The sequence below is a fragment of the Jaculus jaculus genome, chromosome 14, assembly GCF_020740685.1.
Source record: "Jaculus jaculus isolate mJacJac1 chromosome 14, mJacJac1.mat.Y.cur, whole genome shotgun sequence".
Taxonomy (NCBI): Eukaryota; Metazoa; Chordata; class Mammalia; order Rodentia; family Dipodidae; genus Jaculus; species Jaculus jaculus.
Genome location: NC_059115.1, coordinates 76,698,477 through 76,842,655, shown reverse-complemented (window position 1 = coordinate 76,842,655; position 144,179 = coordinate 76,698,477). Strand labels below are relative to the sequence as shown.

Here is a 144,179-nt window from a genome sequence, read left to right as displayed (position 1 = left end):
GAATTTTAAAATATACTCATTTGGTTTTGATTTCTAATTATCCAACACTGTGGTAAGAGGGCAGAGTCCACCCAATCAAAATATTTGGATCATGTGGAAGTTTCATCTTTAGGATAATTTATGACAATTCTTGCAAATATCTTACTTAATACAAAAGGTTTTGTAGTCTTACCTTTTTGAAGGGTTAATCTGTGCCACTTTCACAGTGAAATCTTGAACATATATAGATACATACCAATCCAAAACTTCAAATGCACTCATTAAATACTTCAGGGATGTCCTGTTATTACTAAATCAATTTGAGAAATGATGATGCACTGAGAAAATCTGTTTTTGGAATCTGTGCTCTACTCATTGCAGACTTGACAGTATAAACTTCTCTAAATGTCATCTGAAGCATGTTGACACAGCAAATTTGTTAGGCAGAAAAATAGAGGAAATTATGTCCACTGTGTATACATGAATATACCCCCTTTTCAATTCCAGGGCATCCTACGTAACACACGGTAGGTCTCTCTTGATAGTACTCAGCTCAAACCACAAATTCAGTGTTTTTCCTAAGGCAACTGTATTCTTCCTGAAGTCTTCATGCTTTCGTAAGAATTATAGCAAGCACAATGTCAGAAAGGGAAGTTGTATTCACATGTAATTCCAGCATCTTCCAGTCGTCAAAGAGAATGGAACAGAAACTGAGGTCTGGCACAATGCACACAGTCTGTTAAAAGGCCACCTTCAGCCGGGCGTGGTGGTGCACGCCTTTAATCCCAGCACCCGGGAGGCAGAGGTAGGAGGATCGCCAAGAGTTCGAGGCTACCCTGAGACTCCATAGTGAATTCCAGGTCAGCCTGGGCTAGAGTGAGTCCTTACCTCGAAAAAAAAAAAAAAAAAGGCCACCTTCTTGGTACTTGACATACTTGACATTCTCTAAACAGCTGGCAGGCAGCCTATCAATCCAGAACTATCCCTGTTACTTTAAGAAACACATTAAGGGAAGGTGTTAACGGAAATGAATTTGAATTTTTTGGTGATACTTATAAAAGGAGAGCTAAATTTGAAGGAGGGACATAGACAGAGAGGAGGAATTCCAGCTCCTAGACCACCCCCTCGTTTGCAACGTGACCTTGCTGGTGCTCTATAGCCATAAACTCTGGTATTATGAGTACTTCACTGCTCTGTCGCCACAGACCTCCAGTTTTCAACACCTCTATTCTTCGCCTTAAGATTAAAAAAAAATTACTTCTCTGACCAAAATATTTCCATGTTCAGATAGAAAATTATCAAATAAATTTTTGCATACAAATATAAGATTGTTTGGAACTGATTATATTAATTTAGCCATATGGAGATATTGTTCACTCATGATAATGATGTCACCTAATGATGACATTGTTTCACAGTTTAAGAAACTACTTGCTGTCATGAAGGAGTTAATACCTATAGACTATCAAGAAATCCAAAACTTAAACAGGGCATGGTGGCGCACGCCTTTAATCCTAGCACTAAAGAGACAGAAGTAGCAGGATTGCTGTGAGTTGGAGGCTACCCTGAGATTACATAATGAATGTCAGGTCAGCTTGAACCAGAATGAAACCCTACCTCATAAAACTAAAAAGAAAAAAAAATCCAAAATTCTAAGAGTTATTTGTAGATTAGAATGGTACAAACTCAGCATTGCATCATCAGTGTTAATGGAAATTAGTTGCCCATGGGTTTGCATGTTATAGAAAAAGTATATCCTATAGTTTCTTATGCAAATATAATACACAAATGCCAAAAATAAAAAATAGTTTTTCACTAATAGCAACTATCTTTAATATCATAAGAAGCAGAGAAACAGGTGAAGAGCCAATTGAGGGCTGGAGACATGGCTTAGTGGTTAAGTGTTTACCTGTGAAGCCTAAGGACCCCGGTTCGAGGCTTGTTTCCCCAGGACCCATGTTAACCAGATGCACAAGGGGGCGCACATGTCTGGAGTTCGTTTGCAGTGGCTGGAGACCCTGGCACATCAATTCTGTCTCTCTCTCCCTCTTTCTCTCTGTTACTCTCAAATAAATGAATAAAAATAAAAACAAAAAAAAATTTAAAGATAATAAAACCAATTGAACACCACAAAATTACTTATTTTTATTTTCTTAAGACAATATATGTGCTGGGCATGGTGGTACCTTTAATCCCAGCACTCGGGAGGCAGAGGTAGGAGGATCTCTGTGAGTTCAAGGCCACCCTGAGACTACATAGTGAATTCCAGGTCAGCCTGGGCTGGAGTGAGACCCTACCTTGAAAAAACAAAAAGAAAATGTGTGCTATTTTTAAAGTATACTATAAGAATTCCTTAATTTTCCACCACAAAGGTATGTTTTATTGAATGGTTCTTTGAGTGAAAATATCAAACTCATATATCACATTGGTATAGTTCTAACATGGAAAGCAAATACAAAAGTGAAGAACTGCTTCTTGTCATATAAATGGTAAGCTCACTCATTCAATAAGTATGCGTGGGCTGTCTTAAACTCTGAGAGTACAACAGCTAATACAGCTTTCTTAGCACCATTGGAAAAGGCAAGGGAATCAGCCCTTCTACCTTCCTTAGTGCCCTTATCAGAAACCTTCTGATTACGATTGCTACACCTTGTCATCAGACTATGTTAGAATTCGGTGGGCAGTTCATAAACATTAATTTAGGAGTCTTAATAGAAAAAGAGAAAATTTTCTATTTTTAGTAACAATACAGATAATGCAGGTCAGTAATTGTGAATCAGATGCATTACTAGTAGTCATTATTGTTTTGCATAGAAGGAAATTATGAACCTTAAAATGAATCAGGCACCAGTGTAAAGAGTGGATGTCTAAGGTATATTTATACTTGATTCATTCTATAAATAGATGTATAATTTTTATGCATCCATTACTAATTATTCTGCTTGCATAACATGTAATTAGAAGAAAGGCTTAATGGCTCTAACATTATCATAGTACCAGAAAAACAAAAGTCCAGCCACAGGACTCATGATAAAATAGTGGCTTTGATATCAACAATGATAATTATGCTACTAACATCTGACAGTACATCTAGAATTGATAATAGTCATATGGTTTATTCTTATTTTTGTAATTAACTTTTGCTAGGCATGGTGGCACATGCCTTTAATCCCAGCACTTTGGAACAGAAGTAGGAGAATTGCTGTGAACTCAAAGCCAGCTAAGAGTACATATTGAATTCCAGGTCAGCCTGGGCTAGAGCAAGACCCTACCTCAAAAAAACAAAAACAAGCCAGGTGTGGTGGCGCACACCTTTAATCCCAGCACTCAGGAGGCAGAGGTAGGAGGATCGCTGTGAGTTCAAGGCCACCCTGAGACTCCATAGTGAATTCCAGGTCAGTCTGGGCCAGAGTGAGACCCTACCTCAAAAAACCAAAAAAAATTCTGGTTTTTAAAACACTGACATTCTGGGCATGTACACATCATCTCCAGTTCAAGTAAACCTCAATAAATGGTATTCTCATTATACTTATGAGGAAACTGAGACTCTAGGGTATGGAATGACCTGCCTAATGTCACAGGAAATCACAGTATTCAGGGAACGCATAGAACCCTATTCGGCCTATCAGTTCTCATGAACCAGGCTTAGGACGCAAGTGTCAAGTGTGTGGCACAGTGTACATGTCACTGGAGCAATGAAATAATTTTATTTTTACCAGTATAGTAGGGTCTAAGGTAGATGGAAAAGAAATACTTCTTTGGATTTACACTCTAAATTTCCTTCTCATTCACCTAGAAAAGGAACAACACTCAAAGCACAAACTAACTGCGGCTAAGTTCATAGTCACTGCTACATTACTAGTAGCACTTTGAGAAAAAAAATACTTTCAATTTTTCTCTTAAATGTTCCAAACTGTCCTGGAAAACCCACTGTATGGACTAAAATCAAAGGGAGAAAAATAGCAATATTTTAGCCAGATTTGTAGTGTATTGAGCCCATGTTCTCTAGATGTGATAGCAGTGTCCCAAATTCCGCTCTCCTCACAGCTCACACTTGGTCCCACAGCCCAGCAGCAGCTGAAAGAGCGCTCACCCGCCTTGACGCCGGGCTTAGTTGATGCTGACGGGGGCTTCGGTGAAAAGTCTCGCACCACCGCAAACGGCAGCCCTGATACAAAGCATGGAACCTGAGCAGTTTACACTTATATTTATACAAACAAATAACGGAAAGTGTTGAAAGTATTCTTGTTAAATGTTTATATTCTGGATTGGTAAAGTAAATTGAGGGAAAAGGCTGAAAATTACACTTGGCAAATAGGCATTTAAATGAAATTAAAAACAAATTGTCCATAGACTTTGCCATGATATGCATTCAAGTGATTGCAAAACTCATGTGCTACATTTTGTTAAGTAGCCCTTAATGGAAGTATCTCAAAGTGGGCGAGATTCATTTAAGTCATTTCCTCCACCTAAAGAACCTGAAATTAACAGACATGGACTAAAACTAACCTAACCTGATTTTCAGTATCAGGATTTACAGGGAATCTAGCCAAGCAAGAAGAAATAACAGCTATCTAGTGTAGTAAAAACAAAATCACATATATAGCATAGCTGGGCAAAGATTTACTTGTTGAGAAACTCACCTTAATCTCAGTCCAAGTTAAGCTGCACTTGTGAGAATATTCAGAACAAAATTAAGCTTCAACTAACAGCAGGGAAGATAAAATAAAATACTTTGTAGTGTTTGTTGTGATCTTCAGAGGTGACTGAATGCCAAAAGAAGCAAGGAGAATCTCTGGTATACCAGTATGATGGGACTGTGTCAGGATTAGCCTTGAGACAGAGAGGGTGCTTAAAAGAAAACAAAAACTGCTTCAGTGTGTGAGTAAGCATAGCACCAGGACTGGAAATTGTACGCTAAAATTAAGGCAAGGAAAGAATTAACACTCTCATATCCACTTTCTAATAAGTATTAAACATATGGAACCTTGACAAGATAGTTCTATGAAAGTGTTTAGTGAGCTCCCAAGGAGCGAGAGCCTTCTAGAAAACCTGAAGATATATTCTTGTAGATGTAAACTAAAATCATGGGAACATAGCAGTTAAAACACATTTTCCTCTCTGCATTTTGAAAAATGTGTTGTCTTTGTACCATTTAGAAGCTAACATCTTTTCAGTTCTGTCAGTTTTCTCATCACCTTACAAGGAGAAAGATGAACTTAGATTTATTGCATATAAATGGCATGATAACTTGACTGGATGAAGTTATTTATGAGTCTTACAAAGACAACTCAAATTCCCTCCAAATCCTAAGAGTCTGTTGTGATAGAGATGTCCCTTGGGTCACACAGCTGAAACACACTTAACTGTCCAGTGGAGGCAGTGACAGAGTTGTCATATAGAAGGACCTCTCACTGATGATGTGTATACCAGATGACATCTCACGGTAGCAGCTGCTGGAGGGCAAATCTCAGTGAGGGATATGTTCAGGCCAACTTTGAAGAGAAAGAACAGTAAGAAAAACAGAACTTGGGGCTCTAGCGATGTCTTAGTGGTTAAAGCATTTGCCAGCAAAAGCCAAAGGACCCAGGTTCGATTCCCCAGGTCCCACGCAAGCCAGATGCCCAAGGTGGCACATATGTCTGGAGTTCATTTGTAGTGGTTGGAGGCATTGGTGTGCCAATGCTCTCTCTACTTTCTCTCTCTCTCTCTCTCTCTCTCTCTTTCTCTCTGTCTCTCTCACCACCCCCAAATAAGTATATACAAAACTTAAAAAATAAAGGAAAGGAAAATAGAGCTTGGACCCACTCCAGGGCGGTCAGTTTGGGCTAGTTGTCATGTGCACAGGGCTCTTTGTCAATACAGAGGATCAACAAAGCCAGCTACTTATGACAGAAGAGAAGGAAACAGACAAGGAGACAGAACTCACCAAGAGCAAACTTAGCTGACGTGATGCCCCTGCCCTTGAAGAGGCTGCAACATCCAGGGCAGATGTCCTAAGTGGCCAGAAAACATATATCCCGCCAACAAACTTTATCTTAATCTCACCCCCAGCTTTACCTGTAATTATACTCCATTTTTATTGCTTAAAAAAAACTGAAATTATCTGGTTCCACTTGTTCAATTAAACTGGAGGGTAAGGAACCTGAGACCCAGGACTTTTAGGCAACATGCCAGAAGTTACCTAACCCATCAGCTGCAGAATCTGCTCTAAACAACTCTGTCAGCTTTCTTCTTGTTATTCTATACCAGTTTTTGAAAGTCCTCAGTAATTTATATTTCCTCTTCACTTCTGCCTCATTTTCCTATGACTAGTGTGATTAATTTATCTCAATTGGCTGGGTTTTTACATAACACACTTATACAAAAACTCTTAGTACCTCAGTTACAAAACCAAATTATTTTCCATAAGTAAAAAGAACTATACATACATGCATAAATAAATAAAATTGTGGTGCAGGCCAAGCATCAAAAAAACTCTTAAGTCCTCTAAGATGCAAAACCTTTTGAGAACTGGCATAAAGCCACAAGTAAAAAATTCCTTAACTGTCCTGTGATAAGTCCAGAACTTCCTGCATAATACGTTCCATTCAGTACCCCATTCTTCAGCTGTGAAATATCTCTTCCATATTCTTCCAGGAAAGCAAAAAAAAAAGAAAGAAAGAAAGAAAGAAAGAAAGAAAGAAAGAAAGAAGGAAGGAAGGAAGGAAGGAAGGAAGGAAGGAAGGAAGGAAGGAAGGAAGGAAGGAAGGAAGGGAGGAAGGAAAGAGAGTTCCCAAACCCAAAACAGTTACAGTTCTAAAGTACTATAAGTAATAGATACTCAGCCTATGGTTCATTTTAGCCAGTATTTATTTACCTGATGAAATTCAATCACAAGTTAATTCTACATTGCTAAAAGGGAGTATTGGAGCCTGGTGTGGTGGTGCATACTTTTAATCCAAGCATGAGTTGAAGGCTAGCCTGGGGCTATAGAGGTTAGCCTGGGCTACAGTAAGACCCTACCTGAAAATAAGAAGGTTAAAAAAGAAAATGTACAGACACTATAACACTAAGTAATCCTGTTTCCATGGACCTCTTGGATTTGGATATTATCCCCATGGTTCCAATCCATATTGTCAGAAATCACTTCTCAGTGGTATCATCTGAGGTTGATAAACTGAGTCACATGACACTTTCCTATTAGTTGTATTGAAATTTCTACATGCTTTCCATTTGAAATTCCTTAGAATATTAACTTTCAGGTCCCAAAGAACAGATTATTTTGCCATTCATGATTTATTGCTGTCTTGAAAGTTTCTTAATTAGAACTGGAGCATAAATAAGGAACCCCAGCGATCTTAACAGCCTGTGACCACTTGAAACAGTAGTGAGGAAGAGGCTCAGTCTTAATTGACTAGTGTCTCTCAAAGAATCTAACATGGAGTCCTGGCCCAGTGAGCATTACTGTGATAGAATCACAGCTATGGACCAAGCCATGGTGGTAAAAGACAGCATTTGGGGTAGGGCTTTAATCAAGAACTGTGCCCAGACGAATGGATGAATAGCCTTAAAAAGGGGTTGGGGGAGGAAGCCCACCTCTTTTTTCCCATCTACGTTCTGTCATGGACAGATACAACAAGAAGGTCCTCACCAGATATTACCTTAATCTCTGACATTCTATCCTCGAAGCTGTGATAAAAAATACATTTTTGTGCTTTATGAATTATCTATTCTTAGGTATTGTTTTTGCAGCACAAAGTTGACTAAGACATAGTCCAGCGTGAACTCTTCACCACTTACACGTTCTGTAAGACAGTTCTTTGGTTAAACGTGCAAGAGCCAGTGTAGAAGACACCACTTCCCATTTCCAGAACACACACCAACAAGCCTTCCCTTCCGTGGCTGCTGTCTTCGCTCATGAAATAGTGAGTTATAAAGTACATTTTTTTTTTTCCTGTTCCAATTCCACAAAAAGCATGTATCATAGTCAGTAAAACTATTGAAGCCCGGTTATGCCGTGAAGAACACTTACCTTGGAGTCAGAAGCTCAGGTGTGAATAATCAGCTCTGCTACTTCGCCCCAGTGAGCAGCATCGCGCCACGGAGTGTGCGTTCTCTCTAAGAGACGCAGGGTGATCACGCTTTACTCTCAGCTTGTTATGATAATTGAGCTGAATTAACATTTCACCTTCCTTAGACGAGACCAAATATCGGTTCCATTGTTTATTTTGTTCATTCACAAAAATGTCATGATTCCGAGAAGTTTTTCTTCTCTATTCTCCCAAAGATACTGCTATAAATAACTCTTCTATGCTTCAGTTCTAAAAAAAAAAAAAAAGCATTTAAAATTAATAATATAAGGCCAGGCGTGGTGCAGTGGCGCACACCTTTGATCCCAGCACTTGGGAGACAGAGGTAGGAGGATCGCCATGAGTTCAAGACCACCCTGAGACTCCATAGTGAATTCCAGGTCAGCCTGAACTAGAGTGAGACTCTACCTTGAAAAACAAAACAAAACAAAATTAATGGTTTTAAGTATTTTAATTTTAAATAGAGAAAAGTAAACTAATGAAACATTTTCTTCAGAAATATTATGCTAAGTGTTAATATCCACCTGCTACTAAACCTTGTGACCACATGTTCAAGGAGAATTTTTACAAAATTGATACAAGTGGGGCATGGTGGCACATGCCTTTAATCCCAGCACTTGTGAGGCAGAGGTAGGAGGATCGCCGTGAGTTCAAGGCCACCCTGAGACTCCATAGTGAATTCCAGGTCAGCCTGGGCTAGAGTGAGATCCTATATGAAAAAATTTTTTTGAATCAAAAGTGGATTCTAAGGTGGCTGCGTGTGAGGCCAGGGGAAGTGGCAGCAAGCCAGGACGTGAGGCAGGCTGTGCAGGGTTGGGTGCCAGGCCTAGATGCCGTTCTGCCACAGCTGCCTGGGCGCCGAGCAGCCAGAGGACGTCAGCAGTGCACCGGCATGGCGCCACTCAATACGAAAACAAGGAGAGAGTGCTGAAAGCTGTAAGAGAAAAACAGCTTCTTACATTCAGAATTATCTGAGGTCTTTTCTTTTCTTTTCTTTTCTTTTCTTTTCTTTTCTTTTCTTTTCTTTTCTTTTCTTTTCTTTTCTTTTCTTTTCTTTTGGTTTTCTAATGGAAGCTTAAAGACAGAAGAATTTAGAATGGAGTGAAAAAACCATGGCTGCCAATTCAACCTAATATACCCAGACAAATTAACCCTCATAATAAAAAAAATGAAAGAAAAACCTTTCACAATATAAACCAGATTTATGATTACATGAGCACCAGGCCAGCCCCACAGAGAATACTGCATGGAACACTCCACACTCAGGAGATGAACCAACATGCACGAAAGGGGAGAAAAAGGAAATCAAAAGTAGAACCGACATAAAAGCATGTAAAGACCAACATAACATCAAACTCCACAAAACCTAGGACACAAAAAAGATTAACTCACACCTCATAACTCTGAATACTAATGGACTTAACTTCACAATCAAAAGACACAGGTCAACAATCTGGATCAGAAAGCTGGGCCCATCCATTGGCTTTCTCCAAGAAACCCACCTTGTAATTAAAGATAAATACCACCTTAAGGTGACAGATATTCCAAGAAAACAGAAACAAGAAACAAGCAAGAGTGGCTATACTTATTTCTGACCAAATACACCTAAAACCAAAAGTGATCAAAAGAGATAAAGTAGGCCACTTCATACTCATTAAAGGAACACTTCAACAAGAAGATACTACAATCATAAACTTATATGCACCAAACAGAAAGGTGCCTTATTTTATAAAGAAAACTCCACTAGACAATAAACCAGATATAAATCCTAATACAATAATAGTAGGTGACTTTAATACCCCACTATCATCAATAGACAGAAAGTAATACAGCAGAAAATGAACAGGACCAATGGAATTAAAGAACACCATAGGTTAAATGGTCTTAGCATACATCTATAGAACATTCCACGCTGTCTACTAAATATGCATTCTTCACAGCAGCTTATTGAACCTTCTCCAGAACAGATGATAGATTAGGGCATAAAGCACACCCACCGTGGCTCGGGGACTTTTGCGCAAAAGGGGTCAGGAAGATTGTAAGAGCCACAGATTGGAAGGGAATGTCCAGAGGCACTGGCCCCTCGCATTACAATGACTGACTGCTGCCCTCACATCTCCTGACCCACAGCCCCATGAGGAATGCCGGCAACCCACTGAGGAGGTCTCCAGGCAGAAAGGGGGCAGTGGAGGGGACATGATGGTACCAACACATGATGTGTCCATAGAAAGTTTCTACTTAATAAAAAAAATATTTGAAATTACATGCCAAAAATACTTTCAGCTCTACATTTTACTTTATGCAAAATTATGTTTGAAAATATTTTGATGTAATAAATTTTGAAAAATATATCATTAAAAATAAAAACTATGCAAATTTGAGAATGTTGACAAATAAGTTTCCAAACTAGACCCCAGCCCTACAAAAAATAATAAAGCATAAAAATACAAATAAGGGCTGAGGAGATTGCTCAGCAGTTAAAGGCACTTGCTTGCAAAGCCTGTAGGCCCTGATTCAAATACCCAGTACCCACGTAAAAAGCCAGATGCAGGGCTGGAGAGATCAAATAGTGGTTAAGGTGCTTTCCTGTGAAGCCTAAGAACACATGTTCAAATTTCCTGGTCCCATGTAAGCCAGATACACAGTGATGCAAACACACAATGTCGCACATGCAACCAAAGGGGGCACCTGTGACCCGAGTCTGTTTGTAGTGGCTGAAGACCCTTGACCACTTATTCTCTCTATCTCTCTCTCCCTCTTTCTCTCCCTTTCTCACTCTCAAATTTTAAAAAGCCAGATGCACAAGTTGGCACATATGTCTGGAGTTTGCTTGCAGTGGCAGGAAGCCCTGGCATGCCCATGTGTGTTCCTTTCTCTTCCTCTCTCTCTCTTTCTCATGCGCACAAATAACTTTTAAATATATATCCAGAGAGATTTAATATGTGATGTTTAATGTGTGACTTGAAAGTTAACATTAGTAATTAAGATTGGAATTAAAGAGCCTGTGTTTGCTTCAGCTGTCAAGGAAAGTGAGAATATCTGACAAACTGCTGCCATGGAAACCTTCATACCTTGTAAATTTATTGTCATTCAATGAATTCTGACATTGTGGAAAGATAGAAGTGTTTTCTTCTGCATTTCTGACATGGTGCACTCAAGATAAAAAAGACTTAATAAAGAGATAAGCAAATAAAGTTCCCTTATGCTCCTCTGTACATGAGAAGCCATTGCCAAAGATAAGCCCATTCAGAAGGTGTTACTGTTCTTCCTGTCTTATCTTCTAGACCTGAAATATCATTAGAATAATTATACATATGCAAATTTATTTGTGATCAGGGTATCCCTCACTCTTAATGTAGTCAGAACACCTCAGACTGAAATTCTTAGCATGCCATCCTGCCTCGCCAGACATCCAGATCACTGCCTAACCCTTCATAACTCTCCGAGGCATGCTTCCCGCGCTGCCCCCAGCTCTTCAGGGCCCGGGAAGACAAAAGACATTTGGCATAGTGACTTCTGCGAGGAGATTCACCGCCCACGGGAGTCAGGCCTGGCGGATAGAAGCTGGGTGACTGACACCCTGGGCTTTCCAGTGCCTCTGGTCTAAGGAGGTTTAGCCCCCAGCAAATCCTAACTGCTCCTTGCCTACGACTGCATTCAGTAGAAATTCCAACAGGATTCAGTAGAAATGCCAAGCAGAATTGGCCATGGTCTTTTGAATGGAGGCGCTTGAAGCAATTGAGGGCCGGGGTGGGCTTCTGCTGGCGAGCTCCAGGACACGAGACACGTGTGTTCCCCCAAAACCACGAAGCCCCGTGGGGAGGACTCAGGTGGGCAGCGTGAGCTCCAGGGAAAGTCTGCAGCTGCTCTCCTTTGCGAAGAGAGAAGAAATGCGTGTCTATTCTTGGATGGAACATTTTGTGTAGGACACTAAATCAGCTACAATTTTAACAACTTCACCCAAAATGTGCAAACCTGGCAACATGGTGGAAGTTTGTGTCTCTCGTAGAGCCATCTGGGACATCTGAAAGCGTGTGTGTGTAGCAGGGACACGCTGAGCTTCAACACACAGCAAGTGAGCAGGGAAGGGCCACCTGGTGCCACATGGGCCTGGTCTAGAAGTGGCCCACAGCACCTTCTCTGACGTCCCGTAGCCTACCTTCAGGCTTATGGACATAATTCCACTGCAAGGAATTCTGAGTAACATCTAGAAGTTTCCTGATAATGTTAAAAACAAAATCTAGCGCAGGCTGGGTGGATAGTTCAGTCAGTAATGCACTCGCTATTCAACCATGAGGATCTGAGTTGGAATCCCCAGCAGGGCAGGTAAGCATATGGAATAGGTTAGCCACTCAGGACATTCTTGGCTTAGACCAGAAGCATGCCCTGGAGTCTGTTTGCAGTGCCTGAAAGCCCTGGTGTGCCCATTCTGTCTGTCTCTCTCTTTCTCTCAAAATAAGATTTAAAAATCTTTAAAAATAAATAAGGTGGTAAATGATTGAAGAAGACACCTTGTGTCAACCTCTGCTTTCCAAACACACATACCCACATTTGTACAAGCAAGTACATACATGTGCAACTCCCCTGCCCCACATATATTAATACCACACACATATATACAGGCAAAATAAAAACGAAAAGAAATGTAGGGCTAGAGAGATGGCTTAGCAGTTCAGGTGCTTTCCTACGGACTCAGAATTGACTCGTTAGAACCCATTTCAGGCAGGTGCACATGGTGGCACATGTGTCTGGAGTTTGTAGTGGCTAGAGGCCCTGGCATGCACATTCTCTCTCTTTCTCTCTCTATCTCATAAATAAATAAAAAATAAAGAACTCTAGCAAATAGTGATTAGCTTGTCAAAGACGTCCATGTACACATCTTTTGTAAACACAGTTTTCGGGGGTCTACCTGGATTCAGCGGGAGCGTATAGCACCAGGGCCGCCTTCTGTGTGCCTGCAACTGTGCTGTGGGTTCTAGACGCTGGGCTACCAGGAACTTTCTATCCCCTCCCATTTCTCCTATTGTATCTTCTTTACTGTGACAGACAGGAGAGGCAGCCAGGTTCCCAGGAAACACTTGTACACCTGAACAGTTGCTCTCCTTCAAGAGGAGAGTCTATCAGAGAGGGCAGGTGCCAGCATTAGGGCAAAGAACTCTCAACACTTGATTCCTCTCCACTGCCTTTTCAAGTCCATGCCCTGGACCTTCCCTCAGTTTAATTCATAGTTTTTGTAAATGTGTGTGGGTATTGAATTCAGTGTGAAATTCACCTCTGTAAACCCCCTCAGGTTCTCCTAGTTCTGCCATTATATCTTTTTTTTTAATTCTTTCCAATGTACACTAAGACAAAGCAGAAAAATCTGTGCAAGAAAATTTGTAAGGAGGGATAATACAATACCTTCATTAACATTCAGAAAGAAACTAGAGTTTTTTCTTAGGGCAGGGAAAGGTTTCTCAAGATAGGGTCTTACTCTAGTCCAGGCTGACCAGGAATTCACTCTGTTGTCTCAGGCTGACCTTAAACTCATGGTGATCTTCCTACCTCTGCCTGCGGAGTGCTGCAATTAAAAGCATGTACCACCATGCCTTGCATATATATACATTGCTAACACTGAAGCATTATATTTATAAAATACAACCAACATCCTTCAGTAATAGACAGCTAAATTATATATGTCCCACAATTTATATATATATATATGTATGTGTGTGTGTGTGTGTGTGTGTTTGTGTATGAAATAAATTCATTTCTTGGACTAATAGCCGTTATCCTATTCTGACTTAACATTTTTCAGAATTAGAAGACACTTCCACTGCTTCTCTGTCACTTAGAAACTATAAATTTTGGCAGACTAATGTCTCTATAGTGCATATTTATCTATCTGTATATTGTGGATAACAAACGCTGCTTTGTCCTAATGCGGCACGACGAGGGAGAAATGAACAGCGAGGGAGAAATGATGCGCAGTCATCAGTCATTAAACCGCGCACAGCCGACACAAACACTGATGATCTTAGAGCAGAGTGACAAGGATCCAGCCCAGGGTGTTTTCTCTTTTCTGACATTACCTCATGCTCTGGGCCATGGCTGTGACCTCCAGGGCACTGAGCCAGGGATCCTTTTTTTTTGTGTTATTCTGTTTCTGGCTTCCTGTTAGGTTTTTTTTCTACTTCTTTTTTATGCAAAATTCCATTCTTTAACTACTTCATCTCAGTTGGCTGTGACTTTTACTTTTTATTTATGCAGAGCTCTGCTGTTTATAAACCATTTTATTAAAATTAAAAGCCACTCACATCAAGGTAATTAAATAATTTGAAGAAGAAAAAAAACAGTTGGCTTTATTACAAATGCCCAAAACTGCATTGGTTAAAAAAGAAGGAAATCCATCATGACATCTAATTAGGAAAAAGTAAATTTTTTGGACAGAATTTTGTTGATGTGAAGAGAGAACATTATAATGAAGAAAACGTCTAAATTTCACCATAAAATCAGTGTTAGCAGAGAAAATATGCATGTAAATGTGATGATTTCTGGTAACATAATGAAAAGCCATGTGGAAAAAAAATTAAGTTTTCCAGGTTTACCAGTGTTCCGTTTTTTTCAGCTCACTGCTGCAAGTTACCAGTTTACTCAGACTTTCCCTAGGAAACAGCCATCTGCCTGGTTAGGCTGTTTCCTGGGTATCTGCCCATTCTAGCTATTTAAGTTTCTGCTCTATTTCAAGAAGTGCACTCATTAGGAATAGCCACATCCGTGATCACTTGAAAAGAAGTGTGTGTGTGGATGTGTTCAGAAGAATATACTAGTACCTTGATATTTATTAAGTATAAGCAGAAAAAGGCTTGTCAACTACCTTATCTCTTAACTGCTTACAAAAATGCTGGCAGAATGTTTCAGTTCTTTCCCCACCACCAATTCATAACTTCCATGAGTCTCAAATAAGAAAAGAAAATCTCAATACAGACATTTTTGTTCTTGTTTGTAAGTACACAGAGAAAATGATGTCATCTGTTAGAAATAACTGATTGAATGTTAGCAAGGAACAAGTGGAAAACAGGCATATGAGCCTAGTCTACAGACTCCATCTTCTAAATGTCTGAATCAAGCTGCTGCTGCAAAAAAAAAAAAAAAAAAAAAAATAGCATTAACGTTTTTGTCTTAGAAATCTCTAGAATGTGTACTGTGAATGAGCTGGGACTGTAGTCTGTGTTTTCACTGTGACCTAAGGGATGGGGACACATAGTAAAATTCATTATTTTAGGCAGAAGTTTTAAATGCTTCTCCAAGATTCTCAGCCCCTGATATGTACCTACGTTTTCTCATTTATTCAAACATTAATCTACATATTGCTGTGAAAGAATTGTACAGATATAAGCCAGGCGTGGTGGTGCATGCCTTTAATCCCAGCACTCAGGAGGCAGAGGTAGAAAGATCGCCATGAGTTCAAGGCCATGGTGAATTCCAGGTCAGTCTGGGCTAGAGTGAAACCCTACCTTGAAAGACCAAAAAAAAAAAAAAAAAAAAAAAAAAGAATTGCACAGATATAATGAATGTCAAAATTATTAACCTTCTAATAGGAGGACCATCATGGTAGGTCTGACCTCATCAGATAAACTTTTTAAAAATATTTTTATTTTTATTATTTATTTGAGAGAGGGAAAGAGGCAGAGTGAGAGAGAGAAAATGGGCCTGCCAGGGATTCCAACCACTGCAAACCAACTCCAGATGCATGTGACACCTTGTAAATCTGGCTTACATGGGTTCTGGGGAATTGAACATTGGTCCTTAGGCTTTGCAGGCAAGCACCTTAGCCACTAAGCCATCTCTCCAGCCCCAGATAAATTTTTCCAAGATAGTTTTCCCTTAAAATCTCAGAAGATATCATCACAGAAACAAAAAGTAATGAAAACTGATAAGATTACCAAGAAGTTTTGGTAATAATCTTCAAGTATAAATCTTTCTTTTTAAAAATATTTTAATATTTATTTGATTCCAGCCGGCTAACACTTATGGCAAGGAATCACGTGCTGTTCCTTAACTCCTAAAAAACTGTTAGTAAATTTGTGTTCTTTTGTTTTTTGGTCTTTCGAGGTAGTGTCTCATTCTAGCCTAAGCTGACCTAAAATTCACTATGTAGTCTCAGGGTGGCCTCGAACTCATGGCGATCCAACTACCTCTGCCTCCCGAGTGCTGGGATTAAAGGCGTGCGCCACCACGCCTGGCTAAATGTGTGTTCTTTATGCTTCTAAATTTGTAATAACTTGTGGTATAGCAAGAGAAAAGTAATATACTATCTTAAGGCATCAGATATGCAATAAATATTTGTGAATGGACACATGAATAAAAAGTTAGTTTACTGAACGGTGAATGCAAGACAGTCTTATGAAAAGAAGCAGAGCATGAAGCTATGTCAGTAAATAGATGAGCAGCTGGAACCAAATGGGTACCACAGAGCAGTGTCAGCCTGGCTCTTCTCCTTACTGCCCATAGCCCCTCAGCTGCGTGAGCTTTAGCAGCTGGCGATCCCACAATGCACTGCTGGGGTGCACTCTGAGGCTGTGAGGGGGGCAGCTTCATCCACACAGTGAGGATTACTGTCCTCAAGGCTCTTGAGACTTTACACCTAAGTGTTAGTTACCACTGATCACGCATCATTCATATATGTCCGTTTGATGTCACTATGTCTTTAAGTAGAACTAAAATTAAAGTATTGATGCAATTCAAAGAAAAGGGGTGTGTGTGGTGTGTGTGTGTGTGTCCATACAGGATTAGTTCCAGGCCTCCCACAGACACAGAAATTCTTGGATGCTCAGGACCCTGATGTAAAGTCATGTGACATCTGCACACAACCTGTACATATCCTTTCTAGAGGGTATTATACTCGGTGTGGTGAAAGGTTTTGTAAACAGAAGTTATGCTTCATTTTGCAGGAAATAAGAAAAAAGTATATGTTCAAAACAGATGGAATTTTTTGTTTATTTTTATTTATTTGAGAGACACAGACAGAGAAAGAGGCAGACAGAGAGAGAGAGAGAGAGAGAGAGAGAGAATGAGCACACCAGGGCATCCAGCCACTGCAAACGAACTCCAGACGCATGCGCCCCCTTGTGCATCTGACTAACATGGGTCCTGGGGAATCAAGCCTTGAACCGGGGTCATTAGGCTTCACAGGCAAGCTCTTAACCACTAAGCTATCTCTCCAGCCCAGATGGAATTTTTTGAAAGAATACTTATTGGTTGGCTATGTGGATACAGAATCTATGAATTACTTTCAATAAAATATGCTCAGAGTATATTATTCTACAATCCACCTCAAATCTATTTTGAATATAGGTGGACATAATTGTAACATACATTTTTATGAATAAAAAGATGAGGGCTGTATCACTTAGGTGGACATATTTTGGGAAATTAGTAGCCATTAGGAAGAGAATTCAAAGAATATTTCATGAAAGTAAAATAAAATAGTGGAATGGAGATCACTATTTCGGCGGGGGGGGGGGGTTATAGTGTATATGTGTGTACTCACGTGTTATGTGGGTGTGTGCACGCACAGGTAGATTGATCATGGAGGTCAATGGCCAACTTCTAGATGTCAGTCCCACCTTCCACCTTGAGGCAAGGTTTCTTTGTGTTCACTGTTCTGTCATCCAGTCTAGCTGACTTGCAAGCTTGAGGTGAATTCTCCTGTTTCTGCCCAGCCCCCTCCCCCTTCTCTCCCCCTCCCCCTCCCCGCTTCTTGCTGTCAATGTTCTGGGATTACGGACGCCTGCTATTCGGTTTGGCTTCCATGTGGGTTCTGGGGATCCAAATTCAGGGACTCAGACTTGTGCAGCAAGTGTCTCATGCACTGAGACTTCTCCTTAGGCCCTAACGATGGTTTACATAATTAAACGAACTTATTAAAGATTTCTGGAGCTATGTTGAACAATAATTACATTCAACCACCTAGTGTATGTCTTACCTTCCTGTCGACGGATCTAGCTCTTTATCTATCTCAGGCAAGTTACTAGAGATTTCAATAAAAATACTGAAAATTTATATCATTAATGACAATTAATTTCTGTTCTTATATCCACTGTATCCACTATTTGTACCATCAAATTATTTTCTTAATTTTTTATATTATCTCTTTCTGTATAGATATGAAAACTGTGCTGATTGTACTGAAGTAAGTTAAATACATGTTTATGGCATAATTGACACCAGTACTGCATTCACATCTACCTTATATTAAATTAATCCCCCGATAATAATATCAAAGCAAAGTAGACATAAAGACAAGAAACTTTACCAGAAATGAGGAGAAAATTTTATAATATTGAAGGCAACATGATATCAGGAAATTGTAATAATTCCAAATCTGTATTTATTCAATGACATTTTATATATATATATATATATATATATATATATATATATATATTAGATGAGCTGGGGAGCTAAGGAAGTGACTTAGTGGGAGAAGGCTTACCCAGCATGTGAAGGCCCTATGTTCATTTCCCAGCACTATGACCCTCTCTCCAAAACAAAACAAAACAAAAAAGACAAAGCTCCTGGAAGAAATAAACAAAGCCACAACACAGCACACATTGTAATAAGCTTCTCTCAAGAAACACTAAAAAGAGCAAGCAGAATGACATTGTAGGTACAGTGAATCTAAATAAAACAATTAAACTATAACAGCCCAGCACAGACAGCAGAGCTCATTTAATGATATCGTGCCACAAATTATTTTCAGGTACTTGAATCACAAAAAGGAGTAAAAAACACAAGGACCAGAAACAAATAATGAATCTGTGACCAGTGGCAGAGGGCATTATGGTTGGAGAGAAGAGAGAAGCAAACATGAATGGAGAATGATAAGACTTCTACAGAAACACACCAGAGATATGCTTATGTCCCTGGAACAGGCAAAGGTGTCTAAAATGGCACACAAAAAGGCAATGAACTAAAAGGTGGGCAAAATGGTAAATTTCCCTGCACTAAAGTTTGCATTTTCTCTTCACTAAAAAGATGCTACTTGGGCTGGAGCCATTAAGCCATTTGCATGCAAAGTCAATGTTGTCAGTGTTATTCCCCAGGACCCAAGTAAGCCAGATGCACAAGGTGACACATGTGTCTGGAATTTGTTTGCAGTGGCTACAGGCCCTGATGTGCCCATTCTTTTCCTCTCTCCCTCTCTCTTGTCTCTCTCTCTCTCTCTGCCTCTTTCTCTTTCTCTCAAATAAATAAAAATAAAATATTAATATATACACTACTAAAAAAGTTAAAAGGTAAACCATAGGGTGGAAAATACTTTTTTTATATATTTACAAATAATTCAATGTAGAATGTATAAGGAACTTATATAAAGAAAAAGACATGTTAATCCAACAGATGAATGAACAAATATTTGGCAAAGCTCTTCACAAAGACTGTGTCCAAATAACCAACTATGAAGGAGGACCACTGATCAATTTGTCAGGTCTCTTTCAAGCACACATTACTGGTGGCACATGCATCTGGAGTTCATTTGCAGTGGCTAGAGGCCCTGGCATGCTCATTGTCTCCCCCCGTCTAATAAATAAATAAAAATAAAATCTTTTAAAAAACTAAAAGGGATGGAGAAGATGTAGACTGCAAATTGGAAAAGTACTTTAGAAAACTTTCTGGCAATTGCTTTTGAATATAATTTGGAAAGACTTCAGTCCTATCTATACACCCAACAAAACTGTACGCACTTGTTTAACAAACGACATGGGTAAAAATGTTCACAGAAGCAGCATTTGGAATATTCAGAAACTGGAAGCAGGCAACATACAACAGAAATATGTACCATGTATTTATATAACACTATATGGCATGAGAATGAATGAAGTCCAACAACTTAAGTCAGCCTCACAAAAATAATGCTGAGATAAAAATAATACTCTGCATGAGTTTACTTATCTGACATTCAAAATAGGTAAAAGTAATTTCTGGTGTAGGAAATTAGATTAGAGATTGACCTTGTGGCAAGGGATGTAGGAAGTGGGAAGGCATTTCTGAGATGCCGGTACAGTGTGATGGGTTGCTCTGCTTGCTGGTTTCTTGGGCGTGCTCTGAGCAGTAAACTGTGACTTGTATTCTTTGTGCATACAGTCCATCAACAAAGTTGACTTAAAAAGCAAAACTAAAGCACCATCTATCCTACCACTAAAACATCTAAATCAATCAATCAATCAATCAATCACTCAATCAATCAATCAATCAATCAATCAATATGCTTCCCTAACCTGTCCCTATGTATCTCACATGCTGATTACATTGAAATGCTATAGGTAAGAGACACAGGCTGTTGGCTCTAGTCACTGCCACTACTCCCTGGCAATTTATTCAACAAACTACTCTTGGATAAAGATCTCACTCACGGACATCTAAATGCTTCAGCCCCTGGTTTTCCGTGCCAACAATGATTTTACAGAAGTAAGTGTTATCTGGACATCAATTTATCATTTTTAAAGTTAATGAATTTGCACACATGTGTATGGGGGGTCACGCCAGGGTCTCTTGGTATTATACTTGTCTGCTTTATTTGGATGGCTGAAGAATTAAGTAAAGGCTACAGACTCTGCAAGCAACCACCATTAACCAATCAGCCATCTCATCAGCCCTTCAATGTATGGTTTTAACATGTAAGCAAAAATGTTATCACCTCAATTACAGGATTAATAAAGATCAAGAAAAAAAGCTGTAGCTTGTCAGTGATATTTTATGGATATTTGCAAAAATTAAAATGATACTCCAAAAGCAATGTAATGATCCATGACAGGAAACTGAGATCACTAGTGTCTAAAAATTTTAAAAAGTGATATGTGATGTAAATATTAAAGAAGGATTGTGGCTCATGTGGTGGTGCTTACCTCTATACACACTCAGGGTTAGAAGTATCAAGAGTTTGAGGCTAGTCTAAACTACACACTGAGAACCTCATCTTAAAAACAAGGAGTCAGGTGGGGTGATGCATATGTTTAATCCTAGCATTTAGGAGGCTGAGGTAGGAGGAGTGCCATGAGCTCATGGCCAACCTGGGTTATAGGGTGTGATCCAACTCAGCCTGAACTAGAGTGAGACCCTGCTTCAAAAAAAGAAAAAAGCAAAGAAGAAAAGAAGAAAGAGAAAACAAAAGAAAAGGTATTGAAACAGAGCAAAAGGAAACAAGAACTGGGGATGCAGTTCAGTGGTAGAGTGTTCATCTGTGATGTGAAAGGTCCCGGATTTGATCTGGAGCATTTCAAAGAATGAAACAGCCAGAAAGCAAGGGAGAGAGGAGGAGAGGCTAAGAGAGGAGAGGAGATGGAAAGAAAAGGAGGAGGACTGGGGAACATAATCAAATTAGAGTTCCCCTGGGCTGGAGAGGTGGCTTAGCGGTTAAGACTTGTGACTGAAAAGCTTAAGGACCCAGGTTTGATTCCCAGAATCCACATAAGCCAGATGCACAAAGTGAGGCACACGTCTGGAGTTTGTTTGCAGTGGCTGGAGGCCCTGGTGCACCCATTCTCTCTATCTGTCTCTTCATCTCTCTCTTCCTCCCCCTTGCAAATAAATAAATAATATTAAAAATATTTTAAAAATAAGCCAGGTGTGGTGGCACACGCCTTTAATCCCAGCACTCACGAGACAGACGTAGGAGGATTGCTGTGAGTTCTAGGCCATCCTGAGACTACATAGTTAATCCCAGGTTAGCCTGGACCAGAGTGAGACCCTACCTCAATAAAAAACAAACAAACAAACAAAAAAAAACCAAAACAACAACAACAAAAGAATTCTCTCTTTAAGGCTCATCAGTTTAAATTAACCTTCAGGTGGCAACTGGAGGTGTGATAGCGAATGAGGTTCCGAGGCCCTCCCTCTCCCAAGCTTGCTGGTGGTTGGCAGAACTTATTTCCTCACTACTGCAGGATCAAGCTCCAAATTCCTTGCTGGTTTTCAGCAGGACACTGCTCTAGAGGTTCCAGCCATTCACCATGACAGTTCTTAAAAGCCAACAAGAGAACTGCTTGCTGCAGTACGTTTACATAGCTTCACACAGCATACCCTAACAAAGGGCAAAACCAACCCATGCTATTCGTGGCCCTGACCAAGTCAGTGAGGGGATTCTCCAGGGTGTGTACAGAGAGTAAGGACCTTGGAAGTCATTTTGGAATTCTGCTTGCCACAAGGATGTATAAATCATATACAAAATTCCAACATAAAGAGCATATCTAGTTAATTTAAAAATCCAATGTTATAACATAGCCATTAGATAGAAATGCAAGCGATATATTGAAAGAAAAAGGACGAGGTGGAACCATAATATTGTATTGAAAATTAAAGACAAAACTGTAGACATAAAATTACATAAATGTATCTGGGTGTGGTGGTACACACCTTTAATCCTAGCTCTTGGGAGGCAGAGGTAGGAGAAATGCTGTGGGTTCAAGCCTGGGACTACAGGGTTAGTTCCAGGTCAGTCTGGACTATAGTAAAACCCTACCTCAAAAAAAAAAAAAAAAAAAGAAAGAAAGAAAGAAAGTAAAAGAAAAACATTAATATTATCAGTCCAAAGTATAATACACATTTTTTCACTGTGGTTAGGACATAGGACAATTAACATAAGATCTACTACCCTCTTGATAAAACTGTGTGCACAATATCCAGTAATGTTAACTGTAGGCACTATATTGTACAATGGACCGCAACTTTGAATGCATGAAGCCTTGTGCCTCTTGAATAACATATTGACTAACACCTGTAAAACTTTGTCATTGAAATTGTTAGTAATTGCAAGCACTTACAGATATTGTAGAGAATAAGTATATTTAGAACATTCTAAAATAAAATACCACATTTCCTTCTGGATAACTGCTTCCCAATTTGTTCATTTCTATTCATGGTATCATTATCCCCAAGTCTCTAAATATAGAAAAGACAACTGTGATGGTTTGAATAGATGGCCCCCAGCATATTCTTTATTGTTTGTAGTTTGCATCTGCTGGCTACCTGGCTGAAGGCAATGTCACTGGGTGGATCTTAAGGTGTGGTGGTGGGTTTCCAATTTCAATCTAAAGATATGCAAAGTGTGCCTAGCTGGAGTTCCTGAAGTGTACTGTGGCTTTTGACCTTTAGACTTGTACTTCTCTGTTTGGGCCTGTGAAGGCAGGCCAGCTTCTTCCGCCATTATGGAACTTCCCCTGGATCTGTAAGCTTCAATAAATCCGTTCCTCCATAACTATGCCTGGTCTAGAAGTTTATCTCAGCGAACCTGAATCTGTCTAATACAACAACCATTCCCCAAACCTTTCACTTCCTTAGTCCAGTGACAAATGGAGTCATTAGGTTACATCTGTCCTCTCATTCCTTGAAGCATTTGCCAATGGCCTGTTGCCGTACACTATCCCACTACACACTGAAACTGCCCCAACATGCTTGTAATACATCCTCCTTCAAGGACCTCATGGTCTAGTAGTATCATAAGATTTACAATGACTACTTTTAGTGCCATTGTTACCATGCCTGTAGTGTCTGGCTTCTAAACTTCCCTTATAGCTAAGTCATTCTGCATACTGTTGCCAGAGGAATCATTCATTCATTCATACATTCACTCAATGGCACCTCTGTTAGGCAATGACCTAAATGCTTTAAAGTTCCTAAATGCATTAAAATCCCTTACCTCAAGAAGCATATGTTCTAGTTCATTCAAGAAGAAAGACAGGGACTGGAGAGATAGCTTAGAGGTTAAGACATTTGCTTGCAAAGCCAAAGGACCCAGGTTCCATTCCCCAAGACCCACATCAGCCAGATGCACAAGGTGGCACGTGTGTCTGGACTTTGTTCACAGTGGCTGGAGGACCTGGCATGCCCATTCTCTCTCTTTCTTCCTCTTTCTTCCTCTCTCAAATAAATAAATAAATACTTAAAAAAAGAAGAAGAAAGATATAAGGCGGTGGTGATGCTGGGGGTGGGTGGGGGAAAGAATGTAGGAGCCAAAGATGGGAAGGAACATTGCTGAACAATGCTGACTTCTGGATATGGCATGACTATAGGTTACCTGCTCAAGAACCCACACGACACTGGACCCATGAACATTCACTCATGGATAAGGGAGGGACTTGTGAAGCCTTGCCCCTCTCTGAGGATTTATAGACAGTTAACTTTGTCAGGTAGAAAGATCTTGAGATGCTAACCCTCCACAAGGAGCTATTGGGCAGTTAAGGGCTGCTGTGGGGGGGGGGGGACCATATTTTTCAATGTTTAAGCTATTGGCAAGTTGTCTGTACTCTGGTAAATGAGTTCCAATCCATAGTTGAGCAAACAACCGTCACCCTACAAAAAGAGACATTAGAGCAGAAGGGGAACTATTTGCGAAGAGGCAGGAATTTGGTGGGAGTGGGAAGGGATGAGAGAGGATAATTGGTGGAGGTGGGGTATGAATACATTATGTGTATGTATGAACTTGTGAATAAATAAGGGAAAATATGTGTGAAAGAGTGTATTATATCATATATGGAAGCATCACTTATTCTATAAAACCTCTCCTATTATACCACTCTTTCTCAACTTTCAAGTCCCAAACATTCCAAACCTTTCTCAATTTGCTTTTTCCTTTTGCTCACTGCATTATTTTAAATATACGTTATCTACTTTTGTCTTTTCATACCTCATTTTGCTGATTCACCTATGCCTGTTTTCCCCTTCCTTCTTGCAGCTACCTTCTTCTATATTTGGTTCTACTCAGCTATTAAGGGTAAATATCATCTCACATAGGCTGTATAGTCTTGCCTACTTCAATCCAAGGTGCTTTCCCTCATCTGGCTTCTATAACACTTAACCTGTAATTTGTAGTTTTTATAAAGAGAGCTGTCTTGTAATAGAGTGAGTTGCTTTTCGGCAAATGTATGGGCATAACTGACGCTTTCACCTCATTGCGCGTTTCCTTTGGGATAAACTTGCATTTGGGTCTCAGGGACTTCACAGTGATTTTTATAAAAAATATTTTATTTTTATTAATTTATCTGATAGAGGGAGAGAGAGAGAGAGAGAGAGAAAGAGGAGAGAAGACTGGGTGTTCTAGGGTCTCCAGCCACTACAAATGAACTCCATTGTTCATCTTGTGCATCTGGCTTACATGGGTCCTAGAGAATCGAACCTGGGTCCTTTGGCTTTGCAGGCAAGCACCTTAATCACTAAGGCATTTTTCCAGCCCCCACAGCGAGTTTTTTTTAATAAAGATGCAAATGAACTTAACAAAAAACCCATTCAACATTCCTATGTATATATTGCATGACTTTGGAAGCCCTTTTAAATAAAAATACTTTGATCAAACTGCTTATCAAAGTACTGTACTATTCATGATACTTTCTCTTAGGTCATTCCCGTCTCATTATCAGTGAGTTATTTTCTGTTGAGCACCTTGCCTTCCATTATGCTTTCTAGCTCAAAATACATACTATAAAACGAACAAAAAGGGAATGTGTTGGAATCAATAAGTAAATCGTCTCTAAAATTCTCTTCAGGATGGGGTTTGGTGGCACACACCTTTAATCCCAGCACTTGAGAAGCTGAGGTAGGAGGATCACTATGAATTTGAGGCCAGTCGGGAGAGTAAAGTGAGTTCCAGGTCAGCCAGGGCTGGAGTGAGACCTTACCTTAAAACAACAACAACAACAAAAAACAAGTAAAAAATCCCTTCTGGTCCAGCTGCTCAAGGACAAATTATTGAGTAATAAAGGATATGGTCTCAACACTGAATACACTTCTTAAGGACTAATACAGGAATTTGGGGCTGTCCTCTGCCAGTGGACCAATATATGCCAACGCACCAATAATTTCGGGGTGGTCCCATATTATTGTATTATAAATTCAACAAATGAAAACCATAAAGTGGAGGATATGGTTCAAAAAGATTTCACTATATCTTGGAGCTTTAAGAGAAGGAAATTTGGGCATGAGAGTTGGCTCAGCAGTTAAGGCACTTGCCTGCAAAGCCCAAGGACCCAAGTTTCATTCCCGGGAACCCACATAAAGCCAGATGCATAAGGTGGTACATGCATCTGGAGTTCCTTCTCAGTGGCTAGAGGCTCTAGCATGCCCATTATCTCTATCTTCCTTTTTCTCTATCTTATTCTCACTCATATAAATAAAATATTTTTAAAAAGAGAAGAAAGCTTAAGGAGAGAAAGCAAGATATGGATCTTGCCCAAGGAGGCAAGAGGGGATTGTAAAGCTCACTTCAGGGCTCAAGATTCTTCTTTCTTCTACTTCTCCCCTTTCCCTCCTCCTCCTCCTTCTTCTTCAATTAGCCTCAGGGAGGGGTGGCTGAGTTCTGATTTAGCTAGTCTAGTTCTGACCTCAGGGCCTGGGGTCAGGATTTCTGAAAAAAAGGGCAATCTTCCCCAATCTTCCCAGAAATCTAAATTCTAGGAAGGGAGTGGAAGGACTCCGTAGGGGTCAGAGATGAGAAGGACTACAGTAAAGTGTCACTATCTAGGCTTTCCCCACAGGACAAGGACAAGTCCTGCAGTTAGCCAGGAGAAAGCTATTTACACTGGGGCCTGTCGCCCTAAACCGCCTCAATATTTATGCTTAATGGCTTCAGTGGGTCACAGAATAGAATAAATTAAGCATAAATGGCTCAATTATGACAATTTATTTTGCTGGTTTGTTTTGAGACAGGGTCTCGTGTGGCTCAGAATGGCCTGAAACTCTGTATGTATTAGGATGACCCTGAATTCTTGACTCACCTGGCCTGCATCCAGCTCCAGTGCTGAAATTACAGGTGCATGCCACCACACTTGGCTCACAGTACCTATTTTTACCAGAAACAAGTTTTTGATCACCGTGGTCCTCAAGTCAGAGGGCAGCACGTACTCTGAGTGTTGGGTCCGTACCTGCCCTGACACTGACCTGTTGTGTGCATGCCATGGACTCTACCTGAAGGCTCTCTCTAGCCAAGGTGCTAAAACCTGCCTTCCAGGCTGACTGAAAGTGCTGCACAGAAGCTCTCAGCAGCCCAGAACCAGCAGCAACTGAGAGCAAATGGAAAAACCCACAGTTTTTTCTCCCTCAGATACGGCCATTCTCAAGTGAGTCCTGTGCTGTCTTTCCGGGGAGACTGAGCCCCAAGTGCTCGAAGTGGTGACCAATTCACCACCATATGCTGTACTGGCTTGTTTCTCTTCAGTAGTCTTCTGCTGCAAGGTTTTGAGATGACCTCCCAAATAAAGGATTTAACACTCAAGTACTAGTCTCAATGTTTGATTTTCGAGAAAACCCAAAGCAAAATACCTGAGCTGCAAAGCCATGCTATTTTATAATAAATCCATGGAAAAATAAAAAAAAAATAAGGGCACCATTCATGGTAAACATTTTATGTAATTCAAAGAACTTTTTTTCTGAAATAATTTTCTTTCCTGTTTTTTTCCTTTCTGCCTGCCTTGAAATGGCTTTTGATTTTGTAAACGGTGGCAGAAAATGATAATTTACATGCTATATGAAATTTTTTAAGTTGTCAAAACAGTGAAAAATAAAAAGACAACAGATGAAGTTGAAAGGTGTTCAAAACATGTTGAGAAATACTCTTAGTTATAAATGTCTTAGAAAGCTATTCTATTTTTAGTTTGGAAAATTAAATTACAATGCTTTGGAGGCAAATAAAAATTGTGTGTTACCTCTTTATAATCCCAGCTTAAGAATCCACTTAATTTTTATACTGTGTAGCTACTTTCAAGTATTAAATAAAACTGTGTAGCCAAGGATTTAGAAGTTTTAAAAGGGCTTTCAGGGAGACTCTCAGATTGACCAAAGGATGGATATAACATGAATTAAACACTTTGCTTGATTCTAGATGTGAAAAAGCAAAGGTTGGTGGATTTCACAAGGTGCTTTAGTAATGTTCAAAATATGGCTGAAATACACAAAGTATAACAGTGCAATCATTAAGGAAACATGGAATTGAGTCCCACCCACTTTGACATTTCTACTTTCCTTGTCCTGAAAGCATTCCACTTTCTTTTTCCTTTTACTTCTACTATGAGAAGCCAAGGCACAAAAAGACAATATAGAAATGTTTTTTTCTAGAGGACAATAGTAGGCAAAAAAAAAAAAAAAAAAAAGGAGAGAGAGAGACATTCTAGAAATAATGAAGGTATAACTCTTCTAAGGAAAACTTGTAAAATACAGAAAAATATGATATAAAGGTAACTACTAAAAGTATAGTTTTTTATTCTTTATTTTTTTCAAAAGGGATATTCAGATCTTATTAGCTATGATATTTTGCATATATAGCCCCCAATTTATTCCCTGTTTTATTAGTTTGTAGTTTGCATCTGCAGCCACCTGGCTGGAGGTGGTGTCACTGGGTGGATCTTAAGGTATGGTGGTGGGTTTGAGATTTCAGTCTAAAGAGATGCAAAGTGTGCCTGGCTGGAGTTCCTGAAGTGTGCTGTGCTGTGTGGCTTTTGGCTTTTAGGCTTATGCTTCTCTCTCTCTGCTTGGTCCTGTGAAGGCAGGCCAGCTTCCCCTGCCATTATGAACTCCCCCTGGATCTGTAAGTTTCAATAAGTATCCCTCCCTCCATACTGTGCCTGTCTGGAAGGTCATCTCAGTGAACCTGAAGCTGTCTGCTACACTAGCTTAACTGTAAACAAGTTGTAATGTTTAAGTGGGCTTGTAATTTCTTTTAAAGTTTATTCCATATCAACAGAGATCAATCTATTCCCACACTCAGTACATTTACATTTTTTCTTTTTGGCCACATGCTATAATATATGATGAACTATTTGCTTTTTCAAAATATTTTCTTTAACCCCTATCCCTGCAATGTTATTTTCTCTAACCATCTTCTAAACAGGAAATGTGTTCTGAGAAATTTAAATTTTATTTATTTACTTTGAGAGAGAGAGAGGGAGAGAGAGGGAAAGAGAAAGGGAGGGAGGGAGGGAGAGAATGGGAGTGCTATGGCCTCCAACCTCTGCAAAGAAACTCCAGACACATGTGACATCTTGTGCATCTGGCTTATGTGGCTACTAGGGAATTGAACCTGGCTCCTTAGGCTTTGTAGGCAAACACCTTAACCACTCGGCCATCTCTATATCCCAAAGTTTAAATTTGATGGGTCAACAAATGCAGTGGCGATAGAGTTAGAAGTAAAGGCTTATTTTCACATATGTTGGGTCAATGCAATCTTCTGACACTATTGATTATAAATGTAGAAACCTGTTTTTATAGCTGAGGATGTACTGGGGCAGGGACATAATTAGATATGCCATCAGAAACTACTCTTACATTTGCTCTAACCCCCTGAGGTTCTTCCTCTAGAATTATAGCTCTGAGTCAGAATTACCTTTCTATATACTTGGGGCATGGAAAATATGAAATGTTTCAGAATGAAATGGTTTCGTATTTGAGTTGTCAACGAGTCTAGACTAGGCAAACTTTAAAGTCTTAAATTTTCAGCTTCTTTTCATACATTTCTGTGTCTAACAATTTTATTATTTAATCTTGATTATTTATTTAATATATATTTAATACATAAAAGTAAAAACACTCTTGAATTTCCCTTTTTACTATTTTGTTCTGCTTTTCAGTAACTCTCTCTTTAATACTGCAGCAGTTGCCGTCTTACTGCTGGGACAAAACACCTAACCAAAGCAGGGCGTGGTGATGCACGCCTTTAATCCCAGCACTCAGGAGGCAGAGGTAGAAGGATCGCAGTGAGTTCAAGGCCACCCTGAGACTACATAGTGAATTCCAGGTCAGCCTGGACTAGAGTGAGACCCTACATTGGAAAAACAACAACAACAAAACAAACAACAACAACAACAACAAAAAAACCTAAAAGCAGCTTACTGAAAGAAAGCATCTACTTCACCTTACAGACTTGCAGAGCAGTTGCATCATGAAGAAAGCATGGTAGAGAAGACAACTGGGGAGTCACACCTTGTTACAGCAGCAGTAAAAAAGCAGCAAGAGTGAGTTAGGCTATCACTGGCAAGGGGAGCTGGATTACAAAATCCCAAAGCTAGCCAGGCACGATGGTGCATACCTTTAATCCCAGCACTCCAGAGGCAGAGGTAGCAATTTTGTGGTGAGTTTGAATCACTCTGAGACTACATGGTGAATGCTAGGTCAGTCTGGGCTACAGCAAGACCTTCCCTCAAAACAAAACAAAGCAAAACAAAATCCCAAAGTTTATCTTCCCGTGATACACCTTCCCCAGCAAGGCTGTACTTTCCAAAGGCTCCACCAGTTGGGGATCTAGTATGAAGCTTAATCACAAACACATGAGGCTATGGGAGACAGTTTATATTCAAAACATGACAAATATTATTTTTGAATTAAATTAAGGCCACTTACTCCCTTTTGTGTATTGATTTTGCACAATATCATACCTATCATCAGTTCTTGCAGAATCCCAGTAATACCTTTTTCCACATAGATATTTCATGGCTTTAAAAAATTCCTCTTTAGTTCTTTGACTCATAAACCTTTAACAGTATATTTGTGTCAGAAATTTAGGGTCTTGGAAGAAAAGAAAAAAAAAAAAGGAAGTATAACATGAGTAATAAATTACCAAGAAGAAAAATACCATGAAATTATACATTAGAATTCTCTAATGTGTCAGTTTTTTCCTGTTGCTGACATTTGACAGAATATGTAAGTGAGCATAAAGGGGGAAAAAAGCAAAATACAAAACAAAGTGAAGCAGAAACATTAAACTCTCCTGGAAAGACTAAAAGGTAACTAAACATTAAGGAAGTACATAAACAATAGTAAAAGATTAAAGATACTGTAAACACACACACACACACACACACACACAGTGTGTGTTTACCAGTCAATATAGTAGTTCCTTCCTGCTGGTTTGAAGTTGATTTCCAAAGATATGCATTGACCTAATACAGTGTTTTCTTTCTTTTCTTTTCTTTTTTTTTTTTTTTTTTTTTTTTTGAGGTAGGGTCTCACTCTAGTTCAGGCTGACCTGGAATTCACTATGTAGTCTCAGGGTGGCCTCGAACACACGGTGATCCTCCTACCTCTGCCTCCCGAGGGCTGGGATTAAAGGTGTGCACCACCGTGCCCCGCAGTGTTTTCTTTCTTAGTGAGACAGTGGATCAAAATGCCTAGAACTAAGCTGGGCAGAAGTATAGGCCATGGGTTGTATCTGAGGCAAAGCTTTCCAGATAAATAAGAAACTAGATAACAATGCAATTCAGCATCTAGTAGGCATTAGACTACATTAAATATTGGCCTTTATGGCTAAACAATTTTCGAAAAAGGAGAAGGTAGTGAGACTGACCTGGACTCTAAGGCAGTGTTTGAGCTTTTAGCAGATGATAAACAATAATCAAGAACTGGTGACGGGTAAGTTCTCAGTTCAGTTTCCTGCTGATCATGATGATGGTGGTTGGGACAGTTGGAGGATGAGGACAGTAAAGCCCTAAAGGTTTTACACCTCTGGATGTGTGAACATTTATTAAGGATGTTGTAGTTGAGGTCCATAAATTAGGCAGTAGGTACAGTTGGTGTTTTGATTTCATATTTTGAGGGTTTACATTCGCAAGAAAACTTTCATCAAGGAGGTCACTTTAAGCAGCAGCATTTCATTATTATCTTAATGATTAAGGAATTGCTTCATCCTATTCTTTCTTCTTGTTGGCCTTTTTGGAACAGCTCAGAGTTTAGTAACCCAACATCTACATCTCTTACACAACCATCTAATGAATGACACCTTTCTTTCAGAAGGTTTTAAAGGCATTATACATTGCTTCCTTGATTAGCATACTGGTGTTCACACAGTAGTTCTCAACTCGAAGTGTGCAAACAATTACTGGAAGGGCTTAATAAGCTCCAGGTTCAGTGAGACTCTATCCTAGGGAAATAAGGTGCCAGTGTCAAAGAACCTCAGATGTCTTCGGCTGGCCACTGCAGATGTGGTTGTCAACGCATATAGGAATATGCTGAATGATAATGAAAATGTCTTGCATACATTTTGCTAAAGATTTTATTCCAGCCCCTAGCCGCACCCAGTGGGGTTCCTATGACAGTCTGGTCATCCTTAGAGGGAAAATAACAAATATTAAGTTGAATATTCAGTGGTATTCGATGTGGGATCCCTCCTGTGAAAACTTAAAACAATATATGAATCTGAAAGGTTAATTTACCAATGCTTCCATTCCAAACAATGGGAATTTTTCTGTTTATATGAATGCATACACAGTATTACGTGTTCATGGATTAAACAAGTTTGTACGGAAAATATTTGGGAAAAATTGTATCAAACACGTATGAAATTTTTCTTCCTTAATATAGCATAACGGCCATGAAAATGACATTTACATTACATATGATCAACCATCTAGAGATGGTTTAATGTGTCCAGGAGGGTGTGCAAGTTACACAGAAACATTAAACCACGCGAGAGAGCAGGAGAGTGGGTCGTGCTCAGATTTAGGTATCCACAGGCATGCTGGAATCGATCTTCTGGGGATGTCCAAGGACGACACACCGGCCCGTCAAACAACATCCTTTTCACTGTGCTCATCAAGGTTGAGATCTGTGTTTAATGACACTTTTGGAAACTACACGAAACTGGCACTCTCGGCACATTCTTGAGGTTTTTTTTGAGTGGAAGGTGCTATCCCTTGGCGCACACATTACGGCCATGAGCTCCTTTTTGTTTTGTGTATGTGAAAACTTTTTTTTTACTAAAAATAAAAAAGCCAAAGTGGGGCTGGAGAGATGGCTTAGCGGTTAAGGCATTTGCCGGCAAAGCCAAAAGACCTCGGTTCGGTTCGATTCCCCAGGACCCACGTGAGCCAGATGCACAAGGCGGCACAAGCGTCTGGAGCTCGTTTGCAGTGACTGGAAACCCTGGCGCGCCCTTTCTCTCTCTCTCTCTAGCTCACTCACTCTGCCTCTTTCCCTCTCTCAATAAAATATTTTTTAAAAAAAGCCGAAGTGCATTGCCTTGGGCTCGGGCACCGTCGTCTTCACTTCGTCACTGCCCACGAGGCGCGACGGCGCAGGGACACGCGCGAGGGAAAGGCGGGGAGGAAAACGCACGTGGCCACCACCGTGTACACCAAAACGCTCCTCTCCGCTCCCTGTCCTTCCGTCCCGAGACCCGGTTGGTAACCTTCCCTCTTCTTAGCGTGCGGCACGAGCGTCGGCAGCCAGACAGCCGTCGTCCTCGCAGCGGACGCCCTCCCCGCCCGCCCGGCTTCGGCCTCCCCGGCTGAGGCCATCGCGACAGGAAGGGGGAGCGCCCGCCCGGGCCCGTCCATTTCCTGAGGCGCGGCGCTCAGGTGCCCTTCCTTCCCCGTCCTCCCTTCCCACAGGTCCCGCAACACTCGCCCCGCCGCCCGCGGCCGAGGGGGAACGCAGCGCCACGCGCGCAGCCCGGCCGCGGGGGACCGCGAGCGCCAGCGCACCGCGCGCGTCCCCGCCACTTCCTTCCCCCGTCCTCTCCCTCCCCGCCCCCCCCCGCAACCCGGGCCGCGCCTGCGCAGAAGCCGCCTCTCCGCCCGCCCCGCCCTTCCTCCCCTCCGCCCCGCCCTCCTTTCTCTCGGCCCCGGCTCCGTCGGGTTTCCCTCACTGGCAGCCCCGGGTCGGGAGTGAGCCGCGCAGTGGGCTTCCCCGCCCCCTTCCTCTCCTCTCCTCCCCACCCCGCCCGTGCGCAGCCTGGGGGGGAGGATGAGGCGGCTGCCGCGGCCCGGGCTCCAGCTCCAGCTCCGGCAGCAGCGGCGGCGGCGGCCCCGGCGGTGGCTTCGGTGGGGGCGGCCGGAACTGGGGTGGTGAAGGAGCGGCCGTCGTGCCCGGCCGCTTCCAAGTGGGCTTCCCGTTCGTGTCGGGCGCAGCCGGGAAGTTTCCCGGCCCTGTGCATGCGTGTGCGTGTGTGTGCGAGGTGAACGCTGGGTTGGCGTTTCGGCAGGCGCTGAGGTTTTATTGCCCATCTCGCTTCCCGTAAGCCGGCCGCCCCGGAGCTTGGGCTGTGGCCCGGGGAGGGGGCGCGGCGGCGGCGGCGGGGCGGCGGGGGCCGGGCTCGCTCGCCTTTTGTTGTTGTTTCCTCTGCCGGCTCGAGCTGAAGGGTGGGGAACACGCGCCTGGGTGGGGCGGCTCGGAGCCCGGGCCCGCTGGCCCTCTGGGCTGCCGGGCGAGCGGGCGGCGGAGCTCGTAGAGCCGAACGGGCTTCACCATGATGGCGGCCGAGGCCGGCGGGGAGGACGGCGGCGGCGGCGGCGGCGCGGCCAGCGCGGTCCCCGGAGCCTACCCGGCGGCCTGCCGCGCCAGGCTGCCCGCGGCCGTGCCCCTGGCCCCCGCCGCCGACCCCGGGATGGCCGAGGGCGACGTACCGGGCGCCGCCGCCGGTGGGGGCCTGCCGCTGTCCGCCGAACCCCCGGGCCCGGGCGGCGCGCTGCCCCCTCTGCCGCCGCCGCCGCCGCCCCCGCCGGGCGCCGTGGACGAAGGGGACTCGATGGACGGACCCGAGTTCGAGGAGGAAGAGGTGGCCATCCCGCTGACCGCGCCCCCGACCAACCAGTAAGTCCAGCCGCCGTGCCCGCCGTGCCCGGGCAGGGGGACACACAGCGGGCTCCTTTGCGCCGCGGCTGCTTCTGCAAAGTTTCCCGGTTTCCTGCGAAGGATCGAGATTGATCGCTCCCCTTCCCTGCATGCAGGCACACTGCCTGGCGGCTTCTCGCGTTCGTTGCCGCTCTGGGAGGATGCGAAGGTTTCTTTTTCTTTTCTGAGATGGGAAGCATGGGCACAAAATGTCCCTTCCGAGCCGAGAGCTAGCGTCCAGGGCCTCGGCCACACTGAGGCCAGCAAGGCCGCCCCGGCCCTGCCCTGCCCTCCCGCGCCGGCCTTCCCTCTCTGCGGACGCCACTTGTTGAAGGAGAACTTGCTCCAGTGCCCTTGAGCGCGTGTGGTTTGCAAAAGGGATTGGACACCATGCTTGGTTTTTGTTGTAACTTCAAATCCCAGCTTTAGGTCTGTTGGAGGCATTGTGATTCAGAAAAGACTGTCCTTCTTGAAGGCAGAGCAAGAAAAGTCAGGTGAATTGAACAACGTCGGTAACGTGTTCCTTAGAAGTCCGGTTTATTAGTTAGTGTTCGTCTCCTACTTTCGTGTTGACACTCCACATGTTCCTTGACATGAAAAGTTGGTGCTACTTCGCCTCAGCACTTGGAGTGCTACGCAGACGTGGATAGTTCACCGCAGCAGGTGGCTTTGCCTGCGCTTCTAGGATAGAATCCCCTAATGTGTTTTAATAAGTGACCTAGGTGTGCATTCGAAAAGGCGGACCATGGGCAGAGGAAAGGGTTGATGGGAGGACTAAAGATGGGCAAAACTCTAAGTGTACCTTAAAATATCACCTATCTTGAAGATTAGGGAAACCGATTTGGTTCATACGTTGATAGTCACTCTGAACAAATCAACTTTATTTTGGGCGCATCACCTTTTTAAGATAATTAAAAAGCTTAAGACCAATTAGGAAAGTATTCTCTAACATGAATCCATATTTTACTTAAGCTGCATTCAATACTCATTCAAATGAATACTGTCTTCAGGTAATTTGGAAACACATTGGTCAGCATACTTTTTCTTTGCATTTGCAAATCCCAGTTTATGGCAACTCTAGAAACTGAGATGGAGAATATAGTCTTATTCATGCAACTGTGTTGAAGTGATTTTGTGTTCCTTTGTATGATGCAACAAAGTGTCATTTCTTTAATTTTAATTCTGATTGATGCCTGTATTGTAGACTGTTCTGGGAATGTTTTTGCAATTCCAACTTCACAGCACTGTTTGCACACCTTGAATTCTTTTCGATCAAATTAGTCAGATACTTACTACGTGGCTACTACTTGCTTAGTATTGTGGTAATAATAAAATTCACTTAATGAAATAATTAGTCTTGTGCCATTTCATAATTGAATTGCCTTAAGCATACTTAGGCTATTGCAATTCTTTTAAATTGTTTCTAACAGACTTTCATTTTTAAACTTGTGAGGTTTTGAGACAGGGTTTGTGCAGCACCCCGGCCCAGGCCGCCTGGACCTCACTGTACAACAGCCCAGGCTGCTTTGCTCTTACCTTCTCGTGATCCTCCTGGCCTCGCTGTGCAGCTACTGCGACTCTTTGAGCCGCCGTGTGGGCCACTGGTCTTCTAATAGACTTTAAAAGGGTTTTGGGTTGAGAACAAAACTGAGTAGAGAATGCAAAGTATTTCCATTAGATTAATTAATTAATTTGCAAGCAGAGAAACAAGAGAGACGGAGAGACAGAAAGAATGGGTGCACCAGGGCCTCATCTTCAGCAAATAAATTCCAGATGCATGCGCCACTGTGCCTCTGGCTTTACGTGGGTACTGGGGAATCAAATTTGTTAGGCTTTGCAGACACATGCCTCTCTTCTGCCAAGCCATCTCTCCAACCTCGTAAATCTTAAAATAATAAGCATGATTAATTTAGGAAAATTGTGTTTATGAAAAAACTATTAGGAGATATTTTTGTTATTATTAGCTATAGGTAGGAATAAAAATAAACTTTGTATAATTCTATAAGAATTATGTTCTAAAATTGTCCTATATTTTTAGTATATATATCTTTTATTTATTACTATATTTCTCAGGGCTTGGGATAAAAGCCAGGGCCTTACACCTGTTAGGCAAATTTCCCACCACTGAGCTACATTCCCAGTCTTTTTTCTAGTATATCTTTAAAATTTACTACTTACTATACAAATCTATCGTTCTCTCTCTCTCTCTCTCTGTCTTTTTTTTTAAATAATACAACTTAGATAATCAACTTATTCACTGGAGACAATTTGGAGTGGTGTCTAAGTGTGCAAATTGTGAAGATAAGCAAGATTTGGGTTGACATACTGAATCTGCCACTTACTAGCTGTGTGATCCTAAAAAGGTAATTTCCCTATATTTAAAATGGGGATAATGGTAACTCTCATGTGGTTATTTAAAAGATTTAATAAGCACTCTGAACTATTCACCACAGTACCTTGGACATAGTGTTCCAATAAACAGATAGTCCCTCAAAGAACAAAGTCATTTTATTATCACAAATTTGCTAATTGTTTTGGTGTAGGGCTTTTTCTTTTGAATATTTTATTTATTTGCAAGCAGAGTGTAGAGAGAATAGACATGGAGACCAAGGTGGGGGGCGGGGAGGATGGATGCTCCAGGGCCTCCAACCACTGCAAATGAACTCCAGATGCATGTGGCACTGTGTATCTGGCTCCGTGTGGGTACTGGGGAATTGAACCCCAGTCTTTAGGCTTTGCAGGCAAGCATCTTAACCACTGAGCCATCTCTCCACCCCCTTCCCCCTCCCCTGCCTGCCTGCTTTCTTTCTTTCTTTCTTTTTTTTTTTTTTGAAACAAGGTGTCATGATGTTGCCTAGGCTGAACTAGAATTCCTGGATTTAAGTGATTTTCCTGTCTCAGCATCCTGAGTACCCAGGATTACATTCCCCTACTTACGCCGCTCAAATGGATATTGGTATTTGTTTATTTACTTATTTGAGACAAGTTCAGTGTAGTCCAGGCTGATCTAGAATTAGGGATCCTCCTGCCTCAGTCTTCTGAGTACTGGGCTTACTGATTACCAACATGCCTGGCTGTAGTAGCTATTTTAGAGGGAAATACACACACACGCGCGCGCGTGTGTGTGTGTGTGTGTGAGAGAGAGAGAGAGAGAGAGAGAGAGAGAGAGAGAGAGAGAGAATAGGGGTGCCAGGGCTTCCAACTCTGCAAAAAACTCCAGATACATGTCCATCCCTACCTTGTGCATCTGCCTTATGTGGATACTGGGGAGTTGAATCTGGGTCCTTAGGCTTTGCTAGCAAGTGCCTTAACTGCTAAGCCATCTCTCCAGCCCTAGAGAGAGTTTTTTAAACTTTTTCTACTCTTGACCCTTTTTGCCTGAGAATTTTTATGCCATCCATAGTATATAAGTATATAAAGTATGTTCACAGATCAACAACTTTCTAATCATATTTTTTTGTTCATTTTTATTTATTTGAGAATGACAGAGAGAAAGAGGCAGAGAGAGAGAGAGAGAGAGAGAGAGAGAGAGAGAGAGAGAGAAGAGCGAGGGAGGGAGGGAGGGGGAGAGAATGGGTGCGCCAGGGCCTCCAGCCACTGCAAATGAACTCCAGATGCATGTGCCCCCTTGTGCATCTGGCTAATGTGGGTCCTGGAGAATCGAGCCTCGAACCGGGATCCTTAGGCTTCACAGGCAAGCACTAAGCCATCTTTCCAGCCCTAATCACATTTCTTTTGAAACAGTTCTTTGGATTACTTATAATTTTATCATTTATTAAAGACAAATTTGCATGATAATGAGATAGGTATTTTTTTACATGAAGAAGTCTTGGCTGAATATTTGATACTACAGGATGGAGAACATCTTCAACATTTTTCAGTTAGTAGATATTTTGATTTTATAATGATCAAAGCTGAGAACTTTCCATAAACATGGAATACAGAATGGCAGAAGTATGTTTATGGCTGTTTTAAAAATTGGTGTGAGTTCTGTTCTAATCACAAATCAAATGCATTTGATAATTTTCTTTTTGTGAAATTAAGTCAACAACTCACAGCATTTTTAAGCCAAATATCTAGCACAATACAATCCAAACATACAGAAATTTGGCACTCACACATTGAGGAATGATGGTAGGAAAATACTTGTGAAAGTTTTTGTTTCTGTGATTGAACCATTATCTTTCTGTAGGAGCAGGTGATTTTTTTATGTATAGTAGCAACACTGAAGTTCATAGCAAACTAGTCTTAATTGGCATTGTAGCTATTTGCTTGTTGTGTGTTCAGATTAGGGCTGCTGGGCTGGAGATGCAGCTCAGTGGTAGAGCCTTTACCTACCATGCATGAAACCAGGGGTTTGTTCTCCAGTACTGAAAGGGAACAAAACAAACAAACAAACAAAACCAAGAAAAACAAACCAAGACTGTAGTGAAGTTGTGTGCTGCAACACTGGGATTCATTATATATTTGATTTGGCATTAATTTTATGTTGCCAGATTTGTCACAACCCCCTTAATTCATTTTTGTGATCTTGTGAGAGTTTCACCTGCAGTTTATGAAGCTTAATTTTTGAGAATGTTTTAACTCCAAAGGCAGTTGACAGAACTTTAGTTTTGACTTCATTGGGACTTCTAGCAGTAGGTGACACAGTGTTTGAGGTGAATGTAATGTGTCCTTTATAAATTATTGAGTGGAAGGAAAAAGGCCAAATTCGGTTAAGTGTCAGTTTTTGGTAAGACCAATTTAAATGTTTTTGAATAAATATTTCACTACTTCCTGGTCACTGTAGTTACTGATAGTGCATGTATTAGGGAGGAACAGTCACAAGGTCAGGTTGACCAGTAGACTAGAGTTGCCTGGCCAGGAGTTCAACCTTGTCTCAAGCGTGCTTTGCACTGTTGACTACAAGAGAGTCCAGTGACAGTGCGTAATAGATCAGTGCAAACACATCCACGCAGTGCTTACACCTTCCTTTTCACTGTGCATGGTGAATCATTTGTCTTCTGCTTGTTACAGGGCATTTTCATTAGTTTAAGGATGGAAAAGTTTGTGTAAAACCTTTTCCATAGTCTTTATTCTCTTTGTATAGCTTAAGAATGATTTTTAGAGTTGTCCTGTCATGTACCTTCAGTTACATACAGGTATTTGAGCTGCTAGCTTATTGTGTCAAAATCCAATCAGGTCTGTGTGTGTGTGTGTGTGTGTGTGTGCGCGCGCGTGTGCACGCACTATATACACATTGGTATTGCAGATACTGTTTATATATACATATAATATGCATACATACACACATATTATTGTTATTGTATTTGGAACAACTAGTTATTAGTTATCAGTTGCTGTCTTCTAGAAATAGGAAGAGATTATTCATCTTGATTTCTGTTACTTCTTGCAAAATCACAGGAGTTAGTTAAATCTGGAGGCATTCCTGCTTGAGAGTAGATTGCTCCACTGGGTGTGGTTGCCCCTGGTAGATCTCAGTGTTCCAGTTTGCTATAGTCCACCAGGCCTCCCTTGCCTTTGGTATTATTTGCCTGGTATCTCATTTAGATTTTACAGAGGACCTACTATTTGGTAATCTCAACCTGTAACTTCAAAGAAAAGAAAATAAGAGATATAAATAGTATTTTCCTTTAAAAAATATTTTACTATCTCCATTCACAAAAACGTCAGTCTTAAGTAATTTGATGAAGGTTAAGTTCGGACCCACAGTGGTAACATTCATGAACTTTGTCACTGATTGTTTTATACGACCGGGAGTTTTCTTACTACAGGTAGGTCTGAGAACTGAAGAGATTATGGACAGAATAGTCACCAGAACTCAGACATTTTTACTGTTTGCAGGATTAGTGGAGGTTCTTCAAAGGCTACAGCAATGAATAAAAAAGGCTCAATTTTTCAATAGTCCCTTTTTCAGAGGAGTTTTAGATTTAGTAGAAGTAAGTTAAGTAAACCAGCAACAAGATTGAGGGTTGATTTAAAGTAAACTTTATTATTGAAGTGTCAGCAAAGGGCCGTGAATACACTAGGGAAAGAAAAGTAGGAACTTGATTTTCCTGCTGCATGATTCTTCTGAGTGAGATATTACTGATGCTGATTACCTTTGCTTAATACCAGGTCAAAAAGAATGATGAGTTCAGTGAGTATAAACTTGGACCTTGTTTTCTGTGATCTGTGTATCTGGTTTACGCGTGTCCTGGGGAATCTAACCAGGGTTCTTTAGCTTTGCAGGCAAGTGCCTTAACCACTAACTCATCTTCTCTAGCCCAGTGTTGAACATTTTTAAACCATTTGTGTTTTTTTTGAAAACTTCATTGGCCCATTTGTTGACTGGCAGGGTGTATGTGTTTGTGGGTGTGTGTGTGTGTAATTTTTGTAGTTCTTCATATATTGTAGTTATTAATTCCCAATCTAAAGTATACCTGACAAAGATTTTCTCTCATTCTGTAGACTACCTAACTAAGCAAACATTTACAGAGATAAAAGAATTAGGACAGCCGTAAGTTAGAAGCAAGGGAAAGTGATGAATGGGCCTTGTTGGTTGTTTTCTTCTTATCTTTGTTTGACCATTAGAAATGTAATCAGAACCTTAAAAACAAAGTTCCTCAAGGTTTAGGGGAGTTTCACAAGCATTAACAGTAACAGTCATTACTGATGTTTCGTTATTTCTTACCATTAGGAACTATTCTTTCTCATTGCTTATATTACTAAAACACCATCATTTATTTGCTCTTGATTCTAAAATTAGGGCCGAACTTGATGGGGACTTCATATGATATCTGTTGGCTGTAATGTCTAAGGTAACTTCTTAACTCAAAGCAGGTGCCTCCACTGGGGTGGCTAGGTACTTAACTGTGCTTCTTCCTGTGCCCGTACTCCCTTTCCTTCCTTGCAAGAAGCACACTGAGAGAACAAGGAAGTCGCCTGGTCTCCCATGCTTCCTGATGCCTCAGTGCTGAGTGCTAGTTGTGTGACCCATGACACTTAGATGAGCCAGGCAGTCCTCTGAGGAGGCGGAGGATCGCTGAGTATTCAAGGCCAGCCTAACCTGATGAGATCTGGACCCAGCCTCCCCTCCACCTCACAAAAGACTCCCATGAGAGGAGACTATGAAAGAGCATGAATACTGGGGGAATACCGAGAGCGTTAAAGTAACAGTGTGCATGTATTACTCATTTACTTGTAATTTTTCTTATTTATTTGAGAGTGACAGACAGATATTAAGTAATATTAGGATGCTAATGGTAAAAGATAGGGTAAGAAAAAGGCAAAAATTCACAGGTTCCTTTGTTAGGCCCAACTTGATAAGTTGTTTTTCATTAAATGAGTCAATATCCCCACAGCAAATGTTGACTTTTGTGGCTTCTATTTTCATGTGTGTGTATTGTGTTGTGTGTGGCATACACACGTATATATGTGCTGATGTGGAATCCAGAGGCGAAATTAGGTGTCTCCTTTGTTACTTACCTGTTGTTTCCTTATGATGGATTCTGGAGCTTGCTGTTCACAAGCCCCAGCGATTCCTGGTCACTGCTCTTCACAGGACTAGTTTTACACATTCACATGTTCACTCCCAGCTGTTCACATGGGATCTGGAAATTTGAACTTGGGTGTGGGGCACTTATCCACTGGGCCATCTCTCCAGCCTTATCTTAATAGTTTTAGATTTGCATATCCCTGTTGATTATGCCACATTGTTTCAGTAATGTGTGTTTGTATGACATGTTATTTTGAAATTACATGCAATATATTATAGTTTTTGTCTAAATTAAAAATAGTTGTGGGCTGGAGAGGTGGCATAGCGGTTGAGGCCTTTTCCTGTGAACCAGTTCAACTCTTTAGTGTCCATGTAAGCCAGATGCACAAGGTGACACATGCATTTGGGATTTGTAGCGGCTAGAGGCCCTGGTGCATCACTATCCTCCCCATAAATAAACAAAATATTTAAAAAATACTTATTAGCAGATATAGTTTAGTGACTACTTTATCACATCTCAACAGAATTTTGGGTATGCTTTTAGACATTTTAATGTTTATATTACATAATGAGTAATAACCGAACATTCCAGGAATCAAAAAGCAATAGAAAATAATATAATGTAGTGGGAAGATGAGAGAAAGAGGTTGATAAAAAATATCTCTAGAAATGTACACCTAAGTTTTTCACATTCAGAGTAAGTTACTGAAGAGATAAAAGAATGAGGGGCTGGAGAGAGACTTTAGCAGTTAAAGCCTTGCTGACAAAGCCTAACGACTCTGGTTCGACTCCTCAGTACCTACAAGGTGGTGCACATATTTGGAGTTTGTAGTAGCTGGAGGCCCTGGCCTACTCATTCTCTCCATCTCTCTTCTCTTTACTTCAGATAAATAAATGAATTATTTTAAAAATTAAAAATAAATTAAAAAAAAGAATGAAAGTAAGGGAAAGAATGTCATCCCACAATCTCATTGGAATTTTATTCAGGAAAACTTGTTTATCTTTCATCACATTGATGTTTGTGTTAAACTCATGAGATAATAGACATCTTAATGATAGTGGGAACCTCATACTCCCCAGATACAGAAGCAGTATTAAAGGAGTTTGTTTTGAAGCACACATCTAGATAGTAAATTGATAGTACTCTAGTCTCATAAAGTTTAGATCAGTTTAGGCTTGGGTAGTATTTATAATTGTTGGTTATGTTTTGCTTTTGAGGCAAAAGGAAGGCAGAGGCCCAGTGCCTTATATATAATAATTAAACAAATCATTTGCTGTGCATTATCTCTTAGATACCTCTTCCCTCTCTCTGTCTCTCCCCTCCTTCTTTCTCTTTGTCTCTCACTCCCTCTCTTTCCCACTGTCCCCATTTGAGACAGGTTCTTGCTGTCTAGCCTAGCCTGGCCTTGATTCTCTTGCCTCAGCCTCTAGTGTGCTGGGATTATAACACCATCACACCGGGCTTAGATTTTCTTCAGTTATTCAATACAGTGAGAATTGCTGTTATTCTATTACTTAATGTTGAGAAAACTGAGTTATGAAGCTGGAATCTTCATAATAGTGCACAAATGGAATCTTCACAATAGTACATAGGAATAGTACATGGGTTGAATATTTCTTATTCAAAACACTTGGGAGGAGGATTTTTGAAGAGTTTTTTTCAAATTCTGCAATATTTCATTAACTTTACCACTTGAACCTTTTAATCTGAAATGCTTTTAGATTTTAATGTTTTACCCCCTTCCATGACATAGAATGTACACACACATTCCCCCACCCCCTCCCACGCCAGCCCTTCCTCATCCAACAATGAATGTACTTCAGGGCTACCTGTCACTGTTAAGGACTCAATTGTGCCCTTGCCAAGATTTTGATTGAAGCCCTAACTCCTAATGTGACTTTATTTGGAGATGGTCCCTTTAAAGGGGCAGTAATTATGGTTAATGAGCTCATAAACATGTTTCACAAATATAGTAGGACTGCTGTCCTTTCAGAAGAGATGCCAAGAGTGCGCATGCGGAGAGAGCAGTTGATGTCAGGCTTCCTAGAAGTCTGTCACCTGTGGTGATGAGTAGCCTCCAGGCAGAACCTCAACAGAAGTCAACCTGGCCAGCCCTTCATCTTTTGAATTCTGGCCCCAGAACTGTGCAAATTGCAGTTGTTTAGTCCACTCAAACCTGCTGTTTTGTGTGACAGCCTGAACTGACTAATGCATTGGTAATTATACATATTTAAAGATGGACAACTCATTTGAGGAGACTCAGTACATATCTGCTCCTGAAGAATGAGTTTGTATTCTTCTAAGCCCTGCCTTTCCCTGTTTAACAACAACTACAACAATAACAAGTGCACTATAGTTTACCTTCTTTATCTGTGAGTCAGTGACTAACATTTCTTTTGGCTATTTATGTGTTGAAAGATGGAAAGCAAGCCAGGCATGGTGGCGCAGGTCTTTAATCGCAGCACTCGGGAGGCAGAGGTAGGAGGATCACCGTGAGTTCGAGGTGACCCTGAGACTACTTAGTGAATTGCAGGTCAGCTTGAGCTGGAGCGAGACCCTACCAACACCTTGGTAGTCAGGGAAAATCCTATGGGTGAGATATTACACCAGTGTTCTGTATTGTGTGTGTGTTTTGTTTGACTAATTCATTGTTAATTTTAATTAACTTCCCTTTCTCTGGTACATCTGTTTAAAGCTAAAAGACTTGAGGGCTGGAGAAATGGCTTAGTGGTTAAGGTACATGCTCGCAAAGCCTAAGGACCCAAATTCAATTCCCTTGTAAAGCCAGATACACTAAATAACATACACTAAGTAACACATGCATGTGGAGTTTGTTTGCAGTAGCAGGAAGTCCTGGCGCATACTCACTTCCTCTGTGTCTACCTCTTTCTCTCCCTCCCTCCCTTTAATAAATAAATAAACAAATAAGTAAATGAAAGTTTAAAAAGAAAAGAAAATGCTTGGAAATCACTCTTATCTGTCTTTTCCTTTTTATTTTTTTTTTTGCCTCTATTGTAGATGCAACTTACTAGATTTGGTTTATATTTAAGATATCTATGTAACAGTAGAGCCATATCCCTCTGTCCTTTTCAAATACTGACCTTTTAGTTTTGAGATAATTACAGATTCACATGAAGTTTGAAGAAAGAGTCTGGCAATATCACCTTTTACCCATTTTACCTCATTGCAGAATTATAATACTGTGTCAACAACCAGGAAATTGATGTTGATCTAGTTCATTTTTTCATATTTTATTAGGTTTTTTTTTTTTTTTTGGATTGTGTGTGGTGTGGTGAGCAGTGCATGCGCCCTTAACAGTACCCCATGTGCTCACCTGAGGCGGCCAGAGTAGAATGTCGGGTGTCCTTTTCCATTGCTCTTCTGCTGTTCCTGCATGAGCTGGAGTTTCTTACTGATTCTAGAGTTTGCAAATCTCATGTCTTAGCTCCCCTATGGACCTGGGGTTATAGATGTATGTGGTCAGTACCAGCTGCCAACTGTTTAAGTGGGTAGTGGGGATTGAACAGATCTCTCCAGACTCTCATGTTTGTATAGGAAGTGCTCATAACCATTGAGCCATCTCTGTAGCCATATTACTAATTTTATGTATCATTTGTGTGTGCATTTAATACTTTCCAGTTTTATTAATACATAAATATATGAACTTACTATCATGTAGAGGTGCTAAATAGTTTTATCATCACCAGGATCCCTTGTGTTGCATTCCTGTAAATGATCTTCCTTTTTTACCCCTATAATTACTAATCTGTTGTTCACTGTTTTTTCCAAAGTAGGGTCTCACTCTAGCCCAGGCTGACCTGGAATTCACTATGAAGTCTCAGGGTGGCCTCAAACTCATAGCAGTCTTCCTATCTATGCCTCCCAAGTGCTGGAATAAAGGTGTGTGACACCATGTATGGCTCATTTTTTAAAATTTTAGTTGTTCTCTGTGTGTGTGTGTGTATACTATATGCACACGTGTGTGCGCCTTGCAGACACCCCATGAGCACAGGGACAGAGGCCAGAGTATATTCAGTGTCCTCCTTTATCACTCTTCCCCATTGTCTCCTCCTTCTGGTCTCTCAGTTTCAACCTGGAGCTGCTGTTTTTGGACAGACTGGCTAACCAGCCAGTTCCAGTGATGATGCTGTCTTTCTTCCCTGGACTGGGTTTATAGGTGTGTGTGGCCATGGATTACTTTTAACATGGGTCCTTTCAGGCGCTCTGCCTGCATGCCAAGAGCTTTGACCTGCTGAGCCGTCTCCAGTCCCCTCATTTTGTTATTTAAAGAAGGTTATATCTGTGCTGTCATGTAGGATGTGACCTTTTGGTATTTGTAGTAATCACTCAGCATAATTTCGTTCATCTTCATATAAACATACATATCTAATTTGTTCCTTTTATATTGCTTAGTAGTATTCATTGATATGTACTATTCATACAAAGCACTCATCTTTTATTTCTTTCTGTTTTGGTTTTTTGAGGTAGGGTCTCACTGTATCCTAGGCTGACCTGGAATTATTATATAGTCTCAGGGTGGTCTCAAACTCATGGAGATCCTTCTACCTCTGCTTCCCAAGTGCTGGGATTAAAGGCGTGTGCCACCGCGCCTGGCTTACAGAAATGCTTTTATTTATCATTATGGGAATTCAAAATATAAGCAAGACAGATACAAAACTATAATAAATCAGTCCACCTACCACATATCCCCATACTTCATTTACAAAATATACTACAAAGCCATAGAAATAAAAACAGCATGGTACTGACACACAAACAGACACATATTTGTGGTTTTACCTGGGCCCCCACTGATGTGCGATGTCTGGTTTATCTCCTTGGTTCTTGCTGCCTTCTGAAAAAGAAAAACAGATTCTCCAGTGGAGAATGAAGTCAGCATAGGTTAAATGGCATCAGCATAATTAAGTAAGAGAGAGTTTGATGGCTGTAGCCCCTCTTTTGGCCAAAGACTAGTGGGAGCTTCTCCTTGGTGTCCATGACCTTGGTCTCCATAGGCTTCTGATACAGTTTTCAGTCCCAGCTACAGGTTCCTTTCCACTTTGTGGGTCTTTTAGCTGATTAGAGAGCCCTTGGTTACCCACCTCGGCTGGATGCCACCATTGCATAGCATCTTGTCAGGCTGCCTGCTTTTGTATAGCAGTGTTTCTTGTTAGCACACAAGGTGTTGGCCATTCCTCCCCAGCAGCTCATGCAGCATTTTCCAGCACTATGCGGGCAGACCTGGGAACTAGATTCCTTTCGGATTCCTGCCAGATCCCTTGAGGTTTCGTGTTGACAGTATGTGGTATGTTCAGAAATAGGATCTTACCTTTTACCTCAGTTGGATAATTGCTTTGATAGAACCCTGTCTTGTTTTGGGGACCTCATAGGTCTCTGATTAACAGCTCAAAATGGATAGAAACCGATTTCTGGTACTGGGAGTTAAAAGCCAGAGCCACATGTTTTAGGGTTAGTGTTTATTCAGTCCTCTCCAGACAAACCCTGCATTCTCCTGTTGAGGGCTATATCTTTTAGTCTGCTGTACAGGAGAAAGGTTTCTATGGTACCGGTTCATTTTGGATTTAGGTTTGTATTTATCTACCCCCTCCCTCCCAATCACTTCCCTCAAACATTTCTATCCTTATTATGTGTCCCTCAAATTGTCTCTGAGGTGTGCCTGCAGCTCAAGCTGTTTCAGATTAAGAACCACACAGATGAGGAGAGAACGTTTGGTGATTGTCTTTCTGTGCTTGTGTGAATTCACTTATTATGATCCCTTCTAAATCCATTCATTTTCCTAAAAATTTCATTGTATCGTCTTTCCTTACTGCTGAGTAGAAGTCTGTGTATATGAACCACATCTTCATGATACAGTGGTCAAACCAGGGGTTGATTCTGGTTCTTAGCTATTGTGAATTGAGCAGCTATAAACATGGTTGAGCAAAAACCTCTGGTGAAGAGTGGAGCCTTTAGGGTAGAAGCCCAGTAGAGGAATAGCTGGGTCAGTTGGTAGCTCTATTTTCATTTTTTCAGGAGTCTGCATATTGATTTCTATAGTGGATGTTCAAGTATGCACCCCCACCAACAGTGAATTAGGGTTCCTCTTTCTCCACATCCTCACCCACATTTATTGTTTGATTTTTTTTTTTTTAAATGAGTGCCATCCTGGCTGGAGTAAGGTGGAATATCATAGATGTTTGAATTTTCATTTCCTTGGTTAAGGATGTTGCACATTTTCTTAGGTAAGTATCAGTCATTTGTATTTCTTGATTAGAATTCTCTACTGAGTTCTCTGCCCCATTTTTTGAGTGGATTGTTTGACTTTCTTAAAATTGCTTAGCTTTATTTATTTATTTATTTTTTAGTTCTTTGTAGATTCTCGATACTCGGCCTCTGTGTGTGGTGTGCAGGCTGGTGAAGATGGCTCCTGTTCTGAGGTGGTCTCTTCACTCTGTGTGTGGTGTGCAGGCTGGTGAAGACGGCTCCTGTTCTGAGGTGCTCTCTTCACTCTGTGTATGGTGTTCTTGTCTGTACAAAAGCTTTTTAGCTTCATGAGGTCCCACTGGTTGAGTAGTTGTTTAATTTCCTGGGCTATTGGGATGTGGTTCTTTTCCCAGCTCCTTTAGGGAAGAGTTCCCTCTATATTTTTCTTCCAGGCAATTAAGTTTTAGGTCTTACATTGAGGACTTTAATCCATTTGGTGTTGATTTTTGTGCATGGTGAAGAGTGGGTCTAGTTTCATTTTTCTATATGTAGGTATCCAATTTGGCCAGCACCGTTTGTTGAAGATGCTGTCTTGTCTTTTTTTAAAACTCTTTTTTGTTCATTTTTATTTATTTGAGAGTGACAGACAGAGAGAGAAATGGAGGCAGATAGAGAGAGAGAGAATGGGCGTGCCAGGGCCTCCAGCCACTGCAAACAAACTTCAGACGTGTGCGCCCCCTTGTGCATCTGGCTTACGTGGGTCCTGGGGAATGGAGTCTCGAACCGGGGTCCTTAGGCTTCACAGGCAAGCGCTTAACCGCTAAGCCATCTCTCCAGCCCCAGGGGAAGTTTTATAATGGCAGAAGATAGCTTCAAGGATCTTACTATGTTACATGTAATTAATTCTTGTTGTTTTTTTTTTTTTAATTGGATTGTGAATACCACCCCTATTTCTGGAAGCTTATTGGTCTTTGTAATCAAATCGGCTTTGGAATCTTTTTTTTTGTTTTGTTTTTCGAGTTAGAGTCTCACTCTAGCTCAGGCTGACTTGGAATTCACTATGTATTCCCAGGGTGGCCTTGAATTCATGGTGATCCTCCTACCCCTGCCTCTCGAGTGCTGGGATTGAGTTCTGGGATTAAGGGCGTGTGCCACCATGCCTGGTTTGGGCTTTGGATTTTGTTGAGTGGTTTTTGTACCTATTGGTATCATGTGAATTTTCATCGTTACTCCCCATCTCTGTTAAATTTTTGGTCTGTGCAAAGAATTTTTTGAAGTTGTTAATTCTTTTGATTTCCAGTTTTCCACATAATCAGTTTAATTTGTAAATTTCTGCTGCTTACTTTGGATTTAATTTGCTCTGTTTTATTTTGTTTTTAATCTAATTTATTTGAGAGAACAAGAGAGAGAATGGGTGCTCCAGGGCCTTTAGCCAGCACATATGAACTCCAGATGCATGCGCCACCTGTGCGAGTGGCTCACGTGGGATCTGGAGAGTAGAACATAGGTCCTTAGGCTTCACAGGCAAACCCCTTAACTGTAAGCCATCTCTCTAGCTCTCTTTTTAGACTATGGATTTTTAGGTCTTTCATAATATATACATTTAGCTAAAAATTTCCTTTTAAAAACTCCACTTTCACAGTATCCTATAAATGTTAAGGTGTATTTTCAGTTTAACTTATCTCAAGTCCCCCCCTTCTCCCCCCAGGTAGGGTCTCTCTCTAGTTCAGGCTGAGCTGGAACTTACTCTGTACTTCCAGGCTGGCCTTGAACTCAAAGCAATCTTCCTACCAGCTCACAAGTTCTTAAGGTTGTCTTTTGACTCATGAATTTTTAGAAGCATTGTTTCTAGTCTTTACTTGGGCATTCCTAACCCTGCTGGGGTCCAGTAGAAGGCTTGTCTAAACGTTGACTCCTCTCAGCTTGTGAGTGTGTTTGAGGTCTGTTGGTGAAGCTCCAGTTCCAGCAGCCTGTGCCGTTCTGGGCGTCTGGCTTTATGTGGGCACTGGGGGCTTGATCTCCACTCACAGCTTTGCAAGCAATTGCCTTCAACTGCTGAACCAGTTCCTCAGTCCAACAGCTTATTTATTTATTTTTACATATCTTTAAATATTTATTTTTTTGAGAGGAAAAGGTAGAGGAGGAGAGCAAGAGACACTGGGTATGTTCGCATATGTGTGTGTGCGCGCACATGCGCTTAAGCCATGGTCTTCTAGCTACAGCAAAGAAACCGCAGATGCATGCGCCACCCTGTGCATCTGGCTTTATGTGGGTCCTGGGGAATCGACCTTGGGTCATTAGGCTTTGTAGGCGAGCACCTTAACTGACTGTTTTTTCTTAAATATGATTATTATTTGCAAGCAGAGAATTAATGAGAATAAATGGGTTTGCCAAAGCCTCCAACCTCTGCAAAAGAACTACTGATGCATGCTCCACTTTGTGCATATGACTTTACCTGGACGGAGCGCAATTGAACCTAAGTCATTAGGCTTTGCAGGCAAGTGCCTTAACCATGGAACCATCTCTTCAGCCCCTACAGTTTTTATTTTAATGAGACTCAATTCAACTATCAGTTCCCACTCATTTTTTTAAAATTTATTATTTGAGAGTGACGGACACAGAGAGAGAGACAGATAGAGGGAGAGAGAGAATGGGCGCGCCAGGGCTTCCAGCCTCTGCAAACGAACTCCAGACGCGTGCGCCCCCTTGTGCATCTGGCTAACATGGGACCTGGGGAACCGAGCCTCGAACCGGGGTCCTTAGGCATTACAGGCAAGCGCTTAACCGCTAAGCCATCTCTCCAGCCCCCTCCCACTCATTTTTTAAGCTCTACTTGCAGTACTAGAACTGAACCTAGGGCCGCACGTGCTCTAGACAAACCTGCCACTCAGCTACATCCAGCATCAAATAGCACCTTGATCTATGCTGAAGAGTGAGGGTAGAAAAATACTAACATTTTTTTGTGATTCAACTTAATGATTTTGGAAGCACAGACAATTTTGTGTTTATAGTAGAAGCATTGCAGCTTCTCCTCTACTATAGTTTCCAGTCTGAGCTAAGGTCTGTTTGAGGTAGGATGTCACGTGGCTCAGATTGGCCTTAAACTTTTGATCTTCCTTCCTCTGTCTCCTACATGCTGGAATTACAGGCATATAATGGCTTGTAATATATTCCTTATTTAAAAGAATTCTCTTCTTTCAGAATTATTCTTTGTTGAGACAGGGTGTTGCATTTCCTCTGGTCTGAACTTGTTTTGTACCTGGGTGGCCCTCAGACTCTATCCTGCTCTCACCTGAATGCTGGGTTACAGGCCTGTGTCACTGTTCCTGGTGCCCAATTACAGGCTTTTGTGCTTAAGTGTTCGCCACTTCTTGGGGTGTTTATTCAGCAGGTAAAAATTTTCGAATCTGACTAATGCCAGATGTCACTGTAGATGCTTAGGGTAAATAAATGATTAAGGTACCTGTTTTGTTACAGACTACATTTTGCCAGGAAGGGAAAGACCAGATATTTGAGAGAGAAAGAGGCAGAGAGAAACACACACACACACACACAGAAAGAGAGAGAGAGAGGGGGGGGGGGAGAGGGAGGGAGAGACAGTCAGACAGACAGACAGACAGAATGGGCACTCCAGGGCCTCAAGCTGCTGCAAATGAACTGCAGATGCATGTGCCACCTTATACATCTGGCTTAGTGGGTCCCAAAGAGTCGAACCTGGCTCCTTTTATTTTGCAGGCAAGCACCTCAACTGCTAATCCATCTCTCTAGCCCTACTTTTATTTTTATATATTTATATTTGGAACTATCAAATCTCAGTCTCATTTTTATGGCTTTTAGGCAAATGTGGCATATCAAGATTTCATTCATAAATAGTTTTTGGTAGTTTAATGATTACTGAAATTTGCCATTTGTTTTTGCTGTGGTATGGGAATCTAAAATTATAACATTTTGCTTTTATATATTCCTATTTTATACTACCAAATTTCAATCTTACTAATTTTTTTGGCTGTTAAACCAATATGACATATCAGGATTTCAATTATAGTTTTTGGTATTTTGACTAATGTAATTTGCCATTTAATTTTTCTATAGTGTGAGAATCTAAAATGATAGTCATTCAAACATTCCAATATTGTAGAAATAGCCTTCAACACAAAGTTGCAATTTTCTGGTCTCAACTTCCAAAGTGCTGGGATTATAGGTATGTGCCACCATTCTCAGCTAGCCTGTTGATTCTTGAAAAGTCTCCAGATAATAATTAGGTGGTACTTTTTATACTTTGTATGTGTGTGTGTGCATGAATGTGCATGCAGGCATAAATATGCCACAGCATGAATATGGAGGTCAGAAGACAACCCCCTTTGCCAGTCCTTGCCTTCTGCCTTATTTGAGGTAAGGTCTCCTTGTTCTTTGCAGCATATGCCAATCTAGCTGGTACAGGAGTTTTCTGGAATTCTCTTGTATCTGTCTTTCCATCTTGTCCTGTGTATGTTATGATTAAAGACACACATTTCTGTGTTCATCATTATGTGAGTTCTGGGGCGGGGAGGGGAGGGAGGGTCTGAACTCTGGTCGTCCTCACACCTGTTCAGCAAGCACTTTACCTTCTGAATCATCTCCTTAGGCCCTTGTTTTTACTTTTTCTTTTAAAATTTAAATACTTATTTGAGGGACAGAAAGAAAGAAGCTGACACAGATTGAGTATAGTCACACCAGTGCCTCTTAACACTGCAGATGAACTCCAGCATAGACCACTTTGTGCATCTGGTTTTTTGTGGGTACTGAAGACTCGAACCCAGCCTGTCAGGCTTTGTAAGCAAGCACCTTTATTTACCCACTGAGCCATCTTTCCAGCCTGTTTTTACTTTTCTTAATTATCTGGTTTATTCTTCAATTACTTAGTAACTCATAAGTATGACATTGCTAAAATAATTGCTGAAATTATGTTGAAGGTAATGAAAGTAGCAAATCATTAAGTAGAAAGAAGTGAATTTTAAAATACTTTAAAAGAATCCTAGAAATTATATAAAAATAAAAAGAATTGTATGATTTAGTTAAGGAAAAATTAGTAATCTAAAAGTGGAATTGATTTCAAACTGTGTGCAAGTAGAATTATATCAAAACTGATGGCAGTCTTGAAACATCACTCTTGTAATCAGCTTCACAGTGTTGGCAGAACACACCCAACCAAAAGCAGCGTGTGGGAGAAAAGAGATTATTTTGGCTTGTCAACTGAGGGGAAACTCCATGATGGCAAGGGGAAATGTGGCCTGAGCAGAGGCTGGACATCGTTTCCTTGATGGCAGGGGGAAATGTGGCCTGAGCAGAGGCTGGACATCGTTTCCTGGCCAACACCAGGAGTACAGTAGCAGCAGGGCAGTGTGCCCAACAGTGGCAGAGGAAGCTGGCTTTAGTGTCCATAAGCCCACCCCAATAATACACTGCCCCTAGGAGGTGCCAGTTCCCAAATTGCCACCAGCTGGGGACCAAGCATTCAGAACACATCAGTTTATGGGAGACACCTGAATCAAACCACTGTAATTACTATATATAATTATATACATATAATTCTGAAACATATCAGGAGATTGGAATGTGGATTTGGCAATAATTTTTAAAGTTTTCATAATTATTTTTAAATTTATTTTATCTATTTGAGAGAGAGAGAAAAGATGGGCATGTCAGGGCCTCCAGCCACTGTAAACAAACTGAAGATCCAGGCACTCCTTTGTGTAGGTGGCTTACATGGGTCCTGGGGAATCAAAACATGGTCCTTTGGCTTTGCAGGCAGATGCCTTAACTGCCAAGCTATTTTTCCAGCCCTAATTATTATTAATATTATTAGTTTTGGTTTTTCAAGGTAGGCCCAGGCTGACCTGGAATTCACTATGTGGTCTCAGGGTGGCCTCAATCTCACAGCAATCCTCCTACCTCTGTCTCCCGAGTGCTGGAATTAAAGACGTGCGCTACCACCCTAGGCTTCATAATTGTTGTTTTAAAAACAGAATTGATCTTATTTAAAAAGCAATGAGAACAAGAAATCTATAACTAGTGGAGGTGGGGAAGAAATTAGCAATTGACTTACAGTTTGGAAGTGATCGTGTCTTTTGTGTGAAACATGACACATTTAGCCCTAAGACTGTCCAAACAGTGAATTGGCTTTGCTAGAATTGATGGTCTGTTCTAGTTTATTTTCACTAAAATATTTTTTCTAGACCATGAGATTCCTTGAGACTTTCTTAAGAGTTCTGTAATGCTAAGGGATTTGTCAGTTTTTTCTTCCCTGACATTTGTATTGATGCTGTAAAGTAACCAAGGTAAGATTTATGGTATATAAGAATAAATTAGTGCAGTAACACCACAATGTATTAGTAAATCATTCAGTTTTTTTTTTTTTTTTTTTTTTTTTTTTTTTGCTGCCACACTAGTGGAAATGAGAAAAAAGCCAGTTGCAGATTTTAGAGTGTCTTTGGCCAAAGAGTAAAAATTACTAATTCATTCAATTATTATGCTTTAATGTTGGTCCATTTAGTATTCTGTGTTTGGAAATGGGAAGTTCACATAATGCTGCATCTGGAAGTGTAATTATTTTGAGGCAAATCATTGTGTGTGTGTTTATAATTTTTAAAAAATATTTATTTATGAGAGAGAGGGAAAGAGAATGGGCACACCAGGGCCTCTAGCCACTGCATACAAACTTCAGATACATGTGCCCCCTTGTGCATCTGGCTTACGTGGGTCCTGGGTAATTGAACCCTGGTCCTTAGGCTTAATAGGCAAATGCTCTAACCGCTAAGCCATTTCCCCAGTCACCTGTTTATAATTTTTTTAATTGAAAAAGTTCATACTTGCACATGTCACAATCCCCACCCAATCCTTAGTTTTGTCTTCCTTCCTCCTCCCACTGAACTCTTTTTTCCAACTTGACCCTCTTCCATTTTGATGACATTTTCCCCCAGATTTTCTGTGGATGAACTCAATAATATAGAGGTCTTGTGTAGGTAACCACAGCTGCTGGGAGGTAATAGCATATTGGACACAAAGCCAGAAGATAGTTTCCCAAAACACACCTTCCTGTCTCCTGGCCCATACATTCCTTTCACTCTCTTTCATCAGTACTCCCTGAGCCCTGGAGGGTGCGATAAAGATTCAGCACTGAGCACTCAACTGTTACTTATTTAACTGTTACTTATTCTCAGCCTACTGATGAATTTTGAGTTACCGCATAGTCATCTTCAGCAAAAGGAAACTTCTCTGACAAAGCTTAAGAGTAGGATTAATTTATGGAGACAAATATAAATATTAAATTTGATGTGTTCCATATAACCTTTGAGTCAACCATAGAGTACCTGATCTTCCCAGCCATAGATTTTTGACGAGCTCTTCAGTACTGGGGATGATTTCCTTCCCATGGAATCAGCCTCAAATTCAGTAGGAGAGCAGTGGTTACCTACATAAAGTCAAGCCACTATTGCAAGTACCAGTGCCTCTTGCCTGGCTAAGTGGTTGAGTAGCATGCAGGGTGGATCCACAGATGAGTAATGACACGTGTTTCTTTTTCTCCCACCACAGGCTGGGTATTACTTTGCAGCATTATGACAGGTAGCTAGGAGGTAGTAGGCTTTTAACTTTGTTCAACCTTGAATTTTTTCCAGGGTCCTGTGATTGATGCCTGTGGTGTCTTTAGCAGTAGAGTATTACTGTCTAGTACTGGTGGGCAACCAAGAACCTTGGCAACAGACCATATTGTTTGGAGGGTCTCAGCGATCCCTATGACCAACAACTCATCACTGTGGTTTTCCTATAACAACTGTGGCTCCTGCCAGCAGCAGGATTCTCTTGCATAGGAAGTTTGTACTCAAACAAGAACTCTTCTAATTAGATTTTTAATTAGTTAACAAAGAAATGGGCTTTCCCATTGTTTTTCATGAAGTCTTCGGTTTTGGGTAGTCCTCTCCCCCCTGTTCCCCTTTACTAACTATATTTTAACCTGTCCATCCCTATATAGATTCTCTCTTCCTTACATATATATTTCCCATTCCCCTTAAGCTCATCCCTCTTGCCCCTTCAGAGCTCCTTTCTCACTTCCTGGGTCATTGCTGACTAAATCCAACTTGCATTTTTATAAATCTAAAAATTCAACGTTAGGATAGATATATTAGAGAGAATATGGCACTTATCTTTTGAACCTAGGATACTTCACTTAGTATAATATTTCTAGATCTATCCATTTTCCTGCAAATTTTATGATTTTCGTTTGTTTTCAGCTGAATAAAACTCCATTGGGCATATGTGCCACATCTTCATTAGCCATTCATCAGTTGATAGGCATCTAGGCTGACTTATTTCCTAGATATTGTGAGTAGAATAGCAACAAACCTGGACAAACATGTGTCTTTATAGTAAAGAACCGAGTCCTTAGAATATATGCCCAGGAGATGGTAAGGCTGGATTATATAGTAAAACTAATTTTAATTTTTTGAGAAACCTCCCAACTATTTCCATAATGGGTATACTCCCATCAATAGTGAATAAGCACTCCACTTTTCCCACCCCTTCATCAGCATTTTTTTGTCATTTGATTGTTTGTAAAGTTTTATTTTATTTTTTGCCTGGGGGGAATTGAGATTGTGGGAGTGATGAAGCTGAGTGTGTTAGGGCCTCTTGCCCTTGCAGACAAACTTCAGGTACTTACGCCATTGTGTGCCTCTGGCTCAATGTGGGTTCTGGGGAATTGAACTGGGGGCTGACAGGATTTGCAAGTGCCTTTAATGGCTGAGCCATCTCTCTACTTCCTTGTCACTTAATTTTTTGATGATAGCCACTCTGAATGGAGATACAATCTCAAGGTAGTTCTAATTTGCATTTGCCTGGGCTAAAAGTGTTAAACATTGTGGTGATTTGATTCGGATGTCCTCCATAAATTTAGGTATTCTGAATGCTAGTTTCCCCACCTGATGACAGTTGGAAATTAAAGCCTCTTGGAGGCAGTATGTTGTTGGGGATGGGCTTATGGATGTTATAGCTAGTTGCCCCATGCCAGTGCTTGGCACACCCTCCTGTTGCTGTGGTCCATCTGTTGTTGGCCAGGAGGTGGTGATCACCTCTGCTCATGCTGTTGTTTTCCCTGCCGTCGTGGAGCTTCCCCTTGAGTCTGTAAGCCAAAATAAACTTTTTTCCACAAGCTACTCCTGTTTGGATGATTTCTATCACTAATGTGAACCTGACTGCAACAAACATTTAAAAGTATTCATTGTCTGCCTGTATTTCCTTTTTTGAGTACTCTATTTAGTTCCATAGTCAATTTTTTGAGCAGGTGGTTTGTTTTTGTATAATCTGAATATTAATATTCTGTCAGAGAGGTAGCTGGTGAAGATTTTTTTTTTCCTATTCTGTTAGATGCCTCTGGACTCAGTTGGTGGTTTCTTTAGCTGAACAATAGCTTTTTAGTTTCATGAGCTTCCATTTGTTGATGTTTTTTCTTTGGTCCTATTTCCTAGATGTCTTATCTAGAAATTTCTTTTTGGTTTTGCTCCATGTAGCATGATGGGTTTGTTAGGTATAATCTGTACTGTATCAAGGTGTATTCCCTCCATCTCTAATTCTCTCTAGTATGTATCATTAAGGGAGCTTGAATTTTGTCAAAGGCCTTTTCTGCGTCTGTTGAGCTGTTCACGTACTTATGTGATGTATTGATTTCATTTATGTATATTGAACCATCCCTGCATCTCTGGATTTAAAGCTGATTTGATTGGATGATTATTGATTTTTTTCAAATTAAATTTGTGAGCACTTTATTGCATATTTAAAACAGTATTTATTATTTATTTATTTATTTGAGAGAAAGAGAATGAATGGGCAGGCCAGGTGCTTATGGCTTTTTTTTTTTTTGCAGGGGGGAGTCAAGTATAGTGGTTTTAAGTTGGCAGTGGTGGTCTTTCCATAGTTGAAATACATTATTCCAAGTACTTCTGGCTTTTAGGATTTCCATTGAAAATTCAGCATTATTTTGATGGGCCTGCCTTTAAAACATGGCTTGGTGCTTTACTCTTAAAAATTTCAGTGCCCTTTCTTTGTTTTACGGTTACTGCAGGGCTGGAGAGATGGCTTAGCATTTAAGGTGCTTGCATGTGAAGCCAGAGGACCCAGGTCCAGTTCCCCAGTTCTCACTTCACACTGCATGCACTAAGTGACACATGTTTCTCTAGTAAGTTTGCAGTGGCTAGAGGCCCTGGGGTACCCATGCTCTCTCTGTCTCTCCCCTCCCCCTCTTTATCTTTCTCTCTTACAAATAAGAATTGTAAAAAAGGTTAGTGCATAGATTCATAATTGGTGAGAAAATAAAGAGACTGCTGGAAACTTAGCCCTATCTGAGACATGCGCATCACCCTCCTGAGGCTCAGGGAGCATCTCGGAAGAGGGGCCAGAAGGAGAATTGTAGAGAGATGATGAAGAGTTTTTTGGCATGCTGGCTTTTGGACACTTTGTCTTAAACTGGCTCCTGATGAGTAGTGTAGAAACCAGGCCATTAAGTCTTACAGATAGAAAGATCTCTTCCTGCCTACCCGGACAATAAGGTCAGAAAATAGGCCTCTCTTAAGACACCTCCTAGTTACAGCTTCGTATGAATAGCCCGGGTCTTGCAGAGATCTTGTCTGTACCAGCTTGCACGTCCACAAGCACTGTGTCCTGTGCTTGTGGAGCAGCGCTCATGCTGAGGAGGGACTTCTGCCCCCTGTTCAGCTGCCACGCGCGCTTAGAATTTAACAGAACAGCCCTTCTGGTTCTCCTCTGCTCACTAACATTTCACTCTGTGCTCCCCCAGCCCTTTTCTCTATGTGCCCTTGCCGAACATAGAGCCAATATGTTTGGTTCAGTTTCATGAAGCAGGAATTATTACCTTCTATCCTGCCATCACACAAATGAGTACTTTATTGTGTGTTGCTAGTTTTTTATTTTATTGTATTAAACTTTTTAAAGGGAGAGCCTCATTATAGGCTAGCTGACCTGGAACTCTCTCTGTAGGACAGATTGGCTTTGAGCTCACTGCCTCACCTTCCTGATTTCTGCAATCATAGGAGTAAGCAGCCACACCCAACAAGTCCTCTCTGGTCTTTAATTATTACTATTATTTTTTAACATAGGATAACGATCTCATATTTTCTGCTTCAAAATAACTATAAAGTGTGTGGGCAACCTAATCTAAAATATCCTTGTTACTCTAAATCACTACTGACAACTTGAAATATTAACAAAAAGTAATTCAATAAATAATGAGTTTTAAGAACATTCTGTTTTTCCAGTAAAGCCAGAGGATTGTAGGAGTTAGGCTGTTAAAAAAAATGGGCTGTGCAAAGCCAAAGGACCCAGGTTTGATTTCCCCAGGACCCACGTTAGCCAGATGCACAAAGGGGGCACACGCAACTGGAGTTCGTTTGCAGGGGCGGGAGGCCCTGGTGCACCCATTCTCTCTCTCCCCTGCCTCTTTCTTTGTTAAATATATAAATAAAATGCTAAAAAAGGGGGCTGGTTGTTGTGTAAATTAATTGCAATTGATAGTTACAGTCAAGAATTCACATGATTTATGTGTTCACAGCCTATGTGCTTTTGTCCTAAAAGGCAGTCGCCTAGTATTCAGGACACCACTTTATTTAATGTCTCAGTCTTGAACTACTTACCTGTTTAATGCTAAATGTTAGTGTACATTGGTATAAAACTAAAACCTCAAATACTTGTTTTTTTAAAATTTTTTGGTACTTTTATTTATTTGATAATGACAGACAGAGAGACAAAGAGGCAGAGAGAGAGAGAGAGAGAGAGAGAGAGAGAGAGAGGGAGAGGGAGGGAGGGAGGGAGAATGGGCACACCAGGGCCTCCAGCCATTGCAAAGGAACTCCAGACGCGTGCGCCCCCTTGTGCATCTGGCTAACGTGGGTCCTGGGGAATCAAGCCTCGAACAGGGGTCCTTAGGCTTCACAGGCAACTGATTAACCGCTAAGCCACCTTTCCAGCCCCTTGGTCTTTATATGTCAATAAGTCAGATCTTTATTATATAGTTACTGTGCTAGAGTCTCATAAACCTTTCTTTATAATCTCATGGTAAATTTATTTACAGAATGGAGATTAAATCAAATGTTTTAATCTTGATATTTTGCCTAAAACAGTAGAATTTAATGACTTAACCATGTGAACAAAAATAGACTTGTTTAATCCTTCATTTTGTCTACTTGGTGGGATATCTGTACTGTTAGGTAGTAATGTACAGGTTCATATTCCAAATATTTCATGTATTTTTACAACTGGATGTTTTGAGCCTAAAATTTAAAAAAATTATCGTCGCACATCACTAAACTTCATTTCAAGGGACTTTGGTGATCATTAATTTTATTTATTTTTTGTTTTTGTGTTTTCAAGGTAGGGTCTCACTGTAGCCCAGGCTGACCTGGAATTCACTATGTAGCCTCAGGGTGGCCTCGAACTCACAGCAATCCCTACCTCTGCCTCCCAAGTGCTGGGATTAAAGGTGTGCGCCACCACGCCCGGCTCATTAGTTTTTCCTGTTGAAAGAAACTGAATAAAAGTAAGCTCTTGAAAGTTAAATTTACTAATTAGTCATTTCAAAAATGAGATAAGATTAGGACATTAGAGGAAGGTAATATTGTTTTGTTTTCTACTAATGCTACCAGCTTACAGTTCTTTTTCCTGTTGTAATGAAACTGTGTGGTTTGTTTGTTTTGTTTTAGTATTTGAAGTGTTATGCACTGGATTAATCAATATTATCTAGAGGTACAAAACCTACACAGTCAATTGAATTAAAGAAGGAATTTATTGGATTAGCTTCTGGCGGTTCAACCATATAGTCTGCAGGTTTGAGAGTCAAAGAACACAGTAGCCAGAGAAAGAAGTTGGCTCCTATCCACTGAACAGGCCAGCTTATCTACTTGGTTATTAAAGTTGTCCTTTGATGAGATCACCTTCTGATAGCATTAACATGGGATACAAGTATGTTTACACCTGTGGACCATCAGAGAGCTTTATCCACATACACCTTTCCCAAATGTCTTATTAACCAGTTTTCCAATTATGCTCCTTCCAAGGCCAAGACCATCCAGCTAAAGATAACAGCCCATTAGTCTATAACTGCACATCTGGCCTTTTTTCCTTCCAAGCAGAAAAGACAACCATGTGCACTGCCCGAAGTTTTGGCCATTGTGAAGACTTACTTTTACCACAGTCCTTCAGATTTGTCCCAGAAAGGGGCTATAGTGCGACATCTGTTTACTTTTGGGAGGTGCCCATGTAATGCGCTGAACCATCTGTAAACTCTGCCCTAGACCTCTCCTCCTCAATTGATCATAGGGCACACCCCATGGTGCCATAGGTGCATGCTTGGGGACAGAAGGCATTGTAACAGGAGTAGCAACCATAGGCATTTGGGCAATTTCCTCATGTAATTTTCTTGTACCTTCAGGGCCTACTTAAGCCTGCTCACATAACATCACTTCCATTTGATGATGGACTGCTGCTGTGCACATCCAGCTTTATGGCCTGATGGGTCAGATAACATCCACCTCACAATGGGCAGCTCAGGTGCATAGTAACTTGATGGCCCATTGTCAAGCTTTCAGTTTCCACTAAGGCCCAATAGCAGGTCAAGGGCTGTCTCTTAAAGGGAGAATAATTGCCTGCAGATGATGGCAGGGCCTTGCTCCAAAATCCCCAGGGCCTCACTGTGAGTCATTTATGGGGGCCTAACAAAGGCTCCAAAACAGCATCCCTATCTTCCTCTGACACCTCAAGTACTATCAGATCTGGTGGATCATGTGGCCCAAGTGGTAGAGCAGCTTTTAAAGCAGCTTGCACCTGTTGAAGAGCCTACTGAAAACTAGCAACTTTCTGAGTCACATAGTATATGGGATGGAGAAACCCACCCAAGGAGGAATGTGGTGCCTCCAAAATCCAAATAGGTTCACCAGGCATTGTGCTCTTTCTTTAGTGGAAGGAGGGGACCGGTGCAGCAACTTATCATTCACCTTAGAAGGAATGTCTCTGCATGCCCCACACCACTGAACTGCTAGGAATTTCAGAGAGGTAGAAAGACTTTGAATTTTGCTTGGGCTTATTTCCCATCTCGTACTGTTCCAACACCTCCAGAGCAGTTGACATAGCCTGCTCATTTTATCCAGTCAGCATAATGTCTTCAGTGTAATGGACCAAGGTGAACACCTTGTGGAAGGGACAGCCAATCAAGATGGCACAGGCCTGGAAAACTATAACTCTGAGATAAAACAGTAAAGGTGTTCTCTAGACCTCACCAGCAAAACAAATTGCTTCTGGTGGCCCTTATGGACCGATATAAAGAAGAAACCATTCACAAAATCAGTAGCTGCATTCCAGGTACCAGGAGAAATGTTAATCTCTTCAAATAAAGAAATCATATCTGATAGAGCAACTGCAATTGAAGTCACCACTTGATCTAGTTTCTGATGATCAACTGTCATTTTGAACACGCTAATTTGGAGATTTAAAGGGGAATGTGGTGGGAACCACCACCCCTGCATTGTTCAAGTTCTTCTATTTTTAAATTTTTAAAAAACTATTATTCATTTGACTGAGATAGGTGGGGGAGAGAATGTTTGCAGTGGCTGGAGCCCCAGCCCAGACACATGTGCCCCCTTGTGTATCTGGCTAATGTGGGCAAATGCCTTCACTGCTAAGCCATCCCTGCAGCCCTCTTCAAGTGCTTTGTAGTGGCATTAATATCTGCAGTCCCTCTAGGGATACAATATTGTTTTTGGTTTACTGTTTTCCCTGGTAGCCAGAGCTCTCTAATGGCTTCCATCTGGTCTCAAGATTAAGAACTTAGAGGAAGGTAATACTGATTATTGCTGTCTTTTCCCTCTAGTACTAACAGTTGACAGCATGCTTTTCCTGTTAAGTGATACCGAGAGTCTTGTGATTGTTGTGGTTTTTATCTGGTTTTAATTTTAAGGTGCTATGCACAGACCTCTAAATAAATAGGCTGGTTTTTTTTGATGGTTTATTTTTATTTATTTTTAAATTTAATTTATTAGTTTTCTTTTCAGTAAATACAGGCAGTTTGGTACCATTATTTAGGCTCATCTGTGATCTACACCCTCCCATTAGACCCTCCTTGTTAATGAAAATGGGTTGTGCATTGTGGAGTTAGTTCCCAGTTATTGGTATGATAAATGTCTCTGCATATCATGACCCAACATGTGACTCTGACATTCTTTCCGCCCCCTCTTCCGCAAGATTTCCCTGAGCCATTTAGGGTTCATTTTTGGTCTGCTTCAGTGCTGAGGTGTTGGGCCTCTGAGGCTCTGGTTCTCTGATTTGGTAGGAGTTGATTTTTCTCTGCATTGATCTCCTTCCCCTTTGTGCTGGTATCCCGTTCACAGGAAAACATCACCCTTGCTTATTTCGCCAGTTGTCCTTAGTTTCAGTTGGGCCCCTTTTGAGGTATGTTGGGGCAGCTCTCTTCTTAGGATCTGCATCTATCTGGAAAAGAGAAGCAGATTCTCCAACTGAGAGTAAGTTAGCACCCGGAAAATTGAGATAACACTTACTTTTTTGATAGATAATATGGTAGGTTTAGGCCCTCTTATATCCCGTGATTGATGGTAGCTTGATATTGTAGAGTGGGCTTGTGTTTGGGTATGGTTCTGACTTGTTTCCCAGTTCTAGCTATGGGTCTAGTACCACTGAGTGGATCAGTTAAAATAGGCTGTTTTTAAAGAAGCAAACCAAAAATAATTCCTTTGAGAATTTTTTTCTTTTTACTATACTTTCTTTCAACTAATAAGCTAAAGAGTTAAGAATAATAAGCTTTAATAATAACAAATTTACAATAATGTCATAATAGTATAACGAATGGTTCCATCCTAATCTTGCATTTTCAGTTTGCCTTAATTATTTCAAAGTAGACTATAACTACCTAAATATAAATTTTAACAAAGTATATGTTGCAATCAGGTTTGCATTGCTGATAAATCACCCAACCAAGAATAGCTTGTGGGGGCGGGGAGAGGTTTATTTTGGCTGACAGCTCAAGGGAGATGCTCCGTGATGGCAGGGAAAATAATGGCATGAACAGAGGATGGACATCACCCCCTGGCCCACATAAGATGGACAGCAGGAACTGGAGAGTGTGCCAAACACTGGCATGAGAAAACTGGCTATAACACCCATTAGCCACCCCCCCCCCAACAATACACTGTCTCCAGGAGGCATTAATTTCCAAATCTTCATCAGCTGGGAACCTAGCATTCAGAACACTTAAGTTTATGGCGGACACCTGAATCAAATCACTGCATTCTGCCCCAGGCCTAGTAAACTGATACCCATACATGATGTAAAATGCAATGCATTCAGTCCAACATAAAAGTCCCCATAGTTTTTTTTTTTTAATTTATTTATTTTTTTATTTATTTGAGAGCGACAGACACAGAGAGAAAGACAGATAGAGGGAGAGAGAGAGAATGGGTGCGCCAGGTCTTCCAGCCTCTGCAAACGAACTCCAGACGCATGCGCCCCCTTGTGCATCTGGCTAACGTGGGACCTGGGGAACCGAGCCTCGAACCAGGGTCCTTAGGCTTCACAGGCAAGTGCTTAACTGCTAAGCCATCTCTCCAGCCCTAAAAGTCCCCATAGTTTTTAATTAATCCCAATGATGTTCAAACATCCCTATAGTCCAAGATCTTTTAACTGAGTCATAATACCAAGAAAATCCGCCCCCCCCAACTTATAATGGCACAGAATAAACATTCACACTGTCAAAGGGCATAGCAAAAAAATATTCAACCAATACAAGATTTAAGACAACCCGGGCAAACATCAAACTCTGTAGCTTCAAATTCATCAACTCTAGCCAGTGACAAATCTCCAAGTCCGATAATTCTAACCAGCAGCAAGTCTCTGGCATTCTAATTCCACCCCTCCAGCTTAGGCTACTTATGGTCCTGGAAATCTTCATCAGAGCCAGCAGCTTTCCTTAGCAGCCATCTCGTGGTCCGGCATCTCCACTGCAATCCAAGGTTCCTCCATCTGGTCTCCATGCAGGCAACCAGCAAACCTGCTTCACACTGCCCATGGCCATTTCCAAAACAGAAGACCACATTGCAAACTCAGTGACCCTCTCTTTCTTTCTTGCTTTTCTTATAGTCCACAGTACCAGGTAGGGCGTCAGTTTGTTAATCTAGGGGGGAATAAAGCAGACTTTGAAGAACAGGACACTGAGCACTCAGGCCCCTTCAAGAGAGTCTACATTCTTGTTTTCCCAGTGCAGGTCAGCTGGCCTAATCTCAAAGGCTGTAATCTCTCAATTGTAGCTGATTGGGCAGCAGTTCACCCAAAGATTTTTCTTTCTGTGTCATATCCCTTTGCTCACACCAGTTCATTTCTGTGCAAAGCAGCCCTGAACAATGTCATAGGACAGGGGCATAACAGCACACAAACTGCTAGCCCAGTCTAGGCAAAGCTCTTTAACCCTCACAAGTCCATTGTACTTACTGCACTCAGATCTTTCAGCTCTGACCAGAATAGTCCATCAACCTGTATTTAGAGTACTGCAAGGTGTTTCTTAGGCCAAGGTTTCAAACCCTTCCACAATCCTCTTGAAAATCAGCTCTAAAAGGCCAAAGCTACACAGTCAGGTGTCTAGCAGCAACTCCACGCTTCTGTACCATTTTACTGTTGCAGTCAGGTTCGCATTGCTGGTAGAAGTCACCCAACCAGGAGCAGCTTGTGGTGGGAAAAGTTTATTTTGTTATCGGCTTGAGGAGGAAACCCGATGATGGCAGGGAAAACGATGGCATGAGCAGAGGGTGGACATCACCCCCTGGCCCACATAAGGTGTACAACAGGAACAGGACAGTGTGCCAAACACTGGCATGGGGAAACTGGCTATAACATGGCTATAACACCCATAAGCCCACCCCCAACGATAAACTCCCTCCAGGAGGCTTTAATTTCCAATCGCCATCAACTGGGGAACCTAACATCCAGAACGCCTAAGTTTATGGGGGACACTTGAATCAAACCACCACAGTACAGAAAGGTCAAAATACTTTGTAATAATTACTTTATATGTCCATCTAGCAGTTTTATGTTATTTCTAAGTACGCTTTTGTTTAAGTAAACCCATGAAACCCTTACTTAGCTTGAAAGCAGGAATGATGATAGAGTCCCAGTCAGTAATATAAGTAAATACCTGGCAGTTTGAAGGCACAAAGGTGATACTTACTTATCACATATTTGTTAAAGTTGGGAAGTAGTTTGAATATGTGGTCATAGGGTAAGTCATCTTTCCATCAAGGGGAAATTAGAATAGCAGCCCTTTAAACAGAGTCATTCCCTTTTACTTTTCTAGGGCTTTAACAATGGTATGAGTTAAAACATTTTATTTTCTTATATAGGTTCTGTGCATGCTGTTAAGTCATATGTGAATTCCTTAGTATAGCGTTATTGCAAATAATTTTCATTTACCTAATGAGCTCTAATTTCCTTGGAAAAGATTATATTGAATATTTGTATTTTGAGTACATATAAGTAATCCTGAAGCTAGGGAGATAGGGAGAAATAATTTGGTTGTAAGTGAAATGACTGGGATTAAGTTTGTAGAAAAAATGAAATACTTCTAAGTCAACTTTTTTAGAGAGACTGAGAGGAAGAAAAAAATGAGTTAAAATTGTCACTGATTCATAGAAAAATGTTTAAATAACCCCTTGTAGTAGTGTATCTTTGAATTAACATACTAATTTTACGGGTGTTATTTTTATTTAATCATTATCTTTTCTCCCCTCCTAGGTGGTATCATGGAAAACTTGATAGAACTATAGCCGAAGAGCGCCTCAGGCAGGCTGGGAAGTCTGGCAGCTACCTTATAAGGGAGAGTGATCGGAGGCCTGGGTCCTTTGTACTTTCATTTCTTAGCCAGACAAATGTTGTCAACCATTTTAGGTAAGTCTTTCTTCTTGGTATGAGGTTATGTAGCATGTCCTTTTTGGTGCTGTATTTATAAATACACCTACTCTCAAAAAAAAAGTGGATGACACTGACATTTAATAGAGAAACTTCTTTCAATCTGATTTTGAGTAAATACTCTTGAAATGTTTAGAACATTGCTGTTGGTCTCTAATATGCTGTCAAATATATTTGTCACTTTTAAAGTATAAAGCATGGCAGATAAATTTTGAAACAAAAAGGCTGGAGAAATGGCTTAGTGTTTAAGATGCTTGCCTGCCAGGCCAAACAAAGGACTGAGGCTTGGTTCCCCAATACCCATGTAAAGCCAAATGCACAAGGTGGCCCGAGTGTTTGGAGTTCATTTGCAGGATAGAGGCCCTGGTACACTCATCCCCCCCCAATAAATAGATGAGTAAAATATTTTTTAAAATATTTGCAAGAAGTTTAATGCTGAAATAAGAGTGGACTGAGTTTATAGAATAACAGAAAATACTGTTTAGAAATCAAGATGTAAGCCCCTCATTTGAGTTTATTTTAGTTTTACTAGTCTGAAACTTTTATGTACTTCAATGAAATAAGTTTATAGATTTTTCAAGTACAGAGATTAAAATCTCATTGTACAAATATACTTAGGTGTATTATTGTATTCCATTTAATTTTCACTGGAGAAGTTAAAAAGTCAAAGCCGCTTATTAACTGATAAAGTATTCTTGTACCAAAGATTTTTAGATTTTAAAATAAGCTCTAACATTGGTCTTACAAATTAAATGCATAACATTTATACAAGGTGTATTATGCCAAGTAATACAATTTTATAATAAAATAAAATACTTGATAATATAGATTTAACTATTTATGTGACCTTTCATATACATTTTAAGAGACCTGTGAGCTACTTTTAGCCAGAGAATACTTACTAAAGTTGTTAATTTAGTCTTAAATATAGAAACTGAACTGAGATATTTGAAGGTAAATTTTAGAATATTTGATTTAATTATATTTAATTACAATAAAGGCTTATACATCTAATATATTATTGAATTCTTAAAAATTATACTGAGTAGGGGCTGAGGAAATGGCTTAGTGGTTAAGGCATTTGCCTGCGAAGCCTAAGGACCCAGGTTCTATTCCCCAGGACCCACGTAAGCTCTATGCACAAGGGGGCGCATGCGTCTGGAGTTCATTTGTAGTGGCTGGAGGCCCTGGCGTGCCCATTCTCTCTCTCTGCCTCTTCATTCCCTCTCTCTCAAATAAATAAAGAAATAGATTATTTTAAAAAAATTACCCTGAGTAATTTACTCATGACTATTTTAATAAATGCTTTTAAATTTTCAGGGATATATTTTAGTGGAAAAAAGTGGGTTTATGGATTTACAATTTATTTTTATGAAACTTAGTTTTCAAAGTTGGCTGTAGGGATAGAAGGATGTAGCTCAGTATTAGAGTGCTTGATTTGTATGTACAAGGACCTGGGTTCATTTTCTAGGACTCAAAGGAAGTAAAAGAGAATAAAATACCATGGCTTTAATGTGTGTGTGTGTTGTGTGTATTTTTTTTCCTTGTCAAACTATTTCCTCCTTACAATTAGGATTATTGCGATGTGTGGTGATTACTACATCGGTGGAAGGCGCTTTTCTTCACTGTCAGACCTAATAGGCTATTATAGTCACGTGTCTTGTTTGCTTAAAGGAGAAAAATTACTCTATCCAGTTGCACCACCAGAGGCAAGTAAAAATTTAATGAAATCTTTCATAACTTTGTTAGTTCACGTTAATAATGGATTTTACTGTTGTTAACTTTCTTATGATGACAATTAAATTCAAGAAGTATTTTATTAAATTTTAATTCTAGTTATAGTGTCAGAACAAAACTGACAACATTCTTAAATAATTTTCTATTAAACTAACTGGATTTAAAAAAATAATTCCATCTGTTTGTGGCCTAATAGTGCTAATTGTGAAATTGTTTCCAAAGCTAAAATGCCATTTATATCATCAGAGGTAGATGAATTCATATGCTCTTTATAGCTTATTTAAAACGAAATGATTGCTTGTGTTAGACAAAAAGTCTTGGGCTGGAGAGATGGCTTAGTGGTTAAGCACTTGCCTGTGAAACCTAAGGACCCCAGTTTGAGGCTTGAATCCCCAGGTCCAACGTAAGCCAGATGCACAAAGGGGTGCATGCATCTGGAGTTCATTTGCAGTGGCTGGAGGTCCTGGCGTACCCATTCTCTATCTGCCTCTTTCTCTCTCTGTCTGTTGCTCTCAAATAAATAAAAAAAAATAAAACAAAAATATTTTAAAAAAGAAAAGAAAAAAAATTTATTATCCTTTTAGAAAAACTTTTATAAAACCATTAAAGAACCACAGACATTGCTAGGTTTTAGATATAAGCTAGATAATGATTGAGTGATCCTATGAAGTGTTTATTGGCTTTTAAGTTTGTATGGATATAGCTCCTGTTCTTGAAATCAAAAATGATTTTGTAAAAAAAAAATTTTAATGGTTTACAGCCAGTAGAAGATAGAAGGCGTGTACGAGCTATCCTGCCATACACAAAAGTACCAGACACTGATGAAATAAGGTATTTTATAATGTTTATCATGTATAGGCATTTAAATTATATATTTGAAAGAGATAGACTTTGTGATTTGTTGCTCTTAGATTAGGAAAGTTTTAGAATTTGAGGGAGTAACCTACTGCAGTATAAAAGTACTTTTACTATTGAGTTTGGGTCTGTATTTTTAGTGGGGATGGCTTATATCTTCTGATTGAGGCCTTGATAGAGTACTTGCCTAGTATATGTGAGGTCCTGGGTTCAATCCCCAGTTCTGGGGTTAAAGAAAGAAAGAAAGCGAGTGAGAGAGACAGAAAGAGAGAATATTACAATGCTCCTAGAGTATTACTTCATTATTTATGTATAGTTTGATAACCAAAAACTACCATTGTCTTTTTGTAATCTATTCGTTATTTAGATAGAAACTGTTTCTTACCTGTGTAGTGTTAGTGTTATTTCTGATTAATTACTGATTGTATGGTTTCTTTGTGAAATCAATAGCATTAAGATGTAATGAAGACTTTTGTTATACTAACAGTTTCTCAACAGTGTATTAAAATCTAAATGCAGCAATGTGAATGTCAAAATAAAAATTCTCTTTTCTTATGATTTTCTTCAAAATTATGACTTCATATTTAATTCTTATTTGCATACTTGTAATTTAAACTGAAAAGGCCAATAAAAGAACATAAAGGAAGAAAAGGCAAATAGTGCTGTACTGTAAGCGTAGAAGCGTTAAAAAATGTGTAAGCTTCCAGTGGGCTCCCCCAGCATAGTTGTTCTTATAATAATAGTCCATGTAAACTGGTGATTTTAGACTTATTCAAGGGTCCATGTGTTAGTTGGGGTTTTCCAGAGAACAAAAATGTAGTTGTGGTAGGCGTATTTCAATAGCTTTTTCAGTTACAGATAAACTATGACATTACACCCAAAACTTCAAAAGTGACACATCATATTAAAAGTGAAAATTATGTCAAGAAATTATCTATTGGGCTACAGAGATGGCTTCGAGATTAAGGCACTTGTCTGCAAAGCCAAAGGACCCAGATTCAATTCCCTAGGATCCACATAAACCAGATGTGCAAGGTGGCACATGTGTCTGGAGTTCTTTTGCAGTGCCTGGAGGCCCTGTCATGCCCATTCTTTCTATTTGCCTCTTTCTTTGTGAAATATTTTTTTTTGTTTTGTTTTTTTGTTTTTCGAGGTAGGGTTTCACTCTAGCCCAGGCTGAGCTGGAATTCACTATGGAGTCTCAGGGTGGTCTCGAACTCATGGCAATCATCCTACCTCTGCCTCCCGAGTGCTGGGATTAAAGGCATGTGCCACCACACCCAGCTTGAAATAAAATTTTTAAAAAAGAAACAATCTATATGAATTCCAGTACCATCCACTAGAACTGTCCACAGGCATTAAATAATATCCAGTAGGATTGTTCGCTTGGTCTGGTCTTTTATTCATCCTTAATTTTGTAACATCATGAAGTGGTCAGTTAGAACATGTGGGCGCATAGTTGGGAGATCCTCCAGTTGTTAATATATTATACTTTATCAAAGAAGTTTAAGCCTTCAGTATAACCATTAACCTTATCAGAGAAGTCATTTTGAAATTGTCAGACTTGGGCTGAACTACAGTATGATTACTAAAATTCTAATTTTTTCCTCTCAATGTTCAGATTTTGTCATTGGCAACAAATACTGTCAACAATTTTCCTTGAGTTTCATGTTCACCTAAAAAAAAAAAATAGTGAAAAGCTCAAATCTAAGTAACAATAGCATTTATCAGTCACTGCCTCAAGTGAAAATGGTAGTGTACAAAAAGCACTAGTTAATTTTGCTCTCTACTCACTGCTTTTCCTCAAAAAAGAGTTTGTCCCACAGGAAGGATGTATTACTGGTTTCATAGAGGGTCTCGCTGTGCAACCCGAGCCGATCTCAAACTCCTGTAATCCCGCATTGCAAGGCCGAGGCAGGAGGGTTGTGATCTCAAGACTAGCCTGAACTATTAAGCTAGTTTGAGGACAGCTTGGAATACTTAGCAGAACCTTGACTAACAAAACCTAAGGTTATAATGGGGTCCTGAGTTATTGGCCCCCACCCAGTAGAGAAAAGGGAATGGGAGGAAAGAGAGCACACATGCATAGGCAAACTGCTGATCTAGGAAGTGAAATAAAGAATAAAGATGTTCTATTTTTTTTAATAAGGAAAATGTTAACATTATCTACATAGTAAAAACAAGTATGCTTGCTAAGATAAAATTTTTTTTTAATAATTTTTAAATTTATTTATTTATTTGAGAGCGACAGACACAGAGAGAAAGACAGATAGAGGGAGAGAGAGAATGGGCGCGCCAGGGCTTCCAGCCTCTGCAAACGAACTCCAGACGCGTGCGCCCCCTTGTGCATCTGGCTAACGTGGGACCTGGGGAACCGAGCCTCGAACCGGGGTCCTTAGGCTTCACAGGCAAGCGCTTAACCGCTAAGCCATCTCTCCAGCCCAGATAAAATTTTTTGAATTAACTTTCATATAAGTATGTTTTAATTTTTTTGTATTTTTTATTTTATGATCTACATATATAAGAATTAAAACAATTTTTACAGTTCAGCTTTCATGGAGCTACTGGCAGTATATATGTTAATTACTGGCTATAAAAACTTACATCTGGGCTGGAGAGATGGCTTAGTGGTTATGGCTCTTGCTTGCAAAGCCAAAGGACCCAGGTTCGATTTCCCAGCACCCATGTAAACCAGATGTACAAGGTGGCACATGCTTCTGGAGTTTGTTTGCAGTGGCTAGCTGTGCTGACATGCCCATTCTCTCTATCTGCTCCTCTCTCCTCTCAAATAAATAAACTAATATTAGAAGATTAAATCTATTCCAGCATTGTAGATAATGTAGGTGTATTTATTAATACATGCTTGGATGTGAAGAAATTCAGAGTTGGATTATTGAATCTTCACTATCACAAGCAATGTTAGGAGCAGCAAGAACTCTAGAGTTTTGAGTGTAACCTCAGGTATTTTTCTACTGTCACACTGTCTTGTACCATGGCTTCTGAAAACTAAAATTTGCATGTTTAAAAATTTTAATCATGTCATATTTTTATTTTAGTTTCTTAAAAGGAGATATGTTTATTGTTCATAATGAATTAGAAGATGGATGGATGTGGGTCACAAATCTAAGAACAGATGAACAAGGCCTTATTGTTGAAGACCTAGTAGAAGAGGTGGTAAGTTCATACTTTTGTTGAGTTTTTGATTCTAAGTATTTTATAACAGTTTAGAAATCGTCTGTACTCTGGGTTATTAGTTATGAACACATGTTGTTTATGAAAGATGCTGTGATTCATAAGTATAAGGATTTTTTCTGTAAAATGGATTTAGAGGTAATGATAATAAGCAAGGTAGCATGTTAGAACATATAGCTAAAAATTGCAGAGGCTTTTGTGCTTCTTATTCATGTAGATGAGATTATATAATATAAGATAATATAAGATTATATTATATAAGATAATATATAGATGAGATTTTTCAACTAGTAGACCCTCAGGTGGTTGTATTTTTGTTTTTAGATTCTTAATTTTCCCAATATACAGATAGTTTTCAATAACCTTATGTTTCCCATGGTTCTGTTTTGAATGTTCCCTTTGTTTGACTTGCCATCACATAATGCCTTATTTTTTGTGTTAGTACATAGCATAAGTGACCATTTATATTTGTAGATACAAATCAGTATTCTAGTAATATTTGTACTTTAGAAGCAATTCTTTTTTTTCGAGGTAGGGTCTCACTCGGGTCCAGGCTGACCTGGAATTAACTCTGTCATCTCAGGGTGGCCTTGAGCTCATGGCATTCCTCCTACCTCTGCCTCCCGAGTGCTGGGATTAAAGGTATGCGCCACCACGCCCGGCTTAGAAACAATTCTTGATGCCACCGTGATACATTAAGCATTACAGTTTTGGATATTTCCATTGCCTTTCAGATTTGTCTAGGGCATAGAATCTGGTAAATCTGAGTGTTTATCATCTCCAGAGCTCCAGAGTTTTAAAAATAGGCCACAGGGCCAGTCATCTGCTAAGTCTGAGCTTTGCTTGCTCTGAGAAGATGCTGTGGAGAAAACTTTTCTTTGTTACAAATTCTTCATCTGCCTGTTATGGCAACTAAATTTTGATTCACAGAAGGGAAACATACTGAGGAAAGGTAGAAGAGTTAAATAAATGCTATGACACATTCTATACTCATAGTTACATATTTAGTAAAAGAGGTAGTATGTTCACTTATAATTCTTAAAGCAGTGTGGTGTAGTCGAAGAGAGCTTTATTCCATATAGGGAGGAAGTACTTTAACTGTAGAATTGCACTGTCTGTGTTTGTTTTCCTATAATATTCCATAGAGTTTTTGTGAGGATTAATGAAATTTCTCCAGTATCTATAGAAAATTAATAAATATTAGGCCCATGAAAGATAAGGAGACATTACCTAAAAATACTGAAATGAAAAAGTTAACTCATGAGAGAGCAGTTTGATATAGTGGCTGAGAATGAATATAGCTGTTCTGTGAATTAGTCATGAGTACTTCTAAAAGACACAAGCAAGTTTGTTCTTAACATGTGGAGTAAGTTTTCACAATGGCTTTAGTGGAACTTGGTCAATTCCTTGTATATTGAAAAACCATTTGGACATTAGGTTGATAATGAAGATGTTTGGGGTATTTGTTTAGTGCTTGGATTTAAGAAGTGTCCCTCTAAAATTGTTATTAGTGTTTTATAAGCACCTCTGTTCTCTTAATATTCTTTCGGAGAGATTGTATACCTTTCTAGATTGTCTTAGGCTAAATTGTTTCTTCCCATGTTTCCATAGTGCTTCTTGTTTCTATTTATTATATATATAGACCTGCTCTTCCAGAGGGCAGTGACTGTACTATTTGTTATGTACCCTTTCCTTAACATACTGCATTCATTGTAAGCATCATAGGCTCTCATTGAATGTTTGATTTTATTCTGACTACATATTAATGAGTAAAGCAAAATTAAAAGGTGTAAATCTGTATACATAGACCATTCTCTCCTCATTCATTGAAAACTGTCAACTATTAGGAGAAGTACGGTTTAACAGGTCCTCATTGGAAATTATGTGCTCAGCCTATTCTGGTATAAGTTGGTACTGGTGGTAGGTGTTAATAAAGAATGGGATAGAATGTAAGTTAGCCACTACTGTAAAATAAATAGCATTTATGTTAGTGTATAATAAAATCTGGAGTATAGATTTAGGCAAAGGAAAGATGTCTTTGGCATTCAGAGGAAAAGTTGATAGTTACATTGTAGGATTCAAAATGTTTATTGAGGATGTAGCACTTGAGATAGATTTGCCTGAATGGTTTGATTTTCTATAGCCGTACGTCCAAAGGATGTTCTAGTAATAACAGAAATAACAAAAACTAAGCCACATTGGTGACTGATTCCCAAGTGGGTAGTTAAAACTTATGAACCCGAGTAGAGTGGTGAGGTGGCACAGAGCAGTGATTTTACTGTAGTTTGGCTACGTTAATAGTTTATAAAGAAGAAAGGGTCTGAATTGCACTATTGGTGACAAAGAGAGTTGTGGAGAGATACTTGTCAAACAGAAACATCCTTTTTTATGTTAACATACTTAGAAAGAGCTTTGTAGACATGGATGTATTTGAAAATACAATTTTTGTGAATTTTAAATAAAGTAGATTATTAATTACTTATATAAAATACTGGTTTAATATCTTCCCTTTAGGGCCGGGAAGAAGATCCACATGAAGGCAAAATGTGAGTTTATGTTAAATATTACAAGGAAAGAAATGCATATATTGTAAATATACTAATTGGAAAACTGGACAAAATTAAAAGACTTTTAGGACTAGCATATGTGTCATTTACTTTCTTGTTGCTCTGAACAAACACCTGACAAGAAGCAGTGTTAGGATGGAAAAAGTTTATTTTGGCTTACAGTTACAGAGGGTGGGCTCTGCCATAGGAGTGGAGTGGAGTGGAATGGCAGGGCAGGAACCTGGTCATCACACTCTCAGGAAGCACAGGAAGCACACAAAGTAGGAGCAGATGACCAAGGCCTGTCCCCAGAGACACTCTTGCACAGGATTTCATCTGCTAAGAGCTGCACAGTGTTCCTGCGCAGCACCGCCAGCAGGGGTGAGCTCACACACGTGTGTTCTGGGAGACATTGTGCATTTCAGCCACCACAGCAGGGGCGGACTTGTATTTTGGCTCAGAGAGCTGATGTGTGAATGTGTTCTTTATGTAGTGCTCTTTTTATCGTCTTATTAATCACACTATCTTTGGTTTTTGTAGTTGCAGCTTTAATAATTTTTTTTTTTTTTGGTTTAGACGTTACTCCAAGATGATAGTTCTGACAGTTGTCTAGTTTAGAAAAAAAAATCCAGCTGGGCGTGGTGGCGCACGCCTTTAATCCCAGCACTCAGGAGGCAGAGGTAGGAGGATCACCGAGAGTTCAAGGCCATCCTGGGACTACATAGTGAATTCCAGGTCAGCCTGAGCCAGAGTGAGACCCTACCTCGAAACCCCCCCCCCCCCAAAAAAAAGAAAAAAAATCCCTTTAGACTGAATTTTTAATTTGTGTTTCCTTTTTAATTTAAAAAAGTATATCTTTACAAGGAGAGACAGAGAGAATGGGCACTCCAGGGCTCTTGCCATAGCAAACTAAATAAAGATGCATGTCTCACCTTGTCCCTTGTACATCTGGCTTTACATGATTGCTGGGTAATTGATTCCTGGATAGCAGGCTTTGCAAGAAAATGCCTCTAACCTCTGAGCCATAGCCCCATTCCATTTTTAGACTACTTTTATGTTTTCTTTAAAAGAAAAAAGAAAAAAAAAAAAAAAAAGAAACAACCAGGTGTGGCGGTGCACGTCTTTAATTCCAGCACTTGAAGGTAGAGGTAGGAGGATTACTGTGAATTTAAGGCTACCCTGAAACTACATAGTCAATTCCAGGTCAGCCTGGGCAAGAGCACAATTCTTACCTTGAACAACCAGGAAAAAAAAAAATCTGTTCCTTATTAATATACCTACTTGGTTTTATTCAGAAATACTGTTTTAATAGACATAAGTAACTGAAAGAAATGTAATTCTGAACCAGGAAGTAGCATTTAGGATTAAAAGAAAAAAAAAACTACCAATATCATGCATGCATTTGAAGACCTATAGATTTCAGAGTAAAACTATTACTCCTGGCAGTTGATAAGAATGATAAAAGATTTTTATCTTTTGATACCTTGTCAGTACAGTTTTTTTTAACTATCCAGTCAGCATTTATGTGGATACATTGTAGGTTTGACTGAAATGTTTGCTTTTCCTGTTGTCTAACCATTGGAATATACCCACATTAAACTTAATCATTTACAGTTTTCTTACTTAGTTCCTTATCCTTCCATAAGTAGAATATATGCTACATTTTGAGTTCATATTTTTGTATTATTCCACTCAACTACCGAGACTCTACCTAGTTGAGGCTGTTTGATTGACATCTCTCCTACACCCCTGTCAGCAGCAGGAAGTTTTATCAGTATCTGGAACCATATACATAACAAACTATATTGGGGGTGACTGTGTGTAGATTGTGTGTGTGTGTGTGTGTGTGTGTGTGTGTATTCACATTTTTTTCCAAACACAATTGCCTTGATCTTATTTTTACTTGATGATAAGATCTTAAGACGCATAGAACTATTTCCTTCCAACCCTTCCCACCTCTCCACCCTCCACACAAAAACCTAAGCATAGTAGTAAATGACTACTTATATTTGTTCTTTAGTGTTTCAGAAGATTATAGGAAGGATGAAACTAGAAAGCTTGTGTTAGTTGGGATGTGAGTCTGGTACTTTAAAATTCCCCCTTTTTTTTTAATTTTTTATTTATTTATTTGACAGCGACAGACATAGAGAGAAAGACAGATAGAGGGAGAGAGGGGAATGGGCACACCAGGGCCTCCAGCCTCTGCAAACGAACTCCAGACGCGTGCGTCCCCTTGTGCATCTGGCTAACGTGGGACCTGGGGAACCGAGCCTCGAACCGAGGTCCTTAGGCTTCACAGGCAAGCGTTTAGCCGCTAAGCCATTTCTCCAGCCCAATTCCTTTCATTTTTAAGAGGAACTACAAATTTACATTGCATCCTTATTATTTTTATTTATTTTATTTTTTTCTTATTTTAACTAGTATAAGTTTTTTTTTAATGTAGAAATTTTGTCTTAGTACATTTCATCCTCCCATTTTCTTAACTTTACTCTTATGTAGAACTAGCATAAAGTTATACTATCAAGCCTTTTCATTTCTTCCCCAGATCTTTAGTCTCCTCAAACTCTTTCAGCAGGTTGAGTTATCTATCTAAAATACCTTTCAGTGGTTAGAGTGATGGATTAGTGGTTAAGGCACTTGCCTGCAATGCCTAAGAACTCATGCTCAAATCTCCAGGTCCCACATAGCCACACAGTAATGCAAGCCTGCAATGTCACACATGTTCACAAGGGGGTGCACGCATCTGGAGTTAGTTCATAGTAACTGAAGGGTCCCTGCATACCCATTCTCTCTCTCTCTCTCTGTTCCTCTCTGTCTCTCTGAAAAATAAAATAATAAAAAATAAAATAAAATACCTTTCAGATGGTATCAATTTTTAACCTGCAGTACTTCATTGATTTTCCACCACTGTTTCCTTAGCAGAGCCTCAAAAGACCATGTATGACTTGGGCCTTGCATCTCTTATTATGTTTATCTTTTACTATGAATAGTATTACTCTGTAGTTTATAGTTTCAGATATGCCTGCATAATTCTGTTTTTCGTCTGCAGGCTGCTTCCTGGGCCAGGACTACCCTTCAGTCATGTGTGTGCTTTTGTGTGTGTGTGCGTGTGTATGTATGTAAATCAGTAAATTTCAGATCAGTGAGTCTTCTTCATTTTATGCACACTAGGGAGTTGGTGCCATTCTCTTACTCCCAAAATGCCCTGAGCACTTATCTTTCTTTTTCTTTTCTCCTTTTTTCCCCTTAGTTTTTCAAGGTAGGGTTTTACTCCATCCCACGCTAATCTGGAATTCACAATGTAATTTCATGATGGCCTCAAACTCACAGCAATCCTCCTACCTCTGGTGGGATTAAAGGTGTGCATCACCAGGCCTGGCTACCTGAGCCCTTAGCTTATCACAGAACTTACATTATCTGCACTGTTCTTACAGTTATTCACATATCATATGCGGAGTTTACCACATGCTGTCAGAACATTCATTTTGATGGGTGGGAGATATGGCTTTGTGATTAAAATTGCTTGCTATGTAAGTCTGGTGACTTGAGACTCTCAGAACTCTATTAAAGTCAAATCCAGTAGTACATGTGTCTGCAGTTGAAGCTCCCCACAGCAACATGGGAGATGAAGACAGGAGAACCCCCAAACTACAGGCCAGCTAGCATGCATATGTTGAACAGCAAGAAACCTTGCCTCAGACGAGGAAGGAAGCGAGGGCCAGCACCAGAGCTGTCCTATCCCTTCTCATGAGCACCTTGGCAGGCGTGTGCCCACAGACACGCACATGCACACTGGAGTACATTTAAGAAGCTTCATTTTGAGAGGAATAGATGAAAAATTAATTTTAGGAGGTCAGTTCTAGACTGAGCTCTACCTGTGCTATTCCCTTCTTCCCCTCTAAGCCCCCCCCCCCGAGAGTTATTAAATGAGCACATAATAGTGTCAGTACTAAACCTATTGCTTCTCATATATTGGAAATTAATATGGAAGGTGTAGTTTATATCTGATGGTCCCTTATTTTATATTTTGTTGAATTTATGCATAGTAAGTTTGTAAAATGTAAAAAATGAAACTGGAATTAAATAATTTTGAGTAGTTGCATTGGTTTCATTTGTTGGTTTAAATTCACAGCAATGTGGGTTTATTGTTGATCATGTTGTAAACTTTGGTTTTAAATTCACATATGTAATTTGTTTTTTTTCCAAGATGGTTCCATGGGAAGATTTCCAAACAAGAAGCTTATAATTTATTAATGACAGGTACTGTCATATTCTTTAGTGTCTTTATTAAAAACAAATAAAAACAACAGCCACTGCATACTATAGTCTCCTTTAGATGAATGTCCATACATGTTATGATTTCTTTCCCAGTGTTAGAAATAGTCTGATGCATGAGACATACAGGTGTCATAGCATTCTGTGAAGTGTGTTCTTGTTCTCCACCCATCCTCTGTATCCGTTACCTTCCATTTGTGTTACACCTTATGAACTTTTAGAAGCTTTCTCTATGTGTTTTTTTCTACACATACATACAAAGGCAAACATGCATCATACTTTTTTTTCTAATATTATAATGTATATTGGGAAACTTTTCCATTCTCAGCAAACATAAATTTTTATCCTTTTTAATAACCATAAACTGTCAATCCAAAAAATATCATAATTTACCAGGCACTATTCAAGGGACATTATATTGTTACCATTCTTTTGCTATTAATCCACAGAATACAGACATTCTTTTATTTATATGAACACATTTGTAGAATTATATAACTGAGCCTTATTTACTAATTTTAACATTCTTTTTTGATTTTCATAGGTAAATTTTAACAATTTTTTGATTTTCATAGGTAAATACAAAATAAAATTTTACTTGTATTGTTGGTTTATTACTTAAAAGCCATACAAAATGTTCAAAAAAATACTAGAAGTCATCGTATCTGTGTTTATTGATATTAAATATTCACGGCCAGATTAGCTATTTTACTATCAAGTCACTAAATTTATACATTTTACTATATTTATACATTTTAGTTCCTGTGAAATTGGTAGTTTCTCTGTTAAGGTAAATTATATACTGAATTACTTAATTTTTAAACATATGGTCTTAATTGTTTTTAAATACTTGTGTATTAAATGAATGCATCTTTTAAAGGATTTGAGTATTTAATATATTAACCTACACTAGGTAGGTTGAAAAAATAAATTGAAAACATGATAATGTTAAATGGAAGAAATAGAAATGCAAGTTTTAAACCAGAATGGAATACCATCAGCTTTTAAGGTGTGATCAAAAGTGCTTGTTGTAGGGCTGAAGGGATGGCTTAGTGGTTAAGGCGTTTGCCTGCAAAGCCAAAGACCAAGGTTCGATTCCCCAGGACCCACATTAGCCAAATGTACAAGGGGGCGTATGTGTCTGGAGTTTGTTTTTAATGGCTGGAGGTCTTGGTGTGCCTATTCTCTCTCTCTCCTCCTGTTTCTCTGTCAAATAAATAAGAATAAAAATATTTTAAAAATATTTTTTAAAAATTGCTTGTTGTAATGCATTTATGATATGCTTGTATTTAGAACTTGACTACAGCTCTCATTCTTTGTTTTTGAGGTGTGTAAACACAAAAAAGGACCTTTTCACATTGGTTTATATTTCTAGTTGGTCATTTGCTCTCTTAAGGGTTTGGTGGAAGTTTTTTTCCTGAAAACTACAAACCTACTTGCATGTCCAAATTTACCTCTAATTCCTGTCATACATTGTTGAAGAAACACAAGGGCGTGTCCTGGATTCCTGTCACCTAGAAGTTGTTGCATCAGCTTAGAAGCATTTTCATTATATAGTTAGCTTGTATAACTTTTTGGTTTTTCAAGGTAGGGTTTCACTGTGGCCCAGGCTGACCTGGAATTCACCTTGTAGTCTCAAGCTGGCCTCAAATTCACAGCGATCCTCCTACTTCTGCCTTCTGAGTGCTGGGGTTAAAGACGTGTGCCACCACGCGCAACTTGTCTAACTTTTTTAAACTTAATATATTAAGACTTGAAGATTTGTTTTCCTAAAATAGTCAAGTCCAGTCTTTTCTATCATCAGTACTTAAACACAGAAAAAGCAAAATACCTTATTACTAAGAGTGATTGCTAATTTCAGATGTCAGTTAGTCTTTTCTAACATTAATTTTAAAAGTGATAATTTTACACTAATATCTTTTGTAGGATCATACGTTTTGAATAAAATGTTGTTACTTTCATAATGTGCTTAAAACTTTATGCTTAAATATATATATGCTTTTAAGGTTCTAGTATTTTACTACTATCATTACTTTTATTTAATTTTTTAAATTTTTATTTATTTATTTGAGAGTGACTGAGAGAGAAAGAGGCAGATATAGAAAGAATGGGTGTGCTAGGGTTTCCAGCCACTGCAAACAAACTCTAGATGCGTGCGCCTCCTTGTGCATCTGGCTAACGTGGGTCCTGGGGAATTGAGCCTCAAATAGGGGTCCTTAGGCTTCACAGGCAAGTGCTTAAGTGCTAAGCTATCTCTCCAGCCCCAATCATTACTTTTAAATCACTAAATATCCTTCACTGAATTAATTGGTGAAATGTATTTTTTAAATAATTTATTAGTTTTCTAGTCAGCAAATACAGGCAGTTTGGTACCATTATTAGGCTCATCCGTGACCTACCCCCTCCCCATTGGCCCCTCCTTGTTTATGTATATGGGTCATGCATTGTGGAGTTAGCCCACAGTTATTGGTATGATAAATGACTGCATATCGTGACCCAACATGTGGCTCTGACATTCTTGAAAGATTTATGCGATCTGAAGAGAAACCAGACTATGTAAAATGTATTTTTAAGAACAGTGAGTTTTTTTTTTTTAATCTTTTGAGGATTAAGGGGGTTTATAAACAGTATAATTTATCATGGTCCCTGACTGTGATAATTAATTTTTTCTATGTTATGTCAGTATAGACATTTTTGCTATAAAATTTCTGTTCTGTTCTATATTTTTATGAAGTAAACTACTCACACCTGGGATGTAGTATTTCAGCAGCATGAGTAGATTTATGATTCATAAATCAGGAAATATGAAAAATCTTACTTTAAACAAGAGTTCATGATGAAAGTTTACCTGTGATTATGACATTGAATACTGTGATTTGATTATTATAGTACTTAACATGTTTTCTTTTTGATCTAATAATTAGAGAATAAAACTAATAGCTTAATTTTTTACAGTTGGCCAAGTCTGCAGTTTTCTTGTGAGGCCCTCAGATAATACTCCTGGTGATTATTCTCTTTATTTTCGGACCAATGAAAATATTCAACGATTTAAAATATGTCCAACACCAAACAATCAGTTTATGATGGGAGGCCGATACTATAACAGGTAAATCTTGAGAAATTTTAAGCTGTCTTTTATTTTGGTCAAAATATTCAGTTTATTCAGCATATAATGCTACCAGACTTGGTATTTCCAAATCTTCTTGTTTTCTAAAATAATGTAAAAGTGATAATCATGTCCAGTAAATCTTTGTAGACACTGCCAAACATAAATATTCATAACCTATTAAATTTTTAAACATTCTGTCAAGAGTTACCTCTGTTTTTTTAATAAATAAAATATAATTGGATTTTTCTCAACTTGATTTTTTAAGTTTTTTATTTATTTAATTTTTATTAATATTTTCCATGATTATAAAAAATATCCCATGGTAATACCCTCCCTTCCCCCTCAACTTGATATTTTTATGTGTTGTGATTTATTTCTACTTCTCACTTTCAAAGTAAATTTAGCTTATCCTAAAACTGACAGTTAATTTCATTTACCTGATTAGGAAAGCAAAATAATATAGGAAACTGTAGGACAGAATGGCTGTTTTTTGATTTTTTTTTTTTTTTCTGTAGAAGATAAAGTAGCCTTTAGATTGATGAATTAAAAACGTTACTCAAACTATATAAATTTTTTTTTCTTTTTTTTAAATTTTTATTAACATCTTCCATGATTATAAAATATATCCCATGGTAATTCCCTCCCTCCCCACCCCCACACTTCAAACTATATAAATTTGAGTCAGTACTATATTGCTCTTTGTTTTAGATCGGCATAATTTGTCGTAAAACACTGGCGTTCACCTGGTAATATCTCAGTACTACTGTAGCACTCTCCATCCCACTTAAAATGCCCTCAACTCTGCTCAGTTGTGAAGGGTATAAAATCCAACAACTGGTTTATTTAGAAATAAAAACCAGGTTTTCTGTTGACTGCCAGAAGGTCAGTGTCAATTATCAAACAGTGAATGGAAGATGTAAATCTGGACAGTGGGACTTCTTGCACATCTCATATTTAGCTCCTTACTGAAAACCCAGCTTGGTGTAGCCTGTCATTAATTTGTTTTTCCCATCGTCAAATATTCTGGAGACCTGAATATATAAAATTATAAATTACAAACATATTTCTAACTGAATTAAGTATTCAAATTGGGATTCTTTTAAAGATGAAAACTACATACATTTCTTTGGAGACTGTTTTGACTTAAACTTCTTTAGCATAGGCTCTACAGTGATGACAGATTTTCTTCGACACTAGAGGCTCTCAGTGAAATGTGTAAAGGCAGTCTTGGTTGCTGAAGGCTGTAATAGAATAGGAAGGAAAAAGATTTGAAAGATACTTATTTCTAAATTTTGCCAAATTATCAGAGTGCTTATATTTGAAGAGTTAAAAATAAAATAAGTGTATTATAACTTCATGGTCTTGATTATTTTCCCAGATCTTTAACTTTTAGATACTTTATTCCATATGGCTATATTAATCTTTAAAAGTTCTGATGTTTTAATCTTTATTTTAAAATTATATGACTGGGCTGGAGGGATGGCTTAGTGGTTAAGGCACTTGCCTGCAAAGCCAAAGAACCCAGGTTCAATTCCGAGGACCCACTTAAGCTAGGTGCACAAGGGGGCACATGCTTATGGAGTTTGTTTGAAGTGGCTGAAAGCCCTGGTGTGTCCATTCTCTCTGTCTGCCTCTTTCTCTTTCTCATTATCTCTCTTTCTCTCTCAAAAATAAATAAAACTGTATGACTGATAATATGTAAAATTTCAGGATATATATATATATATATATATATATATGTATGTATATATATGAAATATATGTTCCATTTCATCATTATTATCTTTAGTATTTTCTAGGAAGTAATCCCTAGGAAGACCCGTTTGTGATTATTATTCATTGTTTAGATATGAATATGTAAGCTAAGATGATTCAATTCATCTAAAGCAGAAAAACTGTTATTATTTCCCCATTAGTCTTTGGTTTGTCTCATTAAGGAACTGTTTAGATATCACTTTGACATCCTGTATTCACAGTTTTAGAAAAGTAGTTCAAGACTTTAACAGCAAGTTGACAGGACTAGGAAGGTGACTCGACAGTTACAGGGCATTGGATTGCAAAGTCTGATGGTCTGGGTTCGATTCCCCAGTGCCCGTGTAAAGCTAGATTCACAGATTGGCACATGAATCAGGAGTTTGTTTGCAGTGGCAGGATGCACTGGTGTGCCCAATCTCTGTCTCTCATCCTCTCTCTCTCTCTCATAAGTAAATAAAATTATATATATACACATATGTACTTTGTCCAGATCTTGTGCATATACATTAAAGGAAAAAATACCATTTCTGTGTTATCAGTGCTCAAATTTGTGACAAGATGGTATACAAACTGATAAATTGCAGAGAAATACAAGGATGTGTGGGGATCATCAAGAGGTTATAATTCACATAGGGTGAGATGGAAAACACAGAAATATTAACACTTGTTAATAATTATCATTAGTACTTACTAATCTGTAGTTCAGTTTATGTTACATATACATATACATAGCATCCTTAGAAATTCATATTTCACAAGTTAAGTTTATACTAAACATGCTGTAGTGTTTTAGCTGCCATTTTGTCTTACTTCATGGCTGGTTCCCAAAGTGTCTGTAGTTTTCACTGGTTGTCTCTTTGGACTGTTTCCTTTTTCCTTTTTCTGTGTAGCATGTGGGTATTTGTGGGTGCATCTGGAGTTGACCCTGGATATCTTCCTTGATTTTCTGTTTTTTACTGAGTCAGATGCTCTCACTTGAGTTCAGTGCTCACTGACTTCAGCTAGTCTAGTTAGCCAGCTTGCCCTGGAAATTCCATCTCCACTTTGAACACGCTGGGCTTACAGGTGGCCGCCATACCTAATTGGCATTTTCATGGGCACTGGGTTGGGGTCCAAACTCTAGTCCTCATACCTGGACAACAAAGACTTCACTCCCTGTGTCCCCATGTCTAGTAAGTATGCTGTTGTTGACTTGGCTGCCTACTGGATATTTATGAGGAATGAGAATCTGATTTTTGTATTATGGCATGTAAACCTTTATTGGACTTATTCTTTTTTTGGAAAATAATGTTACTATTACAATTTATTTTGTGATTATATTTAAGTTATATAATTTCAAAAAGGGCTTGTGAATATTGCTAATTTTTTTATTAGGGTTTTCTCATACTTTAGTAGATTTATGTTTTATGTGTGATGATTTATGTCAGTGTTAATTATTTTTATTTTTACAGTATTGGGGACATCATAGAGCACTATCGAAAAGAACAGATTGTTGAAGGGTATTATCTTAAGGAACCTGTACCTCTGCAGGTTAGTGTTATTTTACCTTTTGTAATAATTAACATCTTTTAAAATGTATTTTTGTGATATGGTTATATAATCACTGATGCAATTTAAATTAGATAAAATTTAATTTAAAAATTTCTTCTAAAAAAATTAAAATCTTTTAAATTTACAGCTCAATGAATACTAATAAAAGGGCAACAAAAATGGCCTTTTCAAATTTTTCCAGAAGAGTCTGCAATACTTACTTAGTAGAACATTGTAAAAACCTAAGGGTGATGCAATACAGTTGAGAGAGAGAGAGAGAGAGAGAGAGAGAGAGAGAGAGTGTGTGTGTGTGTGTGTGGTGTGTGTGGTGTGTGTGTGTGTGTCTATCTAATCATTCATTGTTTTCCAGAGATTGGCAAAACTTCTGTAGACAACCAAACGATAACCATTTTAGGGTTTGTGGCCAATCTGTCTTCATATTAGACTCTGTAGTTGAAAACCACTGCAGACATTATGTAATGAACATGCTTGTAATCTACTAAAACTTCATTTACAAGCAACAGGGGGGTGAGCTAGGGCACTTGCCTCCCACATGAAGGATCCTGCATTCTCTCCAGCATTACCAGTCAATTCAGTCAGTTAAACAAGGTGATAGGATTAATTTAGCATGTATGCTACATATTTTGACATTTCTGTTCTAGGCAATTTGTCCTCTGATTTTAACATTTTAGTCAATTGGACATAATTGAGTACTAATGACATAAAGTATCTCAACCAGAGCAGAAAGATGACCATGAAAATTCTGTGATTTCTCAGATTCACAAAATAATTGTATAGACCTAATATGGCTAAACTTCATAAAATATTAATTTTAAAAGTAGAAGACCTATTATACAAAGAAACTAGAAGACTATAATTGAAGATTAACTTCCCTTGAGAAGTTCATGATTTCTTTGTATTGTCTTATATACTTTATAACAATTCTTTCTGTTACTTGGATTCTTAAGCTAATATCAGGTGTGCTATTATGTTACACTCATTCATAAAAAATCACAGTGTTGTGCAAAATTAAGTAATAAAACCCCAGGGTTTCTGGGAAAAGAGGAGTTTAGAAGTATTAACACTTCATCAATGCAAAAAATATATATTTTAAAAAGGGACCTAATAAAAATGTAGTGTAGTTTTAAATATACTACGTATGTGAAGTTTTCTTGTGAAAGTGTCCATCAGAAGTATTGAAGCAGGAGAAAGTTGTAAAGTGGTCAAAGGAAGAAATATTTTAAATCATATGGATAATAAATACCAGATCTGGATGAATAGGTACAATCTATCACACACTTACAAAACTGAGAAAACTGTTAGGTATGAGAGGCCTATAAATTCCCATGAGTCTTACTTCAGCTCCCTGGACCTTTCTATGTGGACATTAGTGTTACTCAAAGATATAGTATATAAGCAAATGTGAGTTCTTCCTAATTTCAGTTATAAGGGGATAAACTATTTTCAAAACAACATCATTTACTGTAAAGTATAACAAAACTGGCTTTGAAAACAGTTCCTTAGTTGTTTGTGAGATGTACTCATGAGAAATGCATACCATTTCTCCTTTGTGAGAAGCCTTTGCAGAAAAGTTGTGGCTGTTCTTGAATGAGAATTTCTTTGGAAGGCCTTTATATATATCTGCATTTTAATACTGCCAACATTTTCTCATATTTTAAATTTGTGATTTGTATATTTTTGCTTTACTTTCATCAAAAATTTACAAAACAATTTTAATATATTTAAAAATTTAGGATCAAGAACAAGTACTCAATGATACTGTGGATGGCAAGGAAATCTATAATACAATTCGCCGTAAAACAAAGGATGCCTTTTATAAAAATATTGTTAAGAAAGGTTACCTTCTGAAGAAGGGTAAGTGAACTTGAGAGTAAGGTTTCAGCTTAGGCCTTTACTCCTTGGATAGAAGCGTTGTTAATACCAGGCATAAAGCTGATATCTCATAAGCTATTTATTTGTAGCTTACTTGTTCAGATAGGTCTAATAAGTCCACATTTTTCATCAGGGTTTTAGAAAACATCCTTATATTTTTCCAAGTATGTGCTTAGGTTGTTAGGTTACTTCAGCGCCTTAGGACTTTTGACTGTTCTCCCTATATTTCTCAGAGTAATTCCTTGCGACACTTGGACTCATGGTCTTGATGTTTTCATTTTGTATATTTACCTCAGTTTGGCATGAACATGTTGAGGAAATGGGTATTTGTGGTGCTTAATGGAAAAGAATTTCTCCAAAACAATAATTTGGAAAATTTCCTCATAATGAAATCTCTGAAGACATATACCTATTTCATTAATTCTGTGATTCATGGAAACAAGCAATAATACAAAAGACTTTTTTTTTTTTTTCTGTAGAAACATTGCTATATTGTTTTAAGTTTGGAATAAAAATCTAGGTACATTTAGCTTTTATTTTAAGCAGCAATATATTTTTACCTTAAAATATGATTTCATAGTTCATTGTTTGCTAAATTTTTTTTTCCCCCCACAGGCAAAGGAAAACGTTGGAAAAATTTGTATTTTATCTTAGAGGGCAGTGATGCCCAACTTATTTATTTTGAAAGTGAAAAACGAGCTACAAAACCAAAAGGATTAATAGATCTCAGTGTATGTTCTGTCTATGTTGTTCATGATAGTCTCTTTGGCAGGTAAGAGATTTTTTTCTTAAAACATTTGTTTTTATTAGTAAAACTAGATGCTTTTAGATAATTTTGTAGCAAAGTCAATTTTAAGAGCATAAAATCATTTAAAATGACCACACTTAACATTTTGGGGTCATTTTTGTTCTCCTTACTTTAGACTAGCCTGTGTGTAAAACTGTACTCTACTCATTAACTGAAATTTTTGCAGTGATGCGTCTTATAGAACTTTTATCTTGATTTGGATATGTTTTCTTCTACTTCTAGAAGTCCTTAGAGTGACTTAATTTGATTATTCTCATGTTCCCTGCCTTTAACACATTCTCTGTAAATTCAGTACATCTCATAGTATCAGGTACATTGAATTATATTAACTCTTATATATATTTCCAACCAGTGGCTAAAAACAGTTGTAATATAAAAAAAAATTCAGTGGAAACATAGTATTTCAGATTTGGAATTAATTTTTTTGTCTTAGGCATGTGTGTATTATGTGCATGTACAAGTGTGTGTGTGTGTGTGTGTGTGTGTGTGTGTGTGTGTGTACATGTGGAGGGCAGAGGTCGATGTTAAATATTTTTCAATTGTTCCACCTTACTTATTGAAATAGATCTCTTACTAAATAAAGAGCTTGTTGATTTAGCTAGTCTAATCTAGCCACTTTTCCCTGGGAACCTTCTTGTTCCTCCTGAGTGCTGGGATTATAGACACATACCTGACATTTATGTTGGTGCTGGGGATCTGAACTCAGGCCCTCATGCTTTTCTAATATTCCATACAAGGAACTGTTCCAAAATAAAAACAGGTAAGTCAGAGTTAAAGACACTCCTACCTCACCATAAGAAAGACTAGGAGGTAGAGCAAGCAAGGAGCTCCAGCGATGGTCTCTTGGGAGTGTCAGTGTTGACAGCTGTTCATGCACAGAAGTACCTTCACAATGCCTAAGGAAACCAGATCAATGGACATAAAATGTTTGATTTTTGTAAAATCTACAAGATTCACAAGAGAAGGGAGTTACTCATGTACTCCTCTCCTAGCCTCAAGCATGGAGAGTAATTTGTCCTACTTGTGGAAGGAGGGAAAATTAAATGTAGGTCCTTGACATAGGAACCAGTACCAGACCCACCACAGTGAAACTTAGTACTAGTCAGATCTTTGCTGCCTCCTCCTCACATGCCATTCCACTGACTAATTCAGCATCAAGTGGAGATTCTAGACCTCAGTGGCATCGGCACATGTGCTACCACTAATTTCACTGTGGTCCTGCAATCCATGCTGAGTCTGCAGAAGTCCTTCAGGCCATGCATATGAGATGCCATGAGCATTGGTCTTAACAGTCAAGTGGCTATTGCCACTAGCTCTCTCCCAAGTTCAAGCAACCTAGAATAAAGGACATAGAACACTCAGAGTTAGGACAATTTAAGCACAAATCTTTATCATGGAAGTCATTGCTACCATTCTGAAATCTTAATGCCAGGTGGCATCCAGTGATCATTGTTCCCAGGCCAGTAAGCATAGATGGATCCTCTGAGACCAGCTGGTGCATTAGACAGACATTGTAACCCTCACAGGGTAGATACATATGCTGGCCTGAATCCCCTTCCGTTTTATCCACTGGTCCTAGATTGTGAAAAGGCAGTAGGCAAACCATAGTCATATGGCATTTATCTGGTCTTGAGGTGTGGGCCTCTAGCAGCTATGGTGACCCCTTAGCAGAACATGGAAAGAATAGTTATATGGGAGGAAGTTGAGAGAGAGAGGAACATATGCTCTTCAGAGCCCAGAGGTAGCTCCTCTGCAGTGATTGCTGGGTCGAATCCATGTTACCTGAACACAGGTCAGTGACAAAGCATCTATGTGTGCTTGAGCTGCCAAGGCTGGCCCTTGTGGAGGCAGCATGAGCCAGTACTTCCCTTATCCTTCCCACCCTCCACCTGACCCTTAAGTCACCATGAAGAAGCCACACAGCTAAGGATTTGGAGCATTCTTGAGGATAGGGCACCATCTTGTGCTGAAATAGCAGCAGTGACCACAGGATCAGAGATGTAATAAATAGACTGCATAGAATTGGAGAGTCTGGCCCAAACAAATCCAGAGTATAGACACTGGAATAAACACTAATCCTTCAAGGTGTTCATACTGTTGTATGTTAGCAAGTATCAGAAACTATCAGGGGTGATGGGCATGGTGGCGCACACCTTTCATCCCAGCACTTGCGAGGTAGAGGTAGGAGGATCACCGTGAGTCCAAGGCCAGCCTGAGACTTCATAGTGAATTCCAGGTCAGTCTGGGCTAAAGCAGGAACCTACCTCAATGGGAAACACAGACAAACAAACAAGTTCTGGGGACTAAGGGCCTGGGAGATGTCTCATCAAGTAACAAGTTCTTAACCCACAAGCATGAGGGCCTGTGAAGATACTCATTCTGCGTCTGATTCTCTAGCCCCACATAAACAGCCAGGCTGGGCCATGCATCTATAGCCAGTCCTGTGCAGATCAGAGAATCACTGTGGTCTGCTGGTGAACCAATTGGACTAAATGGTAGTTCTAGGCTCAGCGAGAGACTCTGTCTCAAGACAACACGTGGACGCTTGGCACAGAAAGACACCTGACCTCCTCTTTTGGCCTTCACAGTGTACACATGGCCTTGCACATCTGCATATGTGCACACACACCACACATCACAACATATACACACATACAATACATGCCAGAGAAAGAAATTTAAGGGATCTGTGACCTCACTTGGGGAAGAAAGTTTAGTTTCAGAAAGTGACCACACAGATACTGATGAGAATTTATGACTGCCGTTTTTAGGAAACTTGTTGAACTTGGAAAACATTGAAACAATCCAGTGATTTTTATCTGAGCCCCCTTTCCCAAGCCCCTTTTGTGCTGGGTATTAAATTTGGTATCTGGCACTGTTGCTCAACTGTACCCCTTGCCCTTTTAGAACAGAAAAAAACAATAAATGAAAAACACTAGGAGCTACCAGTAGCAGAATTGATCAACATGAAGAAAGAAGCAGTGAGCTCGAAGGTTGTTTAAAAATACTTGTTTTCTATAAAGGTGAATGAAGGAGGCATGGGCTGTATTGAAAGAGCAAGTGTTCAGGTTATTGGGGCTCATTAGGGGCTTGGTAATGTCAAAGGGGTAGAAAGCTTATTCAGCTTATTTAATAATGGAAAACTTCTCATGTAGAACATACTACAAATATCTAATACAGGAAAATCAAAGGTCAGTGGTCAGATTCTGCTCCAAGGAGTGTACCTCAAGATAATAAAATTGGACTGGAGAGATGCTTTAGCAGTTAAGGCATTTGCTGGCAAAGCCTCATGACCCAGGTTTGATTCCCAGTACCCAGGCAAATCCAAATACACAAAGGGATACATGCATCTGGAGTTAGTTTGCAGGGGCTGGAGGCCTTGGCATGCCAATTTTCTCTGTCTCTCTTCTTTCTGCTTGCAAATAAATAAAAATGTTATAAAAGACAGGTAATAAAATGAAGCTCACAGTGGTGAATTGAGAATACTGAATGCAACAAGAGGCAAGATAAAACACCTGAAGGTGCTTCAATTCATCTGATGGCTGATTTGTCATCAGACACCTTATAGGCAAAGAATGGAAAGAAATGTTCAGGGCTGAGTTACATAGAAATTGCCAAAGAAGAATACTTTACCCCCTAAGACTTTAAGGAAACTGTAAAAATCCCCAGAGTGAGAGAATTTATCATGGCCAGACCTGCCCTGTAGGAAAGAGTAATGGATGTTCTTTAAATTGAAGAGATGCCAGTAAGGAGCAAACATCGGAAGGTACAGAACTCAGTCATAAGACTTGCTGTGCAGAAAACATCTTACTATTGTAACATGATAGATGGTAGAAAATTCTTATCTTATTGTGAAGAATGAGATCAAAACAACTGCAAATATGTATATTAGTATGTTTAGACACAATATAAAACCATGTAAAATGGAACAGCAAAACTTAATGCAGGAAGGAATGAAGTACAAGTATAGAGGCTTTAAACATAATTTTCCTGTATTTGTTTTTATCATTAAGTACAAAAAAAAAATAATAAAAGAACCAAAGCACATTGTCAAGAGAGGGTCATTGAACCACAAAGGAAGATTCTGAGGGAAAAAGTAAAGAACCTTCCAACATGACTGATGGTATGTAAGTGAGTGTATCTATTGAGGAAAAGTTTCAGAAAACTTAGGGCTACCATGTGACCTAGCAGTCCTGCCCTCGGCTATACATGCAGTGACCATGACGTGATTTGAAGGTGTCCGCCCTCTCCTGCCCTCGGCTATACATGCAGTGACCATGACGTGATTTGAAGGTGTCCGCCCTCTCCTGCCCTCGGCTATACATGCAGTGACCATGACGTGATTTGAAGGTGTCCGCCCTCTCCTGCCCTCGGCTATACATGCAGTGACCATGACGTGATTTGAAGGTGTCCGCCCTCTCCTGCCCTCGGCTATACATGCAGTGACCATGACGTGATTTGAAGGTGTCCGCCCTCTCCTGCCCTCGGCTATACATGCAGTGACCATGACGTGATTTGAAGGTGTCCGCCCTCTCCTGCTCAGCGCCACTACTCGTAATAGCCAAGGAGTGAAGTAGCTGATGCCCCATGCAGGAGAGTGGGGAGAGCATAGAATGAACTCTACCCAGGCGTAAGGAGCAAGAAGTCCTGCCACTTGCAACATAGCTTCACCTCCAGACAGGGTTATGTTAAATGGATCAGGCAGACATAGAAAAGAAAATGCTCCATGATCTCACACATGTGAAAATCTAAACAAGGTGATCTTCTACAACTTGAGAATAAAATAGTAGTTACCAAAGTCAAAGAAGGTAGTATGGAAGGAAAGGGTAGGGAAAAGCTTGTCAGTGGATATTAAATTATAGTTATCTAGGAGAAACAGGCTCCATTGCATTGCAAAATGAGGTCACTACAGATAAGGCATATTTTTAAAAAGCTAAGAGAAAAGATCTTGAATATTTCACTTCAAAGAATTAGTAATTATTGGAAAAAATTATGTTTACCCTGGTTTTAGTATTTCTTAGTGAATGCATGTATTGAAATATCACATAGTATCATATATGGTATACATTTGTAGAGTCTGTGGAGATAGAATATTACTTAATTCAAGATCATTTTTAGTGGCCGATAAAATTTTTTTATCTATGCAGATTTTTTTCTGTTAAACCTGAGTTAAAAATTGTCATCAGGGCTGGAGAGATAGCTTAGTGGTTAAGCACTTGCCTGTGAAACCTAAGGACCCCAGTTCGAGGCTTGATTCCCCAGGACCCATGTTAGCCAGATGCACAAGGGGGTGGTGCACATGTCTGGAGTTCGTTTGCAGTGGCTGGAGGCCCTGGCACACCCATTCTCTCCCTCTCTCTCTCTCTCTCTCTCTCTCTCTCTCTCTCTCTCTCTCTGTCGCTCTCAAATAAATAAAAATAAAACAAAATAATTGTGTTCAGTATTATCAAATATATAACCAAGAACTTGAACATTGCTTCTTTATATTGTTTGTTTTTTAAATTAATTAATTTATATATTTATGAGAGACAGGAAGAGAATGGACACACCAGGGCCTCTAGCCACTTGAAAAGAACTCTAAATGCATGTGCCACCATATACACCTGGCTTACATGGGTTTTGGGGAATCAAACCTGGGTCCTTAGCCGTCATAGGCAAGTGTCTTAACTGCTAAGCCATCTCTCTAGCCCTTCTCCAGTATTTTTATCTCCTTTATTGAATTACATTTTCATGCCCTGTACTGATGTCCTTATTTCACCCAGCTTTTGAGGGACTAGATTTTAATAGTGTGAAAATGTCCTTTCCTCTGCTCTGTTGCCCAAGTCACCAGGCTCGAGCCCCCAGCAATGCCCTGAGAATAGCATACTGTCCACAACAGTGCCAGGGACACAAAGGTTGTCTAAATAATTGCTAAGGGTGTTAAAAATGGATCACATCTTTGAAATACAGTTTAGAGACTAACACATTTTTACTGCCCAGGATCAAGAAATTATTTTTTCAGGTTGATGAACAAAAGCAGCAATTTTTACTTCTTAATAGTGAGACACTTTGAGTTTGGGGCCAATCTTTTTTACTTGCTGCTTAGCATATCGACCTTGACCCCTTTTGGTCCTTTCTACACAATTCAGGAAAGACTTGAAAGTAAAAGGTTTTGAGAATGTCAAACTCACCTCAGTTTATATGATCTTATCTCTCACATTTTCTCTGTTTTGGTTGTTATATAGTGCCTTCAAGAAACCTGGATGTTTTTTAGTTTTCTGTATTATTTCCAGCCAGAAGGGTTAGTCTCAGTCAGGTTACTTTCAGAATCAAAGTCTTCGGTTTACATTTCCACTATTTTATTATACCAAGTTTGATATGGGTTTAAATAATTTTTTTGTTTATAAATGTGTAAGATAAAAATCTGTTTAAAGTAACAAATGGAAATATTTATTGAGTTCTTTTTAAAATTTTGTTCATTTTTATTTATTTATTTGAGAGTGACAGAGATAGAAAGAGGCAGATAGGGGGGGGAGAGAGAGAGGGAGAGGGAGAGGGAGAGGGAAGGAGAGGGAGAGGGAGAGGGAGAGGGAGAGGGAGAGAATGGGCGCTCCAGGGCTTCCAGCCACTGCAAACGAATTCCAGATACATGCGCCCCCTTGTGCATCTGACTAACGTGGGTCCTGGAGAATCCAGCCTTGAACCGGGGTTCTTAGGCTTCACAGGCAAGCACTTAACTGCTAAGCCATCTCTCCAGCCCATTTATTGAGTTCTGAAAACCTGCAGACACTTGCTGAACTTTATAAGTTTAACTGGAAAGTCAGCACATCTCTAAAAAGATAAATTGGCATTGTGTTTACTGGTCACATAATTTATAATTGTTCATACTAAAGGAAGACATGAACACTGTATTCCACTTAAGTGTATATGTAAACTTTAAGTCATTTAAACTTTTGAACAAGCCATGTGTTGGTATAAAATTTTTTTTTGTTTTGTTTTTTTTGAGGTAGGGTCTCACTCTATACCAGGCTGACCTGGAATTCACTATGTAGTCTCAGGGTGGCCTGGAACTCATGGCAATCCGTTTACCTCTGTCTCCCAAGTGCTGGGATTAAAGGTGAGTGCCACCAGGCCCAGCTCTAAACATTTTCATTTTGACATGAGAAAAAAATCCATTTATAAAAAAGTAGAATACATAAAATTGCAATATGGAGAAGAAACAGAGATGGTCTTTAGCATTTTTGGAAGTGTAATTTTTTTCAGTGAATACACAGAGTTTCTAGATAAGTTATATGCATTCCTAGCAATTCTGTTTCTTTGTAACTTTTTTCTATCACTTTTAAAAATAATTCATACACAAGCTGGGTATGATGGTGCATGCCTTTAATCCCAGCACTTGAGAGACAGAGGTAGGAGAATTGCCATGAGTTCAAGGCCACCCTGAGACTACATAGTGAATTCCAGGTCAGCCTGGGCCAGAGTGAGACCCTACCTCAAAAAACTAATAATAATAATAATAATAATACATACATCTATTTATGCTTTAAAAAACAGATAAAATCTCATTGATGTTGACAATGTTTTCTAAAATATATAATACAAAGGTGATTTTTATGGTAATTTGGTAGAGTGAGGTATCTATTTCTCAGAATTATGACAACCTTGTATAAATTGTGTAAGTATATAGTATTGATTTTTAAAATCGGTGTAAGCAAAAACTTTTCTTTTTTTTTTGTTTGTATTTCAAAGGCCAAACTGTTTCCAGATAGTAGTTCAGCACTTTAGTGAAGAACATTACATCTTTTACTTTGCAGGAGAAACTCCAGAGCAAGCAGAGGTAAGATCATTATTCATTAAAATTTTCTGTCAGCCCATGTTGTCTTATTAACTAGAGTAGAAAACTACTGCATTCAAGGTGATAATAAGGGCATTAGAAATCTGTATTTTTATTTTATGGAATGAGAACATTCAGGTGTCAAAATTGGTTATCCCCTTTTAAAAAAATTTATAAAAAAAAAGGTTATACACTTTCATCCCTTTGCCTCGACTTGTGTTAACCTGGGGGCCTTCCTTAGTGGGATTAAGTGTTCATTGTGGAGTTCATAAAGACTTCCCTCTGTCTCTATAGGAGGAACTGTGAGTTGGGATATTCCTACCCATTCTGAGGTTCTTAACATCTTTCTGCCTCCTCTTCTACAATATTCCCTGAAGAGTAGCAGGCCTGTTAGTATTGAGTTCTTTGTAGCCTCTGGATTTCTGTTTTGATTAATTATTGTGACTGTTTCCATCACCCTGGAGCTGGTTGTCAGGCTAGCAGTAGGTCAGTGTTCATGTTGCTGCTTCCTCTGCAGTTTCTCCCGGGCCCTGGCCGATGTGGTAGAGCTGGCACATCTCATGATGGGCACTTGGCTCTCTTCTTAACAATGGATCCTAGCAGTCCTTTGTTTGTTCCATCTTTAGTTGGTCTGTCTCCTCACACACAGCAGCCCCAGAATGTATTTTTCCTTTTTTAAATGGCAGAAACAAATGCATTGAAGGGTTGTTAGGGGTGAAAACTCTCAGTAAAAATTGACCATTCTTATGTTGTTCAAATGAGACTATTCATTTTGAATCATCTTTAAATAAAAGTTGTATGTTCTCAACATCCAGAGGTAAGCCAGTTACTTTTCATATAGCTGTATTTCTGCTTACACTCTAGGGAAGAAACATTGAAGAGATTAAGTAGTGAAAGAAAATGGCTTTGTTGAAAATAGAGCATCATTTGCCAACCTTGGCTATGAGCAGATGATTGTACAACTAGATCTTAGTATAGGCCTTTGATTCAGTAAGAATGAAAATATTAATCAGAATAAACTTGAATGAGAAACTGATTTGTAGCTCATAATTTACTTCAAACCTTTTAATTTTATTATTATGATGATGATGTTTTGTATGTATACATCATGTGTTGGAACCTTTTTTTCCTTTGTCCCTATTCCATTGGGAACACTCCTCAGTGGGGTTACAGTTAACTCCCCATGGGTTTGCGGATTTTGCATTATGGGAGCAATAGTCAATTTTTTTTCCCCCTTTGGGGTAGGGTCTTTCCTCCCCTCTTCCACAAAATTCCCTGAGCCGTGGTGGGTGAGTTTTAAGTCTGCTTTAGTCATGAGCTCTTAGGAGCCTCTGGACCTCTGCTTTGGTAGGTGCTGAGTGTCCTCAGGGTCTGTCTCCTTCACCCTGGTGCTGATTATCAGAACAGCATGGAAGCAGCACTCTTGCTCATCTCCCCAATTCCTCTGTGAATTCAGCTGTGGCTTGGCTGAAGTTAGGGATAGTTTATATTCTCTGGTCTTGTTACCTTCTGAGAAAGAACAGAATCTCCAGTGAAGAGTGAAGTCAGAATAGTTTAGATGAAATAAGCATTATTAATTTATGGAGAATCTGATGTATGTAACCCCTCTTTGAGTCAAAGACTAGTGAGAGCTTGACACTGGAGAACATAATCTTTATCTCCAAAGGATTCTGATCTGGTTCCAGATATGGGCTTCCTTACACTGCACGATCTCATTCATAGCCAAGCTGAAAGCTATTAGTTACCACTCAGGCTGTGTGCCACTATGGCACTGGAGTGTACATTGTTCCAGGGAGTTTGTTTTGGAGTGGCTTAGCTCGTGCCATTGTTGGCCATTTTCCCCAGTAGCTCATGCAGCACTTTCCAGCACTAGACAGGCTGTCTGGGGACGGACTTTCTTCTGAATTCCAGTCAGGTTTCTCTGTGCTGTGTGTCAGCAGCATATGGTGTCTTCTTACTTCAAATCTTTGTGAAATACATGTTATGTGCATTTCACTTACGGTGAAATTTCACTTACATATGCTTTGTTTTGTAGGTATATATCCCTATCTTAATCTTAGATAAAGAGAATAGGGCTGAAGACATTTCTAACTTATTTTGTAAAATTAGAAATCAATTCATGAAAAGAAATTTAAACTAGTATTTTATTTTCTAGTAATCTTGCCATTTTCCTTTTCTCTGAATAAAGATTTACACACTTCAGTGACACTTAACTTGTTTTCAAGTGTCACGTAGAATAATTCCTTGTTGAGTATGCATACCTATTTCCTGATACTAAAGTCACACTCTTCTTGATCTTGTATTCATGGAAATAGCTAACAAGCCAGAGATAGGACTGAATAAAGTAGTAGTACACAGACTTCCAGATAAATTTTTTTTTCAAACTTTTGTACTATATGTTGAGCATATTTTGTATTTTTTTGTTTTTATTTATTTATTTGAAAGTGAGACAGAGAGAATGGGCGCGCCAAGGCCTCCAGCCACTGCAAACGAACTCCAGATGTGTGTGCCCCCTTGTGCATCTGGCTAATATGGGTCATGTGGAATTGAGCCTTGAACTGGGGTCCTTAGGCTTCACAGGCAAGTGCTTAACCACTAAGCCATCTCTCCAGCCCACATTTAGGATTTTAAAAGTATTCTCTACAGTTTATTTTGAATATTTGTCCAAAATTACCTTTTAAAAGTCTAATGTTACTTTATTTTTAAAAATATGTTATTATTTATTTGCAAAGAGAGAGAGAGAAAGAAAAAGTATGGCATATTAGACCTTCTTGCCCCTGTAAATGAAGTCCAGATGTATGTGCCACTCTGCATCTCACTTTACATGGGAACTGAGGAATTGAACCCAGGCTATTAGGTGTTGCAAGGTAGCACCTTTAACCACTGAACCATCTCCTCAGCCCTAATGCTGTGTTTAAAAAGCTTAAAAATGATTCTCATTCCCTTCTATATTTCTGTCCATATCAAAATCAGAGGCAAAAATTAGAATTTTTAGCATATTGATCATCATATTATTAATGTGTTTTGTAATTGGCCCTCTCTTCACAAAATGTGTTTATGCCATAACTTGCTTTGGCTACTGGAGTTTAAGTACACACATTTTGTTTGTTTTTAGTTTTATCACAATTTAAGTTTTTTTTGGATTTAATTTTTGTTTTGATATTACATGCATGTGTGTAATATATTTGATATTCTCCTGCCATTATCCTCTTATCTATCCTCTTCCCACTTCCACTCTTCCCCCTTTCCTCACTAGTCCCCTTCCCACTTTGATGTCTGTGCATGTGTGTCCCATTGAGACTAATTGCCTAAACATTTGCAATCCAAAATTGTATTTGTTTGGGAGAAACATTTTCATTAATATATATTTTTTTAATTAATAGCCACTCCTTAGTAACCTTACTGGCAGCATAAGAGAGTCTATGTAAATTGAAGCCTTTGAAATTTTGACTTACTGATTGCACTTGTATCTGCTCCTGTGTGAGTGTAGGTTTGCATGTGCCAAGGTGTGTGTCGTTAGAGGACAAGTTCTAGGCGCCATTCTCACTGCCCCCTCACATGAGGAGGGCTCTCTTCTCACTGCTCCCTGTGTTCACTGAGAGTTTCCAAGAACTTGTCCTGTCCCCACCTCCCCTCCCTGTCAGCATGTTGGGATTACAAAAGCTGCCATGGCTCTGGCTTATCACATGATTTGCAAATCAAACTTGAAAAAGTATTCAACCTTGGGTACTCAGGCTTGAGCCGCAGGTGTGCTTTAAATAATGTATCTCTTTACTGGGGCATAAAAAAAATACAGTACAGTGTGTTTCTAAGACTAAAAGGAGATGATGATTATAAGTCATATAAACTCAGTTGTATTTATGTGAAATGATGCGTTACTTTTTTGCAGGATTGGATGAAAGGTCTTCAAGCATTTTGCAGCTTAAGGAAAAGCAGTCCAGGGACATCCAACAAACGCCTTCGTCAGGTGCAACTTAGCTGTATTTCCTTTGTAACAGTCATATTTCCACTATTACTTTGCTACATATTTTTTGTTTATTTGTTTTTTGTTTTTCTACTGGAGCTATTTTTACCAACATTTTAAGAGAGAGTCAGCCTTTTCAGACATTGTATGTTTTTGTTTTTCAAGGTAGGGTCTCGCTGTAGCCCAGGCTGACCTGAAATTCACTGTGGAGTCTCAGGGTGGCCTTGAACTCTCAGCAGTCCTCCTACCTCTGCCTCCGGAGTGCTGGGATTAAAGGCGTGCGCCACCACGCCTGGCTTCTTTTCAGACATTGCAAAGCCTTGCTATCAGTTACTGCCTCAGTTGTAGAAAGAAATTACTTCTTTATGAAAGAGAAATTCCCTTTTATACCTACTTTGGTAGCTGTTCTACCTGTCAAATAAATATGAAGGACTACTTACTCTCCTTATTTAAAGCAATACGAAACTAACTTACAATTTATTTGTTATCTCAAAAAGGTAAAACTAAACATTTATTAATCCTTATAAACATTTGAATTGTAGAGACTGTGTAATTCTTAGGAAATAACACATCTTATTTCAAACCTAAACTTGGTCTATGCTTCTGTTTATAGAAAGCTAAGGTAGACTTTCTCTCTCTTTCATCTAGATATGTAAGGGTAACTTTATAACATTTATTTTATACTTTTTTTTTTTTTTCCTTGAGGTTAGTGTCCCGTCTTTGGCCCCAAGTTGTTCTTGAACTCACAGTTATTCTTACCTTGTTACCATATCTGAATGCTTGGGTTTCAGGTGTGAGGCACCATAATCAGCATCCTTTTATTTCTTGCCTTTCCTCCCACCACATAATTAAAAGATGTCTGTTAAATTTTGACATTGTTGGGATTTTGAAGAAAGTTCAAGACAATATATATTTGTGAAGCAAAGTGACTTATCTATTCATAAGTATTTCCAATAAGCTTGTGGAATTTAACACATTGTTCTCCTGCAAGTGGACAAGTATTTAGGTAACTAAATGTTCCCTATAATCCAAAGTCTGTCCTTTCTCTCAAGGACATTATACTAAGTACACACTACACATAATCGCCATGTCTCTATACGTAGTGTAATTTTTTTTTAAGTTATAGACAATCAAATTGAATTCACCCAAGTAATGTCATGCTCTGTCTTATGTGAAACTTTATCCATGACATTGCCGTTCGTAGGTCAATATAGTCACAACTGTTATCTCTGGAGTTCTTTTGTTGTGTCAGTCACTGCAGTGTGCTTAGGGATTATTTCTAATCCTTTCCAAAATCTGCAGGGTAACTCTGAGATTTTAGAATTGAGTAGTTTTTATAAGAAAGGTAAGTGGGCTGGAGAGATGGTTTAGTGGTTAAGGCACTTGCCTGCAAAGCCAAAGGACCTAGGTTTGAATTCCTAGGACCCATGTAAGCCAGATGCTAAGGAATCACATGTATCTGGAGTTTGTTTGCAGCGACTGAAGGCGTGGCCATTATCTTATCTGTCTCCTTCTCTTTTTGTCTCTCTAATAAATAATAAAAATAATTAAAAATAAAGAAAGGTGAGTGTCAGAGAGAATGACTTATCTACAATCACAGAAAGAGGTAGTAAGAGAAATATAATCTAATAGTAGGAGGTGATGGTCTAAGTTTTGGATCAAACCTGACAAGTAAATTAGTTTCTTTGGATTTGTTTTCTTTTTCTGTAACAGCAGAAAGCTGAAGGAGTGTCTTAAGATACCTTTTAGCTGTGAGATCCTTTTACAATAATAAAATCTTCAAGATAAGCACATGATAGAACATTTGGTATATTAATATGGGTAGTGACAATTGTTTAGTATAACTCCTATTTTTGAAAGATGCAGAAAAATAAGTCATTGTTTTTGTCTCTTGAAATCTAATGTACAGTCCTTGAAATGTGTGGTAGTAATGTTTGTGTTTCCTTTAGGTCAGCAGCCTTGTTTTACATATTGAAGAAGCCCACAAACTCCCAGTAAAACATTTCACTAATCCATATTGTAATATCTACCTGAATAGCGTCCAAGTAGCAAAAACTCATGCAAGAGAAGGGCAGAACCCAGTATGGTCAGAAGAGTTTGTCTTTGAGTAAGTCACATTTTATCCTTCTATTAAATCATTTTAGAGAATCATAATTACATTTTCTTTCTTTGGTGTGTATATCCAAACTTGCCTAGGTGTTGTAATTGATTCTTCTGTTGTATTTGTTTACCTTTATTTCTAAAGTGATATATATCTTTGGTTTGCCATTTAATAATATTACCACTGCCAAAGTCACACAGAATGGTAAACAACATTTCCAGGACTTATTTGACTGACTTGTGAGTGATTTTGGTAGTTTAAGAGTGTCAGGAAAGTGTCATTCTTGTGTTTCTAATACATTGTGAATTCTTAAACATAGCACACTCAGGTTTCAGCAGAAATGGATAGCTTGATGCTAGAACATTTTGGTAATTATTTCTCCCCTTGCTTCTTTAGTGATCTTCCTCCTGACATCAATAGATTTGAAATCACGCTTAGTAATAAAACAAAGAAAAGCAAAGACCCTGATATCTGTAAGTTGATCTAAGAACCTTTCTGAAGTAGAAAACATGTTTTATCTATTTTTAGAATTCATTTCATAATGAAATGTTATAAAATAGAAGTAACAAAACAAGTGTGTTATAATTTGAGATATTTTTTTCTTATACTTCTAAGCATAGTGATTGTTCAAAGAGTATAGGCAGGAAAGAAAAAGTCCCAAATAGCTACATTGTACAAACTTAAAAGTCTGTAAGTTTTAAAATAGCCATGTATTACCTTTCTTCCTCAGAAGCAAACATTGGAGGAGTGATCATTTTTCCTTCATTGACCTCCTCCTACTTTTTAACTTTTTCTTTTTTTCTCTGTATTTAGCATGTAATTTTAAAATACATTCTTTTCTTTTTCTAAAGATTTTATTTTTATTTATTTAGTAGAGAGAGAGGGAGAGTGGGTACGCCAAGGCCTCTAGCCACTGCAAATGAACTCCAGATGCATGTGCCACCATGTGCATCTGGCTTACGTGGAACCTGGAGAATCGAACCCTGGGTCCTTAAGCTTCGCAGGCATGTGCATTAACCTCTGAGCCATCTCTCCAGCCTAAGACAGTCTTTTAAGACTGCTTTAAGACTGGAGTTGCGGCTCGCTGTCTAGAACGTAGAGAATTTGTCTAGCATGCAGAGGTCCTGGGTTTGATTGCTGTCCTGCAAAGAAAAAAGGAACAAATGCTGACTTTCCTTTGCTGTTTATTATTCACCGTCAAACTAAATTTAAAGCTCTCAAGTTTTTTTTTTGGTCCCCCCGAGTAGCATACTCCTCCAGCATATTGAGATGAAATGGTGGGGTTTAGCTTTTCCTACCAGGTTGTTAGGTTAGTACCTTCCTACAAACTATAATGTGTAATATTTATGTTTTAATTGCCTAACATTTTTAAGGGTTTCTGAATGATTTTTTAAAAATAAAATCACAGTAGTGACACACAAGGAAAGCTATGCTTTCTTTGTGGACTATAGTCTTACCCTTTATTTATTTATTTTTTGAAATATTCTATTAAAAGTCTACGGAAGTGCTACCTGTTTGGAATTGATTCTTGGTCTCCCTGGGCTAAATGGGCATTTCTGTGTATTCCAGTAGTACACTGTTGTGGCATTTATAGTCCTTCCCCATATTTGATTTCTTGTCTGTCTTCCATACAGTTCTCAAAGTGTGTCTTAATCATCTTTGTAACTCATGTCTCTGACCTATTGTTAGCATCTAGCAAATGGTAGCAGGCTTTCAGTCAATAAAAGAAGCAAGGAATTAACCATCCAGTTTGTGATGTTACTGAGAATCACTGTAAGGAACAGTGTTCAGTACTGGAGAACACAATGTCAGGAAATTTTATTAGTATGACTAGATTTTTTTTTAATTCTTTAATGCAATAACAATTTGTTTTTCTTCCAAAGTATTTATGCGTTGCCAGTTGAGCCGGCTACAAAAAGGGCATGCCACAGATGAATGGTTTCTGCTCAGCTCCCACATACCATTAAAAGGTATTGAACCAGGATCCCTGCGGGTTCGAGCACGATATTCTATGGAAAAAATAATGCCAGAAGAAGAGTACAGTGAATTTAAAGAGGTATTATTTAGTGGTCTAATTATTTTGATGACGTTAGTAACAGAAATATTTAATAAGAAGCCCTTGGGTTAAATATAGTAATCTCACAGGTTAGCAGCACACTGATGCCACAGGTGAAGAAATTCTGTAGTGAGATTTTGATTTTCAGGGCCTAAAAATATGTAGGTCACAAAATCATTCTATTTTTAATAAAATTATTTAATGAACATAGCTGTTTAACTATAACATTGTGTGAATGAACATATTGGCCTCACTGAGAATGCATGCTGTGAACTTTCAGGAGCCTTTTTTTTAATGTTATTTTTAGCTTATACTGCAAAGGGAACTTCATGTCGTCTACGCTTTATCTCATGTGTGTGGACAAGATCGGACACTACTGGCCAGTATTCTCCTGAGGATTTTTCTTCATGAGAAGCTTGAATCCTTGTTGTTATGTACACTGAATGACAGAGAGATAAACATGGAAGGTAACGTGTGGGTGCTTAATATTTTTAAAATTAGGTTGAATATTAGATTTTTTTATATCCAGCTTGTACTGCATTCAAATGTAAGTTACTAAATTGTATTGCTAAGTAAGTTATTCTATATTTTTTTACTCAAAAAACTCATAGTTGGGATATGCAGTCTAATTCTGATAGTGGTGGTTTGGTATTTCTTTCTTTTTTTCTTTTTGGTTTTTCGAGGTAGGGTCTTACTCTGGTCCAGGCTGACCTAGAATTAACTCTGTCATCTCAGGGTGGCCTTGAACTCATGGCAATCCTCCTACCTCTGCCTCCCGAGTGCTGGGATTAAAGGCATGCACCACCACGCCCAGCTTGGTCTAGTATTTCTAATTCAGGTTCTGTCATGGCTCAAAGGCTCACACAGCTTGACTATCAAGAATTGTTTGATATACTTAGCATGTCTCCTTACATTTTACTTAACCAATTCACTGCATGGTGGTTGGGTATCAGCTTCCTTTTATCTCTAGCTTCTAAGGCCATCAGGCATACAGTGCTTTTAATAGCTTCCTAACATGCAAAAATAACCTAGTGAAATCCAGAAATCCTAATTATAAAAATGTATATGAACAGAATAGGAATAGATAAAATGGTTTGTAATTTACAGCATAACTATCTTGTCTGATACATTTCTGTTTCATTAAAGTTCTATTAAAACTCAATAGCCATGTTTTGGTATAAAATCCATCAATACTGGTATTTTTATATTATCTTATTTGGAAGGGAACTCAACTTTTTGTTTTAAAGGTGTGAAGTCAGATAGTAAAGCAAGGATTAGTTATTTGTTTTATCACTAACAGGCTGACTGATCTTAGGCACTTGATAAAACTGGTTTCATCCTTAATTTTTTTTCACATGAAATTAATAGTGTTTATGCCTTCTTATTTATGATGGTAATGATTAAATACATATGAAAGCCTTTTACAGAGTTGACAAAACTATCACATACAAAATATAATAAATACTTCAAAAGTTATATTCATAAAGAACCTTAAATATTGAGGAAAATAAGTTCATTTGATTTTCATTGTGTTTGTATTGGCATAGCTTTGTAAGTAATGTAATAAATTTTTATGTAGATGAAGCCACTACCCTGTTTCGAGCTACAACACTTGCAAGTACCTTGATGGAGCAATATATGAAAGCCACTGCTACGCAGTTTGTTCACCATGCTTTAAAAGACTCCATTTTAAAGATAATGGAAAGCAAACAGTCTTGTGAGGTAAGAATTTAATATCTTAAAATGTTTCAGTAAATACCACATTTTAATAAGAACTTTCTAGCAAATTATATCTTAAAGGAAATATACTTTCTAAAACTATCAGAGTAGTTAAGCCCTTTATAACAGATTAATAAAAATGTTTTACAAAACAGACTTAGAAAAAGAAGTACTTTATGATAAATACACACACACACACACACACACACACACACACACACACACACACACACACATATATTCCTCCTTTAAATATTTTACTTACTTACTTACTTGCAAGGAAAGAGAGAGAACATAGGATGGTCATGCCAGGCCCTTGAACTCCAGATATATGTGCCACTTTGTACATCTGGCTTTATGTGGGTACTAGGGAATTGAACCCCTGACCTTAGGCTTTGTATTCAAATGTCTTAGCTGCTGAGCCATCTCTATGGCTGTATTCCTCCTCTTTTATTTTTATTTTTTTATGGTAGTGCATTTACAAAGGAAGATACTGAGCATAATTATCTTAGAAGATTTAGGCTGACTTGATACAGAATTGATTAAATATGGAAATATTAACACTGGGAGTGTTCCAGTGTAAGCTCTGTAATGAGTTGTCAGTTTGCACTATAACAAAATACAAAAATGAGGTCACTGTTGGAAATCTGGTATAATTCCCTAGTGAGCTTACCCAAGAGAACACAGTCTGTAGAAGTGTCTGAACTGGGGGAGAGTCCAGACCTCATAGGTAAACTGACTAAGCTGGTAGAGCACGATGCTTAGCCTGGGGCTGCTCAGAGTTTTAAGAATGGTTAGTCATTCTGCTTAAGGTGTTGGTGATTATCATTTAACCACTAAGTAACTTTTAATCTTACTCAAAACATTTTTTATTTTAACCAGTTTTATTTTCAAATAAATTGAATTAAACACTGTTTACTTTCCTGTTGAGAGTAGCTGAGAATGAATGAACCATATAGCATACCACTTTTAAAAATTCTACTTCATGCAAGTAAAAATAGCTGCTTGCTTACCACAATGCATCAGCCTTTATCATTGTCAAAGTGAATATATATTGATTTGTTCTTTCTCTTAGTTAAGTCCATCAAAGTTAGAAAAAAATGATGATGTGAACACTAATTTAGCACACCTATTGAACATACTTTCAGAGCTTGTGGAGAAAATATTCATGGCTTCAGAAATACTCCCACCGTAAGTGATGAAATCTTCATTTAACAAGAAATTGATTAACCTGTGTTTTGAAAGTTTCTTTTTCTGTAATACATGAATGTTATCTATTGTGTTTATATTATAGTCTAGTTTTTTTAATTAGGTGAATGATACACTTTTTTATTTTATTCATTTATTTGAGAGACTGTGGGTGTGTCAGGGCCTCTAGCCAGTACAATCAAATTCCATATGCATGTGCCACTTTGTGTATCTGGATTTACATGGGTGCTGGAGAATTGAACTCAGGCTGTTAAGCTTTGCAAGCAAATGCCTTTAACTGCTCAGCCATCTCCCCAGTCTGGAAACAGTTTTAAAATAATAAGTAAATTACAGACATGGCACATGCCTGTAGTTCTAAGTGGAGAGATTGAAGCAGGAGAATCATTAAGTTCAAGATAATTGGCTACAGAGCAAGACCCTATTCCCCCTATCTAATGAGTGGAGAGAGGCCTAATGTCTCAGATATGAGGAGATATGAAAAATAACTAACCTGTCCATTTAGTATCTACTTGGTTTTATATTCTCCTAGAGAGCCAGTCATGTGGATCAGCTCAGTGGTACAGTACTAACCTGGGTTTATATCCCCAGAACAGGGGTGGGGGGGGGAGGTGTTGGACAGAAAATGTATACAAGATGTCAGTACCCAATTTTGTTCACAAGCCACCAACGTTAGTGAACTTCTTCAGATGGAAGGAGTCAAGTTAGTCATTCTGCTTGGAACTTGTGCCACATTAGTTCCTAAGTATCCTCACTTTTAATCTCAGGCTGGTTTTGAACTCACAGCAATCTTCCTTCCTCTGCCTCCTGAGTGCTGGGATTAAAGCGTGCATCACCATGCCTGGCAGTACCCTAATTTCTAATAGCTTGTTTCATACTTACTAACATAGAGTAAAGAAGAATGAAGTTGATGTTGGTAAACTCGTTGGATTGTGCCCGTTACTACATGTGTTTCTCATTACTTTGGGAAAGACCAAATGCATTAAGATGTGGAACATTTGGGTAAATGAGGTTCTGGCTGCCATGAGATTAGTAGTTTTTTACTTACTTTCTATATTGAGATAACTATGTTATTTTGGCAGGACACTGAGATATATTTATGGCTGTTTACAGAAATCTGTTCAGCATAAGTGGCCTACAAATACCACCATGAGAACAAGAGTTGTTAGGTAAGGGATTATTTATTTTGATCACTGTATGTAGCAGAAACTGGTTATATGTAAACAAGCCATACATATTTAAACATTTATGAAGAGATTTGGTGCTAAAGAGAAAACTAGTAACTAAAGTATCTAGATTTTAACTAGTCTGTAACAATCTGTGATTCCAGGCTAATCTTCAACTAGAGCCTCCAGTTCTGAAGCTCTGATTCTGTCTGGTCTTTGTTCAGTAGTTAGAATTGCTTTGGCAGTAATAGAATTTGGGAACTTATGTGTGGACTTCAGTGTCATTATCCTAACTTCGTTTTTCCAAAGAGGAAGCAGATCTAGAGACGTTGAATTGTCTGTAAAGGGTTATAGACTCAGGAAGTAAAGCACAATTGCTGAGGCCCACACAGCCTTAGTGTCTTTGATTTTGTTGCAGAATCTCAATCAGTGCAAGGTGCCTGAAGATTGAGTACAATGTATTAAATACATTAGTTTTCTGATAGTTTCTCGTAGTTTGTCAGTAAACACCTACTGCTCTAGGAGATACAGTTTCTTGGGGCCTAGGGGATAGAACTGGGCAGTAGATTACTAGTGTAACACAAGAGGCCTCACATGTGCTCCTGAGCACAAGTAAACAAAACAAACACCCTTTCTCAGTGATGATACTGCATACTTAACAACTGTACAATCTGTCTTGGCTTTAGGAGTAATTAGGAAGAAAAATCAACAAGCATAATATTATAGAAAATTTTAAGTTTTTGATGGAATTATGTAACTGTTACACTAATACAACAGAATTTTTCTAGGTGGAGTGTAATATGACAGGGTATTTTGGGCCCAAGGTAATGGCTTCTATTTAAAGTAGGCTTTTAAATAGTGTAAATGGCAAAAATCCTTCTTAATTTAAAATCATCTGAAAAGTCATGAAAGCAAATTTTCACACTGAAATTCTGAAATGGCTCATTGAGGCCAGGTCAGGTTTCAGGTTGACAGAACCTAGTATACTTGAATGTTTTCAGTAAAGTTTATGTAAGGACATTCAGAAGCTAGAAGAAATCCAAATGAAATTCTCATGGAGTCAGAATCAGCAAGCCAGTACGTCTTAAAGTAAATATAAGAAAGGAACACAATAGTGACAGTTATTTTAACCTGTAGCAGAAATTTCTTAAACTACTTTGAGAACAATGGTTTGTTAAGGTTAATTATTAGTATAGATTCCTCTTATAAAGGAATTAGAACATTATCTGCAGTGACAGTTCATACTACTGAAGCAAGGAGGCACAGCAGGAATTTCTGTGTAAGTTTACCACTATTGTACTGCATTGTTCCCAAAGTACAGTTAGGAGGTAATTGTATAATAGCTTGTTACATTTTAATACTTTTTAAAATTAATACTTTGTAATTTTGACAACTTTCGAAAACTTTAGAATCTTATTAAGAACACTTTCAGCATTGTATCTGTTGCATGCATTTTCCTGTCAAGGACAACTGATAATGACTTGAATTCCTTTGTAACACTTGGCATCAATGTTGATACAGCCAAAACCAACTGAATTTATAATAGACTTCACTGGGCTATGGAAATTTTTAGAACTTCACAGAACTATTCATCGATAAAAAAAATTCTTTGTCAGTATATAAAAAAACCCACAAGTCCAGAATAAACAATAGCTAAGACAATAAATGCTACTTGATAAATTTAACATCTTTCCATACCTAACCTAAACTCACAAATTTGGCTTATTTTCTTAATGAATTTTGTGTTTGGACTTTCCTACACTGAGAATAAAGGTTGTGGTTCTACGGACTTTAAATAGTCACGTATATATGTGTGTGTGTGTGTGTATTTTTTTAAAATACTGTATCTCCCTGGGTACATATAATTTTCTAAAAAGATTTTTTTCCTTTCCAATTAGTGGCTTTGTTTTTCTACGGCTTATCTGTCCTGCCATCCTGAACCCACGGATGTTTAATATCATTTCAGGTAATTAACTTTTGATGATAAAAAAATCTGAACATAAAGTTTCACGAGTACTTTTAAAGTCTTAATTTTAAAAGATTATCTGACACTCAATATATCATGTTCTATAGCACTCTTTTCTTCCTTCCCTCCTTCCACCTTAACTTTGCTTGCTTCTAATGGTTAAGATGGCAGAACTATACATATTCTACTTCCTTGTGCCTCAGACTGTCAGGCTAATATTTCGAGGTTTGAAGCTGCCCCTGAGAAGAGCTTTTCTGTGCTTATCACTCACTAGTACTGTAAGCCAAGCGTCTTACGATCAAGTTAGAATTCTGTCTACAGCTGCATTAGTGCTGCCTGAATATTTATGGAGAAAGCAGTCATGCTTTCTCCCATTAAAGATTATTTGGCACCAGTTACATAACATTAATCACTGTTTTAAACTCCCATAAGCTTCTTAGCCATATGTTCACTATAGAATGATTTTCAGATTTGTAAGCATCTTTCACAGGAAGTCCAGTTCATTACTTTGAATGTTGTAATGATCCATGATTAGAAGGAAACAGAACCACTTTTTTGCTAATAACTTGAAGTTCAGTGCTGTATTAAAAATATGTAATTTTGGGACGGGCGTGGCAGCACACGCCTTTAATCCCAGCACTCGGGAGGCAGAGAATTGCTGTGAGTTTGAGGCCACCCTGAGACTCCATAGTGAATTCAGGTCAGCCTGGGATAGAGTGAGACCCTGCCTTGAAAAAAGGTACTTTTGCTTATAATTTTTTTTTTTTGAAGTAGGGTCTCATTCAAGCCAAAGCTGACCTGGACCTTTATTCAGTAGCTCCAAGGCAGCTTCGCATTTATAGTGATCATGCTACCTCTGCCTCTTGAGTGCTGGGGTTAAAGGCATGCCTCACTGTGCCAGGCAAAAATATTTTAAGATGGACATGCCACTGTCATTGTAGTGCTTGAAATGCAAAGACAGGAATAGCTCAAGGACTAGGTTATGTAGCTAGATTCTGTCTCAACTGAAATACATACGTATGTGCATAATTTTTCCTTTCTTTTTGGAAGCTTAGCATGGTAGCATGTACCTATAGTTTCCATTTTAAGGAAAACTGAGGCTAGATTTCCTTAAGCTTAAATTTATCACCCCCCCCCTCCCGCCCCCTATTTTCTGTGGTTTTTCAAGGTAGGGTCTCACTCTATCCCGGGCTGACTTGAAATTCTCTATGGAGTCTCAGGGTGGCCTCGAACTACCTCTGCCTCCCGGGTGCTGGGATTAAAGGCGTGTGCCACCACACCCGGCTCAGTCTCTTTTATTTTGATGGCATGAGTTTTTCTTCCTGTTATGATGGTCTTGTGTAGGTAGTGTCAGGCACTGTGAGGTCATGGATATCCAGACCATTTTGTGTCTGGAAGAGCATGTTGTAAGGAGTCCTACCCTTCCTTTGGCTCTTCCATTCTTTCTACTACCTCTTCCACAATGGTCTCTGAGCCTGGGAAGATGTGATAGAGATATTGCAGTGCTGAGCACTCCTGTCACTTCTTCCCAGCACCATGGGGCCATCTGAGTCATCCCAAGGTCACTGCCACCTGAAAAGAGAAGGTTCTCTAACCAAAAGTGAGAGTAACATTAATATATTGGTATGAACATTTAAGAGAATTGCTTACTGGGTGGTTTGATGAGCATAGTATATACATTTAGCCAGACAGCAGCAGATGTTACACTCCTAGGACTCATGACTACTCGTTTTTTAAATTTTCAGTATCAGGGGTGTATTCCCTCCCATGGAGTGGGCCTCTAGTCCAATTAGAGGGCAGTTGGTTTCCACTATGACAGACGTGCCACTATTGCACCTGTTGGCTCTTTAGGCCTGACTGGCAAAATTAAAGACTTGCAGTGTCCACTGTTGTGTATCTTCACTGCTGATTTGTCTCTCTCCCATTGAACAGCATGCAGAATGGCTTCTTCCATCTTTCTGTCAGCTGGTCTATGCTCAGCAGTATTTATACTTCAAGCACTTAAGACAAAGAGTACAATGTCAAATCAAGCAGTGAAGTAAACTACCTCTAGAATCCACTGTTACATTAAAAAGTTTATCTTACTAGGCGTGGTGTTACACACCTTTAATCCCAGCACTTGAGAGGCAGAGGTAGGAGGATTCTAGGTCAGCCTGGGCTAGAGTGAGACTCTACTTCAAAAAACAACATCTTTTCAGGTTGTATTTAATAGCTACAAATACACTTATTTACATTATGTTATCTGTGCTGTATAGGGAAGCTTTTCCAACACTAAAATAAATCTCTTAAGATCTATTTGTAATTAGTTAACTGCAAATAATGTTGGGGAGTAGAAAATTGCTTAGATTTCAAAATGCTAACCTGAGTGGATTGAAATTACCTTTGTGAATTGTCCTGAAAGGTTTGTAGAGTGATGGTCTTATTAGCAATAAAGCAGTTTTTTGGACTATTTTGAAATATTAATCAAATGGTTTTATAGTACCCTTTTCCGTAAAACTAGAAGTAAGTGTGTCCAATTTTTCCCTTTTAACTCAAGTCCTATGGAACTAGATCATACATTTTTAAACATCATGAGTTCTGAATAGAAAGAATGTTCATATTATAATGGCATTGAAACATTAAAGTGCTAAAAGAATTTATAGTTTATCGAATGTTCCTTTGGAATTAGTATCAATAACTACACAATTTGTCTTTCAGACTCCCCATCTCCTATTGCTGCAAGAACACTGATATTAGTAGCTAAGTCTGTGCAGAATTTAGCAAATCTTGTGGAATTTGGCGCTAAGGTAAAAACATTTTGATATTAAGTAATCCTCAGATATCTACATCACTCTTCATTTGTTATTGTTAGGATTGTAATAAATACATTTTTTTCATTTGCTTTCATGTTTGTCCAGCTGTGTCCTGTGCTTGAGTGTATGAATAATTGAATATTGGGTTTAGGCTTTTGCTGTGCATTTTCAACTGCTTACTGCCAGTTCTTTCTGCTTTCAACAGTAGATGGTCTTCCTTTTACCTGATGGCATGCTCCTTTGTGTTTTTTTCTTACAAGTTCTTTTCTACATCTCTGGAATCGACAACTGAGGTCCTCATCTCATGTATATTTATCTTTACAATTTGTGTTAACATGTCATAGCATATTTTTAAGTGGGTTATGATTTTACTCTAATCGGTTAGCTTTTGAATTTATCTGAAACCTGAAGCATGTGATACATTGTCCCACTGCATTTGTGGTTATACTTTAATTCATCTTTATGTGCTGGATTCTTCCTTCACTATTTTTTACCAGTTATTTTTGAATGAACAGTTTGTGCCTGCTTGACTTTTTCCTCTTATTTTCATTAAAATTCCCTCAGTTACTCGATATAGTGTTCTGTTTACATTAGAAGGAAAATACTGTCATATGATTAATAAGAATTCTTGCTATATGAATGGTGTCTTTATAGAATAGTTTCTTCTAAGGCACTTAGGGTAACTTTAAAATTTTTTCAGGAGCCTTACATGGAAGGTGTCAATCCATTCATCAAAAGCAACAAACATCGCATGATCATGTTTTTAGATGAACTTGGGGTATGTATATAATTTTCAAGTACTTGGATACCTGTAGTAAGTATGGCTCAGTTAACCCACCTAAGCAATGTAAGCGTACATTATTGGATTGTATTTCCATTCACTGTCATCCTGGTTGTCTAGCTTTCACATTAGAGCTTCAGCAGAATTTGGACAACCTGCAGCTATAACCAGGTTACATCAGTACACCAGAGAAATCTTTACTGTGCCCTTTCAAGGATTAAAATATATGAATTTGGTATTCTACTTCATTCTGTGTCATTACATGTGTCTCATTACTTACTAATAAAAGTTCTTGCCGGATGTGGTGGTGCACACCTTTATTTAATCCCAGCACTTGGAAGGCAGAGGTAGGAAGATTGCCATGAGTTCAAGTCCACCCTGAGACTACATAGTTAATTCCAGGTCAGTCTGGACCAGAGTGAGACCATGCCTCAAAAAACCAAAATAAATAAATAAATAAATTCTTATAAGTATGAAGTAACATGTCTAAATTTAAATACAGTAAATGTTAATAATGTTAAAAGTCCTGCTTATCTACTGTATCCACTTAGGATCCTTTCAGAAGAAACTAAAGATTTGTGTTTCTAAATGCAGTTTTATGATTCCTTTAAAGAATGTACCTGAACTTCCGGACACTACTGAACATTCTAGAACTGACCTTTCCCGTGATTTAGCAGCACTGCATGAGATTTGTGTGGCTCATTCAGATGAACTGAGAACACTCAGTAATGAGCGTGGGGCACAACAGGTAAGTTTAGGGATTTTCACATACTTGATTGGTGCATATACCAACAGTGCTATTAGAGAGCGGTGTTCTTCCTTTGGTTACTGCTACACAAAGCTCATGACCAAAGTGATCCTCAAACTGTAAAACACAGGGGAATTATACAGAAAATTTCATAAAAGCAAGCACATCAGCTCTGTGTCCAGATACTGGGGTATACAGCTTTGGAAACAACAGTGATTAAAAAGCTGTTAAAGTAATTCAAATGCAGGTGGTAATCATCGTAGACTTGTTGTCCGAGATGAAAGGTGAAGACTGGGATATACTCAGAGAGGGACCAGAACCAGGAGGACTCAACTGACCCAGTTTTAACATTAGATATTAGAAGAGGTGGCTCAATGCTTAAGTTCCTTGCCTGCAAAGACTACTGACCTGAGTTTGAATCCCAAGTTCCCACATAAAACTAGATACACAAAGTGACACACACAGTGTCTGCAGTGGCCAGAGGCCTAGCATGCCCAATCTCTCTTCTTGAAAAGCACTGCCTTGTTATTTGGCAGGGGTCTTGTTGTCCTCACCTGAGCTTAGCACTAGTCTCACACACTGGAGGTCTAATATAAAATTCTTATGTTTGTTGGTAAGATGATCTGTGGCAAGAAAGAATATTAAAATTGCAGAAATTCTCTGTCCTGGTTAAAACGAAGACAGGGGCTGGAGAGATGGCTTAGTGGTTAAGCACTTGCTTGTGAAGCCTAAGGACCCCGGTTCAAGGCTCGGTTCCCCACGTCCCACGTTAGCCAGATGCACAAGGGGGCGCACTCGTCTGGAGTTCGTTTGCAGTGGCTGGAAGCCCTGGCGCGCCCATTCTCTCTCTCCCCCTCTATCTGTCTTTCTCTCTATGTCTGTTGCTCTTAAATAAATAAAAAATAAACAACAAAAAACATTAAAATGGGGCTGGAGAGATGGCTTAGCGGTTAAACGCTTGCCTGTGAAGCCTAAGGACCCCGGTTCGAGGCTCGGTTCCCCAGGACCCACGTTAGCCAGATGCACAAGGGGGCGCACGCGTCTGGAGTTCGTTTGCAGAGGCTGGAAGCCCTGGCGCGCCCATTCTCTCTCTCTCTCCCTCTATCTGTCCTTCTCTCTGTGTCTGTCGCTCTCAAATAAAAAAAAAAAAAATTAAAACAAAGACAGTATGTCTGAGTAATAGAAACTCAAAAATTTTTAAAAAGTGTATTTTATTTGCAAGGAGAAAGGGAGAGGGAGAATCATGCTCCAGGGCCTCTAGCTGTCCCAAAGGAATTCGGGGTCCATGCACCCACCACTTTGCGCATCTGGCTTTATGTGGGTACTGGAGAATCAAATCCAGGCATTTAGGTTTTGCAGGCAAACACCTGAACCACTGGGCCATTTCTCCAGTCCAGAAACATAATATCTGAGTAGAATGTTATGAACCTAAGAATTCCTTTGCTTTGACCTGGCTGTTTTTCAAATATGGATTTTCATCTTGAAATGTGGAATTAACCTTTATTTTTTACTTATCTTTACGCTGTCTTTCCTTGTGTCTAGCATGTACTGAAAAAACTTCTGGCTATAACAGAACTGCTTCAGCAGAAACAAAACCAGTATACGAAAACCAATGATGCCAGGTAGCAGCCTCGGCCCTGCTGCTCTGCGGGGACTCAGCATGCCCACATGGCATTCACATCAGTGTAACGTACCCTTTGCTCTTGCCAAAAATAGCACACCTTTCCACATTCCAGTGAGGTGTGAGCTATGCAAACCAGCCCCAGGATTCTGCTGACACATGACTGCCAGCAGCTTTGTAAGCTAACCGTGCAGGATATTTGCACTTTCTGTATGGAATCTTTACCAAACTCTGAGCCTTGGTGTACAGATGACCTTTCACACAAAAAATGCTATGACTGTATCTTGAACGTTGAAAATATATTTTCAATATATCCAGTTGCCAAAGTTTTGCTGTCTCTTGGAAAAAGAAGTGTGAACTCAACTGACAAGAAAAAAAAACATTCTCTATGAACAACTGAGTTTAACTGGATCACAGACTCTTCTTACTGTAACTTCTTCCTCATTAGGAATATGACCATTTGACTGTTCAATGACTTTATTTGTATTTACAGTTTCCAGAACTTGACATTATAATATGAACAATCTTTGCTGTATACTTTTAAAAAATCCTGTGCTGTTCTTTTTCTGGAACTTGAAAGACAATATATAGAATGGATGAATCTTGCTCATCAGCTTTATTTTTTCAACATACCACTTATTTTGTTGGAATTGTCAAAGACTGTACTTAGATCTCATAGTGTTTTTGTTAAATGTTTACAACAGTAAATAGTTTGAGTTCAATAAATACTGGTCATTGTACTGTTCAATGCATGTTACCCAAACCATTTTATAGATTAACCATATCTTTCAGGTTAAAAAAAGAATACTTCTGTTATATTGAAGATGCTTTTTTGGTGACCCCTTTTGATAATGCAAACCACCTCATCAACCACTTAGCAACTTACACATCTTTCAACTTGACTACTTGTTTTTTTTCTTCAGGATATTTACTTTGTATAGTTTTGTTTGCCTCTCTGTATATATTTTTGTGAAGTATTCACAAGGGTTAAGTTAAAATAAACCAAGGGATATCTTGTATAATTTATTATTTCCATCTAAGCATAGCTTAGCATTTTATTTCATTATTTTTGTCCTCCTTCAGGGACAGTTCAAACTTTCAGCACCAGAGCAAGGCCAATGGAGAATTATTTCTGTTAATGGTCTCTTTCAAAAGGGATTCCATTTATTCATTCAATATATATGCTATGCAATGTGCCCTTTCTTCCTGCATCATTCAGGGGAGAAAAGACAAAAGAAAAACGTGCAGAATATTCTTAGAAATCAAATGGGTAAGCCAGGAATCAGCGTGACAGTTCCTTCAAGTGCAGAAAAGTCTTCTGAAGGCCTAGATTCCAAGATCTCCTAAAGACCAAACATGAGCTTATTTTCATTTTGCAATGCTTGAGCATGCTTCTGGAAAGTGTTTGTTGCGCTGTCCTGCCAGTGCCTGGTGGTTTATGATATGGCTGCTTATAAGGTTAACTATCTGTACGAAAGCCGTCGGCCTTGTTTATCTTTTATCACAGCTCAACGGTGATCCACCAAAGTGCCGAACATACTATGTGAAGTGGTTTCGGTGCAAGTCACTCCATCCTTCTGTCGTCGATACATTGCTTTCCTAGCCTTGCTTCTGTTCTTGCTGTTAGCTACAGTACAGTAGTGTCTCATTTAGTCTCTTTTTGTTGGTTTAGAAGGTATTAGATAAGACACGAAGGGATATAACTTGGGTTTCTAAAATGTAAGAACAGGCAAAAAGGTCCCAACTCTAGGACAAGGCATTTGAGTTCCCTTCCCACTAACTGTACCTCAGTGTTTCGTAGGCTAACTTAACTGCCACTTTTTAGTCTGAAATGCTTCTTCCTTTCCTACCATTTATTTAAAAACAAGCCTGAAAGGCTTTGATGCCTGCTGCATTTTATATTTTAATTACATTTAATTACAATTTAATAATTACATTATTAAATTGGAATAACAAACTTGCTATCTATCTCCACAGGTCCTGTAGTAACTTAAGTAGTAAATGTTGAAATAAAATCACCCGAGCATTAATTTTCTTCTAAAGGGGCTGTGTAGAAAATTTTCAGAGATAAGTGTGGACCTTGCTCTAATGCCAAGTTTAGAGATCCGAAGGGGAGCAGAGGATAAACTGAACATTGCAGCTCTGTCGACAGCCTAGTATAACGTAACTCAATCTGGTTACACTGGGGATTATGAGCTTTGGCTTCTACTCTTGTAAAATCCCACTTTAATCAGTTTTATTCATTTGATTTTAGAATGAGAAAAACACATACACCCCGAACCAAGCATAAATGATGCAACGATGTATCAAGACATAAATCACGCTAGGTACCTACCTTCATAGAAAGTGCAGTTTGGGATGGGCAGTATGTGGTCATATAATTTAATTAGATTCAAGGCAGTTGTGTTTCAGAATGCCTTCAACCCCATTTTCCAGAAGAATGGCTTGATACACACATATCCACAATTTTGTCCCAGCTGTAACAGCTACTATCTATTAAAAACACTATTAACATATAATAAATATAAATTAGCATGGTGCAAATTGCCTTGAATAATTCTCTCAGGAGTAGGCATTTTCACCGTTCTCAACTTGTGAAACAGGGATAACTTACCACAGGTCATGTGGCACCATATTCTGAGATTTTTTTTGTTCATTATTTATTTATTTATTTGTTTGTTTGTTTTTTTGTTTTTTCGAGGTAGGGTCTCACTTTGGTCCAGGCTGACCTGGAATTAACTATGTAGTCTCAGGGTGGCCTCGAACTCTCGATGACCCTCCCACCTCTGTCTCCCAAGTGCTGGGATTAAAGGCATGCGCCACCACGCCCGGCTATTTATTTATTTATTTGAGAGTGACAGACACAGGGAGAAAGACAGAGGGAGAGAGAAAGGATGGGTGCACCAGGGCTTCCAGTGGGACCTGGGGAACCAAGCCTCGAACCGGGGTCCTTAGGCTTCACAGGCAAGCGCTTAACCGCTAAGCCATCTCTCCAGCCCTATTCTGAGATTTTATACAAAGTTGTTTCAGCTTAAATTCTTTGAACACATTTCACCTATAAAAACTCCTACTAATTTTAATAATAATTTGTATGGATTCACTTAGTGATTATCACTTAATAGAATATATGCTTTACTACTAATGTATAATTAAGTTTTATCTGGATAACCAAGACTGTATTTAACTTTTTTAAATCCACTTTATTTTTCTAATAAACAAAGACAAATTATTTACTCAGGTACGGTAACTACTCAGTGTATTTTTAGCTCAGTAATAATGAACAAATTGCTGAATATATCAGGGTAACTACTGAAAAGTAATTTATAAAGGTTAAGGACAAAATACTGTTCCTTAGCATTTTAGTTTTTCTCTTTCTTAGTTTGCTCCTCACATTCTGTGGACAACTGCACTAGTTTTCCTGGAGGACAGTTCGAGCCAGTAAAGGAGGGACAGGAATACCCAAATTAGGTGCCATTCTAGTTCTTTGAAGTTTTGCATAATACAACCATAAAAGGAAAGTTAAATAACAAATAGAAGTTTAATATATTTTGATATTTTCTTTTTTTTTTTTTTTGAGGTAGGGTCTCATTGTAGCCCAGGCTGACCTGGAATTCACTCTGTAGTCTCAGGGTGGCCTTGAACTCATGGCAATCCTCCTACCTCTGTCTCCCGAGTGCTGGGATTAAAGGCATGCGCCACCACACCCAGCTACACAATGTATTTTTTAATAAAGTTAAATGCCACATAGGCTTCCTCTTCCTGTTGGGTAGTTAGTACAGCCACATCAGCTTCACGTGATTACAGAGAATCTACCAGATCGTCGTCAGTCCACTCTTCCTGAGGAGGACAAGGAAACACATGGGGGTTAGGACACCTGTGCAGCAGAACCCGGGTGCTTGTTCTCCCTCATCTCCCTTTAGGAAAACTGGTGAGTCTACCTATATTACACATTTTCATTTTGGGGGTGGGGGTAAGGGTTGTTTTGTGTTTCAAGCAGTCCAGGATAGCCTCAAAGTCATGCTGTCTGTGGCTCTCAAATAAAAATGCCAAAAAAAAAAAAAAAAATCTAAAGATAAAAACAGCTGGTTCATGTTCCTGCCCCCAATCTGCCCACACATGTGCCATAATACCTTCCATGATGGACTCTGAAGTTCCTGAAACATGACCCCCCCCAATAAAAAATCCTTTCTTAAGCAAACATGGAAATACATATCAAGTATGTAAAAATTTAAGATAACCCAAACTTCAGAAAAGTATTGGTAATACTGAAATAGGGAGAATGAGGCAGTTGGATTGAAAATTTTAGGCCAGCTTGGACTACATAGCAAGATACTATAATATTAAAATGAATAAACTTCCCTCCCTTATACTCCAGGACAAGAATCTTAACGTCATACCAGTGCATGTAATAAAAACAATTTCCAAAAAAAAAAAAAAAAAAATTCAAGTGTACCCTGGGAGTCGACATACCTCCTCCAGTCTGGGTTTCTTGGATACGTAGTCGTCATCTTCATAGCCCTTCCTCTTCTTCCTGTAATTAAGAAGCACCAGTAAGCAGCCTAGTACTGGACACAGCAAACACACTTGTGAGACTGAGCAGGGGAACTCCCTCAAGGATTCAATGCCAACTTGGGCTACAGAGTGAGACCGTGGCTGAAAAATACATTATCTGCTGAAATACGTAAGTAAAAAGACAAGAGTTATGGATATGAAGGCTAGATTTTTCAAATCAAATGCAATTCTAACTAAAATCCCAAGAAAACTTCTCCGGGGACTTATAAAGTGTGACATGAATCAGGAAAGATAAGGATAAAGTATATTTAAAACTAGCCAAAAGTTTTGGCACACCTACAAACCCATTACTCAGGACAAAGAAAAGTCTGATGCCCTTCTGCGACCCTACTTTAAACATAGCAGAGAGAACTGGGGAATGAACACTGCTGGAAGACCTCTTGGTTATCATAAAAGCCTACAGAAGCTGAGACATGATGGTATGCCACCACTCGGGAGTAAAACGAGTTTGGGGCCCAGCTAGACCACATGAAAGAAGCTACTGGGCTGGAGAGATGGTTAAGGCACTTGCCTGCAAAGCCAGAGGACTTGGGTTTGATTCTTCATGACACATGTAAGCCAGATACAAAAGGTGGTTCTGGAATTGGTTTGCAGCAGCTAAAACCAACTCCCATTCTCTCTCTTATCTGCCTCTTTCTCAGTAAGATGAAATATTTAAGAAAAAAAAACACCAAGTGATTAGGTAGGCAGAAATGACTACAGATAATTTTTTATTCCGCCATTTAAAAAAACATCAAACGAGGAAAAAATACTCAAATGCAAGTGGGGGCAATAACTAGCATCCAGGAAAACAATAAAACACCTCACCACTCCCAATTTTAGATGGTTTTAATAACAAAAAGCACAACACAAGATCATGTATGGTGGAAGTACATTCCTATAATCCCAGCACTTGGAAGGTTGAGGCAGGCGGATCACCATGAGCTCAAGGCTAGTCTTGGCTACAGAGTGAGACCCTATCTCAAAAGGAAAAATAAAGAAGTATAAGGAAAAAATTTCCTACATATATAAAATATGCTAAGAAAAAACTAGAATAGTTCTATCACATAAAAAATGAGTTTTTAAAATTTCTAAAGCATAAGAAAATGCCAGAAAGCTTGGTTAGCTAAGTGTTACGAAAACATCAATAATTCGTAGAAACCAGGGAAATCAAGTTAGAGTCACAATGTGATACTATTATTTTTCACCCAGACTGGCAAAAGTTGAAGACTGACAATTTTTAGTATTGAACAATATATGTGAAGACATTAATATAAGTACTTTATACATGAATAAATGTAGGAGAGGCTTACAGTGGGAAAACCCATCTTAGAAATTACATATGCGGTCAGGATTGAAAGGGTTTTGGTCAATGGGAACACCGGCTTTACCCATGGTGAATGATTTACTGACAACCTAGTATACAATGAAAATAAAAGGTCAAGATTGTTGATAATCAAGGAGAACAAGTAGTTTGTGCTAATCTGGTGCTACTCAGCATGACTTTCACACTCCAGTCTGCAGTGAGAAAAGTGGTACATAAATTGTGTATTTACAAAATTCTTTATAGTAATTTGACAGTAATTTGATGGGTGAAGTTAGTAAAATCTGAACTTACATTTCTGTATGTCTTTTTTCTAGAAACTCCACTTTTATTGTTTTGTAAAAACATGTAATGATTGTCTTTTAAGTCCTTTATACTTATCAGAGAAGCACTCTGAAATACTCACAGGAATGTAGAATTCACTTGGCAAGTGTTCACTTCAACTAAAATATAAACTGGCAAGAAGGCATTCTGGAGGTGCCATAGCTAATGCTCACTAAAACTCACCTACTGAGGGGCTGGAGAGATGGCTTAGTGGTTAAGGCATTTTACTGCAAAGCCTAAGGACCTAGGTTTAATTCTCCAGGACCCACACAAACCAGATGCAGAAGGTGCAGCATGTGTCTGGAGTTCATTTGTAGTGGCTGGAGGCTCTGGAGCACCCATTCTGTCTATCTGCCTATTTTGTCTCCCTCCCCTTCTCTCAAAATATATATATTTTTAAATTACCAAGTAAGTAAAAGAACTTTAAAACAAGATGTGGTCTACACAAAACATGTTATCACATCCTTCACACAGAGAACACAGTAAAAATCCTATGAATTTCATGAGACAAAGTAGGAGATATTAAGGATGCTCTTTTGTTTACAATCTAGTAACATATTCCTTATTCTCTGATACAAACTTTGTCCTAAAGAGAAATGTATCAGACTTCCCTACTAGTTTACAAAAAGTCAGTCTTTTTGAAGAGCACTATACTTGTTTTTTAAACCAAGTAACAGGTTGGTGAAAAGACTAACATTTAGGAGCTGAGAAAGGTTAAAAAACTTAGGAAGCCTGTGACCCCTGGTTAATCTCACAAGGAGGAACAGGCCAGGACTTGCAAGAAGACATTAATGTCAGCTGGATCAGAACTGGAGAACACAATCAAAACTGCATTATTTCCTTGTGTTTTCAGTCCCATTAGCAACATACCTACGCGCTGGGGATAAGGGCAGATATACTTACACATAAGGCCCTGGGTTCAGTCTGTAGCACATAGGTACGTAGCATAGGTGAACACACAGTTTGTAAAAATCTAATTTAGGAGGTTAGGCTGCCTGTGGTGGCACAAGCTAGTAGGAGACTGCTGAAGAGGTTAGTAGGTCCCAAGATGAACCAGCAAATTTCTGAATCTTAGCTTCTTTGTCACATCTACTTACGTAATTACATTAAGTGCCAGGTCTGCAGAGTGACATCGTTCTAGCTTCTGTTTCAGAAGAACAACTTCTTCAGATCTGGGCGGCTCATACTTTTTTACTAGGTTTCTCATGCCTACAGAGACACAAAAGTACTTATACTAAGGAACAAAAAGCCTGTTCTCACCTTCAGGGAGTCAAAGAATCTCCCAACTTGACACAGAAACAACACACGCTCTTTAGATGCCACTAACCCTTGTCAGGATTTGTAACAATCTATTATAGCAGTGTGAGGCTGCCAGCGATAATGGGTATGTGCTCACTGTCCGCATCATCACTAAAGACAAGCATGCTGCACAGTCTGTGAGGGGAAGCACCACTGTATTCACTGACTGCTCAATTTTAAAGTTCAAAAAAAGATCTCTACACATTTGGCTCTCTACCACCACCCATAACCCTAACACCCTATCCTACAGATGGTGGGTGAGGACGTGTTGCTTACAATAGAAACAGGAAGCGGGGGGTGCTTAAAGTCAGTGGTACTACTTTGCTTTAGCAAAATGTAGATCCTATACAAAAATACCCTCCTCGGTAAAGTTAAAGCCTAACTATAGATAAGTCCTCTAGCTGATTGTGTTACTCAACAGAACAAACAACTCTCAAGATAGATTGGGAATGATGAAAGTTCTAGGGATTGTTTAACAGACACGTACTTCCAATTGTTAACTATAGTGCCAAAGTGCTGGAATTGAATTGGTAGGTAGGATTTACCATCCTTGCATCTGTCTTCTAAAAATATATATAGAAATGCCTCACTACTGAGACTATTTTATGAAGTGCTATTCTTATTTCATATTAACAAGAGCAAATAAAAGGCAATGGGAAATCAAACTACAAGTTTCAAAGACACAGTGAATTACCTTTAAGGTCCCTTCTAATCACATGATCCTAGTTCTAAGATCAAATCCCAACTAGCTTTCAAAGTGAACCCTCTAGTGGTAAAAATGAAGACCTACAGTTCATCACTCAAATCCATTATTCTCAGAGGAAATTCAAAATCAAGCAGAGAATAAAGAACTGACAACTACATTAAATGTACCCACATTTATAATCTAAAACCAGGATTGTTTATCTTATATCTTACTGATTCCTTCAATAATAACACTGATGGTTTGGGAGTAATACTTTCAACCCTAAAAAGGAGCCCAGTAGCCACGGGCATTCATTCAATGTGGCATAGGATGGAAAGGAAAGGGTAATGGCACATCGCCTCTGTAAGCCCAGCACTGAGGATGCCGAGGCAGGGGACCCAGGGCTCAGGTCTAGCCTAGGCTACATAGTAAGATGCTGTCAGTAGTAAGCTCGTCAGTCTTTTCAGACGGCCTTGAGAATTTCTCTATAGCACAACCAATGTGAGGTTTTGATAATTCTTCCTTGTAAAAGTCCAGTTTCCCAAGCTTATTAAATGTAGTTAGTGTCTCTCATGTATTTGGAACCCAGGAATCTGAAATCAGTTTCACAAGCCAAAACCAAGGTACTGGCAGGGCCATACTCTCTGGAGATCCAGGGAAGAATTCAGTCCTTGCCTGTTCCAGTTTTCAGTGACAGCTAGCACTTTTTGGCTTGTGGGAACTCCACGCCAATATTCAATGCTAGTACTGTAAATCTCTGCTGTTTTCATGTTGTTTTCTAGCTACAGCAAACTTGCTTCTACCTCTCATAAGGACCACTGTGACTGCGATTATTCTTCATTTCAATAATCCAAGTTAATGTCACCATTTTAAAACTCTTAACCATGCTGTAAATTTTGGCCATTATGGTAACATTTATAGGTTCCAGGGAATCAGAACATGAACTTCTTTTAGGGAGACATTTTGTCTAGTCTATTACAGGGGCTCCTGTAGGATCTCTAGGATCTCCTCTAGGATCTCTTGAGGCATGCCTAACAGACTGACCTTTTTTATTCCTATGTGCGGGTGCAAGAGGGAGAGAGAGAGAGAGAGAGAGAGGGAGGGAGGGAGGGAGAATTGGCTCGCCAGGGCCGCCAGCCACTGTAATCAAACTCCGATGTGTGTGCCTCCTTGTACACATTTGTGATCTTGCATGTTTGGGTTACTTTGTGCACCTGGCTTAAGTGGGATCTGGAGAGTTGAACATGGGGCCTTAGGCTTTGCAGGCAAGCACCTTAACCACTAAGGCATCTGTACAGCCCAGCAGCACTTTAAAAACAACAACAAAAGCCGGGCATGGTGGCGCATGCCTTTAATCCCAGCACTTGGGAGGCAGAGGTAGGAGGATCGCCATGAGTTCGAGGCCACCCTGAGAATACAGAGTGAATTCCAGGTCAGCCTGGGCTAGAGTGAGACCCTACATTAAAAAACCAAAAAAAAAAAAAAAAAAAAAAAAACACCAAAACCAAAAACAAAAACTTTTATTTCTGTGGCTCTAGGGACTAAGCCCCAGGAACTTGCATGTGCTAGGCAAGCACTCTGCCTCTGAGTCAGACCCATGGCCCCAGATGGTCAGAAGCATTTTAATCTTAACAGATGCTGGCAGCGGACCTCACATTCCCAAGCTCTGAATCAAAATTTGTCTCCTGACATTGAACTCCTCGCTTGCTCCATTTGAGAATCATGGTCTTGACTAACAGCAATGACATTACTAGTTATAACTGATTTAGCTAAAAAACATAAATTCCTAAATATAAACATTATCCTTCCATTTGTTCCCTTAGATCGTTCAGCATCACATATTTGTGTAAGCTTTAAAAATTCTTGTTTTGGGTTAGGGAGATGGCTCAGCAGTAAAGGTGCTTGCTTTAAAGACTGCTGGCCCTGGTTCAATTCCCCAGTACCCTTGTAAAGCCAGATGCACAGTGGCGCATGAACAAACCACTTCAATATACCTACATATGTCTTCACAATGCAGTCTTGCTAATACTTTGTTGAGTGTTCTGTTTTACTTACTTTTCATTATATCTAGTAACTGTGACAAACAAGTTCTGTTTTCTTTCAGCATTAGATTCTCGGACAAATAACTGGTAAAGAAAGGAAACCACTTTAATTTTTTGAAAACATTCAAAGAGACAGGACATCATAAATTGTTTGCCTCCATGTTCTTGTCATCAAAGACTATTTTACAGTGATTTTAATTCAAAGAGTATCACACAATACCTAGAACTCTATAACTGTATAACCAATAACTGTTAGTCCTTATGATTTATTACCATTTATTTAGCTTAAGAGTTATTCACTCTTCAAATGTATTTACATTTTACTACATATAAGCTCTCAGAAGGAAGGCAGTATGAACACAAAAGTAGTAGAAGTAAATATTTATAATGTTTATTAAGAGTCTGATACACATATTCTCTAAGCATAACCTCATTTGGTAGATGAGGAATCTGGATAGGATAAGGCTTCATACTTGCCCAAAGGCTTAAAGCTTAGACTGGTAGACAGGAAACAGGGTACTAGTAGTAGGAACTCTCTTCTCTTAATAACAGTCATTTCACTTCATTGCACCTTTTTGGAAGTAACAAGTATTCAACAAGAATGCCACCTCACATTTTGTAAATCTATCACCTCTTGTCTGCAACAAGTCCAAATCAAAGCAATATACTACATAGCCCAATTACCTATTATATCAGAACCACTGAGAGTATGAAAATACAACACACACACACCACACACACACACACATTTTTTTTGAGGTAGGACCTCACTGTAACCTGAAACTGACTGTAGTCTCAGACTGGCCTTGAACTCACACTGATTCTCCTACCTATGCCTCCCAAATGCTGGGATTAAAGGTGTATGACACCATGCCCAGCAATTACTATATTTAAGTTTTTAGTCACTCTCACGTTTTATGTACCCAAACTTGAGATCAATAGTTGATAAAAGCCCAAGTGAACATTTAAGACTCCAAGCTTTAGAAGTGTTTTTTTTTTCTTTTTTAAGTATAACAAGGAATTTACTTTTTGGTTGGGTAAATTAGTTATAAAAATGGAAAGCAGTAGTTAAGAACTATTCTTACTATATATGTTTTAAATTAATTAAATTGCCCAAATTCACATGTTGCAAGATTTGTGTATGTTGTGTGTGTGAGCTCATGCCTGCCACAGTGCATATAGAGGTCAGAGAACAGCCTCAGGCATCCATCCTCACATTCCATCTTGTTTGGGGCCGGGTTTCCTATTCGCACTGCATACTCCTTCTAGGGACTCTCCTGTCTTTCCTCCCTGCTCTTTTATGGATACAGGATCTCAGGCAGCCCAGGTGGTGGCTTAGAACTTGCTGTACAGTAGAATTGGAAGTAGGGCTCCTTCTGCCTCCACCAGTCAAGTGCTGTGATTACAGGCGTGGGTTACCATGCCCAGTTCTCTCAAGAGTGATACATTTAATTCTAAGTGCTAGCTGGTGAGATGCTTTACCTCAATGATATTTTTTAAGTTAAAAATACTCATAATCTCGTGGGTGTGGTGGTGCATGCCTTTAATGAGGATTGCCGTGAGTTGGAGGCCACCCTGAGACTACATAGTGAATTGCAGGTCAGTCTAGCTTAGGGTGAAACCCCACCTCAAAAAACAAACAAATGGGGCTGGAGAGATGGCTTAGCAGTAGGTTAAGCACTTGCCTATGAAGTCTAAGGACCCCAGTTCAAGGCTTGATTCCCCAGGACCCACGTAAGCCAGATGCACAAGGTGGCGCATGTGTCTGGAGTTTGTGTGCAGTGGCTGAAGGCCCTACTCCGTCTCTCTCTGCCTCTTTTTCTCTGTTGCTCTCAAATAAATAAAAATTTAAAATAATAAAACAAAAGCCCTCTTAATCAGACATTTAATATTCTTTTAAACTTCAAATAGGAAAAAAATGCCTAGACATCCAAGCTAGTACATGTGAGTAAAGCTGAGCATCACCTACGAGTGGTAGAGACTGTCTACAAGAAAATGACACAATGCCACTGGTTTTTCGAATCCAATAAATGTAAACGTAGTTTTCACGTATCCTGAGTTTGGCTATAAATCAGTTCTAAGGTAATGACTGGAAAATACTTCCTAAAAAAAGTAATAATCATTGATTTAATTTGTAAGAAACCTGAGGTCCTACAGTTTCAATTCTGCTTACCTGAAACTGTAACTCATGAAAGCTTCTAAAGGCAGCGAACTCTACGGCAGAGCCAGCGGCTCACGGCACTCCCGCGCACTGCGCACCTCACCACTGCAAAGGTGCCGCGCACACTGCTGCGCAAGGCGCCTGAATACATAACAAACTTTTGCTCACGTGACTTGTGGGGAAAAAGCTTTTTCCCATTACTGGGGGTCCATACCCAAATTCCATGGGTATCTTTCCTAACTAGGGCAGAGTTTTATATCTTCATTCGTACAGTCCTAATGTAGTGCTGAATAGTACAGAGAACATGATAAATGCTTGCTAAACATATAAGCAGGATATAAATCATGACCAATTCATATACTTGGTAAGTTGTGTTTATACAAAAGTATTCCGTAAAATAAAACAAACCCATAATCCCTGATCTTGTATGCAGAACTGTTTTGAAAATGGTAATTTTTTTGGACATGTAACAGTAGCTTGGTATAAAAATGTTCACATCTAAAACACTTCAGTGAGAACTGAAGTAGAAGAAAGGAGGTGTGACTGGACAAAAAGAAATCCTATCAATTTTATTTTGCTGCCATCTCATCAACTTAGAAATTATAAATCTCTTAGAAATTATAAAATAAGTTTAGAAAGCTTCTTCTTTCTTCCTTGCTATTTCTAGGAATGAAGTCAAAAGAACTTCAATGTCATAAACAAATATGAAATGTAAACAGTAAACAAATAGTCTGACTGGAAAGCAACATGAGCAAAACAAATGTCTAACTTATCATTATGTCACATCAATTAAAAAAGGTACCTATCATACTGTTAAATAATATGTGCGTGACACAATATAAAAAGCAAATTAATTCAAGTGCTTGTCCCCGAGCCTGGTTTTTAATGCCCATTCATGTGTTGGCTGCTACTATCTGTTATTCAATTATTAGTCATCTGGCCACAACGTCAGCTTTACTCCTTTAACAAACCTGCTGAACTCACACTGCACATTCTACAGCAGATGAGCAACGATACCAAGCAGATGCACTTGCTGTAGTCAGGTTGCACACCAGTTCATCAACTTGTACATCTACACCAGTCTTCTACAATTACCTGTTTCACTGCTACTTTAGTCATAAAGGTACTCTCTTAGCTCAACAATACTTTGATTAAATTTTAAACAGTTTCTTTAAGGTAGATTTCATTTCTTTACTCACCAACCTTCCAAGATGTCAGGAATATATATTTACAAGGACTATTGTCTCACATGAAATTTATTTAATAATTCAAACTCTAATAAGAAGTTAAACTGACTGAATCTGACCTAAGGCAGAACACAAGTTAATACCTTTCCATGGTAATTCCAGCCCTGGAAGCGCTAGATAAAATGGCAGTTAGGGCAATTTGGGAAGGTGTATATAACAGGTAAGCATCCGTCAATGCAATTCTATTAAGAAAGTCATCAGCTGTTTTCCTCAAAATCTCTGGATTCTCCAACATGGGATAGCGAGTCTAGAAAGAAAGTTGGCAAATGTTACCATTTCTGAGAGTCTGTGTGTATTATTAGCACCACAAGGTACTTCACACAGAATGCTTTTATAAAAGTAACTCCTTCCCTAAACTTCAAAAAATGATCTTTCAATATAACAGAATGTAGCTAAATAATAATATTCTGAATATTCGTCAGTTGGCTTGCTGATCATCCTTTAACTCAGTGACCTTTCTGAACACAACTACAGTAAGTTATCTTTTAAAAGTAACATCTAAAGTTCTCAATATAGTAATACTTGAAATCTCCTGTCTTTGTCCTTTTCCACCTGAGAAGGAAGGGAAGGAAGAGAGGGTTCTTGGAGATCCCACTGGGGTTAAAACATTTAATCATCAAACTCAATCCACTAGGATTAAATCATACAAGACAGGAAAAGCCTTCCCAGGCAGCCAAGACTAAGGCCACATTTACGAACTATTACACCATTATTATCTTCCTATGAAATTTTTCCTAAAGTATATTTCAGGTGAAGGAAAAAATGAAAATGACTGAGCCTCTAAGACTAATTACAGATATACTTTTAGAATATGAACAACTCATATTTTTTCATAGTTCTTCATATGCTTTAAGAAGCAGCTTAAAATCATAATCCCTTGGATTTATCTCAGATACAAATAATTCAAGATGTGAAGCAGCAAGAGAGTCTGCACATTGTGAAACAAAATATACACGGTCAACTGTGTAGTGACACAGTAGCCATGTCGTGATTCCCCCAAACTTGACCTGATATGGTAAATTCTGTCCCACTAATTCTAGCCACAAATGCCAGAGCCCACTAAGAAGTTTTCTTTCAGGAGTACTGGCCACGGCAGACGCTCTGGTCACTAGTCCTCTACTTGCTCTCACTCACCAGCTTCCCTTCCCGTTCTGAAATCCCAACTCTAGCACATTTCTTCCTAAATTTCAACAGATGTGAAATCCAATCAACCTCTGCTTGACTTCTATACTGATTCCTGAGTCCCACCAGAGAAATCCACAGAAGAGGTCTGGGGTGTTACTTCTAAATCCATGGTCATTGCCTTCAATAAGTCTCTTAGCACTGCCTAGTAATGACGTTGCCACAGACAATTTTTTCTCCCAGTTTTCAGTGACCATGGTAAACATTTCCTACCTATCACCAGTCTCTTCTGTAAAACAAAACAATCTTCTCTAATTCTATTTCTAGAAGTTCCTCATTTTCTCAATTATTTCATCTTTTCTACTCCAAAATGGAATTGTTTTATCTAAGTGTATACAAGTTATGTGCTACATAAGTTTTCCATCAATGATGAACCATATAGACCATGATGGTCCCACAAGATTATAAGAGAACTGAAAAAACCAACTCTTCTTGGGCGATGTCACAGGCACACACTATTAACAATGCATTAAGCCTGTGGTGATGCGAGGGTGCACTGCTAGGCATACGCAAGCATGGCGTACATTTGTGTGCCTGAGAACACTTGCAAATTACAGCTGGGACTGCTTTATATCCTCGCCGTATTGCATCATTATTTTAGAACGACTCTCTTCCACTTGCAAAGACCCCCAAAGGAAGATGTGGAGGCGGAAGACAGTAATCGTGTTCACATGATGATGAAGTTACCCCGCAAGTTTGTTCAGTTCCCGGATGATCATCCAGCACAACAGGACTACACTTGCTGTGTTACTTTGCCCCTCTACTCCGTCCACGCTCCATGTCATGCCTGCCACGTACAGATGTGCAGCAATCGGGAACACTCTAACACATGAAGTCCCAATGTAGTTATTGTCAAGCAGAAAACCCAACCTAATCACTCCACACTTCAGTCTTCTGCTGTCTTCTTCAGCCTGCTCTGGAGTCTGGACCAGCTTTCTGCTCAGGCAGCAGCACTCCTCCCTGCTCTCTAGGCTCACCTGAGCCCCTTCAATGCACCATGAGGCTGAGCCCTTGCCTAGGAAGGTGTCTGACTAGTGGGCTCTTTCCTTGCCTAATTCTTGTTCATCTTATTTTAACTTTAAATGGCACTGCCTCAGAGATGTTTTCTTTTCCCTTTAATTTACCATCTCTTTCCTAAGTATTTTTTAATTCCATCTATATAATAGTTGTCCAAACCCATTAAGTCATAAAGTCTGTGAAAGTTGTGACTGTTCCTATCTTAATTCTGGTGGTACAGTCAAACACAATGTTTAGCACATATAGAATGTAACAAAAGGAGTTGCTTAACTGAAATGAATAAGCCCATTTCTGACTTGCCTTTGGTTTTACTTTAGACTATGCCATAACTTAAGTAGCCTCTATCAGTACAATTATCAATCCATGTACATAAACATAGTATCCGTATGTAAAATATATAAATGCTTATACACGTGCTTATGTGTACGCAGGTCCCATGGCATGGACTCAGTGTACTGCGTGTACGCAGGTCCCGTGGTGTGGCCTCACTGTACTGCGCGTAGGCAGGTCCCGTGGCGTGGTCTCACCGTACTGCGTGTACGCAGGCCCTGTGGCGTGGTCTCACCATACTGCGTGTACGCAGGTCCTGTGGTGTGGTCACACTGTACTGTATGTATACATGAGCTGTGATGCAGTCACACTGCACTGCCTCAGCTGCTCTCCAACTCCCAGTACAGGTAGTTCTCACCTTAGCCTCTTGAGTCACTAGAAGTGCAGATGTGGAACTACCATGCACACCACATTACATCTTTAAGGCTTTTATTTGTGACCTTTTTACAGGCATTAAAAATAGAGTAATGGCTGGAGAGATGGCTTAGTGGTTAAGGCACTTGCCTGAAAAGCCAAAGGACTCAGGTTGGGTTCCCCAGGACCCACGTAAGTCAGATGCACAAGGAGGTACATGTGTCTGGAGTTCACTTGCAGCAGCTGAAGGCCCTGGTGTGCCCACTCTCTCTCTCTACCTGTCTGCCTTTTTCTTCAATAAATAAATTTTTAAAAAAATTTTAAAAACTAGAAGTCATTTATCTCTTGCTTTAAAATTAAAATAAAAAACCCAACTTTTTAGTGTTAAGTCAGGAGGCCCATATCCATGACAAGAAGCATCAGTGAGAATGACTCTCTCTCTAAAAGCATTACTCTGTATTTGCAATCACCTTCCTTATATCCTGGAGTAGGATTTATAAGTCACTAGATCAGAAACCCTACGCCTTACCTGACAATCTGAGTTAACCTCTCAAGGTCATTCTAATGCACACAAAGATGAAAACCATTGTCCTAGAGCTCCACACCAGCCTCATACACTCATTTTGTAGCCATTTAGGATAATTACTGATGGTAAAATTCTCAATTCTTTTAAAGAGGAGTAGCAAAAGAATACATTCCCTAATATATTTCCTATCGATAAGTTTACCTTTATATCAATGAGGAAGCCTTCAAATGGTCTATATGGGTTGTGGACAATGAGGTGAAAGTTTAATTGTTGTATGAGCAGTAGTTCATATTCCAAAATCTGTTCCAGTGCCTTCTCCTGCCCAAGGGGACTCTCACGAAGGTTCCCAACAAACTGAGGACTAGACACGTTGAATTCATCCACTTTGCAGGCCAAAAATGCACATGTGAGCCTAAAGGCAAAAATAAAGGCCAGTAGAGGGAAACATAAATTCTCTAAATATCTCTAAAGGTACTTTTCAAAACTGCCTGATATTCACACGTGACTGTGCTAGACCCTGCAGGAAACTGAATTTAGTAAGTTCCTCTTCAGGGTTGGAGAGATGACTTAGCAGTTAAGGCCCTTGCCTGTGAAGCCTAAGGACCCAGGTTCGATTTCCCAGATACACATGGAGGCGCATGTGTCTGGAGTTTGTGTGCAGTGGCTGGGGGCCCTGGTGCACCCATTTTCTTGCTTTCTCTGCCTCTTTTTTCAAATAAATAAATAAATAAAATATATATTTTTAATAAGCTTCTGTTCAAATCCATGAAATTATGTTAAGCCATCTAATACTGCTGCAGCATTTAGCCACCAGTGATTTGACATCAGCTGCAAACAGTGTAACCTAACCTAAGACTAGGAAAAAAGTAATTGTGGAATATGAGTAGTTTGTATCATGAAATGTAGGAAGAGGTCAAAACAGAACAGAAAACATATGTACCATATGAATATGGAAGACAGGTTCAAGTGAAAGCACTGCAGAAGGCCACTAGCAAGCCTCTGATGTCATCTGAGTGGGGACTATGAGCCTGTGGATGACACATGGCATTCACCTCACCACAACAGTAGGTTCAGAGGAAAGCCAGTAAGAAGGCTACTACAGAGCATTTTGGAAGTCAGAAGAATAAAGGCCAGAGTTTGACTGGTGGGAATGAAAAAGAGAAAATAATTAGGAAAAAATGTGATTGGCAATAAGACTATCTGATGAGTTTTATACTATCTGCCTTTGTTTAACTGGAATGTATATCAAGCTACAGACCTACAGATCACTAAGTGGAACTGGAGAGAAAGGAATTTCCACAGAGAGCCTTAGTCTGAGCAACCCGAGTAATGGTGCTATGGATAGAGAGCAGCACTAGAGAAACAGCCATGTTTAGAAAACAATTTGAATCTGGACAAGTTTACAGTCCAGGTTGTAATTAAGAAGACAGGGGATAAAAGTAAATAAGGACTTTACATTCTGAATAGAAAAATGATTGCAAGTCTAAATTGTCCTAAACTAAGAAGTCAACTTTCCCTCATACACATCCCCCAGACAAACGCTAGCATACTGTAGAGATCTTCAATGAAAACAACAAATGAGACAAACTTATACTCACATTATTATCCGGGGGTGGTATTCCATCACTGAATTATTAAGATAAAAACGTTTGAAATACATACAAGCTGTACCCTAAGGTTGAAAAAAAAACATATAAAAAGTAGTACACATAAAACTGGGATCTGTTTGCATATGTTTTATGTTAAATTTTATCAAAAAGAATTATGCAAAGATTTCCTTGAAAAGTTCTGCATAGCTATCAACATTGGTTAATTTTCCTCTAATCCAAGTAAGTTATGATGAAGTACTACAAACAGAAAACAAAAAAAACACATAGTCACAAGAACTTTTTCCATTTTGGGGTCACATGTTCCCAGCCACTTTGGTAATACCTTCTTGCAGTCACTGGACTTAAAGCTGGTGCTCTCACTCGCTTTCTCTCTCTCACTGTGTGTGTGTGTGTGTACATGTATGTATTTCTACTAGATCTCAGAACAACAACTGTCAAAAGCAGAAAAGTTCGAGAGAAAAATATAAATGGCTACAGGTTACCCAATCTTAGAAATGCACTGACAGGAACATGGTTGGGGCAATAAGCCTCGTCTCTAAATCCAATCCAGATCTGTGGTTAACGTGACCACTGATGCCAGGCTGAAGTATACCTTCCATTCACTGAATGCACCCCATTCAGTCAGTCAGTCCCACACTGAACCTACCCCTCATTTCAACTGTTATGAAGCATGATTGAAAAGAAGCATTATCAACTGTTAGATGACTTATTCAAAGTCAGACAGCTAACGAGCGACAGAGCTGTATTCAACTAAGACCTGTCTGGATCTTCTACTACCATATCTTCATCTAAAACCACCCCCAACAACAAAACAGTTGACCTATTTGACAATCAGAAAAATATACTTCATTAAAAAAAAATTATTTCAAGGTAGAGGTCTCAATGTAGCTCAGGCTGACCTGCATTTCAAATATTTTTTAAAAACAATGTCATTGTGTGTAAAATAAATTCACCAAGCATACAATATTCATGTTATATAGTTAAATTTCACAAGCAGGTTCATTCAAGGATTGCTTCCTTGTCCAAAGAGACCACTTAATCCTATCATCTCATTTATAGTTCCTTTAATAGAAACAAAAAATGTCAAATTCAAGGCAGAAACTGAGTGTATCTAAACCTGTTTCTGAATCTTTCACCTCTGTCAGTAAATTCAGAAAAGAACCACAGATACTCTTTTATTTAATATTTGCAACATATTTCAAATTTTTCACACTATAAAAGGGGAGATTAGCCTAGTTATTCTCTACTGGATCACACATTGCTCACTCTTTGTAACCCTGAAATTTAAAATAAACATACATTTGATCTTTACAATAAAGCATCCAGGAGAAAACGAGGCAAAGCTGTCTTACGCCGTGCACGCTAGCTTCTTCATTGCTTTCTAATATATGCTCCTATTCCTCTCACCTTGTCACTACAGGAAAGTATGACAGAAACAGTACTCAGACACATACAAATACATACAAATCAACCAAACAGATGTTTCCTAGAACCAAGACAAGGCTGCAGCACAGTTGGTGGAGTGCTTCCCTAGCATGCATGAGGCCCTGGAGTTTCAGTCGCCAGCACTACATAAAATCAGGAGTGGTGGCACATGCGTATAATCCCACTCAAGAGGTGGCGGTAGGATGATCAGAAGTTCAGGTCATCTTCCACTTCATTGGCTATACAAGACTCTGTCTTAAACACAACTTAAGAACCATAAGGATAAACCCTACCCTCTACTAGTCCAGCGTTAGGAAAGCCTTAGACCATGACTCACCTATGACATGAAATTATGCATCAGTTCTAACAGGAGCTGCTGTGACAACGCTGACAAAGGTCTAGTCTACTTTCTAGTCTCCACTGTACTACTCATTACTTAGGAACTTGGAGGGAATAAAATGTTTATTTTTCCAAAAAGTAAGGATATCACAATCTGTATACAGCAGATCTCAAACTTGTTTGACTGTGAAATGACACCTGAAATTCCTTTATATGTAAAGACAGAAAAATTCATGAACTAAGGCCTTTATTTTGTTTTAAAAATGGCTAAATTAAACAAATACAACTGTGGTGCATCTTTTACAGTAGAATACATAGGAAGTTTATTTAGAGGTTTAGAAGAGGTCAGATTTTATAAGCTAGCTAAAGGATGTTATACTTCACCACCAGTATAACTTACCACAACAGACCGTGGCATTGCTGGCTTAAATACTGAACAGAATTCCAATAATCTTTTTTCATAGTATTTGCATAGTATCGCTTCTTCCTGAGGCTCAAGAAAGATGGGATCATTTGGAAGAACCTTCAAAGCAAAAATGTCAACATAGGTCGAGTGAATTAATCATAACTTTCATTTTAATTCAGATTAAATTTGATTTATATCTACAATGAACAGATATAACACGTATCACTCTTTTTATAGACTTGTTAAACACTATACAAAATAACGAAAATACGTCAGTTTACAATTTCCCAGAATGTCAGTTGGACACTTGCTTCACTAATGTATAAAGAGCAGGACAGCTTGTGCTCATATGCTCATGGCTGTGATACGTAAAATTACGGATGCCTGCTTTCAAAGGCTGTTAGACTCCCGAGGTCCCTTCCTCAGTGCACGGGATGATGTCACCCAGACTGAGGTCAAAAGTAGCAGATGTGTCAAAACATTGACCACCTGGCTAATTGGGCGTGAGTGGTAAGGAAACGTTACGTTCATTGTTAAGAGTTAAGTGTTAACAGTGCAGTAATAAGAATGGGCAGTAGAGCTCAAAAGACTAAACCAGGTGGTAAATGAGGAGGTCTGGGGCTGGAGAGATGGCTTTAGCAGTTAAGGCGTTTGCCCGGAAAGGACCCGGGTTCGATTCCCCAGGTCTCGTAAGCCAGATGCACAACGGGGCACTAGCGTCTGGAGTCCGCCGCGGCGCGCCCATGCTCCACCTGCCTCTTTCTCTCTCAAATATGAAAGCATTTTACAAAAATAAAAATAAAAAGGGTCTGGCTAGCCGCACCTGCGCCGACCCCGATGCCGGCGCCCTCCGGGCACCCGTAAGCGGAATCAGCTGGCCCTGCCGCGCCCTGCTGGGGAGGAGGCGGAGGCCGAGGCCGGCTGAGCCGGGTCGCCCAGCCCCGGGCCCTCACCTTCCCGGAGGCCGCCGCCTTGCACTTGAACTTGCGGTTCGCGTCGGCCCGCAGCCGCGCCAGCTGCTCGTCGCTGGCGAAGGTCCAGTGGCGCCGCTGGCTGCTGTTGTGGAACATGGTGGGCCGGGCACGGGCGCCGGTGACAACCTTAACTGAGCACGCGGCGCCCGCAGCCGCCCCGGCCCAGCGCGACGGCGGGCGCGCGCTGACGTCACGGCAGGCAGTCACGTGGGCCGGCGCGCTGACGTCACGGCGGGCAGTCACGTGGCCCTGCGCGCTGGCGTCACGGCAGCCCGCACGCGGCCGGCGCGCTGACGTCACGGCTCGCCGTCGCGTGGGCCGGCGCGCGGGCGTTCCCGGAAGCGGGGCCGCGGCCGGTCCCTTCTGCGCGAGCTAGCGTTCCCTGGCGTTGACCGCAGGGATGCAAAGTGCACGCTGATTGCAAGAGCCTTCGCTAGCTTGGACTTCTCTGATTTTTATTTTTTATTTTTTTTGCGTAGCTTATTTTCCTGGACTGCGGCAAGCAGTTCTTCTCGACGTGAACGAATGAAAATAAAGGTGACGACATCTGGAGAATTTTGGTCTTGAAAAGTACGCAAGATAAAAAAGGTGACATGATGACTTAATTCTGCTTGCTGTGAACCTGTTAGAATCTGGACAAAGGGAAACCCTTTTCTTTTTGTAGGATGCAGTAAAGGGTATTTTACCATACAAATTGTCCTTGGACTACCCAAACTTAACACTATTTGTAGTTTTATCATTCTGGAGATTTATATATTCTCTGAGCATATGTTGCAAATCTAGACCACTAAATAGACTAAGAAAAAGCAAAAAAGAAAATGTATGATAGTCCAACTGTAAACAGCCTAAAAGGTGGTATAAAGGGACAGAGAGATCGAGAGAGAGAGAGAGAGAGAGAGAAAGAGAGAAAAGACAAAGCACACCAGTACTCAAGGTGGAAGCAAGAGACTTAAGATTTTAAAATCGCCCTAACCCCAGCTACAAGCAAGTCAGCCCGAGCTACATGAGATCCTGCCCCCGCCCCAAGTGATAATAATAGAAAAGAAAACCACTACAGAATGGTTAGAAAAGAAGTGATCCTAGATTCATGGAAGTTAGGTATACTGAAAACTATTTGACAACCAGTTAGTTTTATGTAAAAGTTACAAAAGTAGACGTGGGCATTTACAGACTGTTATTTCCACAGAGTTATTAATGGAATTGCTGAATTTATGTGGGTCATGGTGATGCACACCTTTAATCCCACCACTCGGGAGGCAGCGGTGGGAGGTTAGCTGTGAGCTCAAGGCCACCCTGAGACTACAGAGTAAACTCCAGGTCAGCCTGGTCTAGAGTGAGACGCTACCTTGAAAACTAATCCCAAACCCCGAAAAAAGAAATTATTGAACTCATAATTCACTTAAGAAGACCATGGAAAAAGCTGACATCACTTGTGTAGTTTTATAAACAACAAATCAATCCATGGAAGTTTTCAATGATCATCTTTCTCATTTATTCTAAGAACTGCTCATATTTAAATGAACTCTTAGGTTGTTTTTTTTTTTTTAACACATAATTAACGTTGCTCCAAATGTCTTAGTTTTGTTTCTAGTGGCCACTACCACTAAAAGAAAATAAGGAGTCAGCTGTAGCAAATAAAGTTTTGAGGGTTTTTCCCCCCATGTAGACAAAACTAAAAGAAATTAAATAAAAAATGATAGGAACAAATATTTTTCATTTATTCATGTCTGATTGCACAAGTCTATAATCTTGAGAGGCAAGAGGTGGAAGCCACAGGATCACAGATTCAAGGTCTGCCTGGTCGACAGACTTAACTTCAGGGCCAGCTTAGTCATCTGTGGTGGCTAAAATGTAAAATGACCCCCATAGCCTCTTGTGTTTTGAATATTTGCTCCTGACAATTTTGCCAGATTGTGGAACTTTTGGGAGGTAGAGCCTTGCTAGGGGTGTGCGTCCCTGAGGGTAGATCCTGAGGCCTGGGAGTCTCACCCACCACACTGGGCTTTCAGACCTAGCTCACTCAGACAACTTCCTTCCTGCTGCTGTAACAGGAGGTAACACCCCCAACTACCTGAGGCGCTGTGATGAAAGAGCCCTCCTTTAAACTAAGCTGAAACCAACCCGTCCTCCTGTAAGCTGCTTCTGGTCAGGTGTTTTGTCAGGCGTCAAGGAAGTATTTCTACAGAGCAGCCTTGGAGAGATCCTCTACCAAAGAGTTAAAAAAGGGCTGGGGAAGTGGCTTAGCAGTTAAGGTGTTTGCCTGTGAAACCAAAGGACCCCAGTTCGATTCCTCAGGACCCACATAAGCCAGATACACAAGGGGACGCATGTGTCTAGAGTTTGTTTGCAGTGGCTGGAGGCCCTGGCAAGCCCATTCTCTCTTTCTGTCTGTCTCTTCCTCTCTCTCGCTCTCTCAAATAAATAAATAAATATATATATATATATGTATATATATGTATATATATATATATATATATATATGTATATATATGTATATATATATATATATATATATATATATATATATATGTATATATATATTTTTTAAGTTAAAAGAGGGCTGGAGGGATGGCTTTGCAGGTAAGTCGTTTGCCTGCAAAGCCACAGGACCCTGGTTCAGTTCCCCAGGACCCACGTTAGCCAGATGCAGAAGGAGGTACATGTGTCTGGAGTTTGTTTGCACTGGCTGGAGGCCCTAGCGTGCCCATTCTCCCTCTCTCTTTTTCTCCCTCTTTCTTTCTTTGTCAAATAAATAAATAAAAATGAAATATTTAAAAATTATTTTTTAAATGAAGTTAAAAGAGGGCTGGGAATATAGTTCAGTGATTGAGTACTTGCTACCATGTGTAAGACTCAGTGTTCAGACCCAAGCAGTGCAACACTAAAAAAATAATAAATAAAAAAGCTTCAGATAAATAATCTGACCTCTCAAAATTCCTTCTTTTTTTTGTTTTAGGACTATTTAAAATGAAGTTGTTAAAAAAAAAAAAAGGCTTGACAGCATATTGAAGACTAAATTGTATAAAATATGTTAAACTGATCATATAGTTGTTAAATAACCACCAAAAAGCTAGGGATGAGCACATAAAAAATGAGTATTTAAAATCTCTGCCCAAGGGCCCATAGAACACAAAATTTCTAGGACATGTACAAGTACAGTGCCTTCTTGGTAACATAAACTTGGGTCAGCCTGACAAATACTGTCTCCTTTGACCAGAGCTTTAGCTAGTCTCTACTGGGCCCTTTTGACTAGATCTAACCTTGGGCTTCTCTCTCTGTGTTGTAGAATCTAGCTTGAGCAAGAATTCTAAGTTAATTTAATGAAACTTCCATGCTCTTGGTGACATGCCATCCTCAGTATCTTATCACTTTGCCTTGCACTTGGCAATTAATATATGAAAGTATTTGCAAGGGTGGAGAAAGAAAGAGAAGGGGAGAGAGAGAATACAGATGGATGCTTTGGGGCCTCTTGCTTCTGTAAAATAACTCCACTTGCATGCGCTGTTATCTGGCTTTACATGGGTACTGGGGAATAAAACAGAGCCAGCCCAGGTTGGCAGTCTTTGCAAGTACATACTTTTAACCACTAAGCAATCCCTCAGTGCAGACAAGACTTCACGTGATGTGACTCTAGTGGAAGTCACACAACCTAGTTCATGTAGCTTCTACCAGCCGAGAATGAGATGGAGGCGTGGTGTTCATCCCTGTACAGGCTTCATATAAATCCCTTCCTCTCATAAACTGTGTCTGATTGGACGTTCGTACCAGCAATGTGAAGCTGACTGCAACAGTTTAGATGTAAATCGAAGGACTACCTTCTTTCCAGTCTGTGGACCACTCATGTCCTAAGACAGGGATCCACAAATGCCAGTTCACAGACCCAGTCCTATCAGTACATGTTTTCGTGTAGTCTTTTAGTTAATGATTTTTACACATGACACATTAAAATTATATGCAATGTGAATTTTTGTGTTCATAATTGTATTAGGATCTTCAGATAAAATCACGAAGATATATAAAACATACAGAGTCATATTACATATTAGAATTGTCTTAGAATACAGCTCATGGAGGGATGAAAGTTAAGCCCCAGGACCTCCTGCTGCCTTCCAGCTGGAGGTCCAGGAGAGTCCAATGGTGTTAAGTTCTAGTTCAAGAAGAGTAAAAAAGCTAGAGTCCATCTCAAGAGCAGTCAAATACAAAGAGCCAAGTGTCCCTTAACTCCACCTTTTGTTTTGTTAGATTTGCATCAGGTTAAAGCAGGCCTCCCTACACCCAGGAGCACAACCTTCTTTACGAAGCCCAGTGGTTAAAATGTTAATGTCATCCATGCATACCTTCATACTTACATCCAATGCAAAGTCCAAACACATATGTGGACATGCCCCATCCCAGTCATGTCATCAATCTTGACACGTAAAATTGATGATTGCAAATTGGCCTTTTGTATGCTTGAAACCTATATTAGTCACTGTACTTATTGCTGCGACCAAATACCTAAACAGAAGCAGCTTAAGGAAGAAAGAAAGGGATTATTTCAGCTACAGTTCCATCGTGGAGGAGAAGGCAAGGTGGCAGAAGAAGGAGACCAGCATGCATAATCAGGAAGCAGTGGGCAAGCAGGAAGTAGGACCAGGCTGTAAAGCCTCAAGGTTCACACTCAGTGACCCACTTCCTCTAGCAAAGCTCTCTTCCTAAAGCTTTCCCAAGTTTCCCAAACAGTGCCACCAACTGAGGACCAAATAAACACATGAGCCTATGTAGGATATTTTGCATTCAAAACCCAACTGAACTTACACATTTGCTTTCTTAAATAATACTGAATCTTTAACTTACATAATGAGGGTCATAATTCTACTTATTATGCTGCAACTGTATTAACACGCAACTGAACAAAAAAGAAACAAAGTCCTTGAATGATGTGTACTCTGGTTATCCCATAACTTAAGCTATGATGTAAAAATAAGGATACTTTAATATAATTAATCAATACACCTTATGATAAGGGAAGAAAAGGAGGAAAGCAAAGATGTACTTGGACTAAAACTTACACCACAGGCCTACTTGGGTCCCCAGTTTGTAGGCAGCAGATAATGGTGCCCTTCATGCTTTCATGAGATACGCAAATTGATTTTATATATGCCAGAGTGAAAGAAAATGGAATATTCGTAATAAGTACAGTCTTCATTTCTGCAACCGGTCACAAGGTCATAGATGATACTATAACCACCTTCCTTCATGATTCGTTCTGTATTCATTTTGCCTTTCACAAGCATCTCAGTCAATTCCTTTCATGGAGAGTGACCCAAACTTCAGCCTACAGAGATCTAGAGCATTGCTTAATAGCTCTGCTTGGATTGAGTTGTTGTAATTTTACTTTTTTTTTTTTTTTTTTTTTGAGGTAGAGTCTCACTCTAGCCCAGGCTGACCTGGACTTCACTGTGTAGTCT

General features: G+C 39.3%; 2 protein-coding genes and 2 long non-coding RNA genes across 4 annotated transcripts; 1 reads left to right on the top strand and 3 right to left on the bottom strand.

The window, feature by feature from the left end:
• Positions 1 to 32,040: 32,040 nt before the first annotated feature.
• Positions 32,041 to 33,238, bottom strand: LOC123454759. Its single transcript, XR_006633469.1, has 2 exons — positions 33,120 to 33,238; positions 32,041 to 32,610 (listed from the first exon to the last, which is right to left on the bottom strand). It is a non-coding gene; the product is annotated as an uncharacterized LOC123454759 (long non-coding RNA).
• Positions 33,239 to 34,218: 980 nt separating this feature from the next.
• On the top strand, positions 34,219 to 117,678 carry Rasa1 (RAS p21 protein activator 1). The gene is made up of 25 exons (XM_004651636.3): positions 34,219 to 34,595; positions 67,127 to 67,279; positions 68,874 to 69,009; positions 69,798 to 69,868; positions 72,949 to 73,066; positions 75,599 to 75,630; positions 79,838 to 79,890; positions 82,861 to 83,011; positions 86,221 to 86,299; positions 88,054 to 88,174; positions 88,808 to 88,964; positions 96,729 to 96,816; positions 100,703 to 100,780; positions 102,727 to 102,884; positions 103,275 to 103,351; positions 104,762 to 104,934; positions 105,242 to 105,401; positions 106,514 to 106,656; positions 107,729 to 107,844; positions 108,942 to 109,028; positions 110,924 to 110,991; positions 113,689 to 113,777; positions 114,484 to 114,561; positions 115,178 to 115,312; positions 116,855 to 117,678. Exons 1-25 carry the CDS (start codon positions 34,252 to 34,254, stop codon positions 116,936 to 116,938), a joined length of 2,949 nt encoding a protein of 982 aa, XP_004651693.2. The 5' UTR covers positions 34,219 to 34,251; the 3' UTR covers positions 116,939 to 117,678.
• Positions 117,393 to 119,677, bottom strand: LOC123454829. The gene is made up of 2 exons (XR_006633498.1): positions 119,269 to 119,677; positions 117,393 to 118,645 (listed from the first exon to the last, which is right to left on the bottom strand). It is a non-coding gene; the product is annotated as an uncharacterized LOC123454829 (long non-coding RNA).
• A 435-nt stretch (positions 119,678 to 120,112) lies between these two features.
• Ccnh (cyclin H) lies at positions 120,113 to 138,874 on the bottom strand. The gene is made up of 9 exons (XM_045134331.1): positions 138,709 to 138,874; positions 137,750 to 137,872; positions 135,574 to 135,647; positions 134,177 to 134,387; positions 130,650 to 130,813; positions 127,172 to 127,242; positions 124,230 to 124,341; positions 121,404 to 121,464; positions 120,113 to 120,770 (listed from the first exon to the last, which is right to left on the bottom strand). The coding sequence occupies exons 1-9, from the start codon at positions 138,823 to 138,825 to the stop codon at positions 120,732 to 120,734; spliced, it is 972 nt and encodes a 323-aa protein (XP_044990266.1). The 5' UTR covers positions 138,826 to 138,874; the 3' UTR covers positions 120,113 to 120,731.
• Between the last annotated feature and the right edge of the window lie 5,305 nt (positions 138,875 to 144,179).

Excerpts from the sequence above, each read along its gene's own strand:
- Rasa1 (XM_004651636.3), top strand. The coding sequence starts at position 34,252 with ATGATGGCGGCCGAGGCCGGCGGGGAGGACGGCGGCGGCGGCGGCGGC. Across the intron at positions 86,300-88,053 it reads AGGAACCTGTACCTCTGCAG|GATCAAGAACAAGTACTCAA; the intron begins GTTAGTGTTATT and ends TTAAAAATTTAG. Across the intron at positions 100,781-102,726 it reads CCAACAAACGCCTTCGTCAG|GTCAGCAGCCTTGTTTTACA; the intron begins GTGCAACTTAGC and ends TGTTTCCTTTAG.
- Ccnh (XM_045134331.1), bottom strand. The coding sequence starts at position 138,825 with ATGTTCCACAACAGCAGCCAGCGGCGCCACTGGACCTTCGCCAGCGAC. Across the intron at positions 134,388-135,573 it reads TACCACCCCCGGATAATAAT|GCTCACATGTGCATTTTTGG; the intron begins GTGAGTATAAGT and ends TTTTGCCTTTAG. Across the intron at positions 130,814-134,176 it reads GCTTCCTCATTGATATAAAG|ACTCGCTATCCCATGTTGGA; the intron begins GTAAACTTATCG and ends CTTTCTTTCTAG.